The sequence below is a fragment of the Apteryx mantelli genome, chromosome 4 (assembly GCF_036417845.1).
Source record: "Apteryx mantelli isolate bAptMan1 chromosome 4, bAptMan1.hap1, whole genome shotgun sequence".
Classification (NCBI taxonomy): Eukaryota; Metazoa; Chordata; class Aves; order Apterygiformes; family Apterygidae; genus Apteryx; species Apteryx mantelli.
The window spans coordinates 86612459-86748331 of NC_089981.1; the positions used below are offsets into that span (position 1 = coordinate 86612459).

The 135873-nt window shown below is 44.7% G+C and overlaps 1 protein-coding gene across 2 annotated transcripts; it reads left to right on the forward strand.

The window, feature by feature from the left end:
- Nucleotides 1-46460: 46460 nt before the first annotated feature.
- Nucleotides 46461-120574, forward strand: DDHD1 (DDHD domain containing 1). 2 transcript variants are annotated; one of them, XM_067295158.1, is made up of 12 exons: nucleotides 46461-47224; nucleotides 63822-63995; nucleotides 78417-78545; nucleotides 80523-80670; nucleotides 93980-94086; nucleotides 94224-94330; nucleotides 106611-106873; nucleotides 109028-109103; nucleotides 114115-114264; nucleotides 115626-115878; nucleotides 117165-117347; nucleotides 119540-120574. In XM_067295158.1, exons 1-12 carry the CDS (start codon nucleotides 46495-46497, stop codon nucleotides 119719-119721), a joined length of 2502 nt encoding a protein of 833 aa, XP_067151259.1. In that variant the 5' UTR covers nucleotides 46461-46494; the 3' UTR covers nucleotides 119722-120574. The 2 variants fall into 2 exon arrangements, with proteins under 2 accessions (XP_067151259.1, XP_067151260.1); XM_067295159.1 differs by lacking the exon at nucleotides 114115-114264.
- Nucleotides 120575-135873: the final 15299 nt, after the last annotated feature.

Sequence of the window (135873 nt, forward strand, 5' to 3'; positions counted from 1 at the left end):
GTATCCCTAAAATTGCAAGCCTGTTCTTTTGAGACCACGCCACTCCGAGAACTGCCAAAAAAAACAACACGTAGTGCATAAATCTGAAACAATCACTTATTCCAGCTATGAAGGGACCAAATGACAAAAAGCTTACCTAAATGCTTTTTACTTACCTTAACATTTACTCAAAATTATCCAAAAGCCTTGGTCCTCCTGCCTTTGCCAGCACACGCTGCAAGGGTTCACGGGCAGTATCTACGTGGGAATCCCCTTCTCTCCGGTGGTGGGACTGCTACCAAGGTTGATTAGATTCATCATTTATGGCTAGAAGGTGACATAAAACCATCCCATGTGCCCCTGGTTTATCTCTGTTCCTTCTCTTCTCCCTTGCGCCGGGGCCAGTAAGTCGTGTGCTGCTAAAGCACCTCCTCTCGTGGAGGTGCCTGAAAATCTGAAGGCACGGAGAACCTCTCTTGCTTGTTTATTTATAATGGTTAAGATCTGTCTCTGAAGTCACCTGGGTTCTGCTTCCAGCTTCTCCGTGGTGTGAGACCTTCCCCGCCTGCATGGACCTGGCCAGAAAGCAGGTCTTGCAGAGCTGAGCAGGCCTCCCCGGCCATGTTCAGACCCCGAAGCAGACTCTCTTTCTTGACCTTTCTGTGCCCCAAGCTCATGTCGTTTAGCATGCAACAGCTACTAACACCGTGTCCTCACCAAAAAACACCTTCCTCTGTAATTTCCTGTCCTTCAGTCATCCTTATCATCCGTAAGTTGTCTTCAGCCCCCTTTGCTCTCCACATCCCTTTCTGTGCCATTTTATAGCTGGTCCTTGCTGTCCCTTTCTTCCAGTTGGCAAATAACCCGAGCTCCCATTCCATGTTCTCCTTATCCGAGGCACGGGATGGTGATACGTCCTCAAGGTCCACTGTAAATCAGCGAATCTCTCTCCCTAGGATTTGCTCACGATTTGAAAATCTTACTTGAAACAATTGGCTTTCCCCTAGGGCACCATATGCAACTTCAATATATTAGTGGCGAAGGAAAATATGCTGCGCTTGGCGTTTACAATTCCCACTCTAATTTACCAGACAGGTGTTTTTGAGGAACAGCTCATCTGGCAAGAAGAAGGAGGGTCGCTGGGTTGGGGCTTGCTTTCTCCCTCTTATTTTCATTAAAGGGGCAGACTTGCAAATAGTAGAAGCAATTGCTCGGGTGAACTCTGTCCCCTGGTATGAACAGCCTGAGGGCGGCAGGTCAGGAGAAGACAGCAATGCTTTCTCAGAAAGGGCCCAGACACAATCCCTGATTTTGTATAAAACTGTGGCCGGATTATCAAAATGACCAGTGAGCCAGGCTGCCTCCACAGCAGGGACTCCAGCTCTGCAGGGCACCAGGATCTCTCCCCTTCCCCTGAGAAACAGCCTTTCTCTGAAACTCCTTCAGTGGGGTATCAACTCCACTGGTCCCAAAACTTGTGACTTTCATTCTTGCCAGCCAGCCAGCAATTTCTGCCTTAGAGAGGAAAAAAAAGAAGAAGAAGAAGAAGAAGAAAATTAAACTAAGCTAAATTAATCCTGTTCTGAGAGCTAAATATGGTCAGGACATCTGTGACCTCCCCCGACTTTGCCCTGGCTGAGCTGGGACAATAGCTGCAATATGCCACTCTTTATTGTTGAGCCTGGAAAAGATTTCTAAACCCAGAATAACACACGCATGCACACATGCACGTAGGCGCGCGCGCGCGCACACACACACACACACGTGTTGTTAAACTTGCATTTCAAGTCCAAAAGGGAACAGTTGGCAGCAGGGCTGCCCTTGTGATTTCTGAGGGATGAAAAAGCCCCTTCTGCTTTATAAAAGCTGTGTGTACACAAGGGTTTTTCTTTCGTCTACAGATGTCCATTTCTAGTGTTACAAGGTGCAAATTCCGAGGTTCAGCAGACGCTGGAAGCTGTGTTCTCTTGTTGAAATGCCGGTATGTGGTCTGTGTGTCTCTGATCTCCATAGTTTCCTAGCATGACATCTTTCATCATCATCATCAAGTTGGAGGACGTCGATACATGTGGCCACCAGATTCCCTTTCAGCATGAAGACGGGCCGCATCTTTTAACTACCCTATTTCTCCTGTTACCGTGGACGCTTTAAAGTTGCTCTCGCTCGGCTTTGCGGGAAGCCTGGTCTCGCAGCGCTAAACCAGACAAAGTCCTGTAAATAACGGCACATGCAGAAAGTAAAAGGCTGAGGAACTCACTCCAGCCAGCAACACTCTCACCTCCCCCTGCCCCTCTTTGAAGGGGACCAGTGAGGGTCACTTCGTGGCCCCCTGCAGCTCAGCTCATCTTGCCCCATGCTCATGCACAGAGCCTGGCCTGATGTCGGGAAACGGTGGCCTTTTTTGGAAGGACGTGGTTAACTCTTCCTTCCCTGCCCCACAGTGGGATTTACTCACCCCTGCTTCACACACATGCTTTTAAATCAAGGGCAAGCAAGATCCCAGAACAGCTTGCATGGAAGCAAAAACGGGGCTCGATGGGAAGTCCTTGGAGTGCTGGAGCTGACCACAGCAGAGGACCCCTTTCCCTGGCTGCGCCCTGTTAAAGCCATCTCGGCCACACCACCACTCTTGAGCGAAGGGTTGTCCCATGGGCCGCTGCTCCCCGTGCAGGAGACCTGACTCCCCTTTGGGAGATCTCCCTTAAGGGCTATCACTCGCGTTCAGTGGATGTTTCCGATTCACATCAAAGTGGAAGCTCCAGCAAGTGTGCGTCAAGTCATCTTTGGCAAGTCTTGTGGCCCTCCCCTTTTTTTTTTTTTTTTCCCTTCCTTTTTCTTGTTGCTGCTCAGCCCTGCAGAATGTAATTAGAAAATGAGCCATTTATAAAACAAATGTTTCCGGGAGAAACTCCCCTGAACACCCGTGTCATAAAACTATTGAGCGCAGCGTCTGAAAGCATTCAAGATCCAAAATTTCCTCGGGGCTCACCCCTATCCATTATTCTGTCGCTGCTTCGGCTGGGCGGTGACATTTTACTGGCGGCACCCAGATCCCTCAGCAAGAAGCTGGCCTTCTGGCTCTGCTGCTAATAAATGAACGCGCTGCTCAGTTGGTGTCCTCCTCCAGCTGTTAAAATCACGGTAGGGACATAGCGATCTTGGGGCTGCCCAGTTCCTCTTCTGGGGTGTGCTTTGCTCCCGCTTCCCTTCCCTCCATAGCACGTCTGAAGGGACAGAGCAGGGTGACCGAGCCCCCCACCACTCTTTGGCGGTATTTTCACTGCTGAGCAGAGCAGAGTTGTGGTGTCTCCTCCTAGAAATGCTCATAGCTTTGGTTCAAGGTAACCACTTCGGGTTGGAGTGTCCCATATTTCACCCTCCGCTGAGACCAGTTTTGCCCAACAGCTCAGTTCCCACTGGAGCACCGCACAACGCGCCAGATTTTCCAACACACTCAGAACCTACAAAGTGCTTTGAGATCCCTGCCAGCTCCCTCTCTGGTTTTTTGGCGCAGTTCAAGAGGCAGATATTAATCTTAACAGCTATATGCTGGCTGGGCCCTGGTTGCCTAAGAGATTCTCCCTCAATTTATTTATTTGGATTTATACAAAAGAGCATAAAAAGGAACACTCCTCCCAGACTCCAGGCTCACCAGCCATAAATTACAAAAACAACTACAATGAAACCACCCACAGAACTTCCCGCCCCCGACACAACTGTTTTCCTCCAACACCCAGCTCCACAGCAGCCCGTCGCGAAGTCCAGCTTCTCTGCATGCCTCGACATTACTGCGTGGAACTGTTGACTTCGGCCAGCCCAAAGCTTGGCTCTTTGGAAACCCCTGTCCTTGCTCTTTCTTCAGAACTGTCTGTACCGGCCTCCTTCCTCTAGGTACACTCTTGCAGGGGTAGTACTAACATGAAGAGAAGTGGAAGGAGTGGTAGATATGATTTTCCAGCAGATGATAGAGTGATTTTCTGGCACATCGAATAGTCCACATGGACAAAGCTAAAGTAGCAGGTTTAGCTCAGCTTGAGAATTCACATGGGACGTGTATGGTCAGAGAGACCTCGAGAGGTCTTCTAATCCCTGCAGGTCTTCTAATCTACCTAGTTAGACCTGACACATAGTTAAATAATTTGTTCTTCAAAACCTCCAGCAATGGTGTTTCCACCACTTCCCACACAAGCAATCCCAGTTCTTGGCCTTGGAAAATGTTTCCTGAAGGCTGACCTCAGTCACCCTTGCCCTTACCCTGATCACTTTATATGCTATGCCCAGCAGACATGGACAACAGCTTCCTATCTCCCATCCAGCAGTGAAATTCAAAATACTTGAGTGCTGTTATCATGTTTTCCTTCAGTTTTCTTCTCTCTAGACTAAACAACCCCATTTTTTTCAATGTCTCTTCACAGGTCATGTTTTCTAGAGCTCCGGTTGTCTTTGTTCTTCTCCTCTGGACTCTCTCCAAGGAGTCCAAATCTTTTCTCAAGTGCAGTGCCAAAAGCTGGATTCAATATCCAGCAGAGGTCTTCCCAGGGCTGTGTGGAGCAGATGGATAGCTTTGCATGTCTTCTGTGTAACACTGCAAGTCTGATGTCTGCTTTCTTCACAAAAGGCGGTGCACTGCTGACTCCTCTTCAGTCTGTGATACACTATGCCCCCCCAAAATGCACCAGAGCCCCAGACGGGGTCTCTCCTTATCAGGAGAATCCTCTCTGATTGAAGGTTATTTGGCTTCGCTTTACAGTTCATTTTGCAGCTCATGCTGAATTTTGGCAACTTTAGCAATGTAGAAACATTCCCTTGAGCGTTAAGTGCTCCAGGGCCATGCTCCTGCTAAGGAAAGGGAGACAGTCTATCACTCTTTAAAGATATCGCCACACAGAATTCACACTTATCCCCTCACTTTGCTTCAGAGCCTGAGGGTTTGCCCCAAGAAGGTGGAATGTCTCCCAGGGCTTGATTCCTTCCTTGGCATAGCTGTGCCTGGACAAGGCGCAGTGTGGTCTGTTATGGTTGGGCACTGGAAGGAGTGTCTGTCTGTGTCTCCAGGGCTAGTCTGATGTTCTGCCAAGAACTGGAACTTGCTGGGAAAAGCAGTTTGTCCCCAAGTGCCCAAGCCCCAGACTGAAGCAAGGCGAGACCCAGAATGCCGACACCGGAGAAGAGCAGCTCCAAAGAGGCAGAATTAAAAATGCATGTTTTTCCATGTCCCATTTCCACAGCAATGTGTTCCAGGAGATGCTTCATCACCAATGTTGTAGCTGCTATCCTGGGCCAGGCTCTACTGTCTGACTTGATTTTTGAGGTCATGCTCATCTAGCCCAAGCCCTGGGAGGATTTCTTCTCCTGTTTTCCATACCACGCCAAGACATTAAAAGAGCTGACCTCTGCCCTATGATGCAGAGTCCCCCTTGGACTCTGCCTTGTCCTTCCTTTCAGGCCTGTCTCTCCCGTAGACTGTAGTGAAGGGTGGAAGGAAAAACAGAAACAGGAAACAGTGGGACTGCCACCAGTGGGTAGGCACCCCGATCTCAAGGCCCAGCTACCTGGGCAAGTTTCCAACATGTGGCCAGGCTGGGGCCAGGAGTCAAGATCAGCCAGACTGTACCACATCTAGGGACTGAGCTGAGGATGCAACAGGTCTAGGAAATGATGCATAAGTGCTATGAGATCACAGCATAATTCAGGCTGGAGAGGACCTCAGGAGATCTGTAGCTCAACCTCCTGCTCACAACAGGGTCTGCTCTGAGGTCAGACTAGGCTGCTCAGGGCTTTATCCAGGCTGGTCTTGAAAAACTCCAAGGATGGAGACTGCACAAACCACTCTGGGCAACCTGCTTCACTGCTTGATTGTCCTCATCATGAAAAAGTTTTTCCTTTTATCCAGAAATTATACTCAGTGATCACACTCGGTATTTTCCCTCAGTGCATTTGTCCCAGTCCCAAGACCTAGACATCAACAAAGACCAATCCTAAGACCTTATTTACACCTTTACTGACGCTCCTGCTGCTCCACTTGTCCAGAACTTATTCACAAAATGGCATTTAGTGACAAATGGGGATGCATACGGCACAGTAAGATCCAAGTCACTTGTGTTAGCAGGAGAAGGAAGCAGAGACCGCACTGAAGACACTGGGCGCCTTTTGAGCTGAACTTGCCTTGGTGGTGGGTCTTGGTGCAATGTCTTGCACAATGGGGTCCAGTCCTGGGAAGGGTCTTCAGGTATTGTTGCAATTTCCAAAAATATGCAATCTCAGACAGACACCCAGGCTTAAGTGGAGGCTGCAGGTGGAGTAACACCATTACAGAGACGTTGGACTCATCCCAAACGCCAGGAGCTAAGGTCAGAAAAATCAAAATTAAATTGAAACGGAAAAGAAATCCAAAACAGTCCAGGGTGTGTTCATTCAGGATATTCTTTCTTTAACTCTGCCCTACAGTCAAGAAGTAATGACGCAGTTATAATTCAAGCATGGTTATGTTTGTAGCCCTTGATTAGATTCAACTAATTAGATTCAGCAAAGGTTTTTCTCTCTCTCTTCTGTTTTTCTTTATGTTCTTTGAAGTTGCAGTGTCATTTTGGGTGGGTGAAGGTTGCCAAGCAGTTAACAAACTAACTAGCAAATTTTCAGAAAGATCATCTTATTCTGCCAGGCGGTCCCGGTGCACTGGTGAGGTGCATGGGGAAGGTGTACGGGGTGCAAGCAGGCTCCAGCTTGCTGTCAGGATTGCCCAGTCCCCCAGGACTGTATCTAGGTTTACTGGCGGACCTAGGAAAATTGCAGTTATGACAATTCAGGAGAGCTGGTGAAGCACTTGGGGATCTTTTCAGTAACACACTGCTATGTCATGTTTGCGCAGGAGTCCAGAGAGTATATGGCTTGAAATCCCAATCCCACGGGATCCAGATGCAGAAATCAACTGGCTCTGTTAGACCAGGGTTTCACCCCCAGTGGAAGCAAATACAACCCTCCAAGTTCCTCTTCCTTTTGGTAATCTGACAGATAAAACGTTGTCCTTAAGAGATGAAGGAAACTGGCACTGTCACAAGAAAGCCCGTGGCTGGACTCTGTATTTAGGAGAAGAGCAAAGTTCAGAAGAAAATAAAAACACCTAAGTGTTTTTCCTTGGCTGATCAAAGACACCTGGGAGCACAACGCACAGCTTTAGAAGAAACCCCAGCAAATTACTGCGCACAAATAAAAAGCAATAGATGAAAAAAAAAGATTAATACAGAGCAATTTTCTTGGGCTTGGAGTTGGTCAGAAAATTATAGAACAGCAGACAGGAGCGAAGTGACCCATCTTGGGGTATACGTATCAGTGACTGACTTTAACAAAGCAATGAATCTGATCATGAAACGTACCAGCGGACAGCAGGAAACCAAACGTTAACAAAAGTCAAGAGGCCCGATGGGAACTGGTGGGTTGCTTTATATCCTGAATGTCATAGCAATAACTATCTGCACTAGATCTGTAATTCAGCATAGATGGTGTCATCAGTATAAGATAAACCAATTACAGGAGGCAGAAACAAGTTGAAACTACATAAGTCGAGCTTCTTGGTCTTGCTGAAAGGTGCCAAGAAGTTCCACCTGAGGATTCATGGGAAGAATCACTAGATTTTCTGAAAGGCTGGTTAAATTTTTGGAGAAATGAGTCCACCCAGAGGTAACACAGATCTAACAGAAGAATTGAAAGGACACAGGCAACAGGGAGCAGAAAGGGGAGAGAAACAAGCCTTGCAAAGGAAATTCCAGGAGTAGTGATGGCAATAACAGCAGAGGCTCTGGCTGTTTTAGTTACTGCTTTAAGATGGGAAAGGAGGAAATGGGAGGTGAGAAGTCATCAGAAGATGCAATGGGTTTGCACTGAAGGCCCTTTGTACTCCCAAGGTTTTACAGCAGGCAGGTGTAGCAGTGGGGGTCTAGAAACTTGACCTGATAAAGTCTGAGAGGTTCATTGTAGATCAATACAGAGCTGAGGTCTTGCCTGCCTCTCACGCTTGCATTTCTTTCAGATATGACCTGCCTTGGCTATCCTTTGATTTTCCTCTAGCAGCACATAGCCTACTATATGGGGTGCTCAGAAACCGGTCCAGCCTAGGCAGCACCCACCCACCCGGCGTGCCACACTGCACCAGGGGACTCAGCACCATGTTGCTGTGCTTTGATGGGTCCAGCACCTCACTGCTGTAGCCTTGGCTGCCCTCACCTCCTCCCGCAGGTCTCGCATCTCCAATCACCCCGCGTTGCCCTCTGCCCACCTCCCTGGCTCTTCTTGCTTGGTCATGGCTTGCAGACCTGCAAACCCACAGTGAGCCAGGAGGGATTTCTGAAGCTTTCTCACATCGGCCACATGATTTGCTCTGTTCCTTGGATCCCTCTCTACATTCCTGACAATCTTCCTTTTCTCCCTGCAGGTGCTACCTTGATACTAAAATTACACTTTCTTGGTATAACCAATCTTATTTAAAATAAAGTCCAGCTCCCTGAAACAGTGACATTCATCCAAAACCCAAAACTTTTTAAAAACTCACGTTCTACTCTTTCTATTTTCTGAATCTTGAAGGAGATCTCAGGTTTCACACCTTATTTGGGCAAACAAGAAACTTTTTTTTTAACAACCACTGAAATTCTCACCTAGTCACATGACTCCGAGAACTGGGCCTCAAGACATACTACAAGGCTTGCAATAAAAACCTGTGAGTTGGCAAGTCTGCCCATCATTTTTAGACCTTGCTCAGAGCAACCATGTTCAAATCCGCAGTTCCTAAAAATACCAGAAAAAACAGAGCACTCCTCAAGTGCCCTGGGCCAGTGCAGGAAAATCATCCCTCCATAAAATATAGACACAACAGCCCATTTTTCTTCCAGCCTTTGCTCCTCTGGTCCTCTGTGGGAAAACAGTGTCTGCCAAGGCAGCAGTCGGCACGTTGTCACCAGCAAAGCCTCCAGCAAGGACTTCATGATGACCCATGTATCTCGCAGCAAGAAAATGGTCCTGAAGGGGATTGTGGCAGAAAGGTGAGTCCATCGTCCTGGGTGATGTCTGCCACAAATAGACTTTGAGCTCTCCCTGATCCCTCTGGATCATTTGATACATCAATGTCAGATTAACTCAGCTGCGATGGATTCAGATCCTGGCTCGAGGCCAGGATGCATTAACGTATCCGCTCCCAGCCTTACTCCAAGCATGGCACGTTGGGACACGGGTTTCATAGTCTCTAAATGACAGCAGCCAGGAAGGGGTGAAGCCAGAGGTGATTAACTGAGCTGATTTTCTTCAAAGCAGCAGTGAAGGGGATCTCTCAGCCAGGAGCAGCCGCAGGGGGGACCCCGGGGTGCTAGCTGGAGAGGAGGGCAAATAAAAGCTTGGGGCGTCACACATTTTTCTGTGCATCTCTCACCTACAGCTGGGGCTCGAGGAGGAATAGCCAGCTTGCCTCTGAAGGGAAGGGTGTGTTAGCACAGCATCCCAGCTCCCCAGCGAGCAGCCCTGGAGCCAAACTACCGTTTGATTAATCAATCGTTCGATCCAGATCCCTGCCTCCCTCCGTGTGCAATGAGTATGAGCCGAACAGCACGCACTCGCGGCCTTCAAGGGCTGGCTTCAGCAGCCCCTGATAGCGCTGTTTATACAGCTTCCCAATGGAAACAATGTGGATTTTATTAAATGATCCCATTAATGTTTCTCCATGTTGTCATTGCAGACTTCAAACAATGATTTATGTTGGCTCATAGGTCTTTGTCCTCGCAGCCGCACCGTGAGCAGCATCCAAGGACAAAGTGTTCCGGGATAGGCCGGTGGGAGTCCTGCGGTTCCGGCTGTGCAGTCGTGCCAAGGTCTGCTCTTCCAGTGCCACGCGCCTGGGAACGGAGGGGGACCGCCAGCCGGCCAAGGACAGCGGCAGAGGGGCACCTGGGACCATCCTTTGCAGAGCAATTTAGTGTTAGCCTCCCATGCTGATGCCTTGACTTAAAGCGAGAATCACACATGACCACAGAGAGAGTCACGCATGACCTCAGGCAACGTTTTTGCCCAACTTGAAGTGGCACAGCCCTATTTATCCCAGAAAAGCTGTACCTGCTTGTCCCATGCTGGTTCTTAGCCCTAAGAAGTAAATTCATGCTGTCAGGTTTTCTCCCTGTATTTTGCCCCTTTTTCTTCCCCATCATCCCCTGACCAATTTTACCTCCAAAACTATTTTGCCTCCTTGTTGCCTGCTTTGCATAAATACCACTTTGCACCTGGGCCGCCCTCGGGGGGTGAACAAAGTAGTCCACTCAGCAAGGAAAACCCTGTGGCGGAGTAGAGGATGGTCCTCTTTGGGACCTTCTGGCCGTAGACAGCCATTCTGCATGGCTTGGCCAAGGCACCAGGGGAAATGCCTAGTGTGACTGCAGCAGTCAGTATGAATGGAGTCAGAAAGGCTATATATCCAGGGCAATTCTCTATATGTGCTTAGGGGTGGGTCAGAAACGCTCCTCTGTAATGATGCTCTGCAGCCTTTACTGCCCTCCTTGCCAAGGCAGCACCACAGAAAGGCTGCAGGGCAAAGGGATCAAACCCAGTATATATTATACCTAATGCTAGCAGTACCCCAGTGTTTCTGTTTAAAGTCCATTTTCTTCAAAGTGCTCGCAGATCCACCTGCATCACTCTGATGTGAGCTGTGTTTGATTTGGGTGCAGAGAGAGGGCTGGGACTCAGGTTTCAGATCGCTGGAATGAGGAATTCCTGAGACATTGCTCCCCCTCCGAAGGAAAACAGGCTTTTCACCGAAAAGCACCACTTCTTTGTGCATGCATGAGGACTTTGCTCTCAAGGCATGCATCTGCATCCTTCAGAGAAGCTTGGTGCTCCCACTGCCCTTTGGGTGGACTGTCTGGAGAGCATCCCTCAAGATGAGGGCTCTGGATGAAGAGTTACACGTACACATCCAGCAACTGCATGGCCGTGTGCAGCTGCCGAAAAATCAGTCAAGGGAGCGTGTAGCTGACTGCTTTTCACACACCCAGGATGGTCAAGTGAATCTGCTCTTTACCCTCCTATTTAAATGCAGCCCCTGGCTGAAGTCTGGGCATATTTCTGTCCTGTGGGATTCTGCCAGGGAAGATTTTGCTCTGTGGGGAATTGTAGTCACACTATAATGGATTTTGAGAAGGGGCTCAAACCTCCTCTCTCTCACACATGTCAAGTCATTGTAACCAGCATAAAATAGAGCTTTTGAGCTTTTGGAATAAAGGCTGTGACTTCCCCATCACTTTTGTCGGCACCTGCATGCACCAAACAGGTCTGCCTGGACACTGTAACAGCAAGTACCGCAGGGAGGGGTTGTATCGAGGGGACTCCGTGGGGGTCTGTGCAGGATACCGAAAGTGCAGCTCTGTTTGTTGCATATTTTTCCTTTCAAAAATCATCTAAAGCTAAAAGCAAAAAGCAGAATTAGACTAAACCAAAATGTCTCTTGCTACCATCCCAGAGCATTTCTAAGACCCTGCAGCACCAACGGGCTTTCCTTGCCCTGCTTCGGAGAGCTCGTGCTCCTGGGCGCAGCCCCCTCCCTACGCTTCTTATTTCTCCTGTGTTTGCCTACTGCTCTCCTCAGGCCTCCCATTTATCAAGAACATCAGCTGGCCAGCCAAGACTTCTCTGCTGCTACAAACCCAGGACCAAAAAGTGAGAGCTCGTAGCAGTGGCCAGGCCAACCCTGCTGGTCCTGGCTTACTGCAGCTGGAGCAATGGTCATCACCATGTGCATGAAGCCACCTTGCATGGGAGTCACCAGCAACATGACCCCCCCCCAGACATCTGATGTCAGTTGGTTAAGAGCTGAAAGCACCCAGGGTGCCTACATGGGCCTGCCCAAGCAGGGACAAACTGAGGGCCGTATCCGAAAAGGCCCGGAGGTGCCCACATGGGCATTGCAGATGAATTCCTTGCCTGTGCAGGGTGGCACGAGGTGAGTGTCCCTCTGCGGGGTTTTGCAGAGATGTTTCTCCCGAGCACAGTATAACAGCTGCTTATATTACTGTTGGTTAAAGAAAACTCTAAAAAAGGTAAAATAAGGTTGAAGGGAAGAATATATTGGAAAGGGCGTCATATGGCTGGCTGGGAAATGCATGGCTTTGAACAGGGACAGGGCGGGACAGGAAGGACATTCCTTTCCCACTACAGATGGCTCATCGGTGTGAGCAGCTCAGGAAATATCCGACAGGCCTCCTGCTCACACCCTGGGGCCGGCAGCAAGGGCCTCGCGCTCAGGCAGATGCCGTGGTGCAGAGCAGCAGGAGGATCTGTGACCATCACCGTTGACCGCTGAGGGCCAAGGTACCCTGACGGAGGCAGTCTGAGACCCAGACGCTCTGGCTCGAAAAAGTCATTTGAGCTTGGTGCAGGTGGCCGAATCCACCAGGCTCAGCTTGTCTGTGGCTGCAGGTGCTGGCTGGGAGGGGAGAGGGGAGCGCAACGCCGCGGGGGATGTGTTTCCAGCTCATGCCTGGATGCCCTCCCTCTTTTCTGGAAAAAAGTGGAAAGGCACGGTTGTTTTGTGCTTTCACCCCAGAGCTGGGCTCTACCAGACCCTTCTCCACCTCACCGTGGGGTGCAGAGGATGGGGACCCACCTCATTGCAGGGCCTCCAGCCCCCACTCGCAGCCTGTTTGAGGGCCCTGGACAAGTCTCCCGAGACATCACACCTGCACAGACGTGGGGCCCCTCGGCTGGGAGAAGAGGTGAGGAGAGGGGTCTCAGCCCAGCCTACCCCTTCCTGCACGCAGTGCCACCAAAACTGGAGTCAGGATTGGGTAATTCAAGCCTGCAGTGTTTGTTTTTGTTTTTTCCTTCTTTACAAAAGGCTGGCTTTTCCTTTTGATAATTATCTATTGCACTCGTGTGCGTTTGCTCCCTTTGAAGTCACTTCTGTCTCCACACGTTTGCTGCTTCTTCGAGACATGTTTTTGTCCCAGATTGCTGAGGACACCCATGAAGAACCAGGCTAGCGACGTGGTCCCACAGCCCCTTCCTGGGTGCAAAACCGCACGGGGATGGGCTCTGCTCCTTGCCAAAACAGTTTCCCGACAAGTGCCAACAGCCCTCATCTCCTGCAGGTACGTTATTGAGCGTTTTCCCTTCTTGCAGGGAAACCCTTAACATCTGTCTTTCCCTCCTATCAGCTGGCTGATGGGACGACATTTGGTGTTTTTTAATTCGGTGACCCAGCCGCATTTTGTTTTGCAATGCCGAGACTGACGTAACGCAGAGGTTGCAGGCAGCAAATCTGTTAATACGCAGCTGTACTCATTCGCATCCTGCTCCCCCTAACACCCCGGCAGCAGGAGATGGGTGCGCTAGAGCCACGGCACGGGGAGGGAGGACACGGACACAGAAGGGGGAGCAAAGGGATCGCTGCGGTGGGAAAGAGAGCACGACTTTTCAGGCCAACACAAGCCAGGGCAGGGTCCGGCAGCACCTGAAGCCCAGCGTTTCCCATGCCTGGGAAAAGCCATCACGGGGCAGCAGCCGGTGCGGGCTGCAGGCAGCGTTCAGCACGCGCATCTCACCTTTGGCAGGGCAACATGTATCTGCAGAGCAGCATGTCCCCCTTCCTTTTCTCCTCCCAGTTAAAAAGGAAGATTTTTGGAGCTGATGGGAGAGGCGTGATAGTTTAAATCAACAGTTTGCTGTGAGCATTGAAGAAGCCTGCTCCGCATGTTACCAGTAAACAAACTGTGCTCTAAGAAAGAAAGGCCTGTTTATAAAAGCTCCTCTTGACATTCGCCTCCTCAAACATAGCAAGGCATGTGCTCGAAATAGATGCATGAATGATCAAGTCTGTTTTGAGTCTCCTCTCTTCAACAACCAAGGAAATCCCTATGTACAAACATTTAAACTGTAACATCTGGAGCGCAGTAATTTTATCTTGAAGATCCACATCAAACAAACCTGCAGCTCAGCCCAAGAAGATATACAAATACTTCCCCAAGGAGACCCCGGTCTTACAGTTTGGGTACCAGGAGGCTTGCAATTTAAAAGAAAGATAATTCAGCATCCATTTATCCACGCCTGACAAGTATGCCTTCGGAGGGCATTAGCATGAAATTATCGCTCTTAATCAAACCCAAAGTAAAACAGATTTGTCCCAATTATTTGATGCAGGCCTTGAAATACCCAGTTTAAAAATTATAACCCAAGAAGCCCTATGCATCATTTGCAGCTAGAACTTTACCCAAGAAATTTCACTTTCGTTACACTTTTTTTGTACAGCTGAATTGCTAAAATAAGCGCTCAGCCATATATAGCACAGTACGTTGGCACTCACAGCAGTGGGGAATGACTGGATTCAATTTTCCATGGAAGATGACAATTAAAACTGCTTTCTTTGGTATATCCCATCCTTTTTGTTGTTTTTCTGTGCTATCCAAGTGCAGAGTAAATTTAGGATGCCCAGCTCCTTTTCCTTCAAAATCTCACTTCCAGTTTCCATCTTATTAAAGACATGACTTAACTTTAATGTGTGTAACATAAACGGTATCGTAAAGAGGGAGAATTAAAACAGCATGGGAACATTTGTAGTTTCAAGAGGGGGAAATGGCACAGCTTATTTCCTTTTCGGTTGTTGTTGTTTATCCAGTGGATAAACCTCGGCATTCCTCTCCTACTGAATACTTAGCCTGTCTTGCAATAATTGGGAATTCCACGTTCTGTGAAGTTATTATATTATATCCACAAATAATCCGTCTTGTCAAGTCCATCTCATACGTCGAAGATAAAGTTGGAGCTGAGTCACTGCAGACATCTGGAGAAGGTTCATTACTTGTAATTGCGAGCCCCTCTGTTAATGCACCCCATGAGAAAGGAGCTGACAGGCTGCATATTTCTGCAAACTGTTCCCAGAAAGAACCAATTTCCTGACTTCCATGTGGTGTCAATAATATAGGCATGAGATGGAGCAGTGCTTATGAAATATTAAATCTGCTTACAGGACCCAGCTATAAGCAAATTCAGACCACCTGGGAGAGGGAGGTTTGCACTGGGTATTCAGAGTTTGGCACTCACCTGGCATACGAGACCAATGTGCTCTAATCTATGGATCTTGGCTTATTTGCCACAAAACTTCCTGACAGTAGTAGAGGGGGGAGAAAAAGGCAGCGGATGGAGGGGGTAAAAACACATTTCTTCACGTTCAGGATTCAAACCTTTCAAATCACTGACATTATTAAATTTACTATCACAAGAAGCCAGAGATCTTATTATTCATCAGCAAAAAAAGGCTGATATTTCATGGCTTTTGAGTTAGATCATTTTGGTTCTTGCCAATGAAAACAAAGCATTAGTATTTTGATGTTTTAATATAATGATTTAATTCTCTCATTGATATTAGAACCCAGAAACCCAACAAACGCGAAGACCCCTTCAAAATCCTTCAGTCGCAGTAAAGGCTCTTAAATCACTTCAGCACTCCAACCTCCTGTTTCACAGCATATATTTTATGCTGGGGACTTTGCAAATAGGGGTCCTCTCCATCGCAAACACGGAGTTTTGTATTGCTAACCTGCATTCGGCGAGTTTGCCTGTGTAAATTGAAAAACATCTGGGTTCTTTTTGCTGGCAAAAGCAGCAGTTCCTTGACCTCAGAGCAGATCCGGCGACTTGAGCAGCCGCATAGCCTTTTCACAAGTTCGTCCCCAATTTTCCACTGTTTGCGTGCTGCTCCCCAGGAGACGACCTAGCACCCTGGGGCTGGGGGCACATGGAGACGCGGAGCCATGGGCATGGGGAGAAACCGAAGTTAAAGGGCAGCAGGCCCCCCGTTGAACTCCCCAGTGTTCAGGGCTGGGGGTGCAGCGTCATCTCCCTTTTCCCTTGCTGGCAAGAAAAGCCAGTTTTCCCCTAAGAAAGAAGAGGGGAAGGAGCAGGGAGAAATTGAGTTCCTGCAGAACGACAGTGAGATGCCAGCAACCCTACTGGAGACTCTTCCCCCTCAATTCTGCTCTGCACCACATAGAAAACAGCACTGAAATATTGCACAGGACTTATCAGGAACACCTTCTAAGACAAGGGGCTGTCTGAGTCGATGGGGACAGCCCCTGGGATGTGGTGGAAGGCGAGAGATGCACATGGTACTGTAGCCCAAGAGATGGTCTACACCAGTCTAGGGCACGTGCTATGGAGCTGCTTGTAGGCTCAGTCCAGGCTTGCCCAAGGCCAGGATCTCCATGGCACCAGCAATGCCATGTCCATCCCAGTCCCACTGCACCAGGACGGGCGGTCACGTGCACCATCCGTCTTGGTGGTGCACAGCACTGCACAGGATGTGGAGATTCAGGTGCACATAAGCCTTCTGATCTATTTATTTCGGGCGTACGGGAAGGGGCTATTTTTGGTTTATAGTCTCTTCGCTGCAGCCAGTATCTGTCAGCAGGACATGACGTATAGCGCTGTGTGATGCCTCTGCTCCGTACGCTTCCCTTGCCTCTCCCGCGGCAGGCCTCTTGTTTTCTTTCCTCTGGGCTGTGTTGGGGCTGGGAGCACCCAGCCAGGCCATCTTGAGGCACAGGCAAATTAGGCAGCTGCCCAAAACAGCCCTGGCCCCCCTGTCTGTGCCAGAGCACTGCAAAGCCCAGTGGGCTCTGGCTGCCAAGGGAGAGCTGGGGAGGTGCGCACACAGCCGGTTGCCCCGGAGCACTACATCCAGCGCACCTTCCTGCTCCCTGTCCTTGCCCCAGCCTCTCCTCCCAAGGACGGATGAAGACAGGACGAGAAGCTCTGAGCCAGATTTGGCCCCAGCTCACGTTGCTTATGCCTAAAGGGCCTGATGCTGCATCTTGGGTTTTCTTCTGTGTCAGTGTCCTGCATCGTCCATCCTTGGGTAGCCAGAGGTCACTTCTGGCTGCAAAGGCTCCGGTCTCTCTGAGGATGAGTAACTCCATGTCCAGTCTGGCCATCATGTGCTTCTCTTGATCAAGGCTAAAATCTCTCCCATGTCGGGTAGGCCAAGTCTGGGATTTGATGTTATTCAGCCCCTTGTCCAGTTGCATGCAGAGAGAGGAAGCCTGAGCTGATGCAGGGACTTGCAGTGCCTTTGCCAAGCACTGAATTGAGGGCAGGTGCTGGTGGGGAACCTCGGCCCACCAAGCTCCAGGTGACACTGCAGCAAGCATGTGCCACCCAGCAGTCACTGGGATGCTCTCCTTGCTTGCCTTATCCCTGGGTTTCCCTGGAGATATTGCTGATGTCATCCCAGGCTTGCTGAGTTTTCTCCACCAAAGTTTCCACTTTTTCCTGCTCAGCACATAGACTCTACTTCAGTCTGGACAGACAAAGAGCCACCAAAAACTGGTCTTGTTTTCTTATTCACCTACAGGCTCTTGCTACCACGTTTCCCCATAGGACCCAAGGGCTGTTAGCTGTCGGGATACCTGCCAACTCCTGGCACAGGAGAACGTGACCAGCATCTCATGCTGGCACTTCCCCCATCGCCTGCTGGCAGCGATGCTCCCAGCTCTGCCCACCTGCCTTTGGCAGGCAGAGGTGAGCTCAACTGCCTGCCTTCTCTGCAGGTGTGCATCTGCCTGGCACGTCTGACAGCAGCTCAAAACCCTGCACTTCTGCGCACACAGCACCAAATTGCCCCCAAGCTAGCAAGGCCTGCTAAGAGAGTTATATCAGCTCAGGACCAGCATCAGTGGCTGAAGCCTGGAATAAGTGCATCAAAGTCACAGAACAGTCTTTTCCAGCCTGCATCAAGCTGAAGATGATAACACAGGAACATATTTTTGTCTTTTTCAAACACAAACCGCACATACAAGCAAAGTTGCTCTTATCTGCTGGGGAAGATCTGGCCATGTTATATGTCACCCTCTGCGAATGTGTGGTCCAGGTCTCCCCTCTGTGGCCAGTCACTGGAGGATGTGAGCTTCTGACTCCCATGTCTCCCAAACTCCAAAAGGAGATTTATCAGCTCCCACATTTAGTTGCAGACAGCATTGCTGGTACAAGGCACCATTTCACACTCACTGATGGTTGCCCACGTGACAGCGTTTCCACAGACAGCTCCTCAAGCACAGCCCAGTAAGTCACCCCAAGCTCAGCTGGCCAAAGAAGCACCCAATGAGATGCTGTTTGCGAATGTTAGATGGAGCCTGGCCAACCTCCAAGATACTTATCGGTCTCAGGAGCTTTATTTTACACCTTTTCTTCTCCCAACAAAGATCCAACTCCATCCCATCTGTGGGGCCAGCAGCCATGGAGGGCTGCCATGGCCAGGATGAGACTACCGGTCCGACAGAGAGAGGAAAGGCAGTGTGGCCCTGAGTCTCCAGGACTCTTGTAATACAGGGAAAAGGGGCTAAGAGAGCAGCCCTAGGTACCCTGGCTCACACATGATGCAAAGGCTTGACTAAAGGAGCTCTGCCCAGGGCAGAACTTCTCCTCTCTAGACACGCTGCCCTGAGCGCTGCAGCCTGGGTCGGTCCCATCACATTTATGGTGTAGTTCAGCCTCCCATTCTCACTTTAACAGGGCAGGGCTCTATGAGGGTTTGTGACACCTCCAGCTGCTTCTGCCTGGCTGTCCATCTCAGCTCCAGCTTGGGGAACCAAAATCCCTCCATCTTGGGCCTGATCCTGCACGGTGCTGAGTGCCCTCTGCTCCCAGGGGAACCTGCCTCTCCTTACTGTGCAGAAGAGTGCAGACAAAAATGGGGACCAGCAGCACTGAATGCCACAAGCCTTTTATCGGCTGAGCTAGAAGAGGTGTTCACTGGCTTGGTAACAGGCTGTTATCTTTAGCAGAAAGCAGCAGCAGAAAGGAGACACCATGACTAGTTCTCCAACCCCAGGTCACCTCCCTAGCTGGTGCCATTATCAGTTATCAGTGTCTGCAGCTCTGCAGGTGCTCAGTGAACAGAGATACTCCTGACCACCTGCAGATCATCTTACTCACCCACCGAAAACCTGAGCCAGCCAGGTGTTGAGGCCCATCAATACAAGCCAGGTTCTTTTAGTGAAGGTTTGAGCTGACTTGTGAGCCACTTCCCTGAACCGCTTGCTAAACCCCAGGACAGACCTGCTCCCTGTCTACTCTCCCCACAGTGGGCTGCAGCAGGATCCTTTGTTCCTCCCTCTTGAAGAACATCTTGCATCTCCCCTAGTCCTTCTTCCTGCTTGTTTCTGATGGATCTTAGCGACACTTTCAACATATTTCTTGGAGTATTATAAAGCATTATCTGTTCTCAGCTCTGGAGAGGTATCTTGCGAAAAACAGCATAAACTAAAGCAAGTTTGGTTATGATGGCCTTTTGATTTGGTTTATCCCACACCGGGCTCCTTAGACGGCAACTCAGAAAGTTTCCCAGACCTTCACAGTAGACCTTGGAACTGTCTGTCTGATTTATAGATTGTTTCATGACACATACATTTCTCCTATATAATCCTAGTGTTTTGCTTATAAACCATATTATAACTGAAAATCAATCTTCTTTATTTGAACATTTAGGACAGATTCACACATCATTTTACCATTAATTAGAATAGACTCAGCCTCCCAGGTCCTTCAGGTTTCAAGCCTGGCTGAGGTTTTTCGGTTCTTTGCCACTGCTTGTATCATGTGAAAGACTCATGAATTTCAAGGCTTTCTGTTGCGGCTTGAAGAAGAACACAGGTTGTTTCATCACTGGTTATGAGAGACATGTTATCCGGCTCATTAATTCACGACAGTTCTTGTTTTCTCTGCCTTTTTCGTGCTGATCTGATACATTTGTGAAGTCCGGAGTTGTACTGCAAGTGATTAATGCTGCAGTAAAGTCTAATAAACTGAGATTCCAACAGAAAGTGTGAAAAATGTAATCTCTAATGTTCTGAAAGCTCACATATGACAAAAATCATAAATCACCCCAGAAGTAGTCATTATGGTGAGTTACTAACTAGATTATACAGCTGCATTTGTCATAATTTCCCATTACGTAGAGAATAAACCTACCAGTCTGATTTATGACAGAGGGCTTCACAATATGGGAACTGGGACCTGTGCTACTCTGTGGCAAATGAAGAGAAATGTTGTGTCTACTCAACTGCAAGATGGAAAAGGCAGGAGAGGAGATCTTCCCTTTCACTCATTATCATTTGAATGCACTGATTCATGGCCAGTGAGTCCACGGAGAGGAGTCAGGCCTATAACCATGGGACGGCAAGAGACAAAACCCACCAACCTGTCCCAAAACCACCAGCAGCAACAGAACATGCTCTCCACAAAGTGTGGAGTTGGCAGGTCTTGCTAGGCTTGGTCATAGGGAAAGTGGGTGTGTCACTCATGTCTGGGCATACATTACATCTAAACCCCTTAGATACACCAGACATGCTTTCAGCATGGACCTGGGCAGAGCCTTTCCACTGATATGGAGGAAAGGGAAGAGCCAATCTGGGGCAAAAATGTTCAGCCTCAGTCTACGGAATAGAATTTGGCCAATGCAAATAAATGGACTCATACACAAAGATAGGCCTGGCTGCACTCCTCTGAATGTCCAAAGTGTTTATCAGACATGACCGCTGCAGAATAAGTTACATCCTTATACAGTGACCTCTGTATTGCCACCCCTGTTTTGGGTTGCATGAGAACGTCTGCAGTGATTTGAGATAATTCCCAGCTCATCCACAGAGGCAAACATTGAGATGAAGCGGCTGATTTACTAGGGAGCACAGCTGATGAAGGCAACATCAATGAGGACACTTGGCAAGCTTGGCTCCGCACAATCAGAGCCTGCCTGTCTGTGGTGGTACAGCCTGTAATTTGCTAACACTCATCTGCTATATGCGGCAAGGATAAATATTGACAAACTTTCCATGGGTCTAAGCTTATTTGGCAGCTGCTGAAAGCACCAGGTGGTTTGGTAGCCTGGTGCATCTGTCTTTCACCACAAGCTGCCACCCACACCTACAACAGCTCACAGCCAAGCACAAGGAAGAAGTTGCCCATGTCCTAGTCCTCTAATTAAATATCACAGGGGTCAGAAACACAGGACAAGACTTAGAGCAGCAGTATGTACTCCTCCTTGCCTCAGTTTGCTGCCAGAGCTCAAACATTAGAAGCTGTTAACACGTACAGGGAAGGGATTACCTAGTGGATGGAGCACCAAGTTTTGCTTCTGGGTTCTTGCAGGACTTTGGGCAGGTCTCTTTGCCCCTGTATGTCTCAACTCCTCTCTTGTAAAATGGGTGGAGGAAAGTTTCTTAATTCCAACCCATCCAAATGGATCCACAGTCACCACACACTTAGCTGCTGAGTTCCTCTCTCTGGAGCACCTCAGAGCAACAGGGAACCTTTATTTCAGATGGAGCAGCTACAGGCATGCAACCAAAAAGCTCCCCACAGTCCTTCTTCCAAAGGCCATGGAGCTGCAGAGGGGGAGAAGCCTGAAAAAAACCCTTTTGCTGAATGGACCTTTCTAGTCGAGGAAAATCAAAAGCAGTTTGTGGGTTGTAGGTGGAAGGAAACAGCATTCTGGAGCAAGGTGGGAACTCAGCAGCAAAGGCCTAGATGCACCTACGCTCCCCGGAGAGGCTCCCGGCATGTTCTCAACAGACTCGTGCCTCTGAGGTCAAAGAAGAGCAGGACCAGTTCAGCATGGTCATACGCAGGAACCTACCCTTAAGCAATACTGATATTTCAATGCTGTTTAAACACCCCAGAAAGGACACAGACATGTAAGAAAGGAGCCTGTGTTTGTCCCCCAGCAGATCTCTGCTCACTGCCAGTGTGTAACAGGCTGATGCAATGAAAAAAAACAGCGACTGTAAAGGTGACAGGGATCCCCAGGTGCTGTAACCTAACAGACTCCACACTCCCACTCCTCTCCTGAGCTAAAGTTGTTAGATCTTGGGGCAGAGGTGGACTTACAAGCAAGATAATATGGGGTGGGGGGGTGGTTATTTTTAGAGAAATCACCCCCTTTCTATCTCTGTGTAACCTTCTGAGGGTGGAAGAAGCACACACGTCCTTGAAGAACGACTGGACAAAGGGAGATGGAGGTGAGGCCGTGCTGCCACCCCTCTAAAAACTAAGAAAAGGTCTTTTGAGAACAGTCCTCGAGGCAAACACAAGTCATTTGTGCTTGCTTTAGTGACAACAGCGCTAGCAACAGGGATAAGTGTAACCTGAGCAAAGTGCCTTATCTCTGTGACACCTGGAAGGCGACTTGCTAGCAGTTATCGCTGAGCATTACTTTGATCTACCAGGTGGGAGCCAAATGAAGGGATCCCACATGCTTCTCAGGAGACTTTGCCACTCTGAGCTTTCCCAGCCCACCTGAGCCCATCTGCAACATCCAGCTCCGGCTCAGATTCCCACCCCAGCAAAGCACCTGTGGAGCTGAAATCTACCTTGGAAAACAACTGAAAAAATCAAACAGCAAAAGAAACTTTCTTTTGTGGCAGCTGGGTGAGCTGTGCTTTGGCCAGACAGCAGAGCCCTCTTCAGTCCAGTGATGGGTAGTGAAGAGCTAGGTTGAACCAATGTGACCTTGCAAGCACTGGCAAACTCCCAGTTGCATCAAGCTGGGGTTCAACTGGTGCTTGAGTACAGCAGGAGGCAGTGCCTTCAGGACACGACCAAATGCACCCAGTCACTGAAGTTCTCACCATAGATAGAACACATGCATTTGCCAAAACCAGAGGGTGGGAAATGCATCATATAATTACAGACTACAATTCTAGAAGCAAGTGTTATTTCATGGAGAAATCGGGTGGGGGGGGAGAAAAAGGGGGAGAAAGGGAAGAAACCCACATTCTGAAGCTAATAAATTTCAAAAAGCGATTTCACAAAACATTTCATCATGTGACAAGGTAGTTTTTCTTACAAGCAGGTGCACCGCAGTTTTAGAAATATTAAATCTTAAGAGGTTTGCATTGCACAATAGATGGCAGCCAGAAAGCATGTTGATGTTTTTTGGCAGCATTTCAGATGTCATGGTATTTTTTTTCTTTAAAGCTTCCATCAGCAGGAGGGAAAACCGTGCCAAGGAAAAAGAATCAAATCTGGATGCAGCAAGACTCACATTCAGACGGAGGCTCCCTGCCAGATGCTACAGGGCCAAATCGGAAACAACCACATTGAGTTCATTACGACAACTGCATAATCAAAAGCCTGCATAAAGGCAAAAAAAATTAATCTATTTAATACTTAGCTAAATTCTCAACTGTTGAAATAGATTTGAAGAAAAATTCATCATAATCCTCTCTTCCTGTTAAGAAATACCTCCTTGTTCTCCGAGACGTCCATGAGATGGCAGGAGCGCACTTTCCTCCAATGGCCAAAGGTACTACGACCTGGATGCCATTTCCACACAGGGAACCTGAACCCCCTGCTCCTGCTCTTGGCTCTGCTGAGAAAGCACCGATTTATCCCTCCATTTATTCCTGCTGGAGAGACACAGAGAAGCGACACCAAAGGGAACACCTTCAGAAAAGAAAGTGCCTGATACCAGTTCCCCAGAGAGAGGGGAATGGCTCCATTTGCTTCTCTTGCTTAGCAATCTGAGCCCCAGCATTTAATGGCTGGGGATGACTGTGGAAACAAACCCCCTGGGATGTCCCAGTCTGCAGCTCTATTTATGATCCTAAAGCCTCCAAACAACCAGGACATTGCTGTGAGCCTGCCTCTGGGTAGACAGGGCCCATAACAGCCCAGCTTCCATGCACTAGGCCAAAGGATGTGCTGGTAGTTTTGCAAGCACCTCCCCAGTCCAAGCTGCAGAAGCAGTTTGCCTGCTCAAGATCTGCAACTAGCAGCTGAAGAGCAACAGTCACCCCAACAGCTTGCAAGGGAGCACATTGCATCAAGGAGCTGCTCTTTGCACGCGCAAGGGACTTAAGATTAGACGATTGCCCGGTTTTTCACCTGCTGGCTTGCCAAATCCATGCTCAACTCATAAACTCACTCCTAAGTGTTGCAGCAGCCTGTTTGGGCAGTTTTGCCTGGGGGAAAAGGGTCTGAGTGCATGCACTTTCTCTTTGAGGACAGAACCAGTTCTGAATCGGGTTCACACTTCCTCAGAGACCCTTACCCTGGGCAAATAATGACAGGGAGGCAAAAAAAATCCAGCAACGTCATGCTGGGTCCTCTCTAGCAGAGGGTATAATTGGCACTGGCCTGCTCGCTTGGCTGGATCGGTGCCCCAACAGCCCACCTGCAGAGTAGAGGCAGGGAGGAACTGCGAGAACGTGCTCCACCACAGAAGCAGAGTGGGGCCAGAGCCAGGGGCCACCGAGTTTTGCTGTGGTCAGAGCCCCACCCACACCTGTGGGTTCACTCCTACACACGTTGCCCTGATCTAACACATGCATGAATCACCATGGTGCGGCCTGCAGCTGATAAGATGGGGTGCAGTCAGTGTAGGCAGCTGAGGTATGCACCAGCTCCTTGTTGTCTGGGCATCTGCCTTGTACTGAGCAGCAGGGGACAGGGGGGTTAGGAGATGTGAAGGGGAGTCTGAAGGCCTCAGAAGATCAGTATGTTTTAGCAGAGCAGAGTCACAGTTCTCCTCCAGGGTCCTGTCTCTCAGCAGGAACTGCATAGCAAGCTCCTAAGAGAGCTGCATGCCCAGGGCCATCACTGCAGGCTGAAACAGTTTTATTACAGTGAGATAGTGCCCTCTGTGAAGACCAAAAGATGATGTTGGCTAGCTTTTTTCAATGTCTTCTTTAAGCTTTGCATGACCCAAACCTCCGTTATCTCCTGTTCATTATATCTTTTACTTCTGTGTTCACCATCCCTAATGAGATCTACAAGATCACTTTCCTGTTCTCTTAATTCCCTTTTTCTTCAGTGTGGTACATCAGCTGGTATCTTAGCTTCCGATTGCAGAACCAGTTCCACATCAAGAGACACACTGGCCCAATGAAACTCAGCGCACAGGTAAATCATTTCAACATGCTGATACCTGTCTGTGAACAGTTAACTTTTTGGTTATATGTAACACTCAGAAAGAGCTGGGACAGAGGAAAAGTGAATCTATCAGAGTATAAGCTCTACTACCTGGCTCCTGAGAGCCTACAGAGCCCCATGGACAGCAAGGGGACTTCATCGGGATACAGCAGCTTTGGAGATGAGGGGTGAGTGGGGTAGGAGTTGTCCCTTTCTCAGAAGAACAGTATCCTTCACAAGGTTAGTGCCTCATTTACAACCAACATGCAAACCCAAGACTTGGCATCCAAGACAGCTCTAATCCTGAACCCTCAACCTCACTTGAATCACCATTGCTCTCTCCAGTGTTTAAATAAATTATTAGAAAACCGCTGCCAAATGCATAAATCCCATCCTAATGCCCCCTGATGTCAGAAGGAAGGTGCCTGGTAATGTTACTGGTCTTTGGATCAGGCCTCAGAAGAGCAGCTGCAAGATATTAACTGGCAGGCTCAGAAATTCGTCTTTGCTTTAACTTGGTCTAAACCTTTGCAAATAACTCACGGTAGGTCAGGAAAAAAGAAGCTAACAGCTTATATCTGGCTGTGTTCCCTGGTCCTATAAAATAAGCTTACACTCTTAGGAGAGAGGAAAGCTTGCTAAACAAATTCGTGCAGAGCAGTGGTAGTTTCCATTTCACAAACCAAATCATGCAAGAAGTGCAGAAATTATTGTGATGATTCTTCACCTTTTTTCCACAGCCGATAACAATTTCCTCTTTATTCTATTCAGTGTTCCCACTACGACTTGTTTCCTATAGTTGCAGGATTGCCAAGAAATTCCTCCTGCTGTGGCAAAAAGCGTGAGAGCTCCTATGAACTGTCTGCTCATGGCACATGAAAGCAAGATGGTGTGGGGAGGAGGAACAGGTACATTTACCTCTGGCAGGTAATATCACGGGCAGTGTGGCCTGCTGTGTGGGGTACCAGGCGACGAGGGGACTCTGTGGGATGTGGGTCAATTTTTCACCTTCCTCTAGCTCCAATTGTCACCCCACATCAGACAGCATCTCAGAGTGCCACACTAATACAAATCATAAATTTAATACCTTTTCTTTTTTTAAGGTGGTTCTGAAATTGCAGGTGCTCATCTGTTATCTGGCTCAGCTGAGAAATTGTTCAGTGCTTTCCAGGCACTGACCTGCCAAGGAACATGTGACACTGAAACACCAGCTCCTTCAGCTCCACCATGAGCAAATAACATTTTTCTCTCTCCTTTCGTTGGGCTACCAGCTTTGCTATTTCCTATGCCTCCATCCACGCTGGCAGTACTGCCCGCTCCATGGGCTTGCTGGGCAGGTTTTAAGTGCACTGGTGCTGCAGCAGTCTGCAGGACAAACGCTTACCACCACCACAAGTAGGAAAACAAGGGTTTCTTGGGGAAATACAGAACTGGGAGGGACCAAAGATGGGCAGTGATAACTGCACATCATGCAGAGATCTCACAAGTGCAGAAATATGGAAATATCAGTCTATTTTCCATCATGCAAATGACAGGATTCCTGTGCCACATTGGCATATGCTCAGCAGCTGAGAAAGGCTTGTACCGAGTGCACCATGCTGTCACTTCTGAGGAAATCAGCCAAATACATTGACACTTTTCATGTATATTGGCTCTAGACAAATGGCTTTACAGCAGGACTTCCAAATTACTATCTTGACTGCCACATATGCTTCTTCTATGTTCTTAAAATCCATGTGTGCAAATGTTAACGTCTTTCTTCTACCAGGATCATTTGTTTCAGCCCTAAACCTCCATTTCCCAGTTCACGTTTCTCTGGGCCGCATGAGGATGCTAACAAGGCTGAAAATCTCAGGCCTCACTCTGCCTGTGTCAGTGGGTATTTAACTCTGCCCATGAATCATCTCCCACACTTCGGCTGGGGTAGCACTCATGAGCGCTGCTCCACATGACAAGACCTTTGCAGAACCAGAGCCCAGCTGAATTAGATTCCAGAATTTAATTCCTTTGTGCAGAAATGAAGGGCATTCTAGGGCTTGCTTAACGGCTGCTGAAATGTGGTCTCTTCTCGAATGAAACACAATCGCCATTTAACAACATATACAATCAGCAATTTAAAGCAGTGAGTGAAGAGTACAGTTTCAGGAGAAATTGCAGACAGAACTGGTGATGGCATGAGGGGAGGCAGAGAATCTGACTACAGATTTCTATTGAATTAGGTGTTGGAGCAGACTAGATCATAACAGCAGTGTTAAACCAGATGCACTGCTGTTTTCCTATCAACGGGGATTACATTGGTTAAACCATTTATTTGATACTGACTAATCGAGGAAGGCTCAGAGGAGCCAGGGAATGAACGGGGTAATCAGATATGCTGGAGCTTGCTCGCTCTGAGCACACACATGAAATGTTCAAAGCCAAAGCGGTGCAGGTGCATATTCCCAAATGCAGGCTCTTGTCTTATGCGATTTAAAACTGGGTTGGCAAATTACTGTTTTTTCCATGGGAGCTACCGTGCCTGCAAAAAACTTATCAGACTCCAGCTGCCATCTTGTGGTCATATGAGACATCTTCCTATTTTTTCGTTCTGTTCTACCATTCATGGCTTCAAGCAGTACTTTTCCAGGATTGGTAATGTCCAAAATTCTGGGAAATGTTTTTCCCAGGAAAGCCCTGGTAGGAAGCATCATATTGCCAAACTGCAGTAGTTTTGACCTTTTCACCACACATCGGAGAGGATCCTTTTTTTTTTTTTTTCCCACCAAGTGACATTTGAAAAAGGTGGAATATAAATAGTGGGGTTTTAACGTTGCTTGTCACCCTTGAAAGCTCCTGGGAATTTCAAGCTGTGCTCAGCAATAAACTCAAATATGTTTGAACTTTGCTGTTGTCTTCCTCTGACTCCTATTTAACACCTGCTGACCCAGCCACTCCATGCATGATGCAGAGGCCTGTGGGTAGGGTCTGGAAATCCAAAGGGCCAAGCAAAATCATGCTGCCATCCTTCTGAATTAGGAGACACCATGTGTGCTGGTTCCTTCCTCAGAGCACTTGCTCCAGTCCTGCAAGCTGTTCTGTGCAGGCAGATCTCTGAGCCATCTGGGGACCCAGGAAAACCAGCGAAGCTCTGAACGAAATCAGAGGTCCATCTGCACAGAACAGCTTGCGGTACTTAGAGTCCCAGGGTAAAATCCTGGATCCAGTGAAGCTAATGGGAGTTTGGCTGTTATTTTCATTGGTACCAAGCTTTCGCCATTCTCCTTTCCAAACTCATGCAATATGCTTCAGAGTGGTAGTGGGACTTACAAATGCTCATGGAACTACTTTGTGCTTAAAGTAAGGTACGTTCCCAATGCTACTCTGGATTAGCTATTAGCTGGTGTCTATAACCACTGTGTCATACCCTGTTCCCTGGTCCTGCTGCATGTCCTCATGACCAGCAACCATTCGACTCCAATGTCCATTAAATTCAATCCACGAATACTTATGACATTTGTGCAGGCACCATTTTGAAGCCCTGGGCTTCTCAGACACTATATATCACTACATGCACACTGAATGTGTACGTGGTACATGTATATTGACATGAGACATCTGGTTGGCACAGTCACCAGAGAGAGAGATGTCAATGGCATCAGGGTTAAAAAACAAGCTAACAGCAATGTTGCAGGCCTCAAAGCAAGACTTTACAGCTGGAGGTTTTAGGCCAAGGCTGGATGAGGCTTTGTAAGAGACTTGCACTGCAACATAAGTTATGAGCCAGGCTTTGGCAGCCCCAGAATGAGGTTTTCTGGCCCATGTTTTGCGAGGTGTTAGTTAATCAGAAATAGTCAATCCAAAAAAACAGCTGGAGGCCCACCAAAACTCTTCCTTTAGCTGGTTCTCTATGGCGGCAACTCAGGACTGCAAAGGGGACACAAGTCCTGTGCATGGTCCTTCAACCCTAGCACAATTCAGGTACCTGCTCCCCACCATCATCTCTCATCTACCTTTGGTCTGTCAGCTATAGACCTGTACCAGTCCCATGACAGAGAGTGCTTGGCAAAGGAGTCCAGTGCCAGGTACCTGAGCAGTCCAAGAAGCAACAGATTGCACCAAGTCATGTATTCTCTGGGGCAGCACTGTGTGTATTGAACACGCAGAATTGATCCAGAGTTACCAGAAATGTTGGGTTTTGTACAGAGAAATTAAACTTGAGCAGTAGGTCCTTCCCTAGCACTGACAAAGTCTGAAGTTCTGCTAGATTAGATTGTCAAAATGGTTCTTTCTGAACTTAAAATCTACACATCAAGTCTATTTACTTTCTTGAGAACAGAGGAAAGGAACCCTGCTTGTAAAATGATTTATTTTATGGATGTAGAGAAGTGCTTGCTTTAATTGACTACACTCTCATAAATGTGGCAAACTTGTAACAGGAGAAATAACCCAAGGAGTGGTGTTTGTGTCATATCTTCTTAGGGAGGTAAGGCAGAAGAGCCACATAGACTGCCCACCTGTAAGCTCTGTACATGATGTGGTTCACCACATCTCAGGCTGCTCGGTGATGTTCAGCAAGCATTCACCGTTTTCAGCCATTTCTGTCATTAAGTACGACTAAATGATGCTGCGAGGCCAGTCATGTAGCACCTGGCTAGCTGTCACTCATTTCTGCAGGCAAGACTGATGTCTGTCAGCCTAGGGGCTGACAGCAAATGTAAGTTGTAGACCTGCATCATCTGGCAGTCAACTCAGGCCTACAAAAGTTAAAAGAACACCTTTTTTGAATGTCTCAAAAGCAACGCAAGGGTCATATTCCAGCAGGACCCTTGCAACAGCCATTACTGCAAAATGTTTGTGCCTGTGTTTTGTAGGGCCCTACTGTCAGAAGAAGCCAACTTCTTTAAACATATACACTTCCCTCATTTGGAGCAGACTTTGCATCAAGCCCTCAAATAATATGATAACAATAATAATAAAATCCAAAAATCTTCCCCTGAAAAAACATGTGCAAACAGCAAAATTAATGAGACCTAATGGCTGAAATAGGGCAGTGAATGTGTAAGGAGAGAAGCGATCGCTTAAACTGACTTCTGCTGTCACAGAGAGCTATACTCTGTTACTCATCTTCAGTATGAAGCCAAATTTCATTATTCAGCTCATGAGGGCTGGAGTAGCCCAGATAATGGAAAAATTCAAGTAACATAGGTCCCGCTGCATGGACCCACATTGACTTATGGGGAACTGATGAGGAATCACCCAAAAGTGTCTGCTTTCTGCTGCCCGCTGCTTCAGGAGCAGGGACCCCCAGGTGAGCTCCCAGAGGATACAGCTCACACTGAGCTCCATATGAACACAGCTGTACACCCCCAGGACCCAGGTAGCTGCTGGAGGCAGGATAGCCGTGGATCTGTGCCAAGAGCTCCCAAGCGTAGGCTTCAACTGGCGCGGCACTAGGCCAGCTCAGATGGCTCTTGTACCTGTGACAAAGCTTTACAGGAAACCATGGGCACCAAACATTTCTGAGTAAACCTTGATTATTACCTCTCCCAGGCTTAATTAGTCATCTCTGTTCAAGCAGATGCAAGGTTCCTATATCTCCTTTCTATCTCAGACTGGCCAGCCAGTTCCTTCTCAGCTCAACCTGCCTCCAGATCAGACGAAAACATATTTCAAGTACTTTGCTCAACTCAGAGATAAAAAGCACCTGTAAGAAAGGATGTCATCTGCCAGGTAAGCTGGGTTTGTAGCAGCTTTGTGTTGCAGGAATGATTTAAAAAACCCTCATCACAGAATCACAGGAACACAGAATCACAGAATGGCTGAGGTTGGAAGGGACCTCTGGAGATCATCTAGTCCAACCCCCCTGCTCAAGCAGGTTCACCTAGAGCACGTTGCACAGGATTGTATCCAGATGGCTTTTAAGTATTTCCAGAGAAGGAGACTCCACAACCTCTCTGGGCAACCTGGTCCAGTGCTCTGTCACCCTCACAGTGAAGAAGTTTTTTCTCATGTTCAGATCGAACTTCCTGTGTTTCAGTTTGTGCCCATTGCCTCTTGTCCTGTCGCTGGGCACCATCCTCTTGACACCCTCCCTTAAGATATTTATATATCTTATACAATGATAAGATCCCCTCTCAGTCTTCTCTTCTCCAGGCTAAACGGGCTCAGCTCCTGCAGCCTTTCCTCATAGGGGAGGTGCTCCAGTCCCCTAATCACCTTCATAGCCCTCTGCTGGACTCTCTCCAGTAGCTCCATGTCTCTCTTGTACTGGGGAGCCCAGAACTGGACGCAGTACTCCAGGTGTGGCCTCACCAGGGCTGAGTAGAGGGGGAGAATCACCTCCCTCGACCTGCTGGCAACACTCTTCCTGATGCACCCCAGGATACCATTGGCCTTCTTGGCCACAAGGGCACATTGCTGCCTCATGCTTAACTTGGTGTCCACCAGCACTCCCAGGTCCTTCTCCGCAGAGCTGCTTTCCAGCAGGTCAACCCCCAACCTGTACTGGTGCATGGGGTTATTCCTCCCCAGGTGCAGGACCCTGCACTTCCCTTTGTTGAACTTCTTGAGGTTCCTCTCCGCCCACCTCTCCAGCCTGTCCAGGTCTCTCTGAATGGCAGCACAGCTCTCTGGTGTATCAGCCACTCCTCCCAGTTTGGTATCATCAGCAAACTTGCTGAGGGTGCACTCTGTCCCTTCATCCAGGTCACTGATGAAGAAGTTGAACAAGACTGGACCCAGGACTGACCCCTGGGGGACACCACTAGCTACAGGCCTCCAACTAGACTCTGCGCCACTGATCACAACCCTCTGAGCTCTGCCATTCAGCCAGTTCTCAGTCCACCTCACTGGCCACTCATCTAACCCACACTTCCTGAGCTTGTCTATGAGGATGTTACGGGAGACAGTGTTGAAAGCCTTGCTGAAGTCTAGGTAGACAACATCCACTGCTCTCCCCTCATCTACCCAGCCAGTCATTCCATCAGAGAAGGCTATCAGATTGGTTAAGCATAATTTCCCCTTGGTGAAGCCATGCTGACTACTCCTGATCACCTTCTTGTCCTCCACATGCTTGGAGATGGCATCCAGGATGAGCTGCTCCATCATCTTTCCAGGGATGGAGGTGAGGCTGACTGGCCTGTAGTTTCCTGGGTCCTCCTTCTTGCCCTTTTTGAAGACTGGAGTGACACTGGCTTTCTTCCAGTCCTCAGGCACCTCTCCTGTTCTCCATGACCTTTCCAAGATGATGGAGAGGGGCCTAGCAATAACATCCGCCAGCTCCCTCAGCACTCATGGGTGCATCCCATCAGGGGCCATGGATTTGGGGGTGTCAGGTTTGCCTAAATGATCTCTAACCTGATCCTCCTTGACCAAGGGAAAGTCTTCCTTTCTCCAGACTTTCTCTCATGGGGTTAAGTAGTTGCTGAGGGCCTCTGCATGTTCTCCGGATACAGTTGTGCAAGGGATTTTTTTCTGTGATAATGGTGGGGAACCTTTTCCTTTCTCAGGGCGAAGTAGGCTTTCCTTTCCTAATGTATTAGACAACATTGTATTGGAAAACCATGGAAGAATGAGACATGTGATGAGGGCTGTATGAATGAAATTTCAGTTTGTAACCACTTGGGCTGCAAGCACCCCATGCTGGTTTAGGAGCTTTCCTAGGCCATGGTCCTGCTCTTGGCTGTACACTGGCAAATCTCTGTGTCCAAGTGAAGGTTATTCCAAGACTGAGGCCACAGTCAGTTTACTGCACCAGGCTCTGGTATGCAAACCCTGTCCTTTCCAAAGGGTATTTGCAGCAAGCTTGGTCTTGCCAGGTTCCACGCATTCCCGGTTCCCATGAATTTCAGAGGAAGCACTTGGCAATTTGCAGGACTTGGCTCATATAATATGAAGGAATGTCTCAGCATCTGTGGCACTTGGATTAGCAGGCTCCATGCTGCCAAGCAGAGCCGAGGCCTACTCCTCATGCCTTTGATTAGATCAGCCTCAATCTGATTAACGTTGCCTAATGCAAAAATTTCAATCTACGGTCATTAAGCTTCAAGAAATTGCATGTGATACCACTTTCACACTGAAATTAAGCCTTCTGTGCTGTGTTAGAGCAAGGATTTGGGTGTGGTTCTAGTTCCTCAGGACTCCTATACACCTCTCATTCTTATACACTGCAGATGATGTCTTTAGGACATTGATTATCTTAGGAAGAAAACATCCCACAAAAAGAAGGGTTCTAATTGCTTACATACTTCTTTTCTTCATTTTAAGTAGTCAGATTCCTGCAAAAATCAGAGGTACCGATGAAAGACACAAATTTTATGTGTGAGCCCCAGATAAGTGCTGGTTGACTGTAATTAGAGCTATTAGTAAAATCTCTATGTGGATTTTACATCTTTAAATTCACTCACTGTATTATTTCCTGGTGTTATTCCACAGAAGCTACATGACATGAAAAATGAACATATTACCAGCACTGATGAAGGGCCGTGTTTCCATGAGTGATTCTCTCCTCCAGTGGGTAAATCTGGAAATGAAAATGTGAAGATAGGATGGGGAAAAAAAAGCAGTGTCTCATCATCTCAGGATATATTTGAAAAGATTGCTCTTAACAATGCTTGTAAGGAGTCACAGGGGATAGAAAGTTCAAATCTCAGATTCCTCCACCATGTTTGTATGGAGAACGCTGGACTCACAGTCGCTGCAGATGGATTCCAAATGCTCGGATGTTCTTGCTGCAAAAAAGCTAGCAAACTCCAGAAAAATTACTCCTAAGCCTGTTATTAAACACTTGGCAGCTTTTTATCAATTGACACACAATCGGTATTTATCTAACACAGCAATGTAGCCAGCTTAGCTGTACTTAAAAGTGCATGAACTTGACTATTGCAATGCATGAATCCAGTTGTGCCTTCCCAGAGCTGGGTGAAAAGGTCTGTTCATTAATCTCCTTCCTCCTCCTGCCAGGAGGAGAGGGAGAGGTGGGCCAGCAGTGGGGCTGCAGGAGACCTGAGCCCCTTCCCTCAGCCCCGTCTTGTGCTGCTGTTTACATCATGGAGATTTTCCCCACTCCTTCTTTAATAGGAGCCCTAAAGACAGATGTTAGAGAGGGAACGGCTGTTAGTTGAGCAAAACTGATGCTGCCAGAAAGCTCTGATAGTAGCTAGATACCTCCTGATCTAGATTAATGGCCAGACTGCCAAAGCTCTGTGTGCCCTTCCACAAACCTTTTAATCATTCAGTGCCTCTCTGCCAAAGGCACGTTAAAACACTTTCTTTTCCTTGATTTTTCAGTTTTTCTTTATAGCTTGCACATTTTGGAAGCAAGCCTTGTTGCACCTCTGAGTTTGGCACTACACCCAGAGTAGTGGTGCTCTGTTCTGGTCAAGGCCCTTAAATCAGTCATAATCTTCATATTTATTAAAGCCTTCTGGAAAAGCTAGATACATTCCAATTTGACCAGGTGTTTCTGGGTCACCAGCTATGCCATTGCTAAAAGAAGGGAAAAGTACGATCCAAAATAAATTAGTGTCATCACATGCAAATGAAATTCTGACAAAAAAACATTTCAGAGCTTAAAGTGTAATTAGCTATGAGTAGCACTTCACCTGTTAGGCTGACATCAGCCCAGAAGGAGATGTTAGTGGGTTTGAATTCCCAAGAACTGTTAAATAGAGCTGCCTTCCTAAACACACTAAGGTAGTCTCTTTTACTGTAATGGGTTGCTGTGGGATTAAGGAAGGAACAGGATGTATGGAAATGCGTTTCACCTCTCTTTCATGAGACTGGAATCCAGTCTAGAGACAGTCCTATTCGAGACAAAATGTAAACAGCTCAACAAGCAAGAGGAAGTAGCAAAAATATTCCCCAAGCTGAAGAAAATCCAAGTTTGGCATGTCTGCTCAGCGCCAATCTGTGGCTGCAAAGAAGCTTGTTCTGGCCATGGCTGTGTTTGCTCTCCTCCTGCCAGCTCCCAGGGGACCCCTCCCTCCTCCTGGGCTCCCTCGGCTCATCCTGGGGTGCTGGGTGTGGAACAAATCTCCCTCCAAGCTTGGTGCCTCGTGGGCGTGGGGCAGGGGATGTCTGTGACTTTGGCAGCATGACTGGAGGAAAACTCATGGCTGGGTTGGGGGACTGCATGAAGGATAGAGAAAGGGTCCCATGCTGTCCTCAAAGTGGAGAGGGCAGCTACTAGAGAGCCCTCAGGTAGCACCTTGTGAACAAAATAAACAAACCAAGAGGGGTCCCACTGCACATGGAAGCCCCTGGAAAGGCTCCTGTTGACTTCAGTGCATTGAATTGAACGAATTCACGTCAAGTCAGGGCGTCCTTACATTCAAATGCAGATGGACCTGTTTACAATCTGTGGGTGAACATGGGTAGCTTTTCTCTGCTGCTCCAAAGCAAGTGTTTTAAAGCCGGCAAGCGTGATGGAGGAAACCTAAGCAGGAGATGAGCAGCTTGGCAGAGGAAGAGGCACCGCCAAAAGCACAAGCTGCAGCCAACACTGGCCAGAGCTGAGCTGTGTGTGGGGAAGGTTTTGTTCACGGCTGAGCACAAACTGGGTATTGTGCACAGCGCTGGGTATTGTTCCCCAAGGCACGTCTACGAGCAGAAGCATCCAGAAGCCACATAAAGAGAAAAAGCTGGATTCAAGAGGAACAGAGGCAGTGTGGTCCTGAGAGAGTCACAAGGTAGTGTGTGTGGAGGGGATTAAGCAAAGTGTTGCTGTGGATTTAGATGGAATAAATGAGCTTGATCACAAAACTCAGGTTGACTACCTGGCTTTGCCATGGAAGAAGGTCTCTCACACCACCGATTGCCATGGAGTGACCAACAGAGGCAGAGGGATAGCACATTTTGTGGTAGCACATTTTTGACTTGCTTCTGAAGCTGGACCCGAAACTGTGGCCATGACCCCACTGTGGGACAGCATGTCTCAGAGGTTTTTCTACAGAGTCCTTGGCCTAAAGGTGCATGGCAAAGGCACTCAGAGTCATATCAAAGCACAGACATTTACTGGTCAGAGACATAAGAGAAAGCAAGCAATACAGTATTTTAAGATCCAGATGATGTGATCATGAGACTTAATCCAACCCTACGAAAGTCTGATTGTCAGGGAGAGCCCAGGCCATCTACTCTGTCATCTAATCCATCCCCACAGGGACAGCTGATGTCCTTGCTTGTGTTCTTGGTGCCAACAAAGGCCAGAGGCTCCACAACAAAGCCAAGACCTCTTTGGCTTTCCCCAGGCAATGTAAGCAATGGGCTCTCGCTTTCTTTTTACAAAAAGATCGGATGGATGCAGGGGAAAGTGGAGAGAAAAGATGAACAAAAATAAAACACTACTTGATTTTGACTCTCATTTGCAATTTGGCTGCTAGGGAAACAGACACTTTCCCCATCTTAGCAGCAGCCCTGAAACCTGACACATTTTTGTGAGCTTTGGCTCTTTCCTTGGATATTGCTTTTCAGCATCAGACTTGCAACAGTTGCAAAATATGGACTCTTGGCTGGCTATGCTAGGCCTTAGAAAAGAAAAGGAAAGAAGGAAAGCATATGCAATTGGTGGAGAAGAAAAAAGCTCACAGGAATAGGAGCAACAGGGAAAGTCACATCTGTCATTTTGAGCAGCGTTCAGAGCATAATAAAAGGCAGCAGAGCAGACAAGGACTTTCTCTGGCCTGCTGTCATTGGGGTTTGCCTCAGATACAGGAGAGGTCCAACACCGGCATCTTGACACTTGCTAGGGGTCCAGGACTTCACAAATGGGGAAGCCACGATGATAAAGCCTAGTCGTTGCCATCTAGATATCTCCATCCCTGGAGATGTTCTCCTCTCCATTTTTTTAAGGACCTGAAAGGAAAGTGATGCACAAATAAACCATCTGCTCAGAGCTTCATCTGCCCAGAGAGGCCTAATTTGCAGCATATCAGTCTTGTCTGATTCTGCTTTACCTTCCCAAGCCATGATCTGCAGTACCGGCCACCCCCTCAGGCCAGAAGGGGTGAGAACACAGAACATGGTTCTGATTTTACTCCCACCATCAGAAACTGCTGACTGCAAAGAGAGAATGAAGCACAGTGCATTACTGTCTGAGTACAGATGTTCACATCGTTAAACTTCTCATTATTTATGCTATTCAGCAACCCCAATTGTAATGCTGACGCCAACTTTGGATAGGTGACTCTGTTTCCAGAAGCTCCTTTATGAAGTACAAATCCCATGTAATATTCCAAGTGATAAAGTCCCATGGGCAAAACAAACCCTCAGATCAGGGTGTGGGATCAGATGCAGTGAGAATGACACAAAACATTTGCTCATCTCTCACCCGCCTACAATCCCGTACATATACCTAGCTAATGTGAAAGGGCAGACACCTCTTTTCCAAAGCAATTACATACAGATGAAAGGATCATAACAGGCACCACTGTTTTGCAGACCCACCCTTTATAGCTTGTGTTGTAAACACGGCTGTAAAAGCAGGACTGTAAGCTTCTAACCACTCATGTAGTTCACCTGAGGTGAGAGGGCTGTAGTGACCTGGGACTTAAATAGCCAATAAACCTGTTCCTAGGCCTCTGGAAAGGGATGTGATTCAACCCAGTGAAGAAGGAAAAATCTTCTGATAGGTTTCCCTTACTTCATTTATATCTGCCTGAGGACAGATCCATTGCTCAGAAGCAGGAGGACTCCAGTCCCCAAAGTGGCTACATAGGGACCCTGTCCATGTGGCCGAGGCAGGAGGTGCTGAAAATGCTTTTGTATGTCACTATGCACTATATAAATGAAAACTTTTTGGACAATAGATTGATGTGAAAGACAGAATGCAAATTGATGGTAAGCAAAGAGTATATTTCAAAGTTAGAAGGTTGTCTACCACTGCAGAGAAACAGGGAGGAAAATTCTTCATGTGGCCTTTTAAATAATCTGAGTCCTTGGAAGATTTCCACCACAGTCAGATTTCCTACCACAGTCAGATTTCCTACCACAGGAAGATTTTCCACATCAGATGCTTGTTCTTTCTTTCTTTTGATCCCTGCGTACCACATGAGTACAAACTGTCTCATTTCACAACCAGCCCATAAGACAGCAGTGATCTTGGATAATGGGAAGGCTAAATTAGTTTAAATGGCAAAAGCTTAATCCCTGAGGCTCCTCTCTTGACTTTCTTGGCCAGGCCCTTTATTACTGGCTATAACAGTACTTCCACCATAAATAGAAAGGAGATTTCCTGCCTGCACCATCGGCCCAGGCTGTAGGAACAGTTGGCCTTCAGTCCCTCTTAGGCTTGCAAAACTACAGTTCAATTCATCTGCCAGATATGACATTAAGGAGGAGATCTTTCAACGGTGCATTAGAGGAGAAGTGAATAAATCTGGCAATGGAGACAGGAAAAAGTAGCTGGAATATTCAGCAAAGAGCAAAATCAGAGTGTCCTGAGGCTTGTAGGAATTGGCGGCTTTTGATGAAAGCATTTCTATGTAATGAATACAATGTGTTATATTTGTAGCTGGAATTTAAGCCTGGTCCTAGCTGTCACCTGACTGGCAAGCAGCTCCAGGCAGATGACAGTGCAGTGTCTTTGACTGCATGCTACCATAGCAGCTTTCCACAACCTTCCTTCACATTTCCACACCTGCTACAGCTGCACACAGCAAAGAGCCTGTTTTACCTACTAAAGACCAGTCATAAGAACATTCCCATTGGGGAAATATGACTAAGTCAGATGATCCAAGGTCACTCACCTACTATGGGATATCATCTTACCAAGAAGTAGCGTTAGTAGTTATCTCTGCAGATATGTGCAGGCTTAAAGACCTTCTCATATCAGACACCATTTCAGTAAGACATTTAAGACAGTACCTAACTTTATGGAAATAAGTATTTCCATTACTGCTTTCATGCTTGGAGTTAAGTATGTCCTTCAGTGCCCCAATCAAGGATGCAATGATCAGCTTTGCTACTATACTTTCCTAGAACAGTATGTACTGTAGGTACTAGGGTATTATATTTTGTATCTCTTGTGATTCTTCATGCATAACAGTTATCTTAAGTTTGAGCCAGAAATACATCCTATTAATTGTAATCATTTGACAATAATAAATGCTTGGGAAGGGAAAGGATGAACCAGAGAGATTGGGTGAAATTTTAATCCTGATGAAATCAATGGCAATACTCACATAGGTCTCAGTAAAGCCAGGATTTCACACAGTCACACTGATAGTGACATCAATTTCACTTTTGATGCCAAATGTTCCTAAGGTCCTGGAACGCCATCAACACTTTCTGGTGTTATTATGAGAAAAAACATTTGTTTGCAACCCTTGAGACCTTGCGACTGTGGTACAGAGGGCTTAAAAATTTCTTCATTCCCCATCTGAGACTGCTGCCAAGATCATTAGCTGTGAACTCTAGCACACGCACCCCACCACTACGAAACCCCCCTTACCCCCAGCGCTGCATACGTACACAAACCTTCTCCCAGATGAGTGAGTGGGTATTTTTGGTTTGTTCCTCTATAATCCCTATGTGCAGGAGTTCAATACGACACCTTGTAACCACCCCTTATTCTTGCTTTCCAGCTATTTCTGGCTTTGACTAAATGAAAGATGTGGAGAAAGTGGAACTTCTGACACTTTCTGGGTACTGTTACAGGATGCCACAAGAACCACCATTTCTATGTTATTTTCATCCATCTGCTCACTGTCTCCATCAAGGAAAAAAAAAGACCAATGGTAACAACCCCTCCGATACTGGGAACTGCCCCAATCCCACAACAAAGGGACATATAACAAAACTCTCCAGGAAGACTGTTCTAGAAGGAAATTTCCCCCAAACAGGATGACATTTATGTACCAATGATCTGTACAAGGAGTAGCTGTTGGCAGCCTTGGAGTTGGGCTATGTCAACGCCATATGAGGACAAGTACCCAAATTTGAAGGGCTATCTCTGGTGCAGGAGGCACCAGAAGGCAATTGCATTTATGTGAGATACCTTCTTTTACCTACTGTTCTGGGCACACACTGACTCAGTGGTATGCTAGGTGGGTATAAGGATCCATAGATTTTTTTTCTTCTGTTTTTTTTGTTTTTGCCTCTGCATTTTTGCAAAATGTGTATGTGAGCAAAGTTAAACCACTGGGTTAAGCTGAATTTAGCTTTATATTGTATTTCAGTTTTATACTGTATTATTTATACAGTTATTATACTGTATTTCAGAATTGTTTGTTCTTTACACCTTTTTCATATATTATTTTAGCAATTGAGTCCATTATGTGGACTCATTTTTAACATTCCTCCGAAGAAGGCTGAAGGGATCCTGGCTAGAAGACTGAGTGCAGGTCCCTCGGTGTGGTTTGCCCATTCCTCCCTTCTTTTACAGGGAGACAAATGCAGGGCCAGGAATTGTTTTACAGAAAGAAGAGGCAACAATCCATGTCCAACATATATATGACAATATTAATGTGTGTGATGACAGACAGACTCACTGTCAGAAAATCTCCCCCTTAGTCCAGTGATCCCCACGTTACCTTGCTGAACAAGTTACCCAGTCCTGATTCAGTCCTGCAAGACAGGCCAAATCCCAACTCCTGAAGATGCAGGAAGAGATCAGAGATGAGGAGGAGGCAGGAGGAGAAGTGGCAGCTGAGAGCGTGTGAGCAGCGCTGCTCCGGTTTGGCCTTCTCTGCGCAGGCACTGCCAGTAGCCCGCTGGAGCGCGGCTCCCTACAAACCCCCCAAAGCCCAGGCGAGCACTTTACATCGAGCCTGCACGCAGGACTTTGCCGCATGAAGGTCTGAGAGGGTAAATATTTCTGTCAGGGATCATTACTTTGTTTTTTTCCTTTTATTTGCCCTGGAACAGTGGCAAAAAGAAGCCTGCACAGTTTAACAATGCTGCATTGATAGGCACGGTGTCTGATATCACAGAAATGACCCTCTCTTTGCCCCTAATTATTGTCTTTTAGAATTAGTGGAATATTCTGTTGCTGCCTGTAGCAAGGGAAAAGGAACATTGAAGTGTATCTTTGGGAGAACATTTCAGATGTAGTGAAAGGCACATTTGACCTTGGCGTAAGAACTGTACCAAAATTGCTGGTGTTCAAGGAAAAGAAAACATAAACAGGCAACTCTCCATGTTTGCCAGTAGGCTAAAACTCTCTCAAGGGGCATTTTTAATCCAGTTAACCAATGTGAGCAATGGTCCCTTCTAAAAGAGCCAGGAAATTTAACGTCCCATGTGCAGAAAATACCCTTCTGTAAGCAAAGATTTTTTGGAACTCTGCTTAATTTGATGAACAATATCTTAGTGGAGTCCAATTACTCAGTGTTTCAAATATATTTGGATAGCTGTGAAACTGAAAAAGCAGAAGTGCTTGATAAATATTTCCTGCCTGTATTTGGAACAAAGTTGAATGCTGTATCCACATTACATAAAGATGATGAAAGGCTTCCTATTCAAGCAACTTTAAAAAGAACATTAAACAGCACAACTAACATTTTAAAAGCAGCAGGTCTAGATTACTTGCACTTCAGCATCATAAGAGTCGGTTCTTAAGAAGACTGTTCTCCCATAAAGTAGGAATGTGAGAGTTTAGAAATGATTCAGAGGACTGGAAAAAAAAATCAGTGTTGTGTCAATTTTTAGAAAGGGTAACTGAGGTAAACCCAAGCAATTTCAGTTTGCTTAGTCTGACACCTGCCCTGACCTAGGTGTAATGAAGTGGTTCGTATCAATTAATAAGGAGTTGGAGAAGAGGGATGTCATGAAATGGCAGTCTGCAGGTTTCGTGGGAAATGGTTCCTGTCAAAGTACAAATTTCATCTTGTTCTTTAATAAAATCACAGGTACAGTTGATAGCAGCAACCGTGTTGACTCAGTGCTGCACAGTATCCAGATTTGGGAAAAATATATATACAACATCAATATGAGTGCATAATAAATCATTTAAAAATAGCTAATGGGAAGATCTTAAAATGACTTTGTTATAAAGGATTCATCAATGAATAAAGACTGTTTCTAATGGACTCCTGCAAGCACTTGGACTTGTGCTATTCATTGTATTTCATCTAGGATCTGGAAGAAAACTCAAAATGATTGCATCATTTGCAAACCATGATAGTTTCAAAACCGACTACACTATTTGAAACGGCACTAATGAGACTAGTGTCTCTTGAAAACAAAGACTGCTGGGATGGAGGTAATCAGGAGAACAGCAGAGTGACAAAAACAATCCCAGCTACCTGGTAAAATGAGCTGACTTGAAGAGGGGTCTTACTACAGGCAAGCGCAAAGTCATACGCTTGGAAACAAATACCCAGCACAGTGCAGAATCCTAGAGACATAACCTCAAAGTATAGCCTGCACTTCTCGGTTAGTGTCCGTAGCCTGGAAAGCAGTGTAGCATACTGTCAGAAGCAGTGTCTTTGAAAATGACTTCAGTGGCATTACAGCGATGCTGCGGCAGCTGGAGCTAACAGCAACCTTTGGCAAATGAGCAAAATATAAAGGAGATATTTCTGGGTATCGTTTTTCGTGAAGCTGCTGCCAGAGTCCAGTTCTTGTGTCCACGTTTTTAAAGTAATGTTTAAAAATGAAGGATATTCAGAGATGATTTGCAGCACATTATACTTTCAGTTACATGCATCTATTCCCTGCCTTCATGGGAAACAGTTTTCTCCTTTCCACAAAATTCCAACTGTATTAACTCTGCAAAATAGGAAATATGTACGTATAAATGGCTATGGAAGTCTTCTGTGAAGGTTTCCTGACACAAGGAACACAACATCCACTGGCCTTAGTCTACATGGAAATTCATAGCATCATATAAATGACCTTTCAAAATAAATAAAACTTTTTTTAAAAAAATCCATATATACACTTACATTTCTCCACATTAATTCCACTGTAAGGAAAGTTCCCTCCTCCAATCATTCCCTTTAGTAAAAATTTACTCATTTACTCTTATTTTTAATTTCACATACTGCTGTGGCGATGGACGTTGAGTCTCATGTCATGCCCAGAAACTTTCAAGCAACTCCATACCTGTGAGCTCAGAGTTGTTAACAGCAGCAAGGGAAAAATGCCCCTCTTCCGAGCTCAGATGAGAGCAATCTGGGCTCTCAACTTCCTTCCGTTCATGCCAGCCTGTGCCAGCCAAGGACTTCCTTACAAATTCAAAGTGAAAGCTATTTGGACTCTTTTGGGAGGGGGCCTCCAGGCTCTAGACTTCCCTTCACTTTGTTTTTGATAAACCGGTTTCCAGGCCATATGTGTCCATATGTCTCCAAGAGGAATTGCAATACTCTGTGCTGTGGCCTAGCTTGAGGATGATGAACCACTTCGTAGTCTTTTTGCCTATAGTCTGTAGAGAGACTGCTCAAGAATCCAGTGTCCGCATACAGAGAGCAGACACATATCCCTCAGAAATGCACGTCAAGAAACAAATCAAATCATCTGAAAGAATATATAAAAAGGGTGAAGAACATTTAACCTGCCTCTTGCTCACTGGAGCGCTCTTTCTGTGTATCTCAGACAAGGAGCTAAAGGAGGGAAAATTTGAGTAGGATGGCAAGAAGGGAGAAGCACTTGTTGAACGAGAGAAGATGGTGAAATCCCACCGGCTTTCACAGAATCACAGAATCACAGGATGGTTGAGGTTGGAAGGAACCTCTGGAGATCATCTAGTCCAAATACCCTGCTCAAGCAGGGTCACCTAGAGCACACTGTACAGGATCGTGTCCAGGTGGGTTTTGAATATCTCCAGAGAAGGAGACTCCACAACCTCTCTGGGCAACCTGTTCCAGTGCTCTGTCACCCTCACAGGAAAGAAGTTTTTCCTCATGTTCAGGTGGACCTTCCCGTGTTTCAGTTTGTGCCGGTTGCCTCTTGTCTTGTCACTGGGCACCACCGAGAAGAGTCTGGCCCCATCCTCTTGACACCCTCCCTTCAGATATTTGTACACACTGATAAGATCTCCTCTCAGTCTTCTCTTCTCCATGCTAAACAGGCCCAGCTCTCTCAGCCTTTCCTCATAAGAGAGATGCTCCAGTCCCCTAATCACCTCTGTAGCCCTTCGCTGGACTCTCTCCAGTGGTGCCATGTCTCTCTTTGAAGGTAATGAGGATGAAGAGTGAGCATCTAGGAGCTGTGTCAGCAAAGTGATCTACAAGGTAAGTAAGAGTCCCCTCTTCTTCCCTACTGTAGAGGAAAATCTGGGACAGGCTTCACAGAGAGATTACCTTGTGGAGTTAAGTAGAAATGCAAAAAAGAAGTTAAATGCACAGATCACAGCCCTGCTGCTGGAGCAATGCTAAGTCAGACACCCTAGTCCGGCCTCCTACCCTGACTTGGGGCTCGTAACTTGTTTACCTTGTCTCTTTTTCCTCTGTTTCCCCACTTGAAAAAGTAGAATAATCACGCACAAGGCTTCTGTGGTGGGTGTCTACAAATGCTAACACAGGTCTTGGAGCTTTGGGGATTGAGTGCGCTACGAAGAGGCAAAGTATTGCCAATGAATTCAAGGATCTGTGTACAGTCTTTTGGCATAATTTTAATGACTACCAGAAACAATATACGGCTGTGAACATTTTTAAAACTTCATCTATCCCTCCAGCCTAAACATAAGCTGGCCTCTCTCTGTGTCTTAATGCACTCCATAAGAGCATAGCCCTGTCGAAAGGGAAGGTAGGAGGCAGGGCACAAACCTATTTTTGGAGATACAATGTCTGGCAATACACAGGAGTCCCCTGTTCTCCCAGGAGACTGTAGGATGGAGGCGAGCAGAAGGGAACAGAGCCTTAAGCCTGTGAAATTCCCAATTCTGAGAGGCGGCATGGGTGGGGGGGAATCAGGGAACCAACCGTACAGGATCATGTATCACCTTACACCTAACAGGGAGGGGCAGAGGACGGGGACTAGCACCCTGTTTCTCTTCACAACCGACGTGCAGGGCTAGGAGAGGGGTTTTGCTGTAAATCAGGAGGGGGGAATGACACACACACACAGACCTGGGGGTGGACTGTAGATGACACTCGGCCAACTGTATATGCCAGTCAGCCAACTGCTATCCACCCATACTCTGGCAGTACACACACACACACACACTACCCAGCTGCTTTTTTAGGTTGGTGCCACACCAGGAGGTAAATTCAGCCACACTCCACAGGCGAACATAGGCGGTAGGGTGTTTCGGGGGGATTCATGCTCAGAGGGGATATGCAGCCTTTCCCCCCCCCGCCCTGGTCTCCCATTAGGAAAGAGTGTGTGTGTGTGCGTGCGTGTGTGTGTGTGTGTGTGTGGTGAAGGCTGGCGCTCACAGCCACGTCCCCCCACCAGGCTGTAGGGCATCCCTGGCCCCCCTGGACCAGCTAGCTGGAATGCGGATGTGTATAAGGAAGTATCACACCCACACATGTGATAAATGCACAGGTATCAGCTCCCTCGCCCTTTTAGGTGTAGGCGACTGTTGGGGAGATAGGAGTATCATACACTTTAATCTCCTCAGGTGTGTTGCAAGAAGGGGGGTGTCTCGTAAACAGGCGACCCCACCCCACTAAGCCGGGGCGTGTTGCTGGGAGTCTGCCTGCCACGCACAACCGCAGCCCTCTCCTCCACGAAACGGAGGGGACTTCTCGCCCACCGCGAAGCGGAGGCGACTTCTCGCCCACAGCGCGGTGATCCCTCGCTGTCCCCTCACCCGGCGGCAGGGTGTGCGTGGGGGCTGGGGGCGTCCGCCCTCCACCGTTTCCCACCACCAATGGTTGCTTGGGGTTTTATCGTGCCCCCCGCACTGAGACGAGTCTTGACACCCCCCGTCCGGTTGACAGGGCGGTTTAGGGGTTTCTTTCTCACAGGATGCGTTTTAGGGCATCTCACACACACCCGGGGCGGCAGTTTGCGTTTTCGGGGTGCCTGTTACCCACACATGGGGCTGCAGGACGTGTTTCAGGGCCCCTCACCCGCCTGTGAAGACACAGGTCACGTGTTAGGTGTCTCGCACACGCGCTGGGCCACGAGTCGTGTTTGAAGGCGCCGGTCACACACGGGGCCACAGATCCGGAGCGCCTGTCGCCCACCCGCACAACCCACGGGTGGTGTTTGAGGGTGTCTCACACGCACAGAGCCTGAGGTCACGCGTGGGGGTGTCTCACACATACACCGCGGGGCCGCGGGGAGTATTTGAGGATGTCGGTCTCACACACACACTCACACACAGAGCCGCAGGCGGTGCCTGAGGGCGTTTTTTACACACGCACACAGACACGCGCGCGGACACACCCCTCCCCCCCCGCCCGCTCTCCCGCCACCGCGCGCCGCCCCGCCCCCCGGCCCCGCGGCCCCGCCCCTCCCCTCGGGCCCTGCCCCCTCGGGCCCCGCCCCGCCCCCGGGCCCCGCGGCCCCGCCCCGCCCCCGGGCCCCGGGCCCCGCCCCGCGGCCGCGGCGCCGCGCGCGCGTGACGATGCGGCGCCGCCCCCGCTCGGCTGGAGCCGGCGGCGGCTGCGGCAGCCGCGAGCCGGGCGTGAGCGGGGCGGCGCGGGCGCCGGCGCGGGGGCGGGCGAGGCGGGGGCGGCCGCGGCGGCACCGGCACCGCCGGGCTCGGCGCGCTGCGGCATGGATTACCCCGAGCCCGGCTCGCCGCAGGGCGCCTGGGACCTGGCGGCCGAAGCCACCGGCTACGGCGGCTGCTACGAGCGCCCGGCCCGCGGCGAGGAGGGAGCGGAGGACGGGAGCCGCGGCTCGCCGCACCCCCTGGCCCGCCTGCACCAGCACCAGCGCCCGGCGCCGCTCCGCTCCGCGCTCTCCACCTCCTCCTCCGAGGGGGAGCCGGACGCCGCGGCCGCCCGCCCGCGGGAGCCCAGCCTGAGCGACGAGGCCGGCGGCGGCGGCGGCGAGTTCGACTCGGCCGAGTCCGGCGCGTCGCTGCGCTACTCCACGGGCACCGGCGGCGACTACAGCGAGGGCGAGGGCGCGGGGATGGCGAGCAGCGAGAGCGGCGGCAGCGGCGGCTTCTCGCCGGCGGCGGCCACGCTGCCCGAGAGGAAGCGGCCGCGGGCGGCGGCGGCGGGCGGCGCGTGCCGGCCCCGCTATGAGGTGGTGCGGGAGCTGGGCGCCGAGGAGGTGCGCTGGTTCTACCGCGAGGACCGCAAGACCTGGAAGCCCTTCATCGGCTACGACTCGCTGCGCATCGAGCTGGCCTACCGCGCCCTGGGGCCCGGCGGCGGCGGCGGCGGCGCGGCGGAGCCGCGGGAGGGCGAGGCGGCCGTGGAGCCGGTGTGCGTGCGGAGCGGGCTCTACGAGGTGGACGTGGCCAGCGCCGAGTGCTACCCCGTCTACTGGAACCGTGAGTGCGGCCGCCGCCGCCGCCGCGCACCTGCCCCGGCGCCCTCGCGGTGGGCGGGCGGGAGGGGCGAGGGGGGCGGTTGGGGGGCGCCGGGCGGCCCTCACAGGGACGGGGGAAGGGAGGAGGCACCGGGCTCCCCTCACCCACCCACACGGGGCGGGGGGAGGTCCTGGGTGCCCCCCACACAGAAGCCCGGGGGGGGCCACTGGGTGCCCCTCACCCACCCACACGGTGGGGAGGGGGGGAGGCCCCGGGTGCCCCCCCACACGGAGGCCGGGGGGGGGCCTTGGTGCCCCCCATACAGTGGGGAGGGGGGGAGGCCCTGGGTGGCCCCCACACAGAGGCCAGGGAAGGGGGGGGGCCTTTGGTGCCCCCCGTACTGTGGGGAGGGGGGGAGGCCCTGGGTGGCCCCCACACAGAGGCCAGGGGAGGGGGGGGGCCTTTGGTGCCCCCCATACTGTGGGGAGGTGGCACTTGGTGCCCCTCACACGGGGCCCGGGGGAGGGGGGGAGCACTGGGCCCCTCTCATACACAGAAGGGGGGGGCACAGATATGGGGGGTGTTTGGGGGTACCAGGCTCCCCTCGCACACACGGGCCGAGGATGGGCCGGGGGCACCGGGCCCCCCCCCCCCCCCAGGCAGCCCTGGCGCACGGAGCTGGGGGAGGAAGGGGCGGCGGGCACCCCTCCATCGCCGGGAGAGGGGTGCTGGGTGCCCCCTGTGTGTGCACGCGCGTGCCTCGAGGGGCGTCCCCACCACCCCGTGTGCCCCCAGGAGATGGCACCGTGACGGGGAGCAGGGATGGGGCATCCCCGCAGGGAGCGGTGCTCGCCACTGCCTCTTCTCCCCCTGCTAATCCCCCCGTTCACGCTAAAAAGGTGGCAGGAGGCCTGGGCACCTGCCACCACGCACCTGGGGTGGGGACAGCTAGGCTCTCCCTCACTCCCACCCTTCCCAGGTAGGGACGCTGGGCAACCCCTGCTCCCAGAGACCTGCATCAGAGGCACTGGGTGTTCCCCCCCCCCCCCCCAGCACACCCTCTGGAGAGGGATGCTGGATAGCTCTTCCTCCCCTGCAGTGTCTTCGCATGGGTAAATGGGAGACCGAGCACTCCCTGTCACACGCAGCTGGGCAGAGGGGCTGGGCACCGCGTGACACACATGCACCTGGGAGCAGGGATACCAGGCAGAACACCTTCCTGGGAGAGGGGGTGCTGGGCACCCTGCTCGCACACACCTGGGCAAAGAGAGACTGGGCATTCCCAGCCCCAGACTCTTGGATGTGTGGGGAAAGGGGAGGACACTGGGCTGCCCTGACACACCTGGAGGACAGGAGGCAGTAGGTACCCCCTGCCCCACCTGCAGACACCTGGGGGAAGTGGGCATTGGGCACTCATTCACACACGTCCAGTGGAAAGGGGAACCAGGCATCTTTCCTTCTCCTTGCCCCCTGTGCACACGCATCCAAGGGAAAGGGGGATCTGGGCATCTACTCCACTCCCTGGCATACAGACACAGGGGTGAGGAAGATCTGAGCATCTTCTCACTTCTTGAGGCATAGAGAAGAAAGTGGGAAGGAAGGTGACTGAGAGCCTTCTTATTCATGCTTCCCATTTCCTAAAGAAAGGGTGAGGGTGGAGATTTGTTTTCAACACTTTCCTGCCCTCTCCCCTTCAATATGCACATTCTATCTTCAGAAGGAGCAAGTTGGAAACAAGCAATTGTTTGTGTCCCATCTCCCTGTCACTTCTGATTCCTTTTCTTTGGGAAAGTGATGGATGAGAGGGCTGACATCTGGCTTCTGCCTCTGTTATCCTCATCCTCTCTGCTGGGAAAGGGATGATGTTGTGCTTCATCTTCCCACCACCATCATCCCTCCACTGGGAAGTGGCCTGAAATGGGACCTCTTTCCACTTGGAGGGGATACAACAGGCACCTCAGATATCCCTCTGTTGGAAGGGTGAGGAGTAAGGACTGTGTCTGTATTTGCTTCATCCCCTCAGCTTCAAAATGAGATGGTGATGTGCCTCCTCTCCCACCCTTACCCAAGAGGGGATGTCCCCTTGTATTCACATGTGTCCTTAGAGGAGAGGAGGAGAGAGGACCTTGGAGAACAGAGAAGAAAGAAGAGCGGGCACCTGAGCTCTTCTTCTTCCCTGGGAGGGCATGTCCCCCAGGTTATTCCTGGACAAGTGGACATTTGCTCCTACGGAGTAGACAAGCCATGCCACTGCTCATCCTCTGTCTCTGGGAGTGTGCTTTCTAACTGTTTCCTTTCAAGGACAAGGGAACTGTTATGGAGTAGGTGAGAAGATGTAGAGAGGTCAAGCTATAGACTTTGTCCTGGCATGGACTTGGGAAAGGGGCAGGCAGGTTCCTCTTGTCCCCTCTACATATTTAGAGATTCAGGAGGCAGGTTGGGGCCTGTGGAAGTCTCGGAAGGAGGTGGGGGGAGGACACTGTTTCAGAGCAGCAGATCTGAAAGCTAGGGCTTTCAATTGTTTTCCCTGTTCCTCCACAGCTCCCTTGCAGGAGGGAGGTCCATAAAAAGCAGGGCCAGGTAGTAAAATTCATCTGTGGTGTGACGTTTTGTCTGGTCTTTCCAATCCATGCCCCAGCACACAGATATTGAGCTGGAGGAGCAAGCACAGCAGAAAGGGAGCACCTGCTCTCAGTCCATGCATGTTCTGAGCTCAAGAAGAGCTCAGGCACAGCTCCTCCGCAGGGAGCGGAGGTAGTTCTTGCACTGTTGTCACCCTGAGGTCCATGCAGCGAGTACTTGATGCAGCTGCCACGTGGTTACTGGGAAGAGATGATGCAGGTCACCCAAGGGATGAGGAAACTGCTGCCATCCCTCCCGCTCGCTGTGCTGTGGGGGGACAGGAGAGTGAGTGAGCAGAGCTGTCAGGTGAGGTAGGATTGTTCCTGGTAATAGGGAGCAGGAGGCTGTGCTCATCATCAGCTTAAAGGTTTAATTTCTTGACCCTGTGCCGTGTCCATTTTGGAACTGATTCAGTCTCATTAAACCTGACGAGCAGATGTTTCAAATAATAACAAATGCCAAGCAGAGAGATTTCTGAAGCTTGGAAGAAGAATTCCCTAGGCTAGCGCCAGAAGCAGTGCTAGACAGGAGAAAAAGAAACTCATGATCCCGAGGAGACTAAGGATGGGGATGTTTTCTGTCCTCAGAAAGCTGATTAAAGAGAGTGCTCAGTCTTTTATTATCAGCTACGCTCATCTGCAAGACTAAGATAAGCTTTTGGTGTTTCATTGATCTGTCAGTGCCTCCTGATCTAGCTCCTCCTCCTTCACTTACACATTTCCTTTCCTCTCTTCCATGTATATGTCAGAGCTCTTGCCTTTCTCCTGTTCTTTCCTCCCAAGCAAGAGAGTGAGTATCCCAGTAGGCAGCTGGCCAGCACCGCTCTGTGCTGCACGGCTGCCTGGTGCTCCCTGTCTGGTTATCTGCTGTGCCCAGGCCTGAGAAGCTGCAAGGTCAGATCCCAAGGATCCTGGCTCCTCTGTGCTTTTGAAGACCTTGGTGTAGCTGTTACATTTCTTCTGCCTGTTTGATAGCGTGTGCACAATTTTGGATCCTAAGGGTAGCTGCCTCTTTGGTTCACTGTGGTGTGAGAGGGAGCTGCTGGTGGAATACCAGAGCCGCTGGAGCAGCCTGTGAGCAACGAAGGAGAATCTGGCGCTCTGACCACATGAGCATGAAGTATAATGAGTACGACTGACTTAAAATATGCTGAGATGCACATTAAAGAGTACAGAAACTGCTATCTGTTTCTGCTGATTCATGTTTTCAGTTCAGAGCACAGGTCAAAAGCTTTTATCTTTGTTATTCCTCTGAGTTTTGTTGTTCTGTTTCGCGTATGTACGGTGTTTCGGGGAAGACTGTTATCTCATGGCTACAATATTGAATGCACTGACAATTCTTTAGCTATTAAATGTATAGTCTAAATGATAGGAAGGTCTTGATTATAGCTTGGAGTTGTTGAAATGTTTTTTCACTCCATGTCTTCTTAAGCTCATCACGGGATTCATTTGTAATATTAGACTGAGATACAATTTGAGCAGATTAATTACTGAGAATTTTATCCTTACCTTGTGACCTCTGGGATTTATTTAATTAGTGTTGCAGAACTAACAAAGACAGCAGAGGAGGACTAAAATTATTAGTGAGGCTTCCAGATAAGGGAGTAGTTTGGAGTTGGGCTGCTTCTTGTCTTCTGTGGACCTGACAAAGTATGATATTTTATGTGTGGGTCTTCTGTCTGAATCTTGTTAGATTATCCATTCCTCTTCGGCCCTCCTGGTCGAAGAGGGCTGTTTTACAAGCATTTTTCTCTAGTTTTACTCAGTCTGGTTTTCAGAGTCCTGAGTGAGTCTGTTAATTCCACCGCCTGTGGCCTTGGTGACTTTTTCCTACTTCTTGGCTCGTGAGTTTGGCCCATGGGTCTATTGATCCTGTGCAGTATTTGTTGATTGGTAGGCTGCTTGTCCCTTGCTTTTTGATTGCTTGGTCAAGTTACATGTATTTAGCTCTTGCAGTGTTTTCTTACAAAACACTTCATTTTCACTTTCCTGATAGTCTCTTTCATCCCAGCCTGTTCTCCAGTTTGAATTCTGCCTGTGTGTTGGACGCTCATCATCTCAGCTGGTGTCTGTCTTGCAGCGGTACTTTTAAAAATTGAGCTAGGACTTTTGTAAAATCTTGGGGTATATGGGGAGAAAGAACAACAAGGTGTGTATTTCTGCAGGCATAGGGGAGCCTACGGAGTATTGCCTTTTAGGGAAGGATAAAACACCTCCACATACACACACTTAAAGTAGATCCATAAGGCAGATGAAAACTATTGAAGTTGTTCCTCTTTTGGTATAATGCAGTTCATTAAAATGAAGAACTCTTAAAATTCAAGCTTTCCTCTAACTATTGCTACCGCTCATGTTTTCCTTTCGTTTATTCTGGTGAGTGAATATAGACTACTCCCTTTTTTTTTTAATTTAGTCTTCTATTGTGGATCAGAATTCTGTGGTGTTTGGAAGGTCATTGCTTTAAGAAAATCTTTTCAAAATGTTAAAAAATTAAAAAGTCATAAATACACTTCTGTTTTTCAGGCTTGGTAAGGTTGTGGTTTTTTGTTTTTTTGCATAATAGTTTTAAAAGTCTATTAAATAAAACACCACTCTGTACTGGGACCATCCCTGACTGAAGATGTAAGAGTTGTTTTTGTTGTGCAGATTTAACAGAGATTCTACTGAGCTTAGCCTGAAAAACCTGTGAATACAGAGGGTGCCATTGGGTCTTAATTTTAAAATTTGCATGCTCAGGCTGGAATCAGGCAGCTTTAAAAACTGTTTCAGCTGCCTTTAAGCTTTTAGTGAAAGAAATTTCCAGGTCCCTGTCCATTCTTTTGTAAGCTCTCGGCGAGCTACTTTGTAGGCTGGAAGAAGCGGCAGTCATTAGCGCACTGTGAAAAGCCTCTGCCAGTTGAGCTTTTTGCGAAATGAGACTTGAATGCCAGGGAAGTGCTATCAGCTCCCTGAACTTGGAGTTGGTCAGGATTATTGAAAAATCTTCAAGCATAGTAGTTAATGCTTGGGACCAGATGATTGCAAAAGATTTTTCTGTTAGTGAATTCTTTTATGCTGTGCTTGTTTTCATGTAGGAGGTGGAGGTCAGCAGTAAGATACAGGACCTGTGGTACCCCAGCCGCTGGTGGCTCTTTGGACTGCATTGTCGAGACTAAAAATCAATGGGCGAGAGCTGTAAGGTGCTTCTCTGCTATCTGCTTCATGCATGAGCGTTGGGTGCTTGTCCCTTCCCTAGAGCTGGCAATATAAATTTTTGCATTGGCTATTTACGGACTGGCAGACCTAAACCCATCTTGAGGTACAGATCCCATTAGACCACTTGCCTGTGCTGCTTTAATCCAGTCTGGTACTTCTGTTGAGACTGCATGTTTAGTTTACAGGTTTTGTACGGATTTGCCTTGTATTCTGAAGCAGAAATAGCAGTAAAACAGATTTATGTAGGAAGATAAAAATTGAGGGTTTGGAAATAAGTGTTTGAGTATGATTGTGTTTTGCATTTGTTTTAGTCTATTTTTAGCAGTAGAGCGCTTTCTTAGTTGCTTTATTGTATGCTTAGAACATTACCTGTGCAGCGATGGGAAGTCTTTGAATGTGGTTGATACTGTTCCTTTGTGTAAAGGATTTTTTGACTGAAGGGCGAATACTATTTTCTTGTTTTTCTCCCCAGATATGCTCTCTTGAAAATAAGTAGTGATAGTTTACAAGGCAAGGTACAGAGTTACTCGTGCTGCTTAAAATCTTTCCTGAGTTTTGCTTCTGTCTCTCAATCATACCTTCCTTTCAAAAGCATCTTGTAGTTTGCTCTTAAGCAGCTGGTTCCTGACCAGAAGGCCTAACACACGCTGATGAAATCATTTTTAGATTTGCAGTACTCTGTATCAAATCACGAAATAAATTTGTTGGTACATATGTTCTGTTAAGATTGTGGTCTCTGGCACCTTTCCTGATTTAAGTAGAGAGTATTTGTGACTTTAAGGATTCTTTACTAGAGCAGGTGGGAGATGTAGGTATTTTGTTTGGATGTGTCTTTGAAGGTAAGCTTCTTTTCTATCCTCAGCTTTTATTTTTGTGGTTTGTAAGCATTATTTAAGCAAAATGAGTCTGCTATCTGATTCCTGTAAATGATATCAGAATTACAAAATCGCTCTCAGGTGGATGGTATCATCTGCAGCAGAGGAGCTAAGGAGAGACTCTGCTTAGAAAGTGAGTTGTGCTTGCCCTTTCATGTGGTCTGTCCGGACAAGGGCAGTTGGATGGTGGTGATGCACAGAGTAAAAATGAGAAGTAGGAAAAGGTCTTGTGCAACAGCTTTTTGACTAGAGCTGAGCAGGCCAAGATTGTGCCACCAGAGCTTGGAGAGGTGATGCTGGAGCAATCAAGATGAAAAGGGAAGAGAGCTAGATAAGAATTGCAGCAGTTGTATGAATTGGAAAAAACATACCTTGCAGAAGCTATGAAGTTTACTTCTACTGCAGGGCACCGTTATTAACATATCCGGCACTTTTACTGCTGGATGCGATCAGTGAGGGAGAAGATAGAGATGAAGGGAATACTTGGGTTACAACTTTTGGGTGACAGGCAGGAGGAGGGTGTTTTCCCCTACAAATGAGAAAACAAAAAATGTTTGTGGGATGAGAAGGATCAGGAGTTCTGTTCTGACAGAGTTTAGGCTTGAATATTGGATGTGACTGGCAATAGCAGAGAAATAGGGTGGGATTTAATTTGAAGGTGACAGGGCTAGATTAGAGTTAGATGAATTTCTGTGTGCATGTGTGAGAGGGAGAGACTACCTGGAGAAAAGATACAGAGGGGAAAGTGAAACCTTGGACAGAGCCCTTCCCTGGCTCTGCAAGGGGTGTGAGAAGGATCTGCAAGAGCTGACACTGTAAAAGTGAGTAGACAGAAGAGCTAGACGGAAGAAAAATTCACAAGAGAGCAAGAAATTAAAATGAAAAGTATGAGCATTTCTGTCAGTGGTATCTGAAAGGCTGAAAAAGGTGTAGATGAAGTAATGATTTTAAGCGTTGGCCAGAAAAAAGGTCATTGCCGTGGTACAATCTATTTTAGTGGGTTGCAAGTAGCTGAAGCCACAATGGAGTGTCTGGCATAGAGCTGGATAGGAGAAGTATCCGAGAGCAATGGGAAATAGCATGGTAAAGGAGCACTGAGTATGTGGGGGAAATGGAGTCCCAGGCAGTGATATTTAAGATGCAAGAGACTAAAATCATGCCAGTTTTGTGGAAGAAAAATAACTATAGAGTAAATAAGTGAAAGATGGGATGAAAGTGTAGGGAAGTCTGGAGGTGGGATGGAGTAGACAGAACAAGGAGTGGGGCTAGAAGGAGAGGGCATAAAAATCCCTGCAAAGGAGGAAGAGGGAAGGAGTTGAGAGAAAAGGTTAGTGTGCCCTTGGATATGTTCATCTTGTTAGTGGTTTTGGGAGGCTTGAGGTACGTGCAGGAAAAATCTTGCTTTTATTTATTTATTTTTTTTTAAAGATATTCCCATATTGGAATCTACTTGCTCAAACTGTACATACGTAATCATTGCTACTTGATGCTGGAGAGAGCTTGCTAACAAAGACCAGTTGAAGAGGGCCTGTCAGGAGAGCTCATACACGTACAGTTGAGGGTGTGATTGTGCAAAAGTCCCATGGCTTTCAATGGGATTGGAGCACATGCTTAAATTTTAGGAGGTCCTCACGTTTGGCATATGGCACAGTCATTCTTTTCTGGTTCAGTTTAGCTTTCACTTATTGCTATTTCAAAAAATGCAAGTTGCTTCTGTGCGTTAGCAAAGAGCTGATAAGGGACTTGCTTCTACAACTTGTTGACTCCAACAATAAACGCTGGTGGTGGAAGTGCTTCACTTCAAAGTACTAAGATCACTAGGTTTTTTTTATCTCTATCTAAATCTCAGGCACTTTCCTTCGCTCTTTCATAGGTGACCTGTAGTTTGGAGTGAAAAGGGCTTCTACTGGGTGAGGGAAGCTTTCCTATCCTGCGTGGCCTAAGTGAATGTCTCTAGGTGGTATCAGCTTGCTCCAGGATAGTGTCACAAAGTCTTCATTTAAATTGTATAAAAGTATGAGATGGTTGAGCCTTTACAAATATTAGCAAAACTTATAATCTTAATCTACTAATAAGAAAATATCTGGACTAAATAGTATTGGTTTACAGTCTGTTTTAGCCAATTTCGGAATTCACACTACACAGGTATAGTAACAATTTCAGTCGTTATGTATGTAATTAAGCTATGGTATTGAAATTTGGTAAACTATTTTAATTGGCAAGAATTTACTAAAAATAAAGTTCTGAACTTAAAACCATAGCCCAGATTCATATTTCAACAGCCCAGAGTTTTTTGATGAGTGTTTCCTGCTGGAGCTGAAAAGCGACATGGTTCTTAAGGGGAGCTGTAGGATTTTGTCCCAAACAATAGGGTGCAGATCTGTGGAAAGAGCAATTGCAGAGGTGTAAATTAAGCTAAAATTAAAGTGATATCTTAAAACAGAAAAATCCTCCTTGAAAAACATGAGCACGCGCTGTATTTTGGGGTGGTATATAGCAATTGAGATGAGAGGTAACTTTGAAAGCATTCTTTCTCTTTCTGAGGGATTTCCTCTGGGTTCAGCATCCATAGCTGCTGTGTAGATCACAGTCCATTTGGGAAGAAAATTCCTTCTATGTTGATCAGATTGTGCTTAATGCATTTAGTCTCAGTGAAACTCAAAAGCAACTTCTACCTGTAATTTTGAAATTACTTCAATAAAACAGCTTAGAATCATTTGAGGGGGCAGCAAAATAGTATTCTTTACAACTCGGTGAATGAAACAACTCTTTCAGTCTAGGAAACTGAATAAAATTCTGGCTTTGTAAGTTTATGTGGCTCTGTCTGTTAGCTTTTCTGTGGCCAGGATTTCACCCTTGAGCTCCTCTTCAGGTTACGCTGTTACTTCTAAAAGAATAGAACAGATTGCGGGTGCTTGCATTTAAACAAAGGAAGGTCATTCGGCTGTGATTAAATGAGTGGTTCTATTCAGTTAAATATCAGTAGCCTACTCTATTCTGAAATAATTTATTGGTGAATAACTAGAAAGCTATAGAACTCTAAGCTAAAGAAGTGTGGCATGTTACCTAGCTAAAGTGAAATAATGAATTTTTAGGTTTTGACTATTTTATTATAACATGTTTGTTCACTCCACATGCATGATCATGTCATTGACAATAAAATGTAATCTCGCTATCAGTTTCTGTCACCATTTTTCTCATGATAAAGCTTCCTGTCCTGATTCATTTTTTTGTCCTTTCAGGAGAGTTTACAAACCCAGCCGTAAGGAAACTAAGCAAGAGAACAGATATTATCTTGCAAACTGCGCTCTGTGTATTTGTACTGGCAAAAATAGAATCTGCAAATCATTATTACTGTAGAGATAGTGGTGAGAGCTGTTGGGTGAGTAGGACTCGAGATAATACAAAGTTTGAGTAATACTGGTCATGATACTTAACATGTCTGCACTAGAGAGAAATCTTATGGGCAGTGCAGTAGTTAATCTACCCAAATTATAATTTTAGGCTTGATACAATAGCAGTGAATAGCAGATATTTAAAAATCTATGCTACTATCCTTGATGTTACTCTGGAATATGTTTATGTTGGTGGCTCATATCGATGTTCAGCTTCTTGTGTGTATTACAATTGCCAGGACACACGAGGTTTAGCAGCGTTTGTGGGAGGAAGCCATTTCTTACCCTTCTAGCAGGCTGGGTTTTTCTTCTCTTTGATGCACATGTGGGGCATGACTATTCATTATTTAAATAGCCTTTAGCCTTAGATGTCACCTATTGTAGCCTCAATTACCTTCAGCTTACACAGATATCATCTTCACGCCCTGCAAACTGTGCACAACCACAGTAATAATGAAGTCAACTTTAAGGAACAGAAATTACTGTACTAAAACGCAGGAATCCCACATGTCAAGTTGACTGCATTTTGTGAAGTTCTGTTTCTTGCCCAACTTTTTGGCTTTGAGCTTGGAGTATTAGGAAATTGAGTTTTTCAGTTACAGCAAAACATAAGCTTTAATTTAAATTTTGGGGCTTTTGAATGTTACATTTACCTTTCATATCTCATTTGTGGGTTAATGGTTATAGTTATCTTGAGTCTGAAGAGCAGATACTTCTACAGCTGCCTTAACTTTGCCATCAAGTCATCTGAACAAGACCTTTGTTTTGAAGCAATGAAATGAAAAGTTTGCTGAGTGTTGCTCTCATATCATTTTATTCTCTTTGTGCATCTTCCACGTTGCATGCTAGCTTCTGTCGATATTTCTGAAGTAGATTTCTTTTTGGCCTCCTGTTCAAGCTCTATTTGTTAACTTTTAGTTATCTTTGTATGGTCTTAGTTTTGCAACAGAACTTAGCTCAGAATCAGTTAGGATGAAAGAGCCCCAGTTTGTCGTGTGCTTAGGCATGCGCTATTTTAACATACACAAGAATCAATGCGGTGGCAGGAAGCAGATAATAGTGTTCAGGTAGTGGTTCAAGAAGAAAAATGGAGGCAAATTCAGCTCAGTTAATACTTTTCATTATGTGTTCTAAAGCGTTGTGTAGCTTTTTTATGCAATTTGTATTCACTGAAGTCTTTTGAGACCTCAAAGGATGTGATATACATACAGTATAAAGAAGACCTTCACCCCAAAAGAAGTATTTGGAGTATACATATATAAATTGCTGCACATGCGTACTATATATTGAATACAATTTTAATTTTAACATTTTTGCTCTTCAGAGGATTTAGGTGATTACCATTACACAAATTGCTCATGTTCTTGTATCTTCATATCACTAATTACAGCGCTTGTAATTATTGTTTGGATTTTCAGGAAAAAAGGCCTTTTTGTGTAAGTAATAATAATCTTTTGTAGCAGTCTAAATCAGTTGAACTTTTTTCTCTAGAAGTGGTAAAATATGTATGAATAATTTAAACAAAGTGCTTTTCATCAGCTTATAATCTTTGCCATTCAGATCTATTTAGAAATTCTTGTGTAAATACACCATGCAAACGTATAACCAGCCAAATGTATTGGTATCTTTCAACCTGAAGCACTGCCAACTGCAGATTATATGGTGTAATACTTAAGGCAGTAAAGAAGGCAAGGCAAATCCTTTCCTAGGGATCAAGGTTGTGAGGACAAAGACAAATAATACTTCACCATCTGATAGACTTGAAATTCTATTTTGCCCCCTCCCCCCCCAAAAAAAGTTAAATTACAACATGATATAAATATCCATGTATTTCATTCATCCATAATGCAAAAATAAATGAAATAATTTAGCTTAAGCTTTCTAAAATCATCTGTGAATCTTGGGGACCTGGAGGAATTTACTGAAGGTGGATAGGAGTGACTGAAGTTGGGTGCTGAAATGGCAAGTTTGGTACATCCCTTTTTAATGGTGCTAAATGTAGTAGTACGGATCAAGATCGCTGAATGAATCGCGTAGGTGTCTTTAGGTAAAAGGACCTGTCCAAAGCAGGGTATAACAGCAGGAATTCTGCTTGCTGAGCCATACCTCTACTCTTTTCCCACAGTCAATAGACAATACTGGAAAATCTCCTAGTGTGTCCTTACCACCGTGCTTCGCCACCCACTCCAGTGTGTTCAGAGTAATTGCTCACCTCCAATATACCACTGTTGCTTCGTAACTGAAACGCTGCTGACTTTTGGAGTTTAAGGAATATGATGATCTGGGGAATTTGTAGGTCATCATCACGATGTTTGGAATTAAAATTTGACGTGAATTGAAATCTCCTGTCACACACTTCTGATATAGTTGTCATTGTTCGGTTTTCAAAACCATAAAACACGGATATTAATGGAAATTGTTCTTTTCTGCTTTACCAGACCTTCTCTCATGAGAAATAACATGAAATATTTTTTTTTTCCTCATCTGCAGTCTCAAAATTGATCGTTTCTTATCTGAAAGACAATTCTGTGGTGTGGCTGGCTGTGGGTGTGTGTAGGGGTGTTTTGTTTTTTTTGTCTTTAAGCCAAACCACTGTTCTGATAGACGGAAATGTCATTTACTCGCTTCCTGTACCAGCTGGATTTTCTCTTGAGGTCTCTCAGTAGCATAGTGGTCAAACCAGCCTTGAAGGTCAAGTTGTGAAATCAGACGAGCTTGTAGCTCAGAGTGCCGTGGCTGCAGGCACGGTGTGCAAGAGTTGCAAGGTTGGGGAAGCAATTCCAGAGCTTCCCTAAAATCTCATGGAGTTTTGGAAAACAGAATTACCTTGTTCATGGTTTAAGGCCCTGCTCCAAAAAACAAACAAACAAAAAAACCCTCCATAATAATCTGTCTCAGATCTGAAAGTGATTTATGGATGAAGTGTTTTCCAGATAAATGCCCTTTCCAGACCTGGAGCCTGATATATTATTAGTTTATTCCCAAATTAAACCACCCGGAAAAGATTTTACAGTAAACTTTTTCTTGTTTCAAACATGCCAATGTTTCCTGGCTGAGCCTTTCTGGAAGAAGCACTTGCCCATCTTTTATCTGAGAGCTGCTGTTGAGTGCTACAATCTACTTTTTGTAAAGAGCTGCTATGGGAAAGTCTATCTCGGGCAAAGAGAGCCTGAAAATGTTTCTTTTGACTGTTTATGTTTAGAGTTTTAGGAACGTGTAGGTGGAAATTCCAATGTGAAAACTTTGCTTCAAAATTGAAAATTGTCTTGTATTCATTTGGCTTGGAGTATAAAATAGTACTCATATGGCAGCTTTTAAGGAAAAAAAAAATTCTTTTAATGGGTTCAATGAATGGAGCCTCGTCAGAATGCTTAGTCAAGAATTAAAGAATTGCTTGCAGATTTTCCCAGTGAGGATTAACATCTGACATAATTGTCTCATTGCTTCGGCAGCAACGGGCTCCTTTATGTACGCTCGCGTATTCTGTGATTTTCATTTTTACTACAGACAGTGCTTTGTTGCAGAGAGCAGCCTAACTGGATTTGTGGGTACTAATTCTACTAAAAGATACGGCTAGCTGACAGGTGTAAAATGTAGGGGAATACAGTGACGGTTAAGACAAGCGCCTGATAAGGAGCTACAGTTTAAATTCACTTTTTGTTCCTTGTGCAGCTCTCAGTATGGCGATGATTAACATCGCTGTCGTTAACATTTTCATTTCAAGAAATCTAAATCCTTCTGTTTCACACTTCACTGATGGGATGTAGACTCCAAAATTAGCCGAAATTTTCACAGACAATTGAATTTTCTGTGTCATTTGTAGCGACTAACTTTTGCAGTTTAAAACCACTCAGATTTTTTTGTTCTTCTGATATATTTGGATTTATTCTCATTAAATAACTATGCCCCTTGAAAACCCCTGTCTTTTTGTTCTCCTGGTTAGATCTTCAACATCTGAAACGTTAGACCGTTGCATAAGAACTTACTAGAGCAGTGCGTAAAAACTTGCTCCTATTTGGAATAGCTATTTCAGCTGCGTTAACAGAAGCCCGACGGCAGAACTGGGACCTGCGCTGCTTCTGCTTGTTTTTCCCAGTCTCATCAGCCTGACCAGGCTTCTGCGCCGCGTGTGCAGGCGCGACGACGCAGGGGAGCAGGAGCGTTTGAGCAGGGCTCTGGGGATGAAGTGGCACACGTGATGCCTGCCGAGGAAAGCGGGAGTCTGTGGGAGGCTGGAGTGGGAGAGGCTGGCGGTGCTTGGAGCCTCTGCTTTGGGAAAGTCCTTCTCCGCCTTGTGCCGTGTGCGTGCAGGGGGGCTGTTGTGTAGGGTTGTCCGCAGGTTTCCTCGTCACGAGAAGGCTTAGGTGAGTAGGAGAGCACTTGTGCCAGGACCAAATGAGGCAAGTGCAATTGTAATCTAGGCTCCTTGCTCCAGATCACCCGCCTCAAGCGTTGGCTCCCTTCCTCACCCAGAGCCTCCCTGCTGTGCACCTCTTGCTGCTAGCTGCAGGACCAAGTTAAGCTCTGCTCGGAGGTGCTGTCTCCTACAAGTCTCTCTCTCTGTTGCAAAGGAGGGGGAGTCAGAGGTTACTGTCATTTCTAGTGCTGTGGGAACTGTGTCATCTTTTGTGGAAAATTTTTGAAATTGGTTTTGGAACGTTTTGACTGTTACTTTCACTGCGGAGAGAGTATTGCGAGGAGGAGATCCTCCTGTCGCTTCCGTGGCTTGTAGGCGCAGTGTCTGGCAGAAGAAGAATCCAAAATAGTTTGGGGGTTCCAAGGAAATAAGGGAGGCGCTTGCAAATCTAATATATTCTCATCTGTAAGCAGCTAGTACGAAACATACTTCTACTCTAGGTTAGTGCCCATGAGCACGACGAGCACTGGCGGCATATCTGTAAAGGAATGTAGTGCAGAAACGTCTGACCCTACATCAAACTTGCTGGGACATGCACCACCCCAATGCGGTGCTCTGCGAAGCAGATGCTTTCACGGCCTGAGCTAGCAGCTACACTAACATAGCGGTGAGCCAGGCTACAAACCACTGCCTCTTCGCTGGGTCAGCTAGCCCAGCTGCGTTTGCACCGTTCTGGTGGTAGATCTGGCATCTTGGTTTTCCCTTCCTTTGCTCAGTAACTGTGAAATCTTTGTGCTCTCCATTGCTTGTTGCTTTTTTTTCTCCCCATGTAGTTCTTTGCTGGTTTTTTTTTTTTTTTTTAATTTCATCTGTTTTTTTTTCTAAGCTCTTCTTACCAGCTGTTTTCCCACCTTTCGGGTAGGACTGTTTATTTGGATAGCAAAGGCTAGTTTTTTCTCAGTCTCCTTTTCTGAGCCTCTCTTTTTGTGGTTGGATTCTTAGTTTTTTTAGAGACCTAAACATGTTTAGTTATTATGTACACACACTAGAAGTCTGTGCATGACTAATCCTCCCGGTGTGTATGCAGTATACACCAGTGCACATTAACAAGTGCTTGAAGTTAGTGGTCCGGTTGCTCTGGGGTCTCAGTGAAACTGTATCTGCACCAGCCCGGTGAGTGTGGAGGTACAGGCCTTCTGCTGGGGTTTTACAGGCCTGTGGTCTGTGGAGCACAGGCACACACGCAGCACTTCCCTTTCTTGACTTTCCGGATGTAGGAAGGGGAATTCTGAGCTGAGCTAGAATGGATGTTACTGTCTGAGCTTGCTTGCTTGCAGGGATATGCATAAGAGGAGAATTCTTGCTACCTACAGCCACAGTAATTAGTTTGGGCATCAATCACTGTTCAATGAAGGATAGACTCCACGACAAACTTCTTGTAGAAACTACTGTTCTGTCACACGGATAACAAATGGATGGGCACCCAGCTCTGCATTTGGAGTACTGAAACAGAAATTGGAATGATAGTGACTGAAGGCAACCCACAGTGGAAGACTGGTTTTAGTCTAAAGATAACTTTCCTCTCTAGCAAGGAAAGTATTTTAAAATCACCCTTTCTGGTAACTGATATGTAAATTGGATTATTATAAACACAATTCCCAAGGGAAGCAAGGCTCTGTGCAGTAAGGCTGTGCATGTGTGGTTTTCTCTCTCCCCCTCATTCTGCATCATCTTGATAACTTAAACCACTGGTTACTGTTGGTCAAATTTTATAGGGGAGCATGAGTCTCACTAAATTCCTACCTAATTTTTTGAAAATATAAGGCAGCTGGGTAGAGAGGAATATAATCCTGTTAAAGTTAGATTGTTGTTTGAGCTTAAACCTTAATAAATCTTGCACAATCTGCATCTTTCTATCCATCTCTCACATTCTCACACGCACATTTAAAACTTGGCTTCATTAGTTCTGCTGCTGGCAGATTAATACTACTTCACTAGTGGCTTCACCCCATGGGAAAACCTGTTGTTTGCAGAGGCAGTTGTGGTAACCTGGTTAGGGGTTGCAGCAGAGGGAATGTAACTTGTCATCAAAACACCAAACAGAATTCTCTGTCTCTCTTATCTGCTGTCAGTTTGTGATATGTTAAAAAACAGTATCTCTTGTTTGATTTGCAGAAACTGAAAAAATCCCTGTAATGCGTGGACAGTGGTTTATTGATGGTACATGGCAACCTCTGGAGGAGGAGGAAAGTAACCTAATAGAACAAGAACATCTCAATCGTTTCAAAGGCCAGCAGCTGCAAGAGAACTTCGATATGGAAGTATCGAAACCTGTAGATGGGAAGGAGGGTAAGATTGCTTGGATCTTTTTTTTTTTTAAACTATGTTTTCTGGATGGTTGGGGCCTATTTTTCTCAAATAAGAATATGTTCTTTGTTGGTTTTCCATTCTGCATAATGGGGAATATTGTTATAGGTTTCAGCATGCTCTCCTATTTTCCAGTGCATCTTGATGTTTTAGAATTTCCTGCTACAGCACATTTGATGAACACTTTGTAAAATTACTTTCATGGATAAACTTCTTGTTCCCATTTTGTTTTATGTTTCATGATATCTTTCTATTGTGTTCAAAAATCTCACGTAAACCTGAAATCTCTTTGTGCATCAGGAAGAGTGTCAGTGTCTGAACATAAACTGGCTCTTAGCTCTCTGGCCAGTGTTCCTAATTCTGCCCTACAGGGAGTATCAGTTTTACAGATCGCATTTCATTTTCCATTCTAGTTCAATCTGTGGCTTTATTAGAGTAGTGTTCAGTTATGCTAAATCTCATGCATTCATTCTGTTATGGAAGTTCTTGCATTTTAATGACCAGCCTGAGGATGTTCAGTTAATGTTCTTAGGAATCTCAAATGCATTTAGCATTTTTAAGAATAGCCTACAGTTGAATCAGTTGCTCTGGGTAAGTACAGCACAGTGAAAGTTCAATATATTTGGCTTTCATGCTTCAGTTGTACTTATTGGTTGTCACATGTTGAACTTCCGCAAACCAAGAGCTGTAAGTAGAGTCCTCACAATATACTTTAATAGTGGTGTAGTTGTGTTACTCTTTCTAAAGCAACTCTTTAAACTATAAATTGAAAATATTTTGTACAAAACAGTTACAGAATATAGGAGTAGCTCTTATTTGGCCCTGAGCATGGAAGACTTCTTGTGTATGAGCTATGTGATCACACAAGTAAAACCTTGTTCCTAACTTAGAAGCAAGACAGTACTCAGGGTAGTTCTGTAATTACTGTAAGGAAAACCAGAATATTATTTGTTGACTTAAGGAGATTTTTCAATAGTATAGGAAGTAGATAAGTTCCTAGCTTCCTTCAAAGCTAGTGAAGACTCTGAATTATTTTTCCATTTGTACCACCTCAAAAAATCTTTTCCTCTGGCCAAGCCTACAGTATAGTCTTCTGCTATAACAGCTCTGTCAGGTAGGTGCAAAAAACTGTGTGATCCCTAAGCCACAGCAGTGTGCCAGTACAACCCCCTTCTGAAAGGCACTTTTACCTGCATTTCTGTGCTTGCATTGATTTATTGTTTTAGTGTACTGACACAAAGTTCAGCTTTGTTAGTACAGCTGCATCCCCACTGTGAGTGCAGTGCTGTCTGTGGTAGAATAGTATTCTTATACTTGGAAAGCACATCTTTTACAGCTGCTGAGTGCTTCCAGCCCTCGGTAGCTTAACTCTTGATGGAAGGAAGGATATCTTGAGTTGTACTTGGATTTTCCTCATCAAGTGAGCAATGGAGGTTGGGTGTTTTTTTTTTTTTTTTTTTTTTTTTTTTTAAACACGAAAAAGTCTGGTCTTTGGAGCAGAAGCTGTCAAATTTGAAGTAGGAAAGATTGGGGAGAGTGGTGAGAAACATATGGAGCCCTGCTATTTATGAAGAGATAAAAGATCGAAAAAAGGAACTCCAAATTCAGACACCTGTGCCCTCTATAAAACTGAAGCCAAAAAAATAAATTATATGTGTAGTCACTTCAAAACGGAATACGTGTTAAGCCATGAATAACTTTAAATAGACTTTTTGTAGTAATAAGGGAGTCACAGTAAAATTATAATTAACAGTAGGTGTGAAAAGTTGTTTTGTCATTATAATATGTCTCTCAGTACATCTCCAGTCAGCTAGCACCCATGATTACTGTCTACACACAGCACTGGGGAGCAACTTGGGGACTGTTATGTCATCACTGGTGATCTAAATGTTATTATTTGGAAAAGTGTTGAATTAAGTGTATAAATTCCTTAAATCCATTGTTGCTACAATTTTTTGTAATTAACCCCTTCACTAAACAGATTTTGATCCCATCAGGATTTATAGATAGCTGTTATTTAAGACAAATGGAAGTTGAAATAGACTTTTAAATATCACTGGAAGGTGAAGTGGCTATTTGCAATGTTATGGTAAAGCACTGTAAATAATGAAAAACTAGCAATCTTACCTAATTCCTCAGCAAAAGTTTAAGACTGTCTGCTGTAATGAAGTCTCTTGTTACTTAGACATAATTACTTTGTTATGTGAACATGCCAGGGTATGTTGTAAATAATGAAAAGCTAACCCCTCTTGTCAACAAACATCTTGTTGATATTCAGTAGACAAACTTGTTGGTTCTCAGTCCGACCCCAGCCATGCTGCAGATGGTGGCCGTAGGCTGAAAAGCTAGGAGCCAGAAATCCTTCATCTTTACGGTAAACAGCAATTGGTTTAGTTCCGTTTTGCTGTTCCTGTTTTGGGTAGTTTTCTCTTATCCAGCCTACAAACTTGGGGTAACATATGATATCCTGTAATTTAGTATCCAAGACTCAGGTTACAATTGGTTTACAGTTTCATCTTTCTCCTTTTATTTCTTTGTTCTCTAAAACCTTTTTCTGCAGAAAACAGAACTGGGAGCAAGCTACTAGCTGTTTAGCACACTCAGCTTTTGAGCAACCTGTTAGTGCATTGCTTGCAACAGAATCACCTTACTTAAATGTAGGCCAAGTGATGCCGCTTCCCCTCTCTGTGTAGTGTGGAATACACTTACTTCTAGAAGCATGAGCCCCCACTCCAATGATTTATTTTCTCAGTTCTGCTCCTGGATTTAAGCATTTTAACAAGAAAATAACTATGCTTTGTCTAGAGCATCTGTTGATGATAGGTGTTGTTTGGGACCACAGGAAGTTGTAAATGCTGAAGCTAACAGAACAGCATATGATGACGTTTAGGTGAATGACTTGTCAAGTTCTACTGTCCCTGGGGCAGCCTGGAGACCACTGCTTCAGTGGAAGAGTTAGGAATCCCTCCACGGGAGCAAACTGCCCATAGCAGCATTTTGGTTTTCACCCTTATAGGGTATTTAGTATCATGCCTTGCAAAATCAACTGTGTTTATGCTGTGTGATAGAGCTGGCTCTATCTTGCTGTGTGATAGAGCTGGCTCCATCTTGCTGTCTGATTCTTTTCAGTGGTCTGCTGAGCTGTTGGCTTCAGGAGTGGTATGGCTTTCCCGGGTAAATTATTTGTAATGGCACACCAGAGAAGTGCAGTAACTTTCTTGTTTCTTGGGACTGTCCAAGCAGACTAATGAGACCTTTAGCTTTGCAGTTCCCAGTTGACCTGAATTTAGCTCCAAGGAGGCTATGTCCTGTTGGAGTTCATAGGCTAGATTCTCAGTTACCAGAGCTCTACATGCTACTTGCAGAAATCAGTCAAATGTCCCTGAGTTTTCTGGAGGGATGTTTGGTCCTGAATGTGTTGGCATCTTACGCTTGTGAGAGGCCAGTTAGCTTGATCAGAGATTTCTGAAGTGCAGCATGCACACTAGGTGTTGGTGATGTGACAGCTGACTCCCAGACCACCAGGCATGTGTGCAGGTGAGGGAAGGGACTCCAAGGAGATGAGCCTCTCTCTTCATTGACTGTCCAGGGTGCTCTGCTTCCCTAGATGCCTAAAGCCAAGCGGCAGGAATGCTACTGGAATACAATTGCAAGGAAATGCTGCAAAAGCATTGTCAGTCTCCTCCATAGCTTGACCACACTCTTTCACATCTCATCACCCTGGAGTCTGCTTTGATGCTGGCCTAGTTCCAGACACATTTTTCAATTTTAACTATTGGTTTTATTGTTGATAGATACAGCAGGAAAGGACATTCCTACTCTGTTTTTTAAAACAGAGTAACCAGTACAGCTGCAGGAGGAACCCAAACTTAAGATAAGCCCTCATCAGAGAAAAAGGGGGTTGGCTGCATTTCTTTGAGGTTTTGTTATGAAAGTGAATGTCTGCAGCCTGTGTTTGAGATAATGCAAACCACAAACGTAAAATTAGCAGATTCAGGAAAGTGTCTTCTAGCTTGTCATTAAACAATTTTACATCATTTTTGAGCAGAATGAGAATCATTATGTTGTCATTTTAAGGTTGTATTTAAGAGTAAAGCTTGACGCTTGTCATTCAGTCTTTGCTAAAAACAGTCGAATCTTTGACACCTTAAACCCCCAAATGAGATGCTGCACTGCTGTAGCAGCATATCTGGCTTTCCAGGTTTGTGATTTGTTGTTCTGCCATGCTGTTGATAGGTGGACAGTGGGGGTTTTTTAGGCCCTCAAATTCGTTTGTCCAGTACTTGTTTTTCATCCAGGTAGCAATACGGTTTTTTGTATATAGGCTTTGCCCATCCTTCTTAAGGAAGATTTATTCTTCAAACCTAGCATACATAAATTCATATCAACACAGGCTGTAAGGTGACATTTTGAAATAAATTCTTAGGTTCAAAATTCTAACCATTTGATATAAGCTTCGACCCTTAAAATATGAAAATATTTTGATGGTTTATTTGATCACACTGAGAATGAGTCATCTCTGATATGGTATTCTGCAGAAATATTAACCTTTCTTGTACTGGATATACCCAGTGACTCTCTATAGAATTATTTTGCAATAAGTAATATATTTAATTATTTCTGAGAAAAACCTAAGTTATCACACTTATTCTGTGAAGCAATATTTCAGGTGAAAACATTCTGAAGGGAAAATAAAAATGGTAACATAATACCTTGTTAGCAGTCACCCAGCTGAAAATATACAAAATAATACAAGGTCTGAAAACTGCTTTTTATGCTTCCCAAAGCAGATGATGAGTTCAGGACTTATCTGAAGTAGTCTATCAAAGGAGCAGCGTTCTCTAGTGATTTCAATAGTATCAAGGCCATTGTAAGATAAACAAGACCCTAAATTCAGACCACAGCAGCTTCTTAAAGGTTCTTAGACCAGATATTTTACTAACAAAGTTTAACCAGAATAAGGGCAAAGATGTTCAGACCAGGACCTTCTGGATGAAGGGTCACAGTAGCTCTTTCAGCGCTGATTTTTCTCTCTTGCTGTTTTTCTGGAGCCCACCTATCCCTTGCTGTGAGTTCCTGTAGCGTAGAGGAGGGGGAACTTGGTACATCGTAAAGCTGCTCTCTATTGCTTTCTGTGCAACGAAGCCGGAAACCTGTGGTAAGTGCCAAACAGCAGGGTAGGAACAGCAAGTGCTCAGCGTGCTTCTGGGGAAGTAAAGGCAGGTGGTACTTACAACCACTCTAGGTTGCTGTGAGGGCTAATTTGATGCTTCCATTCAAGACCACAGAGCAGTGGTTCAAAGGATAGATCATAAACTAGTCCCCATTATAAATATTATCCTCTAACACCTCTAAGGTTTGCTACCTCTGCTTTAAAAGTACTTGGTTAGATGTTAGTATCATATATAGTTGAATACTTCTCATCCATTGCTATGTGATTTTTCTCAGGTACATTCTTGTAATTTGGATGAAGTGAAGCTGAAAGTTGCACATATGTAATCATAAGCGAGGAATAGACATGGTTCATTATATTTTCACAGAGAGGTTGTGAAACTTCATCTGTGGAGATGTTCAAAATTCAACTAGAAAAGGCCCCAAGCAACCAGATCTAAATTTGAAATTAGATCCAACTTAAATGTTGACCCTGCTCCGAGTGGAGGATGGGACCTGATGACCTCCATCCCTCCATCAATGTAAATGATTCAGTGGTTATTCTGTGATATCAGAAGTGGAGAAGAAAAATCCTGTAAGTCATAATCAGAATGGGTTTTTGAGATGCACTGATTTTGAAATTGCTTATGTTTGTTGGTTTTTATTATGGATTTTCAGTATGTGGTTAGATGCCACAATATTTTTAAAAGTTGGAGTGGAGTTGATTTGTTTTGCCTTAGATTTCAAATAAAATTTTCTCTGTTCATAAATTATATTAAAGTAACTTTAGTCACTGCAGGTAAAGTTAACCCTTAGAAGGGAAAGTCATTCATAGAATCACAGAAACCTTGAGCTAGGCAGGAACCTCTGGAGACCATCTGGTCCAGCCCTCCTTCTCAAAGCAGGGTCAACTAGAGCAAGCTGCTCAGGACCCTGTCCGGTCGAGTTTTGATTATCTCCAAGGATGGAGACTCCAAAACCTCTCTGGGCAACCTGTTCTAATGTTCAACCACCCTTACAGTAAAAAAGTTTTTTCTTATGTTTTAGTTGAATTTCCTGTATATATTCTTCTTGAGTGTCGTATTGCTGCAGCCAGTAAAATATTCTGTAGACTAAATAATTCCATCAGGTCCCAAGTGCAGTAGCTATGAGCTTAATATTCTTCTCCTTTGGAAAACTGATGTGCAACCCTAAAGGACTTAACCTGTGCCTCTACTAAGGCACCTGCTGACAGAGCTGTTAGCCAAGGATACGAAGAGGTGTGATCCTTGACCAGCATAACTGTGGCAGTAGAAGTTCTTAACACAAGCATGGAATAACACTCATTTGTGCTGGTATAATATATTGGATGATTATAGAGTATTAATTTCTCCTGGCATTTGAAGGAAAGATGATGTTTCAGTGGCGTTTCCCCCCCGCTCCCCCAGCAGGCTGACTTCAGATAGTTCTAGTCTCTTCATAATTACAGCTTGCTTAAAGACTTAAATTTGTGAATGCAGAAGCCAGACTAGAGCCTGTTCCTTGATCTCACATTGGATTTTATCACTCATTTAACTATATTAGATTTCTGAGGCTAAAGTGTTTTGAAATGATTTTGTTTAGGATGTAAGGCTATTTGGAAGATTGAGCGCCCACAGTGCAGTAACACAGATTTGTAGAACTTTGGCTGTTCCAGAGCAGGTCTGAAAGTGAAGTGCAATAGATATCCCATCATAACTGAGCTTAATAGCAAGTAGGAAAATAGTATTCACTATGTGCCATGAGCAGCAGCTTCTCGGTCACACAGCTTGATTTGCTCAGCAGAGGCTTTCATGTATCTTAAGGTATTTCTTCCATAATCACACTGCTCTGATGTGTGGGTATTGCTATGCAATATTTCAGTATTCTTAATCTTATCTTAAAAGGAATAAAATAAGACAAAAGTCTAACAAATTCTGAACTTGCCTTACCATCAAGGGGAAGCTCCTGTTCATATACGAGGGCCGTCAGCGGCAGATTTTGCATGCTGATGCATTTCACTGTGGAAGGCACCTTCCTCTGGACATACAAACCAGGGTTAACAGTAGGATGTTTTGTTTAATCTAACTTGTTATGCTCTCACAGTCTTTGGGGAAAATGATAGACCTGTACTTAAAGTTAAGGAGTTGGTTATTTAAATGTTTACAGTATATATTTAAGAAGGATTACTGTGTTCTGCCCTATACAAAATAGTATGTTTATGCTTTTAAACACACTAATGCAAAGGCACTCAGTAAAACTGGTGATTATACTGTCACAGTTTTCTTTTACTAACACCTTTAGCTTTGCTGCATTCGTGATGTCCTGTTTATGAAAAGGGAAGAAGTTAAATTTGACTAATGTGATCTCGTGCTTTTTGCTACAAAACCAGTTTTTAAATGTATATGCTTATTCAATAAAATGTCACATTTTTTAAAAAGAGTAATACTAATGAAAAAAATGACACCCCTTTTAAAAATTTTACTTTGAAGCTCAGTGTTTTTACTTTTAGTTCTCTACCACCTCCCTCCCTTCTCCCTCCCTTCTCTGTTCAAATGGAGAGGATATAAGGAGAATTCAGATGCTGCATGTCTTAAGCGAAAGCGTTCCCAAGGTACAGTAATTGCAGATTTCTTTCTTGTAGTACTCCTGGTTTAGGAAGCTTTAAATTCTAGTTTGCTTATATTAAATGTGTTAGATTTACCTGCTTCAATTTCTTGAGCTGCATTCATGCCATTTTCTTCAAAAGGGAAGGAAAAAGCATGGTAAATCCTAGAAGAAAAGTAGAAGTGCTGTGAATCATAGAGAAAAGTAGATGCTAACGGTATCATGCGCTAATCCATGTTTAGTTGTTTGTGACTGTCATGAAAAGTGTAAACATTTGGTTTCTTACACTCTTACTGTGTGTATTGGCTTTTTCAATAAACTGAGAGCAATGTATTTAAAATTGCAGAAGGCCTCATGTAAGATAAATTATGTTAGAGAAGGAACGGGGGGTTGAATAAAGAGTTGTACACTACATAATGTTTTGTTTACCACTTTTCTGGGTAATATATGCGTCATGATCTTTAATTTTATGTTGTAAATTATTTTTACTGCAGCCTTTGTATCAGAACTGGAATGGAATAAGGCTATGAGCATATAATATAAAAAGGCTGCCTAGAATACATGATCAAGGCTGTTGTGTTGCAGAAGCAACCCTGAATTTTACAGCAGTTCATATTGTGCAAATTCATTTCAGAAAATGAGAGTAGATCTTACAGGAGCCATTAATGATTGCAGAAGGCTCAAAAGTACTTGGCACTGATCTATCTGTGCCACTGTTAAAGCCACTAGAAATTAAACTCTTATTGACTCCAGTGATTGTGGAACTGGACTTCTGAAAACTGCCCCCTCGATTTAAAATGTAAATGCAAATGGTAGGTTTAGTGTTTTTCTTATCCCATGTATTCTCTTAGCTCCTGGGGATGTTCTGAAGTATGAGAACTTATTTTGACATGCATAAATGTTTGCCTTTTGACTTTTTGATTACACTTTTCTTTAATTGGATCCAAAATGCAAATGCTTACAATCAAAATGTTTAATACTAAACCTTTTCCTGCCACTTCTCAAACATGGAACTCAAGTCTGTTCAAGGTGAATAGGTGTAATTACAGTTTTAAACAGTAAGAAGAGTCATATATCTTTGCTTCATCTTTAGATAACTGTTTTTATCCTACTTTTTCCGTGTGCACAGAAAATCATTTTGTATAATTTTGCGCAAATCATGCTCAGTTGTAGTTTTGAATGTCCTTGAATTGAAAGTTGGTGCTTATATAACAAATTACGACGTTCATGAATTGAAAAATGATAAAGTACAATATAAAAATGACAGCAATGTGAAACTTGATTAAGAGCAATAGCCTTTCTAATGGCTTTGCATTTGTCTTGTAAATAAAAAATTGCTTTAAAATCTGCAGCTGTGCCTCGAGTTTGCATACTGGAACTTGAGTTATTTAAAAAATAATAATAGTGGCCAAATTATGCTCTCAACTCTGTGTATGAAGTGCCAGATTTTTGTTCAGAAACTAATGCTCAATGATTGCAAAGCAGATCTAGTAAAAAAATACCTGAATAGAGAAAGCAGTAAAGGATTTCAAACAGTATGTTTCCCTTCTCTGGTCACTAGCCCTAACTGGAGTGATAGTTCCTTTCTGGAAGAGATGGAGATAATATCAGCTCTAGCACTTCAAAGATTGCTTTCCTCTAGATTGATTTTGACTTGAGTATAGTCAGAAACTCTGGTAGAAAGGAATCACCCCATGCTTTGGTCTTGGCAGGTAGATGAAAGTATCAAGTAAAAACCAAGTGCTTACCTTAAAAGGTATTTAATTTTAAACAGTTGGCCCTGTGAAATGTCACGTTCAAGTACCTATCCATCTGCAGCTTCTGCTGGAAGTGTTCAGCTCTTCAAGTATTTGGGCTGGAAAACTGTTTGCACTGACAGTATACATACACTGGGCACATCCCCACTTCTTCATCCGTTTTATACTGTGAGCATAAAGGACAGTGCAAGCTTTCTACTCCTCAGCTATTCTCCAATTATTTTGCCTCAAGATGAGTCTAATCCAGATCAGCTTTTTCAAGGCTTTAGGAATATGTATTTTATATTCTCTTTTTTCCCTTTCTTTTTCCCCATATTTGAACTTTTTAGAGGAATTTTTCCCTCTGTGTTCATCTTTCTTGGTGAAACCAAGTAGTATGATAATAACCAGTGATTTCTTCAGCTGAGAATAGTCCTTTCTTGATCCCTCTCATGTCAGCTATGCTTCTCTTTTAGTTTTGCACAGCTTTCTCTGTACTGTTGAGCATCGGGCTATCTTCCATCTGCGCTGGGACTGTGCCTCCACATATTGGTGCTCTAGGTGTCTGTCTTGTTTTGTGTTCCTAAAAAAATGTTTCATTTGTAGTTCCTGGGCTACAAAGGAAACCAAAATTTGGTCTCACTTCTGTGGGCTTGGCCTTTAATCTCAAACTAGAAAGCTCAGCAATGTGCAAGAGTGCCTAAGGACTTCCATGACGGTGGAAGGTGCACCTAAGGAAACTCCTCCTGAGAAAGCTGTGCATGTTGTCAGCGTCAAAGTAGCTCACATGAAAACAAAGCTGCCAGAAACCTGCTCTGGGAAGAGGTTTCTGTCCCACGATCTTGTGGGAGACCCTTCACCTCTTCTGCCTCCCATTCAGAGATTCTGTAGCCACGGTTGGATCTCAGTGACGCTCAGAAACATCCCAGCCTGGCGGCCTGGTGTGAATCCTCAACTGTAGAAAGTACGCTCCTGAAGGACCCAGAAGGCAGTAGAACAAGCATGAAGAGCGTATCCCTGTTGCCACATCCACTGCCTAATCTGAATTCTGCAACTTGGTACCCTGTGCTTCCTCAGCCAAGCTACAGCATGCCTTAGTGACTTCTTGACACCCAGTGACATCTCTTGATACGAACATATCCTGAGTTGTCCGTTTGACCACCTTTGCAACATGAAAGAGGTTTACCTCACAGTCACTGCTTGTATTTGAAAAGAGAATGGTAAATCATGTTATCTCATATTTAAGGAAATATTTCATTCTCAAGCTCTTGTTCAAAACAATGATTGTAGCCCTTGTCATCCCATACCTGGAATGCCTGGTTTGTATCTTCTGATTTTTAGGATGCTTATTTTCATATTGCTATCAGACCTTCTCAGAAGACATATTTCTTCCTGCCTGGGAACACCAAGAGTAAAAAGTCCTTTTGCTAGATTGCTTGAGGGTCTTGTGAATCTCTTCAAAGCCCTTGAAGGAGTGGTGGCCCTCATGAAGAGGAACTTTATTGCAGTTTCTATTACCTAGATTATTAGTAAGTAGTAGCTCCTCTGCACAATGACAGAGGACCTCTGTCCCTGCCCAGCTGTGCATGCACACATGGCTTGTGGATCATCTGTCCCCATGACTGGTCTCTGCTAGGCAGCTCTTCTCTCAGCTGGGTTTCTGCCATGCCAGTCCCAGCAAGGGTGTGCCATTTTGTTCTCCCTAGACATTGTCATCATTGGCAGAGATGCTTATGTAAGGGTAGAGAGTGCACAACAATAATCATCAAGTGGAGAGTCACTCCTCTTTTGAAGAGCTAATCTTGCGCACCAACAAGGACTGGAGCTCAAGGTGGTAGATATTTCTGTATCAGGGGGCTTTTGTTTCATTCGTGGACATCACATCTGGGGTCTGAGGACAAATCGACATCCTAGTGTTTATGTGAGTCAAAAAAGGGAGACAAAATCTCACCCCACCTAAATAAGGGGATGGTTGGTCTGTGGAATGGGTGTGTTGACCCTCAGGCACACTTTGTAAACAGTACATCCTGTGGGATTTCAAAACAGGGTGCCAAGGTGGAGCATCTGGCTTAGCTTATTCTGGCCCAGGTGACTTCTCTGAACTTTTTTTAAGGAATGTATCTATTTCTGATTGGTGAGACAGTCATCTTGGAAGTGCCATCCAAACTTCTGTCAGATACTGCACTGGAGTGCGTGATGCCTTTGAAATGTTCCACAGACACTGTTTTTCAGTGACTGACACTCTCTACTGCTGATTTAGGCTTTGCTTTTGGACGTAAATTGTGTGTGTGGACAGACACTCAAGGGAAAAGCAAGTGGTAAAAGTATTGGTAAACAAAATTTACTAAGAAATGTAAAATGTAAATGTATTATAAATATAAAATGTATCAATTTATTGGTAGATTAGATTCACTGAGAACTGTTGTCCCTATGCCTGTTTTGCATCCTGCCCTTTCGCAAAAGGTCCTGATACTTTCTGCTTGAAGGGAAACTGAGAAGCAAAAAAACAAACACCAACTTAAATATTTTGGGAGCCAGGTGGAAAGGAAGGGAGGGCATATAGTGCAAGTACTGTTTAAAAATATATATATAAATTTGAGCTTGAATACAATGTGTATGTTGACAGCACATCTCAGAGAGGTAAGCAACTGTTCTCAAGAGGTAGAGAAGCACAGTCGTACTGAAGCCGTATGGTGCTTTTATTAACAGTAGACCCTAGCTTTTCAGGTTTTCTTTTGAAGGCAGTACTAAATACGCAGAGAAATAGTGTTAGGAATTTCATTTTCAGCTCCTTAGTGCATGCATGGCTCTGTGGTGTGTCCTTCAACATGTATATTTTCGAACAACAGTATAAGAGTACAAGTTAGGGATTTGTTTGTCACAAGTGAGAATAGTTCATGCAAGGTAGGGAAAATCTGTGACTTTTCCGTATATTCTTTATGACAGAGAGGCTGGGCTTTATTCCAGGAAAATGTTTGAGGATCACTCTTCCCCAAATCACTGTTCTTCCAACAGTCATAAGCAACTCAGTCATGGGCCCCCGTCTGCCTCTTCTTTTGCGTGCTTTGGCCCTCGAGACTGTTGTGATGGTCTCAAAGGTATCATGCTTCCATTTCTCTGCTCTCAGCTTCCCAGGAGCATACTCTGAGAGATGTTTTGCAGAATGTAGATGAATTAGGCCTCTGCTGGTAAGGTGCTGCTAAATGAAGAGTAAAGACTACAGTGGTCATGAATTTGGGGACAGGGGAGATTCCACAGAAGTGCAAGGAGGTCACGTGCCTCTGCCGCTAGACTACTTCCCTCTTTCGGGATATCGCTGTTGCATTGACTTTGGCGCCAGGTCTGAAAGAGGAAGTTTTGCTGGGAGTTTCCATTCCCTCTCCAGTTCTATACTTAGATTTCTGGTCATAGCCCCATCTCTGTTCCTAGAGAGGAGTTTAGGAAAAAATGTTTGCTTGTTCAGTGAATTCTCACTAGATTGCTTCTTGCTCTTGCCAGTCATTAGCCTAAGCTACCATATCTGCTCTTCAAAGTCACACTTGACTTCCTTTCCTGTTCTTTGCACTGCCAGTGTAAAACATCAATGTAGTTCTGGTTACTTTTTGTGAATCAGTTGTTTACCGTAATAGACGGGTAATCCTTTTCTAATGCCCGTGTTTCTTAGAGACTTGATTTAGTTTTTCATCAGACTATGTTAGGTCTGTGTGCCTTGGCAAAGAAACAAAAAATACTGCAGGAGAAAGGTCTCAACATTTAGCTTAATGTGGCTCTTCTGTACTGTAACAGAGTTAAAATCAGAAATCACAATGGCTCAGGCTTTGCCAGAATGTCTTTAAAAGAGCATAAAAAATTCATTTGAGTGGCCTCAAGTAGGGGATGTGCTAGAGTTTCACTTTTTATGGGGGGGGGGGAAAAAAACAAAAAACCTCTAAGCCCTTTCTGTGACTGCAGGCTTTTTACCATGACCTACTGACACAGTTTAATAGTGCATTTGTCATAGGACTACTGCTGCTAATTTTCAGCTCTCCTAAATGTTGCATATCTCATGTTAGACAAGGCTAAAGCAGCAGATTTCCAAACCTAGGTGAAATCTGAATTACTAGTCAATACAGCTGCAATATTGTTTTGCTCACGCAAGCCCCAAGCTTAGATGAGAGATTCTGACTTGCATTATAACGTGCCTGCTGTGCTTAATCCTGACAATCGAGCGATGTATCATGAGTTTGGTCCCAGAGTTCAATCAGTTCCAAATCTGGAACATACACTAACTGCACAAAGACACTAGAGCTCTTAGTGGCTTTTGAAAGACTTAGATTCTGTTCTGTGCCAGAAATTACTCATTCAGAGGCTTTTTTACTGAACTGCATTTCCAACTCCTAGACATTTCTGAAAGGATAAAAGATGCAATGGAGCCTTCTAGTAATGGAGCTTTGAAAGCATCTATTTGTGTTACTGCAGCGCACTGTAGCTGCAGTCAAAGCAGGGATCTCGCTGTACAGATACAGGAGGAAGAAAATAGGAATGCAGTTGCTCTTTGCTAGCAAGAATGCACATGACAGCCACCTGGTCATCACAGCAACCTGCAGTTTTTTGGGATGCATTGCCCTGCTCCCCACCCTGTATTTTGCTTTCAGCCAAGAGTATATTTTGGAAGGTTGCTATTCCAAAAAAGGAATGAGGGTGGGAGAAGAATGATGTGAAATGTCCTCAGAGGTGGCCTCCAAACTGCTGCTTGTTCTGATCAGATTAATCTTAAATGTAAAATCTTTTCAAGGTAAGAAGTAATATGGATTTAGGTATAATAGAGCTCTAGATTTTACTGTGTGTGTGAATTTCCCTTTTCTCTCTCTGTCTGAAGAGGCTTTTTTTCCTCTTACCCATCTAAATTAAATGTTGTTCCTTTTTGCTACAGCTATTCATAGTCTAAAGTTGAGTCGCAACCATGTGGACTGGCACAGTGTGGATGAAGTGTATCTTTACAGTGATGCAACAACATCTAAAATTGCAAGAACTGTTACACAAAAGTTGGGGTTTTCCAAAGGTAATATTTCTCAGAGTTTGTAAAGAATATTATAAATACCAGTATTTTAACAGTTTTTTGCTTTAACACTAGGAAGAGAAGATAAATCTGAAGTTCTGGTATGTGCTTAGCCTATTTTTGCCATTGCTGTGTTGCAGAAGATCATATTAGGAGCTTTAGGTTGTTGTACATGCTTACAACTGGACACGAATAGCTATGACATATTTTCATTACTTGTTTTATTACTATTTTGGATGCAGCAGTTAGTATTACATAATAAATATATTAAAATATTACAGTTGTAAAGTCTAGCAGCTATAATATAAAAATTACGGTTCCCTTTGCAAACATAACTTTACCCCTGTGTACTTGCATACTGTGCTGCATTCCTTAAATACATGATCATACCTTCCCCTCTTGCCAGCTCCTGCTTTTAACTGTTCGTATAATAGACCTATGAACTAAGAGGAGGGGTGAACTAAGAGGAGGGGTGAAGCTGTTTTTAATAGGAATCCTTCTCATTTAATCTCAAAACTACCAGTTATAAAGTTAGTGAGGCTAAGACAGTTGGAGGAGAGGATGGTCTCTTCTCATGGGAAAGGCAGACTGATGCCAACCAAGAAATCTGGAACTTGTCCTTTCTTCTGTGGTGTTTCTATGCTGCTGGACAACTGCATAAACAAGAACGTACACAAGTTCCTTCTGTTTTGTTCCTTGTTGTCTGAATAGACAAGATCAGGTAATAGGTTTGGCTTTAAGCTCCATGCCTCTGTTCTGTAATTAATGCCCTCTTACCCCTCAGGGCTGATGGGTGGATACTTAATTAATATTTGCCAAGAATTAATATAATTCATTGCTATTGCACAAAATTCCAGAAGAAATGAAGTACTCTGTATCCAGAACATGATTTGGACAGTGTACAATAAATAATGCACAGGATTTGTTATAAAAATCTGGGGGGAGAGATATCAAATAGCAGCCCACTTGATAAGCTAAGTCTGTCATTTGTGAAAAGTGCCATGTGATCATGTAGTTACAGGCATCATCATAATGCCCAAGTGGACCAGGGCAGGAGTTAAGTGTTGTAGAAGTGACCTTAATTCTGCAGTTTTGAAGTGTTTGCTTTGCAAGTGTCATATGATGTTGGCATTCTTACTGTGTTTTCCTCCTCCTTAAAAACAAAACAAGTTGTTTGTTTCAGTTTTTATCACGGGGAATGATGCTGTCTTCCTCTACCTGGCCATCTGAAGGGGTTGCTGGATTCATTTTTTTTTCCCCATTTGCACAGCTAGCACTTGCACAAAGCTGTTACCTTCTATATTGGTCTGTCACTAGAGGGGGATGGAGACACACTTTGCCCGTTGGTTTTACAAGCCAGCTGCAGGGCGGTGAGATAATACCTGTATTTGCCTTGGGTAGCTGATTTTTGGTTTGGCTGCTGAACTGGAGAATGAGTGGGGAAACTTGGGGTTGGATCTACTTGAAATAAAATGTAAATTTTCCTTGTAAAAGTGGAAAATTGTAAAGCTTTTCAGCCAGCTGTCTTGATGGGGTCAGAGAGAGAATGCCGATGCTTAGCAATTTTGTGACAAGACCATTTCAATAATCACTTCATGCTGTGGGAGAAAGGTAGAGATGTAAGGATGTTTAGACGCACACAGAAGAAGGGTAACTAATTGTGCTATAAAAGCAGATGGGCAATTAATCAACTGTTTTCTAAAAAGTTGTTTTTTTCAAAACATCTGTGAAATTAGTTATCTTTACAGTGGAAATGGCCTATCAATAAATTGGCCAATACAATTAATATCACCTAGTTGCTCAAATGCCTCAGGAGTTTAAAATTGCAGACATTTAAAAATACATGCTTTTTCTTTGTGTAAACCTATTTTCAAAATACTTTAATGCATTGGTCTGAGACAAATTAATGTTCTGTCAGCATATATGAGAGCATCACACTTCATAGAATGTAACTGATCTAGGATAATGTTTTTCCTGCAGCGTCAAGTAGTGGGACAAGGCTACATAGAGGCTATGTAGAAGAAGCTACGTTAGAAGACAAGCCACCACAAACTAGTCACATTGTGTTTGTTGTGCATGGTATTGGGCAGAAAATGGACCAAGGAAGGATCATCAAAAATACAGCTATGTGAGTGCTTCATAATATTTGCAGTAGCAATTCTAGCCTGAATATAAGGCTGACATAAATGACAGCAGACCCTTCAGTTTAAGCTCTTTCTCTCTTTCTCTCTTTCTCTCTTTCTCTCTTTCTCTCTTTCTCTCTTTCTCTCTTTCTCTCTTTCTCTCTTTCTCTCTTTCTCTCTTTCTCTCTTTCTCTCTTTCTCTCTTTCTCTCTTTCTCTCTTTCTCTCTTTCTCTCTTTCTCTCTTTCTCTCTTTCTCTCTTTCTCTCTTTCTCTCTTTCTCTCTTTCTCTCTTTCTCTCTTTCTCTCTTTCTCTCTTTCTCTCTTTCTCTCTTTCTCTCTTTCTCTCTTTCTCTCTTTCTCTCTTTCTCTCTTTCCTCTCTTCCTCTCTTCCTCTCTTCCTCTCTTCCTCTCTTCCTCTCTTCCTCTCTTCCTCTCTTCCTCTCTTCCTCTCTTCCTCTCTTCCTCTCTTCCTCTCTTCCTCTCTTCCTCTCTTCCTCTCTTCCTCTCTTCCTCTCTTCCTCTCTTCCTCTCTTCCTCTCTTCCTCTCTTCCTCTCTTCCTCTCTTCCTCTCTTCCTCTCTTCCTCTCTTCCTCTCTTCCTCTCTTCCTCTCTTCCTCTCTTCCTCTCTTCCTCTCTTCCTCTCTTCCTCTCTTCCTCTCTTCCTCTCTTCCTCTCTTCCTCTCTTCCTCCTCTCTTCCTCTCTTCCTCTCTTCCTCTCTTCCTCTCTTCCTCTCTTCCTCTCTTCCTCTCTTCCTCTCTTCCTCTCTTCCTCTCTTCCTCTCTTCCTCTCTTCCTCTCTTCCTCTCTTCCTCTCTTCCTCTCTTCCTCTCTTCCTCTCTTCCTCTCTTCCTCTCTTCCTCTCTTCCTCTCTTCCTCTCTTCCTCTCTTCCTCTCTTCCTCTCTTCCTCTCTTCCTCTCTTCCTCTCTTCCTCTCTTCCTCTCTTCCTCTCTTCCTCTCTTCCTCTCTTCCTCTCTTCCTCTCTTCCTCTCTTCCTCTCTTCCTCTCTTCCTCTCTTCCTCTCTTCCTCTCTTCCTCTCTTCCTCTCTTCCTCTCTTCCTCTCTTCCTCCCACCCCCCAGTCATTAGTCTTTTTATTGTGGGTACACTACTTTCTGTGTTAATTTGAACGTATAGACCTACTTAGAGCAGCTGCAAGCCAGAAGAGCAAAGATATATTCTGTTTTCATGGCCCATATTTCCAACTTTTAGGGGAGTGGTTGGTGAATTTATAGCACCTTTGGTTAGTGACTTTGCTGAATGGGGACAGATTTGCATTTGGTCCAAATCCAGGGGAATCTCCACTGTTCCTGCTGGATGTCAGATGAGTGGGCAAGTGAAGTACGTCCTCATAAGGGAGGGAAAATGAGGAGCTAGGTGAATGCTGGCAGTCTTAACAGTGCAGAGTTATTTAATACACTTGCAAGCTATTGCTGTAAGTCTGCTCACTGACTTCCCTGCGCAGATGCCTGATAAAAAGTAAAACTTGATTAAAAGCTTACCAAATCTTTTCATTGAATGTCTTTTGTGAAGACTGGTTTGCAAATGGTTTTTGATTTGAGATCCATGGTAATTCAGGATGCTGGTGAGTGGGAAGAGAAACTCCTGAGCTATTGCAAATCCTGTCCATGAAAATATTTCTGTTGAACATTAGAAGAAAATATAAGTTTTGATGATAGCACTGGGCGGGGTGAGGTGGTATTAAGGAATGCTTCATTAGCTGAAAGAAGAGGCTAAAAATGTGTTAATTGCATGTGTGTATTGTGCAGATGGTTTAGCATGTGTGTCACAAATAGTTTGAATTCCTTTTTCCATTGAAATCAACAGAAATAGTAACATAACCAGCGATCCTTATGAAAGCGTTTGTAGAGCTGGATTGCTGATTTCATGATAAGAGCTTTGTGAACCTCCCTTTAAATGCAGAATGGCAATGTAGGTCAGTGCTTATGTCAGTGACTGTGGTGTGTACCATCATGTCATCAGGCTCTTCTGTTCGTTTAGCTCGTTGTTCCACTCTAGTGTTCTCTGGTATGATAGAGCAGACCTCTTTATTTCACTGCTGTATTATTTGTCATCTCAAAGCAACAGCCTGCTACTCCCTACTCTCCTTGTTCTAGAACTTCACTGCTCTTTTGTTCGTGGTGTTTAAGAGCAAGCGAGCAAAATCAAAGAGAAGGAGATCTTATGGCCCTTGATGAAAAGCTGGAACTAGTCACCAAAATACATGTAAAAACTTCAATTTTTGTAGGAGACGCATCAATTACACTGCATATGCAAAAGACCTACATTATAAGCTGCTGTTCTAACAGCTACCAGAAATAAAACTCCCACCTTGGAATCATTAAGGTTCTCTGCTTTGTCTTTTACCTTACTCCATTTGCATTGAAAATGCATACGGGATTTTATGTGTGAATTAATCTCAGCTCAGGATGCGGGTGGCCATTCCTTAAGAAGTCCCACTTTAACTGGCAGTCCAATATATGAAATTCCTGTTAGAGAAAAGGAAAACAAGACTTTCAGTGCTTCAGTAAATCTCCTTCTAGTCTCAGATGCCTTCAAGAAATATCAGACCGGTACTGCATATTAGCATAAATGCTAATTATTGGCATAAATTCTATAAAATATTCTGTAGAAAATATTCTGTACAAAATCTGCAAATGAAAGTATCATCTTAGATTGAAATCCCTTTCTTTTTAATAGCTTAAAACTTATCAGTGAGGAGGATCCCATCTGCTCTAGGAAGAGATTTTAGAAGAAATGTCTGCCAGGCAAGCACAGTGGCAGTTTTCACAGGCTGTATTCACACTTTCTGTTAACACTTTCATCTGTGTGTGTGTGTGTTGTATGCGCATGTGGTGGAGGGGACAGGCGGGTTACATTCTCTTGCATTAGAGACGCAGGAAGTCAAATTTTGCCATTTGAAAAAGGATAAGACGAATAAGCAAAAATATTTTTGGACCCTTCACACTTTAAAGTAGAAGCTAAGGGGGAAAGAGCTCAGTAGTGTTTCCTTTTAAATGTACGTGCTTTAGTAGGAAACCCATGGTTACAGCCATGCTAAGTCTGTAAGTTCAGCCATAGGTCTGCCCATCTGTGACACCGCTCCTTCTTTCTTCCATCCCCAATATCTGGGTGCCATCAGCCGTTTTAGAAAGCAGTCAGCCCTCAGAGCTCATGACTGTCTTGGGCTGCATGCAGCTTTGAAGGACTTGTTTATCATTTGTGACATGCATGTGCCAGTGTGGGAGCCCTGGGTTAGACATTGTGTGTGTTCCTAAGAAACAGGTTTAGGCCCCATGCCATTTGGGAGGACCAGTTCCTCTGGAGAGCACCACTGGTCCTCTCTGTGGAATTTGGGACGTGGATGGGGAGGGAACACAGAAAGGAAGGTTACTGGAGGGAATGTATAGGTCAGCTGCCAGACACAAAACCACATGGACTCTCATGGTGTCTCTCCTTCTAGCCTTATAGAAGATCTTCAAGATCTTAATTTAGCCTCATACTGTATAGTTTACTATACGTTGGGTTGTTGCTTCATACATGAGAGGGGAAGGTCCATCTGGTGTTCCTGATAACAAAATAGGACTTATAGTTTCTAGAGCCTGCTGTAAAACTTATCCCCACAGTGTGGTGGGTAGAAAGGAGAGACAAACTCCACAACACCTTGCATTTTTGGCGGGAGTATGGTGCTTGGAGGAACTGTGGGATCTGTAGAAGGGAATGCTTGCTTGGATGCCTTCCCTTTCTCCCTTCTCCCAAACACCCTCTTGCGCATATTGCCTTTGCCATGTGCACATATTGCTGCATCTCTTTGGGTCCAATCTACCCTCGTATAAAGCTTTTGCATTTATTTCAACCTGTGTGTGATCTACACTTAAATTCATACCACAAAACCGTAGCCTTACTTGAACAAGTCTTTAAAGAAGGAAAAAAGAAAGTGGAGAAATCCAGCTTATAACCCTGACACGGGGCGCTGTGTCTGTTGCTCAGGCCGGGTGAGAGACCCTACCAGAGCTCATTCGATATGCTCTGTCCTCAGGTTACTGCCTCTAGAAGAAATTGGTATAACTCACATGATGCATCTGCATCATTAGCCAGATACTGTTGAGCACAAAAGGTGAAAACAGAACTCTCCTTCCAGGGTTATTTTAAATTTTATGCGTTAACATCATTAAGAAATGGAGTTTGATCTAATCATTAATGTGGTGAGATATTATGGTTGCAGGGTGTCCTGTAAGTAGGTGAACAGAAAAGATGCATTTATTGATGTTTGAGTGAACAGGTCTTTGGAAGACGTGACACGATTTTGTTTCTTCACAGTATATTTAAACACATTTATTATCTAAATGTAGCATGGCAGCTGGTACGACAAGCTGCTCCTGTCAACGCTGATATTAACTGCAGAACTAATCTACGAAGAGACAGTACCTCCTCCAAGCTAGAACAATGATTCAGCTGACCTGACATGAGCAGAATAGAGCACTATGAGCTATTTTGGTAGCATAATTGTTTATGGAATCGTATGTTGTATTTATGTGTGATACAAACTAAGACATTATGGCATTACCGAATTTCTGATATGGTACAATGCTGACTTTAAAATCATTTTTGAATATCCTTTTGATTTTACTGTACACATTTTTGTACTGTGTTAGGTGGAATATTTTATTACTGAGGCCTGATCTCTTGTTTTGATGAAGTTGTACTTCCAAATTAGGCTGGGGCTGTGGTTCATAGGCATGCATACTAAATAGAATTTAGGAATGTTACTATCCATGTTGCCAATTTCCTTTAAAGGAAAAAAAAAAAAAAAAAGATCCTGTTTTTTACCTTAGGCTGACCTTGTCAATTTTATTAACTTTCATACTTAAAAATTGATTTGAGTAACTATTCTGTGTATTTCCATAATAAGTCTAATGTTGGGACACTTCTTGACTGTTTTTTTTCCAGAGCTGTCATCTGTCTGCCTCTGTCTGAGTCTCCAGTTTTGATTTGAGAATTGTATTTGCCTTTGCTGCTGCATGTAGCACAAAACCTGCTGTCTGCACAAGCGCATCTTCTTGACGTTCCATAATCACCAATTACATTTTCATTGCAAGCCCCATTAGAAAGCATTTTAATTGTGGATTGTCATTATAATAATTATTTCAGAATAGCTATTTTGGTAAATTTCCATCTGTATGCAAGCCCTTACAGCGTTCAGAGGACTCTGAGGCCTCTCAGCGCATTAAATATGTGCTGCTGGAGTCTTAGATCAAGTTTTCCATTAATTTTCTTTCCCTCTCTAATTTTCGGCTCTTCAGATATTTGGTAGTTTTGCTTATTTTCCATTTAAATGCTTATGTTGCATTAAGTGCATATTAAATGCTGGTTTTCCATTCTTCAGTGCTGGTAATAATGGCACCTTCTTCTGACATGAGATAACCAAATGGTAAACATTGTTTTAACACTTTCAACTTGAGCTTGCCTTGCAAGATAAATGAGAAATTCAGCCTGATAGGTAAAAGTGATAGTTTACTAGAGTAAAGCCTCTTGACAAAATCTTTTAGTTAATTCCACTTATAATCCCAGTACACACAGTACGGGGTATTTGTTTTTCCTCACAGAGCATTAAACACTCGTAAGAGCTTGTTTTGTGTACGTTTGTTAAATATCTAACGCATGATCGCAGATTGGACCAAAGAGATAACAGCCTCTTTAGGACTTGGGTGTACCTCTGTATCTGTGTTCTTGTTCACTTCTTCTTCCCAGCCCTCGTTTCTGCCCAGTGCTGTAGTTTCCCTTCTCAGTCACGGCAGCGTGGCTGTTTGGTCCCGTTGTAAACTGGATCACTGCAGTTGGTCCGAAAAACTGGAAGCCCGTCTGGAAGACAGGAGCGAATGGTGAGGAGGAGCGGGGTGACAACAGGAACAGGGAAGGTCTTTAATCAGCTTTATTGCCAAAGCCAGCATCTTGCTGAAGGACAACCTTGCTACTGTTTGGAAAGCAGCGCTGGGAAGGGGCAGCTGAAGCTCCTACGTTTCCCAGTGCAACCACTCTCCAAATACTTGGACTTGCCTTTGCCCCGAAGGCAAGGGTGCACGTATGGAAGGCAGTGACTGCACTGGAGCTGCGGCTGTGACGGAGGGGGCCTCATCCCTTCCAGGATAGGGACGTTCCGAGGGGAAAGGGAGCCCAGATTCCTTCCTCCAGCCTGCTGGATTGGAAGGAAGGGGGATATTTTGGAAGACAGGGAAGGTAACAATACTGTGCTTTTCCCTCGGGCTGTTCTTGTTTTTCTTTCAGAGAGAGTAAGTCAGTGTGAGGACAGTCTCTTACTCATGGAGGCACCATACAAAACTAACCCTTCCTCTGAGCCCCAGTAATTAAACTGAGACAGGAAAAAAAAAACCTCTCTGAATAAATACAGTGTACGAATGTCAGCCATCATCCACTGATGTTATGGTTTTTCGGTAGTTATGTTGAGAGCACAGGTTGAAGGGACAAGGCCCCCAAGCTCACGCTTGCTGTGATTCAGCACACACCTTGTATTCCCATCTACAGCTTCAGCTTCTCGGTCTGTCTGTCTCCACACCAAACATCTCAGCAGCTCAACGTTTGAAATAGCTGGGCCTCCACAGCCTTGTCTCCGGGATCCTATAACCACGTAACCAAGAAGCTTGGGTTCATTTCGTCATGCAGAGTCCCATTATCCTTGAAAGGGATGAGGTGTGAATCATGTAATTATGTTTACTTTGGTTGCCTCCAAGAATTTTCGCCTTCCTTCTGTAGTAAAACAAGTCTGCGTGTGCCCTAGAGCAAGGCACTTAATACCTTTTGGCTTGAGAGCAGGGCCTCAAAGGAGTCTGTGAAGAATACTGCCAGAGGACGATTCATGTGTCCTGAAGTTGCTCTTTGAAATCTGCCAGGAGTAAGGCTTCAGTCTGAATTTCTGAGATGCCTCCCTTTTATTTCCTCTGCCTTGAGCAAAACTTAAGTTTTGTTGCTCATGCCCGCTACTCTCACGTTGACTTACCACGTTTAGCTCAAGTCGGCCATGAGTTTTCTCGATAACTTGTGCTTTGTTTCCTCAAAGAGGCAGCAAGTGCTGCACTCTAGGTGAGAGAAATCCAGGTGAAACCAGTCTGGGAGCCCCTTAGGGTGTAATTTACTGTGTGTGTGACCGAAACACAGGAGATAGATCTATGCAGCTTTGCAGGCATTAAGTAGTAACAGCTTTGGTTTGTTTTGTAAGGACTGCTGATTCCAGCAGTGCTTTTGGCCCACCTGGTCTTGGGAAAATCCAAAAATGTGGCAGCAGCTAAGAGTCTGGGTCAGCAGCAGAAAGAATGAAGAGATGCTTTAACTAGATTTCTGCATTTCTTGGTCAATCCAGGGAAAAGTGTAACGGTCTGAGAGCTGACAAAGTTGAACCCTCACTCACATCTCTGCCTAAGGTGTTTACTATAATAAATGTATTTGCAGATGGTATAAGTGTAGGGGAGTTTCTTCTGTGAACAGAACACAGATACTCTACAGCTATCCAGAGGTGTGACCTCCCACAAACTGTGACTAGTGAAATTAAGCCCTACCTTTGTCTCCCCTTGAGGGCATTTGTATCTATAAAGCCCTCACTTGGACTCTGAGAGCTTCGGTCCAGTCTCCTATTGCACTTGGACTATTATTTCTGATCATCTCATAGCCTGGCTTTCTGGGAGAGTAAGTGTTTAAGTGCTCATTAAATAAACTTCTTTTCAGTGAAGATTTTGCGAAAAGGGCAATTTTATCAGATTTTCCACCTCTTTACTGGAGTTAGTTTCCATTTTTGTGGCAGAACAAAAGTTTTGTGGATAAATAAGAAAGGTTGCATCTTTTTATGCAGTTTGCCAGGTGTTCACAAATAGCCAAGATGTTGGAATCTAATTGTTATGTATTATTTCCACTTGTAAAAATGAGTTCATTGATTTAGAGCATGATTTTCTTCACCTTGAGGAGACAAAAAGAAAACTGCTGAAGAACATCTTGTTCCTAGCCTGTGCCTTGTTAATAAGGCCATTCAGCCCATTAGCCTATCTCCTAAATCAAGAGCTCAGACTGGAAAGTTGGCTGATGTAATTTTTTTTTTTCTTTTTTAAATTCAAGACCATTCACTTATGTTCTCTTGGCTGTGGATTATCTCAGGCTGAAGAGAGTCTGCAAAGATGACTCGTGAATTAAAAGGGTAGTGTCTTCAAGCCTTCAGACAGTTTTCTTTGTTACCAGCTGCCGAGGTGATTTTATAAACTTCCTGAATTAACTTGAAGCTAATTTGTTTGTAGCTGTCCAGTTTTTGATATAATATTTGTGAATGCTACACAAGAGTAAACTTAGCGGCATCAGATTAAAAAAAAATCACAGTGATCATTGTAAATATATTAATATATCTCTGGAATATACCTGCTCAAGAGAGCATGCATACCTGAGAAAATAAGGTGTTACTAATTCATTACTATAGTCAGAGAAAGGCAGCAAAGCACATTTTATTTATGGTGAGTCTCAAAGTATCTATTTTTAGATCATTAATTCTTTCATGTAAGATAGCAAAATTTCAAAATGCTTTAAAGTATGCATTACATCTGTGTTTGAATGATTTTTCTTAGAAAAATCATGTTTGAATTGTTACCCCATGGTTTGATGTATAGAATTATATAATTGTTGCTCTGGGACCAAGATTTCAAAATCTGTTTGTATTTGAGAGGAGGAAAATTCGTCGTCTGTTTAGATGGGGATTTACTGCTTCAATTGGTATTAATTTAACCAGTGACTAGAGAGATTTGCTATCTAACAAACTAGCTCAAAATATTTAACTTGGGGGGAAAAAAAAGCAGCAAAAGAAGACTTAATAGCAGAACAGATGTGCGTGTATCCAGCAGGTATACATTCTGGGGTTCTGCCTGTGAACATAGCTGCACTACCTGGCAATGACAACATTATTTTGGTCAAAATTTGAAATATAAAACCGTTGATCAAAATTGGTAGAAGATGCTGCATAGTGACATCCAGTGTAAATGAGATGTGTTGGACTGGGAATTGCTCTGCTGGTCTGTTTTAATGCCTCCATATTTCTGTGATCAGGAGATGTGTGTGGCATTGCTGCTGCAAAATAATGTGGATAGAGAATAATGGCACCTCTTTCTGACGCTATTTGGTCTAGTAACACTGACCTGGATTGCATAGGAAAGTTTAGTGCAAGGCAAAAAAAAAAAAAACCAAAAAAACAGATTTTTAGTAACTACGTAGTTTGCAATCTGTCTTGCAAAGCTTCAGTTAGTGGTTTGTAGTATTAACCGGACTCATAAGGTTAACTTGCAATGCTAACGTATAATACTATTGTAGCGGAGGAACACACTTGGGCCTATACAGAGAAATGCAATTGCATTTGATTTGATTTGAAATTGGTGAAGGGATAATTAACAAAAATCTGTTGAAACAGACCTCCTGGACACTTCTACTAGTATATGGTATGTGAGACACAAAGATGCACACAGAGTTGTGTTTTGGTTTCCTAAGTCGCCTGAGTGCTTCTGAAAGTCTGTCCGTAACTCATTTTAACAGCAGTTTGGAACTCTTCCATCAGTGGCTGGACCATGTCTCGACAACCTCAGCTGACGTGGGGGCAACCCTAGAGGTGTGGGTAGAATTACATTTTGCATAAGGCTACAAAGCTGTCACGTTTTTTTAGGAGTGGAAACTTGAAGCTTTTTGCAAATCCTTGGCAGGATTGCTAGGCTGCACTGGTTCTCCTGGCTCATGTTGTATCTAGCTTTAGAATGGAGACCTCTCGTTAAAAATTCTCAGTGCGGGTTTGCCCATGAATGGCTTTAGTAAGATGCTGAACCCTTTTGAGCAGGAGAAAACCCTCTAGCAAGTAGCTCCAGGGAACGTTCAGTTCCCTGACTGTGGGTTCTGGTTTGCCTGCCTTGTGCTTGACAGTGACTTATGCCATCCTGGAACCCTCCAAGGTTTTGGGGTGAATTACTGAGCAACTGTGCATCTGTTTAAAAAAAAAAAAAAAAAAGAGAGAGAGAGACAGCAAGATTAATAACTAACAGCTTAAAAGAAGGCCATCAGGTTTGAAGATGGAGGTGTGAATGGCTCTAATAGCTACTTCTTTATAATGTCTACAGCTGCCACTGATGTGTAAGTAGTTTGGATGCTTTTTTCTTGCACCATTAGGACCGAGTAATTTAAAGGTGTTTCTTTGAATTAATTATCGCTGTGGAGAAGTCTATGCCTTACATGTGTAAACTTCTATGTTTTAATTGCCTTTAAACCTAGCCTCTGTAGATTGCTGCTTGTCTGGTTTAATGTTAAGCTTAATATCTCCAAATTTATGTTAGTAGGCCACTATCCTCCTTCTTGCAGAGAAAATAAAGCTGATTTGTTTATACCGAAGAATTATTAGTGTTTTCAAAAGATATTCTTTTAAATTTAGGGTCCTGAAGTTTCCTTGTGCTAGTAATCATCTGATTTTGCTCAGACAGGTGTATTTTTCTTTTGCTTTGGTTACTCAGGGACTCTAAGAATGTTAATGTATTTACTGATTTTTTTTTTCTTCTTGATAATCTAGAAATGCTCCGATTTTGCGTAGCTGAAGTTAAGCTCTCAAATAAGAGACGTGTTGTGCAAGTTGTGGTGCAGGCCTTGCAATATTAGGTCGGTTTATACCTGTGTAGTTGTTCCATGTGTTGGTTCTCTAGATGCTCAGTCTTTATCTCTTCCAAGTCTATCCTGAAGGAAACTCTAAGATTCCCTTTGCAAGCCCATACCAGTCACTCCCCAAGCCACAGATGCCGCTTCTTAGGCCTAATACTGGAATTGCTCTTGGGAAGACTGCTGAAAGCGTCGTTCAGAGCAAGGCAGCACCATTCCTCTGTCCTTTTAGGCTCCACACCCTTAGGTGAGGTTTGTCTCTTGATTGCATTTCACATATATCATGGCCACTATATATATTTTTTTCTTGCTTGTTTGCTGAACAAAACTAAGATGTGTGTTTATCATATGAGATGCAAAAGGTATTTGAAGGGCTTATGTTAGCCCTAAGCAACAAAAAGGTTCATCAACTCCGATTTAAGCAGATCCTCTTGCTGATTTTTCTCATCGTGGAAAACATGTTCTGCTATATTTCTTAAACATTTGCTGTCTTCTTAAACCAGAGATTAGGAGTGCAATCAAAATGGGCTTCAAAAACAGAGATGTCAATTAGTTGCATTTCTTGGCTGTTCGGTCAAGCCACCAGTAACTGTTTTAAATAAAGTGTACAAAAGGGTACTCCCCTCTCTTCCTTTCTTTTCTTCCGTCAAAAATGTAGGTGTCCTTTGTGGAAAAGTGTGTTCTCACTGCCTATTTCAAGTATAAAAATCACAGATCTGCTCTTCAGTATCATCATGTGCTTTTTCTTTTCCTGGGGAAGGCATAATTACAAAAAAAGAATGAATTATCCTTGAAGAAAATATGTTTTTTGGAGGCATTGACCTTCCTGCTCCTTCCTCAGTGAAGTATATTTCATTCTCACAGTGAAGTCAATGATGCTAAATTTAAAAAGTAACAGGAATTTTACTCCAAGCCACTGTGAAATCTCTCTCTCAGCCTTCGTGAGCTGTTGGTAACAGCTGAATTTCAGCTCTGTGCTCATTCCGCTGGATATATCTGATTTCAGCTTTCATGCACAACATAAATCCCATAGATCAGTGTCCAAACAGGACAGTAGCTACATTGGGAAATTAAGGACACAATTTTGTCAGCGCTTCTTCCATTTTATCTGTGTTGTCACCTTCTGTGGCAACCTCAGTGTGAAGGAGATCGGGCAGATACTGACTTTGTATCGCAGCTGTCTGCAGCGTACGGTTGGTTTTACTGTGAAGAGTTAGACGTGCGCTGAAACTCAAAACAGGACTTTGACAGAGCTGTCTATCGTGGAGCTCGGTGGAGTGCCGACGTTGTGTCATAGCGCAGGCAGTGTTTTGCTGGTCAAATGGAGCGGCTTAAGTGATTACTGTCTCAGGTGTTCGTAGGGATTTAGGCTAGCCTGTTTCATTTCCGCTGAAGGATTACAGGCGCACCAGTTTAATCAATAGAAGTGTCTCAGCTAAGGCTTCAGACTTGTTAAACCACATTTGAATTGGTGGAAGTGTGGATGGGAGATTAGTGTCGTCATGTTTTTGGTTGTAGGAATCGTTAAAAAGAATTAGCTTTGAAAATAGAAATAAACACATTGGAATTCTGGACTTTGCCTCAAAACAAACTCCGATGCTTGTAATTGGGAACTAGCTACCTGAAATCCAGTATTGTTGTCCTTTGGTCAGATTTAGTTTGCTCATCTTTAAAAATGCTAATGCCATTGGGATCTAAGGTTAGTGTCACTGAAAGAAAGGAAATCTAATGCTTTCTCAGTTTAGCTGCTGTATGTATTTGATAGGATTCATAGATATTTTACTATCTTCTTGTCTAATTTCATGTTTTTTTCCTTTTTCATGGTTGGGTCTTTCACACAGCAGTAATGAAGTAGCATTTTTAAAGAAGTATGATGTACCGTTATTCCCTTTCCTCCCAGACAACAGAGAGGGTTCCCGTACTTTGTTCTTGAAATTACTGAGGTATTTTTAAAGTCCTCGCATCCCTTCAGAGAGGTGCATGAATGCTCACATTCAAATACACTTTAAAAAGGAAATGATATTTAAAAGTACAGTTAGTTTATCCATATGCTGCTGCAAGTTGAAATGCTAATAAATGATCTTATTTCTCACTCTGAGAACTTTCACGTCTTCCAATCCGATACATAACACTGAAAGTCTGACTTTTCAAGCAGTATTTATAATCATATTTATGATGGTTTTCTTTGTATTTAAAAGCACTGAATTGTCTGTACTACATACTAGTCTAAATGTTTGATTTCAGTGGATTCAGGATTTCAAGGCAGTGCAGTAAAATTCTCAAACTTTAGATCACAACATACAACAACATACACAACAATGACTCACCAGAGTTAGTCATTTTTCAGTTGAGCTTAGGTCGTTTATATTAGGTCCATAATATAATACATTTAAAGTCCTGAAACTCTCTCTCTTGAACATGTAATACACAATTTTCTATTATATGAGAAGTACTTTACAACAAAAGTTTGAGGTTACATAATACTTACAAATAAACAAGTATATAATTACCTATTTTAATAAACCAGTGCTGCCATACTTGAAAAGTAGTAATGTGTGAAATGTATTGTTCCTGGGTTCGTTGGTTTTATTTGGTAGAGCGTGAATAGCATTCTTAACAGGCACATGTTCTTTTCCTTTTTTTAGGATGCGAGATACTGCAAGAAAAGTAGAAGAAAAGTATTTTTCCAATCTCGCAACTCATGTTGAGTTTCTTCCGGTTGAATGGAGATCAAAACTTACCCTTGATGGAGGTACATTACTTGGTCCTCTTGCTGTTCCATTAGCTGCAGTCTGCAGAACTGCCCCCAGAAGTTTGATGCCATATTCTATGTCCTTCATTCAGATTTTATCATTCTCCTGCATGTAACTCAAGTCTCTTTTCTTTTAGACACTGTTGACTCCATTACTCCAGATAAAGTACGAGGTTTAAGGGATATGCTGAACAGCAGTGCGATGGATATCATGTATTATACAAGTCCTCTTTATAGAGATGAAGTAAGTGTGTTTTTATGTAATTTTCACTAGAGCAGGGCAGAGAGAGGCTGAAATAAGCAGGACCTGGGATTGTAATCAAAGGGTTTTTTTTGTTTTGGGTGTTTTTTTGCAAAGCAAACAGTTGAGCAGAACTAGTTTAACATCTAAGTATCCCTGGCCCCACTACCTCCTTCGTACTGGTATTTAAGAAAGCCAGGCTGGTAGCGATGGCTGTTGCTGCTGCAAGGGCAGAAGCATGGGGGGCCAAAGGTGCAGCTGGGGACGGACCACTTGTGCTGCAGTAATGATGCTCATCCACAGCTGTGAGCAGTGCATGGGCAGCAGACGCAGCTCTTTGGAGATCTTCTTTCTCCATGCCCCTGACATTCCTCAGTTTGTTTGTTTGTTTGTTTTCTTTTTGAGGCAGGAATGCTTCCTAGTTCAGTCCTGGCCTTGTATCTACGGGAGAGGCAAAATTCAGGGTTGTTGTACTTCTGGGACCTTGGAGCTGTCTGTGATGAGGAAGATAGGGAGAAGCAAAGGGATTAAGATGAAAGGGCCAGATGATTCTTTAAATGCAATATGTGGAGTCAGGTTCACGTTTATCCACCAGCAGCAAGTGTGCTTGTATCTTGCATATATTAAAATAATTTGTTCAGCTTGTTTCAATCTTCTCTATCTTTTTTTAAGAATTAGAATAGATGGGTTCTTGGTGTAGTCGAGCAAAGAGTTAGAGAGTTAGAAAGGCACTTAATTATGGGATAGTGAGTTACTTTGAGGCAGTCTTCGTTTGTAGGAAATCATGTTACCCAAGTCTGTTTCCTTCTGCTTAACTTTTTATATGGAAAAAGTGCTGTTTGTCTTTGTTTAGCTTTTTTTTTTTTTTTTGGATGAATGCTGAATGAAGTCTTATTAAGGGAGCAGGAAGTTAAGTGACTCTTTAAATTAAATGGAGTAAGGTGTCAATGCCATAGAAAGTGGCGTTTTGTCATATTCTGCTAACCCTCACCTCCCAAGACACTGACTGCATGCAGCATGCTAGGGACAAGGAACTCCATTTTCAAGTGATGGTTAAGTATTTGTAACCTGGATTTGGTAATGTACCATCTTGGGATTTGAAACAGGATCAACCAGGCATCTATTTCAGATGGACAGTAGAAATGTGTGTTTTGCAATTCCACACTGGGAAACAAGAAGTATTTCCATATTTGCAGGTGTATAATATTTTTGGAATTCTTTTTTATATCTTCAAGGAGTAACTAGCTCTTCAACATCTCCTGAAGGATGTGAGGTTTTACTTCTGAAAGTTCAGGTATACTGAGTTCTCCCTTCCTCCATCAGTACATGTGTAAAATGACCGGAGAACCTAGAGCAGGATGATCCTGGTACATCCTCACTGTTCAGGGACTCCAAGTTTGGTATATGTTTTAGTGAGATTATGAAAATAAAGAGCCTAGGTTTGCACTTAAAGTAATCAAAAAGTTCTGAAAGGGAGAGGAATAGAGAGACAGTAAAATGTATAATCAGTGTAATTTATTTGTAGCAGAAATGGGTCTCTAAAATGGGTCTCTATCATTGGCTTAGAACTGGGAAGTTTCTTTACAGCATGTTCACACATCTGCCAATCCTGAGCAATGGGAGTCCTCAGAGCTGAGATCCTTCTTACCTCTTGCGGAATCAATGGACAATCATTTCTGCCGTATCTGAAGTCGGATGGGGTGACGGCATGTGTAAACTTACCCAAGCCAGTTTTAATGCATTTGTGTACCCTTGCTTTGCAGGAAAACCAATACAACCCTCAGTTACCTGTCCGTTGGGAGATTGTTGATAGGCTGGAAGTTCCCATCTTTCTTCATCACATCTGTCTGTCTAGGCATGTCCATGTAGCTGTAATGTGACTCCATTAATCAAAGGGGAAAAGGCTTAAATGATTGATTAAGTACCCTGTAAAACATGTACGGCACAGCAGCCCAACGGTATCCTTTTTGTATCACACTCCATGAAAACCCTTTTAGGGATGTTTTAAGATTAGTTTGTATAGGTATTCTAGGTTTTTCTATATTGACTGCATTGTGGATGGGCAATGGCAGTCTTTTTGAGGCTTTAGTGTTCAGTGTGCATGGTTAGACTTATCCGGGGGAAAGAAAAAGAATGGAAATTTCAAAGCTTACCTGGAGATTCGATGCTAGCTTTCATTAAAATTAGATATATCGAACTCCTTTAGAGTGGCAACGTAATTTTAAAACCTGAACTACCTAATAATACTACTTTTCCTGATAGCAGCAATGATGGTGAAATCATTATGAGCCTTGTAAGCTTCCAACGCTAGAAATAGGTGTGCTGGAAGCTCTAACTCTCTTGTTGCTCAGTAATGCCAAGTTCATTATTCAGGCCCCCCGGCTTCTCAGTTATGCATCAGGTTTCTTTGTCTGTTGTGGACCTGAGACCAGCATGAACTTCTGTGGGAAGCAGGGAAAACTTCTCTGGCAGCTCCAAAATAGATTTTTAAACTGCATTAGAAGCTTGGCATGTCTGCAGCAGTCTTATGGGAAATGGATTAGCAAGTAAAGTTCAGGTATGCTGGCCAACAATACATGAAAAATTTAATTCATTGCTCAGTAGAACTGTAGTGTTGCAGGTATATCGCTATCCCACAGGCACGATAATTGACAAAACAAGAGTGCTGTGGCTGTGCTTAGATCTGATTATAAAAGACCAAATTTTCTTCACTGAATCAAGTGAATTTTATTGAAATGTTTGCATCAGTACTTACAAGTTGATCATTACTTTACCTCATTCAAACGGCTATGATAAATCTTATAACTTTCTGAAAATAAGGTTGTACGATTTGAATTGCAAGTATTTCTCTAAAAAAAAGTCCAGAAAATAACGTGCTATTACAATTGAAATGTTAAAACCTTTAAGAATAGGTTTCTGAAATGCATCTTTTGTACTGTCAGTCAAAATGCTCTGAATGCAAGTTTTCTTGTTATTCCTTTGGTTACAGAGTTTATGATCTACGATTATGTTGTCAGGGATGTGACTTCTTGTTTAATTCTGCATGGTTTTTTTAGGAGTTCTGTAGGGTTCCTCATCATTAACTAGTTTTAGTATATTTTTTCACGTTTTATTTTGCCTTTCCTCTAGCTACAAAAAGGAGTCCTGTATTTTTTATTTTTTATTTTAGCTACTCCTGTTTATCCCTTTTTATTTTATATGACCAACTTTGCACAGATTAAACACAACAATATGAAGTAGAGCATTCTCCTGGAAAATGTTTTTTTTTCCCCGTGTTCAGTGCAGAGCTGTTCTGTGGCACTTTGTTCAGAGTACTCATTCTAGCTCAGAAATGATCCTTGTCTTCAAGTATTCACTCGGTCACTTGTTGCTCAGAATTAGTATTCCTGCTTGCCACTTCAAAATGCCAGCCCGATTCTTTGTGTAGATTGTTGGCACTCCTAATGCTTTTCATCCAAAAATCTTCAAATACCTCAAAAGGAGCTAATTAAACTTTGCTGTGCCCCTGTGAAATAAATTAAGCAACAAGGAACAGTTCACCCTAGAGAAGAATAAAGCCACTCTTCCCCTGACAACACTTAACAATATTTTGATATGATTTTTTTCTACTTCTAAGGATTTTTTTCCCATAGAAGTAACATAACTGCTGCTTTAAAGCTTTTCACCATTCTTTACACAATTCACTAAGGGATTTGCAAGTGGGTAGCCACTATCTTCTTTCTGAATTCAGAGCCTCACCATATCGGCTTTCACATGAGAGAGCGGACAGAGCTGTTTCTGCTGCAGCTGGGTTGTTCTGCTAAGTGTTACGGAAGCAGTGTGGACAACCCCATCTCTGATTTCAAGTATTGTTCCTTCTGCAGTGCGGTAGGAGAATCTCCAAAAGGTGCCTCTGACTTTTGGCATGTAATGTGATACCAGACAGATATTAATAATTCAGTATGATCCCATGAACATGTCGGACAGGCTGTTCTCAGAGTTCAGCCTGGAGGGGGCTCGCAGCCAACAGAGGGAGATTCAGTTGTGCAATTTCCGCATCGCTGCAAGTGAACTTTGCTGTGCAGGCCCTCATCTGTCCAGTGATCCTTGATGAGTAAAACTGAGAATCCCTGTTTAAACATGTTATATTACACAGAAGATAAGGAGAAGCAGTAAGTTGATATTTTGATGCACACGTGCTGTGTGAACAATCACTTCATACTTTAATTCCTTCCTTGCTCATGCCATTTAAGGTAATGTAGCCTTGGATGTCAGTGTCTTCAGTGGGTGACTTCGTTTCACAGCCATGTTACTGTAGCTTAATATTTCTTCAATAATTAATGGCTGTCTCAGAGATTAAAAAGACTAATTGATACATAATAAATTTAGTGTTGCCACCTTCATTATATTGTTAAGTGCTTGTTTTACTGATCTGCATTGTACTTACTTCCAGGCTGATTGTAATTCTGTAAATTATTGATATATGTGTTCGCAGAAAATGTCTTTAGTACAGGATAATATTTGCAGCCATCATCCAAAGATGTATAAAGATTAAGTTCAAATATTGCAGTAGCCTCAGAAGATTAGTAGGAGGTGTTTGTGGATTACTTTTGCCACAAGTGAAATGCAAGGTGATGTGGTGGGTATTTAACACTTCCCCCCAGCTGAGGACAGGAAATGAAAAACACAGGGTTGGTGACATGGTGACTGTGGGCTTGGTGTTGAAGGTACATTACAGGCTTCAGGAGGCTGGGGGAATGCAATATAATGCAGCCTACCTAGCACTGCTCCCACAGCAGACTTTGCTGTCCACCTTAAAATGGCTTGATAGTTTGTTATACACATATTAAAAAAGGAGGTTAATGATTGTACTCTTGAAATTTGGAACAAGTATTAATTTTTTACTGGAGCTTTCATCCCTCTTTGATATCAGCTTTTGCATTTGAAATGTCCTGCTGTTACGCAGTCCTTTCAGCAACAAAAATAAATTGTTCTGTATGTGTTTAAAAATGAGAGGGATGTGAAGCAGGAAATTTTTAACTGAGACTATTTCAGTGTAGTTTTTGCTTAGTCTGTAGAAGGTAGTGTTCAAAGAACTGCTTGGCAACGCTTTCATGGCTTGCTTAATTCATTTCATTGTCCTTGAATGTATTCTCAACTTTATAAAGCGACAGTTTACTGGATGTGCCCGAACCTAAACTCTTTGTCTTGAATATAGTAACTCGGTCAGAAAAGGGGCAGACTCAGCGTTTCAGTGGAAGGAGAGACTGAGAGAGACTCAGGTCTAGATACCCTCAGATGCTTTTTGTGTAATGTCACTAAGATATACAGCCACTCCTATCTGTTCACACAGCTAAGTCTCGTTCTGGCCTCTCGTCTGTTGTTGTGACAGTCTTCTGGCTCCCATCAGTGATGCTGTCTGGGAGTGTGGTAACTGCTGTGTGCTGGAGGGTCAGCAGTCTCACCCCCGTCTTTGTGTTATGTGTTGGCATGTTCTTGTTCACATGGAGCAAACACTCCTCGTCTTTGCTTTCAAGGTCCTTTACAAATCCATCCTTGAACTGCATCATTGGTTTTTAAGGACCTTCTTCCACCTCCAGTTGGCCCATCGCACCGGTTTCTTGTTACCTACTTGCTGAATTTCAAACAGGTTTGCACTTTCTCCTGAAGTTCTCTTGACATTTGGAGGGAGCTGTTTGCAAAACTCACTGTTCTTCAGATCTCCTTCAAATTCCTTTCCCACGGAGCCTACAAAAACTTTGATGCTGTTCAAGCTGGAGGGGTTGCAAAGGTCAGGTTTCCTGCACTCCTCTTTTTTTTATGTAGTTCTGTTATTTTTTCTTTTGGTCTGCAAGCTGCTCATGTCAGTAAGAGTGTCCAGAGGGTGAAGATGTTGTGGAGGGAGCAGAGAGGAAGGTCCTCTGAAAGTTGCAGCAAGGGGCAGTCAGAGTTAAGAACAGTCTCAGGAGAGGACACCCAGTGAAGCCCAAGAGAAAACCAAAAATTTTATTGGCTTTGACAGATCAAAGAGGTTGGGACTGGAGTGCTACATCCGAGTTTCAACTACAAAGGGGTCGTTGAGGACTTCGGCAAGAGCAGTGTAAACTGTTAACTTCCGGTGCTCAGAGAGCCAGCAGGGGTTTTGTACTCCGTGTTTTATTGAAAAAAGTCATTTGCTGGATATTGAGGGAAAAAGTTATCTTTTTCTGCCCTGGTACTTTTGGAGTGCACCGAAGAGCCCCCTTCAACCCAAGCAGTCTGCCCACAGTTTCTAGAACGTGCAGGGAGATCAGGTTCTTCCTTCTACCTGGACCACCTCGATGTCTAGGAGGTGTTCGTCTGCCGTGTGCATAGCTGACTTCCCTTTGCTTTGCGAGAAATAGGCTCATTTATGTCTGTGTCTCGCAACATCGCAGGCTTGTCTTTTGCATCGGAGGGTGACTGAGCAGCTGTTTCGGATGCAGGTGCTGGGGATTTAGCAGTTTGGTTTTTTCCAGCTCAGCACAGAAGGGTGTTAATGTTGTGTGCAAAAGGGGCCTCAGCGGAACCAGAGTGCAGCTCTGTGGATATTTCACTGCTTATGTGGTTACTTGCTCCCCTTCATGCTCTGGCAGTTCAGCCGTAACCAGGCACCCAAGGGGTGATCAGGGATGTGATCCTCCTGCCCTTATGGTCAGCCGTGCCGCAGCTCCCTCTTCTGCTGAGGTGGCACCGGCCCGTCTTGTCTGACAGCGATTCTCATCTCGTTTGAATAAAACGCATGCCCTTGCCGCCAGGATTCCTGAGCGGTTGGAAGGGACTGTTATTTTTTTACTTCTGGGAAGTGATATGCCAGACAAGCGCGTAATTGGAAAGCAGAGGGGATTTATGACCTGATCGGAACAGGCCCAGCGACCCATTCCTATTACGCGATTGGCAGCCTGGTACTTATCTTCCCTTGAAATTACGTGGCTGTCATTCTGGCTGTCCGTGTGTGTGTAGAAAGACCATTTCCTACTTGGCCTTTAATGAGGTTTGCGAAGGCCATAGAGCATTTAACCTCGGTTTGTCGGAATATAAGGTGATGACCTCTGAGCAACTTGATCCTCTGAGCTTAAGTTTCTAGCATGGAAGATTTACTGACAAAGCTTAACCTGAAAAAGGGAGCTTCAGGCCCCTAATAATTGATCTACTTTTCATGAAGTAAAAATGAAAAACGTTCCTAAAAGATTTTCACAGAGGATCAGCAGCTCCCACATCTGCTCAGTCTCCCTGTGGTGTTTTTTCCCATTCACCCTCCCTGTTTTGCTGAGATCTTTGACTGCTGGAAATCTCTCCGTTGCCCTTTGGAACCAGACTAAAACATGTAGGAAATATCTTCATTCCTTGGATACTGTTCTGTCAAACTATGTCAAAGGCTGCATCTCAAGGATATCTGTGCTTCAACCGGCCTTCAGCAGGTCTGCAAATTTAATAGTACCTAAGGGCTCCCTACCCAGTCTGAGAACTGCGGGGTGCTTAATGTGCCTGATTACGATTTGCCATAAAATCTGTTTGTGAAACTTGCCTGTATTAAAGGCTTCAGGCATTGTAAAGTCCTACTTTTGTATTTCATTTTCTCTGGATATTCATGAGTATTTGCAGTATTGCGTCTGCAAGGCTCATAGCACTTTAAATCTGCACCAAACTTTTGCAGTGAAACAACTGGTCTGTGAAAGGTGCTCAGGAATAAGGTGCTCCTATTTTTCCCTCCCCCTTCAGCAAATGTGGAACATGCAGAGGTAGGGTGTCTGCATGCCTGTCTGGAAGCCTGCAAAGGCAGACTTGTCTGCAGAGAAGGGCTGGAGATGGGTCGAGCTAAGGCAAAAGATGCAGGAGTACCTGAAGAGGAAGCAGTGCCGGGTGCCAAGCAAAAGAAGCAGAGAGATTTCTACACTAGCCGTCAGTGGCATCACACTTGTCTTTTGCAGCACACATTTTTGGAGTCCTACTGAGTGCAACAAGTGAAGGCTTCTGGCTTTGGGAATTTTCCCCAAAAATCAGAACAGGGAGAAAAAACTTTTCTGGGAAAGAAAAAAGGACCATTGGAAAACTTTCTGTGCCTTTCTTTCAAACTGTGTGCAGTGTGCTCAGGCTGATGCTAAACTGATGTTGTGGTAGGAAGGTCAATTGGGATGAAGGGGATTTCATATAACTTGTTTTGAAGAAATAGGAAGTGCTCCATTTGTTACAGTTTTTCAATCCCTTCAGTAATGGAGCTGTCGGTAGAAGGCATTTCACTGGTCCCTCCTGGAAGAGCAGAGGGGAGCCGAGCCGAGCTGAGTTTAGCAGCCAGCAGATTAGCAGGCAGAGCAGGAAACACGGTTAGTGGGAGCAGCTGCTTGGAAAAAATCAACTCAGTTGGTTCCTGCCACATTTACTCTCTTGTGAAGTATTTGAGCTTGTTTAGTCTGTGGGAGAAGCCTTAGGAAATGGTAGTATTGGTTGAGAAAAAAATTGAGGAAACTAGCCATTCTGTGGGAAAAAGCTTACTAAAAGCCCTCCTGTGGGGGAGTGCCAAAGAACAGCACTGCTGCAATGGCTGGAGAAATGGCTCTTTGTGAATGATCTATCTCACTTATCCCCAAAATAAGATGGGAACTAGCTAGCAGGGAGGCAAGAGGAGAGAGAGAGAAACAGGGGTCTGTTCATGTTGCATTACACCAGTTCTGTTTTTTGTTTTTTTTTCCCCCCCAGAGGATTCCTACTTTCCTGTTTTCGGGCAAAACCAGCAGGCACTTCCTAAACGCATAATAGATTGCATGGACCCGCCAGCAGTGAGGCTTGGGGATGGCAGTAACAAGGGAAATTAGTGGGTAAAAGGCTTCGTTATTGGGAAGTGATTTGTTCTAGCTGTAGCACGTGAGAACAGGGGAAACTGTCAACCAGCAGGAGACCAGTTTCAGGATGATGCACCCTTTGCCCAGGTCTGTACTTACAGCCTTACAACAAGGTATATCAAGGCATAGACCATGGAGCAGCAACTCAGTGGTTTTGTGGATTTTTTTGGAGGTGAGGGAGGTGTTTTTGCTGCTTTGTTTTTCTTAAAGTAAGCAGACTTCCGTAAATCCTTTAGAAAGAGCAAAAGGGCAGGCTGTGGATAGAAAAAAAATCAGTCCTTAAAAAGTTGACTTTAATTACAGTGATGCAGTATGAGAGAAAATTTCATAGGTAGTTACATTTTTCATGTTAAATTTCAGTAAAAATAAAAGTCATCAATTTTAACAAATATACATAAGAATGATATTTACAGAATAGGATATATATCAGGCTGTAATGACAAAACAGATTTTAAAAGACTTTAATTTACACTTACGGGACTAAAGCCTTTTTCAAACCAAGCTGTTCTTTTACAGGTCAGGATATTGTATGTTTATGAAGAGTGAAAAAGTAAATCAGGATTAAATTTTTTTTAACTTCCTATACTGCTTAACCAAATCATTTTTTATCTAGGAAGTTGCTTTTTCTTTTCTTTTTTTCCCTTACTAAATACCAAAAGGTTCAATTATATTATCTGAGTACTAATACAGAACTGTTGGCAAGATGAGAATATCTATAAGCAGCCACTGCAATTGGAGGGATTTGGGTTTTTTTTGCCATAGCGGCAAAGCAGACCATTTATGGTGCCTGAAAATCCGGAGGTCTTGCTACAGCGGGACCTTCTACTATACAACTAAATTAGGTAACCAGTGATTTGGGATTTAGAAACAATCTCTGTCAGGGGATCTGGTTGAGTTAAAAGCTTATGATCTGGCCCACTAACTTCTGAATATGCGGCTGTTTGGAAATTCAAGCAATTTCTTCTTGCTGTCCTTGCTTTTGCCTAACTCCTCACTAACTATGTGTTTTTAAGGAGCAAGACAGTTAAAAATGTGGTTGGACTTTCCGGGTGTGATTTATGCCCCAAAACTGAGAGAGAACAAGACCCTTGTAATGAAATGCCATAAATGCCTGAAGATTACTTATCCGCTCTGTGCCTGTGAGCAGTGGGGGAGGCTGACATAATCTCATTCTTCCTGGAAGATCTCTGTTTTTCCAAGGAAATGGGCTGTGAAGGAGTAGGGTACTGGAGAGCAGGGTACAGGACTGCTGAGCAAGACGGTCAGTATACTGGGAACGATAGCTTTTGTGCAGCGAGAAACTGGAACCGGAGCTGATGCTCCAGCCAGAGCGTCCGCTGTGGGGCCAGGAGTCTCTGGTCCGGGGCTCCCTGCTGTGATCCCGACGGCGGGACGATGTGCATCGGCACCCTCAGGGGTACCGCGTCAGCCAGCCAAAGTGCGGGAGAGCGCTGCTCCCTTGTTTCACTGAGCTCCTGCCAGGTATCCCCAAACACTTTGATTTCAACAGATCTCTGTTATTTTGTTCTGGTTTTTAATCAAAACTTTTTTAAGGGGAAAAAAAACATCAGCCAAATCTAGTCCTGATTTCTCTTTCCAGCTCTGACTCTTGCTAAACCTCTGCCTGTTTGTTCATGTGTGAAAGCAGTGCCCAGAGTCCGCATGGAGCCAAACGCAAGAATAGGCAGCATCACAGCCAAAGAGACTTAGAAATGGCAGTGATGGTACTTATTTCCCTGAGCTGCTGCAAGTCTTTGTTAATCATTTCACAGTGCTTTGAGGCGTAGCATTTGTTGTGTGGTTTCTGTCTCAGTAAAATGCGTATCAAACAGTGGCGGTCCTACTGCCATTCATATTTACATTCAGTAATGATTCAGGCACTCGAAAAATCATGTTCAAATTGCATGTTCTGTAGCATTAATTTCCTGCCGCTAACAAGGGAATGATTTGCAATTTTGCGTTTGTCCTCCTCTATGCTACCGCCTGGAAGTGTTGCTCAGTTACCACATCGAGTTTCGCAAGCAGAGCTGCCTTATTTGTATTGTCTCATTCTTTAATTTCATGGCTTTTAATATTGCTCTCTAAATAAGTTTTTTCTATGAATCTTAACATTTTCATGCATGTGTACCTTAGTGCGGGATTTGAAGCAAATAAGCCTCTGGGCTTTTCAATTAGCATTGGATCAATATATAGTTATCTCAGTAATACTACAGGATTAGCTTGCCATGTCTGAAAACTATGTTGCATTCCTGTTCCATGCCTCCAAAAAAACCCAGAAACCCACAAGCAAAAATGTTTGTTCTTTTCCTTAGCATTGTTTACATCAAATGTTCAAATCCTAGCTCTTCCCATCTCATTTGTACTTTTTCTTCTTGCATATCTTCCTTCTGCCTAAGATAAAGCTTTTTATTTTTCAGTGGTATTATTTCAGTCTGATTCCTTTGGAAAAATTACAGTAGGTGCATTATGGTAGGAGAAGAAATAGGACAGAACACTTGGTCCCCTTGTTGCTGATTCGTGAGCAGAATAATGAAGGTTATGATGAGTTCAAGTATGTTTTACAAAGATCTGAAAGCAATTTGAGGATATTTTCCCAGACCCCATTAGGCTGTCATTGTAGTATCTGACCATATCAATTTTAATGGATATATCTTCCCAGTTCCCTACAGAGAGGTAGGAATGCTGTTACCTTGGTTTCATAAATGGAGAAGGGAGAGCATGACTTGTCTAGGGTTACGTGCAAAGCTTGTGGCAGAGATGTGAGTTGATTCCAGATCATGTATGGCCCAGCCTTCTCCTTCCAACCATCTTGGGTTAAAAAAGGGAGCTGAACCTCTGACATGGGAGAAACATGCAGTGCTGTAAAAAGGTAGAGAAACTGGGGGAGAAACGAGCAATAAGGGAAATCCAGGCATGTTAATACTTGCTGTTGTGCTAGTGGACTATTAGTGAAAACAGAGTACCTCGCTATTGCTCACCTCAGAGGATGCTGTTAAGTACTTTAAGTATCTGTTATTTTTATAAGGATTTATTCCAATGTAATGCCTTTAATGTCTTGGGCTGTGTAGTGCAGCTGGTCTAGGGCATGTGGTTATCACATGCCCTGCTTAGTGGTTCCTTCTGGGCCTGAATGGAAGAGAAGCACCACTGGAGTCAGGAACAGTCAACTATCCAGTTGCTGCTGTAAAGAAGTCAGTGTCCCTCGAGCCAAAATTCATTTGTTCTGTTTTACAGGTGGGGATTTGGAGGGCTGTTTTAAAGACAGCAGAGAGTTGAACTGACCACAAGATTTTGCTCATCTTCTAAGCCTAAGTGAACTCGAAGATCATGCTTGACCTAGATGTATGTTTGAGAAGCTGGTCTATGTAGTAGGCGAAGACATGTGAACACGAACAGAAGTGTAAGATGTTAATATTAAACCTTCTTTCCTTCCCCTCTTAAAACAGCTTGTCAAAGGGCTGCAGCAGGAGCTAAACCGACTATACACGCTCTTCTGCTCTCGGAATCCAGAGTTTGAGGAGAAAGGAGGGAAAGTCTCCATTGTGTCCCACTCACTGGGCTGTGTGATCACCTACGACATAATGACTGGCTGGAACCCTGTCCGGCTTTACGAGCAGCTGCTGCAGAAAGAGGAGGAAGAGCTTGAAGACCATTGGATGAGCTACGAGGAGCAACGTTTGCTTGAAGAACTTTATATAACTAAGCAACGGTAATGTATCCACTTCCCCTTTGTTAAGGAGGAAAACACATCCCAAGATGATGTCCTTGGGGCGTTTCCAGAATCCACCATGACTGTTATCTTTTGTAGCTGAGGTTTTTCTGTTGGTGCTGAATGGCAATAATAAATGCCAAAGGCAGGACTAAGCAGGCAAAGGGAGCTGGTGTTGCTAACAGGAGTCTGAACATACATCCTGCGCACTGTACCAGAACCGAACAACTAGCTGCTGCTCACTGCTCAGCTACACTGGGAGCCACTTTTAGCCAGGAAGAAGGATAGAAGATCAGACCATTAGGCCTTAAGATCCTTGAGGAAAACACACACAGCAAAGTAGCTTGCAGGTGGGCAATGAGCAGTATTACAGAGTAGTGAAATTGCTGAATTTCTAGACAAGAGTGAAAGTTTTTCTCCTAGGATCAGCCTGGAATTTGAGCTCCACCAGCTGGATACAGATGTTGCAATTGCAGCTTAGTGTTTGGGTTTATGGGGATTATTCTGCTGTGGATCACTGACCCGCTTCTGCTTGCTGCCATCTAGAAATGTTAATGCTGTTTTGAGTGTGAAGCAGCACTGTGTGTTGTGGCAAATAAGATCACAGTTTCAGTGGCTTGCAGGCGTTGGCAGGAATTCTCACTGTTGGTAGGGATTCTCAGTGTTAGAAGATCTTGCAGATCATGGTGATGACTCCTCAGCGTTAAGGTGACTTTCCTGTTTAACCTGGCTATCGAGGTGCTATAAGACGTCCATAGATGGAGAATATGAAAATAGTAGCTACAACTTGAATCTTTCCAGTGGGAAGTGAGGGTAAATCGTGACCACAGTTCTCCTCTGTTTCTTCTTGAAACCTGTCTTAGTATTGGCGGTCCTTTGGACGCTCTAATATAGCATCAGATCTCCTGCAGTGCTTGAAATCGGTCTGCAGGTAATTAGTGATTGGTACAGGACATCTCTGTCAGCCGCAAGGCTGGATAAAGTGCAGCCTTTCTGAGAGAAGATAAATAAGAGACAAAGTGAAGTTGCCCAGTGGGTGAGAGGACCCTTCAGGTATATGACTAGCATGTGATCAGTGACATTTTACCATTTTCACACTCCTGGTCCTATTCCTTAGGCATTCACTGAAGTGTTTCAGATTTGATCCAACAGTAATCTAATATCATTTGACATGGGCACTTGTATATAAACAGAGTGGTTCTCTTGTTCGTGAACCATCTTAGTTTAATTCAGTCTGAAACTATAGAAAATATACTGCTAACACCCCATAACTTCTGGATTTCTATTACTTTAATGTTAGCACTCATACTAGATTTCTGAAAATACTTATGCTCGAGTAGTGTGTGACAGCGTGTGTAAGTATTCTGTGTTGTAGAATAATATACATATAGCATGTGAGTTTATGTATTGGAACCCTTTGACAATATTTGATGAGAGTTAAGAGTTCTGCACGCTTTCTTTTTTAAGACCGAATCACATTCATTTAAAACATACAGACTTTTTTGAAAGTGCTACTTTTCAGAATGCTGTAGCTCCAGATTTGTTTTTTGCTAATCAAGATGGCAGAAGTTAAGCTTAACATTTTTATTTGTAAAATGCTCTTTGGGAACTGTAGTTCTAGATGCTCTAGTGCTGGGGTTAGACAGTTGTACCAGTCCATTGCAAGTGCTTTATATTGTAGCTGCTTTTTTATTCAAGGTAACTAGAAGAACAAGTACACAACCTTTTGTTAATGACAGTTGAAAGGGATGTGATGCTCCAGATATTCCATTGCCATAAGGAGCTCCAGAATGACTGGGCTACAGATTTTCCTGTTGGTCTGGTGACAAAACAGGTGATTTGGTTGCATAAAGCAGCAAAAACACCAAAGAAGCAGAAGTGAGCCACCTGCTCCTGAGGAAAGAGGATGGGAAGATGCTTGGAGGGATGAACAAAGAAACTGTCACCTCTTGTTTGATTCCTTCCATGATCAGAGAAACAGGGTTTCGCATGCATTGTTTCTTAATAAATTGGACTGCCTCAAGAAATACTGATACCATCACTCTCTTTTCCTAACAGACACAACCATCAGACCCTGCAGAGCTGCCTGTTTGGATCAGAGAGTTTAATGCTACATTTTCTACTGTATCTCAGAAAGATTTCCTTCTTTTCTAGGTTGAGAGAGATAGAAGAGAGGTTACATGGCTTAAAGGCATCCACCGTATCAAAAACACCTGTCTTAAAATTTAAGGTATGCATGTCTGAGAGGTTTTTACCATATGTTCTACTTGCTTTAATAATATACCTGCAGTATGAGGTATTCTAATTACTTTTTTTTTCCATTTCCCTAGGGATAATGTTGATAGAATAATTTTAATTCATTGATTGTAGTGTGTGTGTGTAAACATGTTACTGTACTCATATGTTCTTATTACAAATATATGTTTATATGTAAATATATAAACATGTATATAAACTGTTAACATTACACACACACACAACCATATGTGATCGTGAAAGTCATTTGATAAATTGCACTAATCATGCATCTTAAACAATTTCACTTCTACTTTGTCTACTAATCCATTTTTCTTGGGAACTGCTTCTAACATGTCACACCTCTGAGTAGCTTCAAATCTGATTGAATTTCCTCCAGCAGTGGATTTTCCTTCCAAATTACTCTGGTCTGAGAGTTAGGACAAGTTACTTTTAGTCTCATGAAATAGATTGATTGCTAATTGGCTGTATAAATTGCTAGAATTTCATACCATTGGGAAATGGAATTTTCTAGCTCCTTGGTGGGATGTGCAACACTTTCTAGTTGCTCTAGTATATCCTGAAATATTAAACCATAAAAATGTGACATGATAGATGAGAAGAAAATAGATTATTGTTTCTTAACTTGCTATTTTTCTATCCTTCTGAATTCAGAAGGACTCCTAGAAGCCAAGGTCAATCATGAGCCATAAAAAAGAGAAAACTAACCATAATTCAATTTGTCATAGCCTTCTCCTTTTCATCACTGCTTAAAAGTATATATCGTTCTATTATCTCTACCATCAAGGAAGCTAGAGTCAGACTGATACTCCTCCAGCTCTGTGCAAAGATTATTCTTCACCCAGTTGTGTTCAAACTGCATGTTTTTAGAAAAAAAAAAAAAAACTTTTAGAGTGAGCAGGAAGGGAAGGGAAAAGAGACTGGGAAAAGAAGAGGGCTGTATCAACCCAAATTACTGCTAGGTAATTTTCCATTGCTGTACATCTTTTTTTTCCTTCCCTTTTGTGAAAGAAAGACATTTCATATCTGTGAAGTTTTATACTAGGGACTCTCATTGCTTGAGTACCATGCCTGTGACAGAGCCCAAGGGGAAGAGAGAGGCTTTCCGTGAATGTGGCAGCAAGGTGCTTCTCCTAAGGGACGATTTCAACAGGATGTTACTGAGAGAGGGTTTCTCATCAGCAAATCAGTCCAGCTTATTGAGGGTGACTAGCTTGTTGAGAGAGAAGTAACTGCTCTGTAGGTACCAGCTACCAGCATTTTGGCTCTTCGTGGCGGACCAGGGCTCCAGTTTGATCACAAGCAGCTATTCACTACAAGTGTTTGATCCACAAATTACTTTGGTCTATGATATGCAGGAGACTGGAGTATTTGGTCACTGATCTTTCTAGGATGCGCTACGCAACCAAATGGACATGTACGGAAAAGGGCTGGTCACTGTCAGTGTGTTGCCTCTTTTATGGACTGGACATATTCAGCTTCCCAGTATGAGGGAAAGTCACTAGTGTACGTTAAACAAGATTGAACTTTCTTGATGTTGAGCAAGAACAGAGGTAGCTTTTGGCAAGATAAGTGCAAGAATAAATGCAGCAGCTAACATGGCTGGTGATTAATAACAGAAGTAGTGATCTGTAGAACTGACTCAGCCTTTTGGGAGAAAAAAATGAAGGTTTGGAGTGTCTTGTGCTCTAATGTATTAGACCACTAAAATGAGAACTTGAGGGTTAGGTATCTTTATGGCTCTCTCTCCCCTACTCCTCCTCAGATGGCACAATTGAAGGAGCTGCTAAATCATTAGGAGCTGTGTGGGTTAAAAGCAAAACCAACACCCCACTGTAAATGCAAAGCTTAGAAGTGCAGCCTTCTCCCCAGCAGCTATGTAAGAGGAACAGGAATGAAGACTAAAGGGGCTGAAGAGCATGAAAACATGGGGAAGGGTGTGATACCAACCTCTTTGACACTGTGGTTCCTGAAAATAGCAATGTGGTAGGCTGATTTTCAATCATGGTAGGGAAGGGCAGGGCATACCTCAGTTGCTCTGTGGTACTGAGGTGGAAAATAGTTTAAATCTGGACTTTTTTATGTGCTATGTTAAAGTACTTTAGGATTCCTTAGCACTTTTTTTGGTAACCATAGGTGAATTAACTCTTCCGGAAGAAGCTCCAGCTTATAATTGACCTTGTGTTTTCTATGTAGCAGCATCTGACAGGGAGGTCAGTGTTGATAACAAATGTGAAGATTTATAAGGTACTAGTGATTTACCACATGTACAAGAATTATGAGAGCTTAGTGGGATGCTGGTGTGCAGCCTTATCTGAAAGGAGAAAACCTTTAAACTGAATACAGCAATGTGCTGTAGTAGTTCAACACACAACTGCCTAGTTAAATTCCCCATGTAATACTGATGCAAGTCTCCTCCATTCCCTTTGCTAGGGTTGCAGAACGTTCCTGGGTGCAGGATCAGGTAGAGGCTACCACACAGAAGGCTGCATTTCCTCATTCTGGGAGGATGTTTGGGATCCTCCAGGCTGAAAGGCAGCATAGATACATAAACTGGAGTCACCCTCTGTCTTCCATGTTAACATTACCGCTAAACATGTCCATTTATTCCCCACCCTTCCCTATGCACAAAAGAGGTGCATTGTCCCACTTGTATTTTCTCATTCAGGTTTTTTTTTGGTTCTAGAAGAACTGCAGAGTCTTGAGTTGAATTAATGGCTATTCAGTTCAACTTCTGCTTAAAATACAAATTAATTCATTATGTCTTTTGTTTATGGAACATAACCAGGAGAAAAGTGCTATCCTGAAAGGTCATGTTCTGAAAAATTGCTTCTCTGTTGTTAAACTTTTACAGAAATATATGTGAGGTTCCCCACTCCTGCTTCAAGGAGAAACAACAAAATTAATAAATGTATTTCAAAAATATTTTAGTCCTCTATTCCCAGTAGGTTTCATTGCACATCAGTCTTCTATTCAGCCACTTTGCAATAATGCTAAGAGTCCAATGGCTGCAATTTAAAGGATTATTTTTGGACAACTTAATTTCAATTCTTAATATACACTGCTTTGCTATCAATCTATTGCCACCTCTTACAGTATCCTGCTATTGGTATACTTTGTTTTTGTAAGCATATCCAGAGCTGGAAGACGACGTTGAAAGGCTAGTGCATGTACAAAAATATATAACAAAGAACACTGCACTCCAAGAAGACAGCGTCTGTCTGTGGACATTGTTGATCTTCTGTTTATCAGTAGACATACTGGAACAAAAGCCATGCACCTTGTAACCATTGAATCTATTTACCTTTTGAGATTTCTGCCTAGTCTGCACTTGCCTGAAGTGAATTTATGAAAATGTCTTTTAAATATCTGTTAGCAAGTGTAAGCTGGCAGTCACAGTACCTACTGCCTTCTTTCCGAAGGAGAAAGACCATAACTGTGTACTCCAAATGCTGGATACAGGCATATCAGATGGACAGGGTTAAAGGTTACTTATTCACTGTAAAGGATTACACTGTGAATATCTGTTTCTATTGTATCTGAAGATGAGAAAGCTTTTTGTCCAAATTGCAAAAATGTAAGGGTCTGTGTAAAGCTTAATTATGAGAAAGAAGAGCTTCTTTGAACTAGACTGGAGTAACAACACAGATGACGAAGAGCAGCGCTTTGTAGCACACAACATTGAATGGCTTTGCTGAAGACCTAGATTGTTTTTTCATTGAAATGGGACTCGAACATTCTTTTGGAAGAAAGAAGTGGGGTACCAATGCCAAGTAAGAGGAGGAAGAATGTTTTGTGCAGTGCTGGAATCTGATAGATGAAATGGACCATTATTTCCACCCCCTTGCTCCATGTGCTGACATATAGCAAAGGCACTTGGGAATCCAAGCATTCTTCATGTGCACTTAGCAAGAATGCAGCAATTTCTCTTGTTGATTAAGCAGTAGTGCACTAATAGTTGCTCAGCTGTAGTGCCCTGCAAACTTGGCTCTACTATTGGGAAAGTTATAGCGAAGTTCTGATAATGGTAAAATTAATTTTTCGTATAAGAAAATATTCTAAAGGTTAAAAAGTAACTTTGACTTATGAAAATATTTTTGACTACAGAGTTTTACATTTGATGTTTCTAGGAGACGATGTCTGAGGATTGGTAATGGGATACGAAGCCATTCACCTCTAGGTCACTGTTGAATCCCGGCCCAGGTTGGTAGTGACCAAAAGTCGTTACCACTGATGCATGTTCAGTGACCTTTGTCAGATGGGTTAGTGGTTGCAGTCCAGGTTTACTCAAGTTGCCTCTCGGTGTTAGAGGCAGTCCTTTCAGAGCAAAGTCACGGTAGCTTTGGACAACGTGAGAGTAGTCTGCAGAATCGCCGAGTGTGCTGTACCTCTTCATGGGTAGCGATTGCTAATGTTTGTGGTGGCACTTTTGACAAGCACCATTCTGTGCACTTAACACTAGATGTTTTCAAGAGGTTGTACATAACACCAGCCTGTATGTGTGTGTGACTACTATAAATATTCTGTAGGTTGTCTTTAATACTCAGTGTAGCTTGCATTTCTACTTCCTTGATGGTGTGTGCAGCAGAATGAGCTATGGAGTACTTGGCTAGGGAAAGATTAATGTTTCATGAGAAAACAGACTTACAATCTTGTGAAATTCATCACATTTCCTTAGTGTCCTCCAAATTCTTCTCACTCCAACCCTTCCAGTGTTGGTAGACCTCTTTCAGTGCAAATATCCAACTTGTTTTTCAGTTTTCCAACTATGTAGCTCCACAATGTGTAACTCTCTTCTCACAGCAAAGGGAAGTGGGAAACTTAACCTGTTATGCTATAGTATGTATGTTACAGCGGTCTTCCCTGTTTTGACTCACTAATACTATACATGTCCCTCAGTTGAAACACAGAGAAAGAAATCAAATCCAGCCATGTTAGAAAGCGTTATTTCCTTCCTTATTAACATGGATGAAATCTTTCCTTAGGTTGAGAATTTCTTCTGTATGGGATCTCCATTAGCAGTGTTTTTGGCATTGCGTGGCATCCGTCCGGGAAACAGCGGTAGTCAAGATCATATTCTGCCCAAAACGATTTGTAACCGCTTACTAAATATTTTTCATCCAACAGATCCAGTGGTGAGTTCTAATTGCAGTTGCAAGCTTTTACCTTGAGTATTTTTAAACATCAGCTGTGCAATAATATGTGTGGTCATCAAAGCATGTGGATCAACACACGTATGTTCCAGCACATAACTATTTGTTAATGATTATTGTAGAATATTGTGGGTTTTATAACTGTAGAATAACAGTTTCTACAAATCAGTGCCTTAAATATCCTACACTTTGTTTCTCTTTTCATGTTAATAAGCATAACATTCAAGATTACTCTGCTTTTTTTTTTTGCAAAGACAGATGAAATAACCCTTCTCAGTCAAGTTCCAACTTCTGTTTAACTTACTGACTTCTATAAAACATCTTCTGTCCAAAGATGCTGTTAAAAATCTTCACAAGCAGTTTACAAGGTGCTGTAGAAAAACAAAGACACTGTTGTTTTCCCCGGGAGTTTTGAGTAGCAGGTGGCTAGAGAGTGAGATGGTACTTAAGAGAGAAGTATTGGTTATAGCTTTGCCCTGTCCTTGCACTCTTCCATAGGCAGCCGTTATTGGCTGTTATCAGAAACAGGATGTTGGGCCTTGGCAACTTCTTTGATGGAACCTTGATTTGGGAGTTTCATGTTTATTATGGAATAATAATTTGGAGGGTATCTATTTTTAAATTCCACTTGAGTCTGAATATCTTTAGACCTCTATCAAAACATGCTGGTTCTGCTCATCTCAAGATTTTGTTCAGCTCCAGCTACTTCCAAGATAGAACGCATGGCAAATTTTCCTTGGAAGCCCAAGGTGATTGATCAGATTACAATCAGCTGGCCCGTTCTGCAAGTAGTAACTTTACTTTTTCCTAGATAAAAAAAGTGCAGAATGCTTTCCTATATCTCAGTAAACAAAGAAAAATAAAGAATCAATAGAAAGCGTGTGTGTGTTTGTTTTTTTAAATAAACACACAGATGCCCTACCAATTCATGGTTTGCATAATGCTTAATGAAGATTCATCAAGCAAAATGTTTGCATAGCCAGGTCCTCACTGTCTATGCTGCAGTATATGTTTAGCTGTATGTAAGGTTTGGTCTTTCAATGCATTGTAACAAACATCTGTTAGCAGTAGTTTTGGGGATGTTAACAGCACTATGTAGTAGAAGTGTTGCAGAGAAATGTGCAAATGCATGTGTGCAAACAACTGGGAAGGTAATATATCTTCTAGTCTGTGTAAATAAATGTGAATCAGAACATAATGCCACTGTTCTGTCACTTTCTACACTTCATTCTTGTTACAGATATTTTGGATCTGAGGTTGAAGAGCACTCTATATTGGGAAGGGAATGTGATTTTTAGTCATTAATGATACTCAAGATTTTCTTTTCTGAATTACTCTTGCAGGCCTATAGACTAGAACCTTTAATTCTGAAACACTACAGCAACATTTCGCCTGTCCAGATCCACTGGTACAACACTGCAAATCCTCTACCTTATGAGCATATGAAGCCAAGTTTTCTCAACCCAACAAAAGAACCTACCTCAGTTACCGATAGCGAAAGTGTTTCAACTATACCAAGCCCAACTACTTCACCAGTCTTGGTTCGACGCCATTATGGGGAGTCCATAACAAACATAGGCAAAGCAAGTATATTAGGTAATTGTTCTATATGTCCTTTTTTATGTAGAAGCTTCTTGGAGACAATCACTGTTCTCTTGTGTGGTGTTTAAGGTATAACAGTAAGCAAGCTATTCCTGGCTCTTTTTGGTGTTTGTACGGTATAGGTGTATTGCTTGTTTTAGACCAAATTAACATTTACTTTGAAGAAGAGACAGTTTACGTACCCTGGAGTCAAGGCTTGCGGAAAGAGGATGTAAGTCAGGGAGTTTATGCCATTGCTGCCTTATTGTTGTCTTCCTTATTGAAATAACATCCTGGTGATTTAATAGTTTCCACTTTACCTCAAGAGAAATTTTTTTAAAGCTTGTTTTGTGACAACCTTTTCTGGTATTGACAAATAGAAAAATTAGTCTATAAAGTAAGTATTACAATTCCCTTTAACTCATAATTTCATGAAGGAATTCAGGCTTTTTTAATATGAAGTCTGTTCCTTTTGGTATTCTGATTCACAATAAGCTTTAATTTAAGGGACCTTAAATTCACTTTCACTGGAGCTCATAGTTGAGCGTGTACTTGCAGATTTTGTTGAATCAAGGCCTTTCTTTAGCTCTCTACATGGGATTTGGAAGAAGGCTAATATGACCTGGGGCCAGGAATCTTCCCAATCAAATAATTAAAGGGTGTACAACCAGGTCAGTCCTTAAGTAAAAATACGCGGTATTTCAAAGCAGGGTTCTATCACACTGCACTGCTTTTCCCTGTGTTTCTATAGTAACTTTAATGTGTTGTCCATGAGGTGGCAGCAAAGTCGGGAGAAAACATCACGGTTCTTTTACACCCCTATTCCTAAGCAATCAAATTAGCCTTTTCCAAGGGAGATATAGCAATTCTAAATCTCCGTAAGGGTTACACAAACATAAGGACCCTTAATGAAAGAAGAGTCTTAAGTGTCCTGACAGGATTCTTATATTCAGAAAGTACTAACATTGTTATAAAACATTTTTACCTTCTTTCATAAATAGTCTAAGACTACTTACTACGTATCCTTTAAAGTACCAGATTTGTTGGTGCAAAAGTATCCTCATTTATTTTTGTTTCCCTAACTACAGTTTCCAAATTATAACCTTTGCTTGTACACTAGCTTGGTCTCACGATTAAAAAGCACGCACTGAAGTTAGATAAGCTGTTCCCACCCTAGAACAGCATGAATAGTGTTTTCCTTTGTCTGTCACTCAGCTCTAATTGATGGGTGTTACAGTGACTTTAATTTGTGGTTTGCTTCAGCTGCCCTTATGCTTGTTTTTTCTCTGCGCTGAATGCAGGAGCCGCGAGTATTGGGAAGGGCCTCGGAGGGATGCTTTTTTCGAGATTCGGTCGATCGAGTACAACCGCCTCACAGACACCTGAGACGGGGAAGGATGGAGCAGAGGGAGACGACAAGAAAGCCACAACGGTTGGAACGCCGCCTTTCCCGCACAGCAGCTCAGGCTTTCTCGATCCCACAGGTTAGTGGCCAGTCCTGCACCTTACCAAGCCTCCCTGCCTTTTAGCTCCTGTGTGGGAAACGGAGCTTTAGTGGGCTGCACATGTATGCTGGGGGAGGGTGGGAATAACATACCAACAGACATATGCCCCTATTTAATTTTATTGGGTTCCTCTAGAATGATAAACATTGAATCTACTCCAGCTCTTTGAATCTCTTAGGTCTTTCCAAGGACTGACTCTTTTCGTTCTCCTTTTTTTCCATTTTTCTCCTAAAAGAGGTGTATCTGTATATATGTGTGTCTGTGTATATACATATATACACATATGCATTATATATATACTTACGAGTGTATGTGTGTGTATATATATATATGCCTGTATTTTGCAGAGTTTTAGCTAATTGGATCTGTATTTCAGTAGCTCCTAAACTCTCATGAGGGAAAGCAACATAATTGTCACAGAGAATCCCACTTACCACTTGTAATAAGATGGATTAATTTAAATTTTCCCGTACGTTTGCAATTTTGAAGCAATCTATATTTAAAGGCATGCAGGACTGGCAACAGAGGCTGTTCTTGCCCTAATCTGAACTGCCCAGAATGCAGAGTGCAGTTTTAGCAGTTGTTTTTTGGAAAAACCATAGGTACTTCCTTTACAGAAACTCATGCTTGGCTCAGTTTCTAAACTTCGCATTGGCACTGTTGCAAGGCGGGGTTTTTGCAATCTAAGCAGTCACAAGTAGTGGCACTGCTGTATCTTGTGATAGCGTTCACATGATACCTCGCAGTCCCTTCATCGCTGCTAATTTCAATAGATATCCTGAGTCATTACTTGAGGACGCAGACTTTATTTTAAACTTGAGGAAAACCCAGTGGCATGACAGCGAATACTGCAGAACTCTGGGTGAGGTCCTTTCAGTGGGCGGTTGGCGCTTCAAGGCCTTCTGCACAGCTCCCGCATCTCTCTCTCTTTAAAACTTCATCTCTGAGCCACAGAAGGAGAGCGTGGAGCCGAGGCCAGCGAGGCTGCAAGCAGAATGATGCAATCCACAGCCCAAGCATTTGCTTCTGAGAGGGCGGCCACATGGCTTGTGGTGGGATTTGGCTCCCGGCCCAAGCTTCTGTAACGGAATCTCACCAGAGAGAGACGGAGCTGTTGGGAGCGTTGTTTTTGCAGAGCGACTGGTTTTGAATGTATGCATCTTCGTGGAAATGACTGTGGTTATCTCCCAGTACACAGAGGCTCTGACTCTTCCTCTCCTTGCTGCGTTTGGAAAGCGGCGAAATGCCGCTGTGAAAATAAGAAGGGCTGTCATTCCCCGAGTGCCGCTGTGCCGTGACTGCGGAGGCAGCGCTTGTGCGATGCTCCATTTCTGTACTCTTTGAGCCAAGAATTAAAATTCCTTGAAACTGGCTTTGATAAATGGCTGCATTTTTTACTCAATATGGGGGTTTGGCTTTTGCAGCTAAGCAGGCTTTTAGTTTTGTCCTTTTTATTCTATTGCTTTGTAGAGATTTTCTAACCACTAAAGCGCCTTAACAATAGGTTAGCCACTGGCCCAGTTAAACATGCAGTGAAAATTGCTTTGAATGTGGTATTAATCAAAACAGCCATTGAAATGAAGGGATAACTGTTGAAATATATTTGGAATAATCTGGAAATTAAAAGAGCTTGTGCTGTGTAGGGAGTGCTGATTTTCAGAAAGGGCTTATAATTTTTGTGCATAGTTTAATCTCCTCACATAGCCACTGAAGATACAAGAGATCTGTGTATTTCAGAAAGCTCAGAGCATCCAGAGAGCATCAGAGCCTGACTTCTGAAAGCCAAAGTTCCTTTATGGTGCCTCAACATCTGCTGGATACTTTCATATAGTTACCATGAGGAGCATAAATAAATGTACTTATATAGTTACTGCAAGGAAAATACTTGCTTAAAAAACCACCAGTTTTTTCCAAGCTTTAGGATTTTTCCTCTGAACTAAGAAGCACTCTCAGGTCACGTTTGTGGTAAATATGCGTGCATGAAATGGATGTACATATTTTTTTAAAAATGTAGATGAGTGTGGTGTTAAATGCGAACACAGAGATGTTATGTCCATCTTATATACAGCAAGTAGAATCGGAAGCCAAAGCTGACAGAAAAATATGCAGGTGTTTTTCCTTCTTTTAACATACAATTCCAGTAACACTTTTGTTTCTTGTTCAATTTCTAGTGGAACTGGAGCACAGGATCGATTTCGAGCTCAGGGAAGGTCTCGTGGAGAGCAGATACTGGTCTGCAGTCACATCACACACTGCCTATTGGTCATCTCTGGATATTGCTCTCTTCCTTCTAACATTCATGTACAAACATGACCAAGAAGATCCTGACAAATCCAATTTAGACACTATTTGAATTTTTGACTGGGGAGGGGGAGGGGTGGGGGAGGAAATTTTAAAACAAATGGCACAAAACTGATGTTTTACTGTTAAACTGCAGTATATAAGGCATGGAGGTTTCAGGTTTAAGTGCATGTTTGGATTTTTTCCTGTTTCTAAAGAGCAAAAATGATTTGTATTTAAAAGCACTTTATAGTTTTAAACATTTTGCAGTGCTTAATTAGGCCTAAACTTATTCCAAATTCTCATTAACTTTGACTGTATAAAAAGTCAGTACGATGTGTAGCATCACGTAAGCACGGTTGTGCAGTGTGCTGGGTGACATACTTGTTAATGACCATAATTGCTGTTTAGTTCATTAAAGTATAAAGACTAGTTAATTAAATAACTAAATTAATTTCCATTAACAAAATATATGTTAGACACAAACCTAAAACTGCCATGTTCTGATGTTTTATGTATCAGTAAATAACAAACGGTGGTGTCATTTTTCTAGGACTTTATTCAGACCCACATCCTATTATCCACAATTCCATTGAAAGACCATTCTGACTGCTGGCTTCTGAGGGCCTGTGATACATGACACATTTAGAAACTAATGCTGAAAAAGCATGAAGCAAATATTTGAAATACTGTAATTATAATTTATTATTATCTCTAACTGTTTCATTTTATTCCAGTGTATAAAACATTACTTTTTTACTGGTTTCTTTTGACATAATTTAAGAACCACATTTATTTTCTACAGTGTTAAGACTTTTTCTCAGAAATACATATCTTTGTACTACTATTCAAATGAAATATATGGACACTGTGGCACACTTTAAGTATTTTTTCATTAAAAATAAATATTTGTGGTTTCACACAAATGACATTGGTCACATTCTTCTCAAAGGTAAGTAGTTGCTTTGCTTGGCCTTTCCAGGCCACAAGTGTTTCTCAAGCATGTGAAGGTTTTGGCCTCACATTTGACTTGGTTTGCAGAGGATCCAGCTGTCTTTTGCTTACCATTATTAAATATGTGTGTGCACATATGTGTATAAAAATATATGTATATGTTTATATATGTGCAAAGAATGCATCAAGAGGAAAGATGGCAGCAGAAAATAAACTTGGTGAGGCCTGAGGATACCAGAACTTAGATTAGATTTGTACCTGAATCTAAGGAGGAGTTAGGAGAGAAATATTGCGATGAAAGGAAGTAATCTGCAAATGAAACACTAAAAGGTCATTGTTGAGATTTTAAAACAACACGTAAGGCTCTGGAGTAGAAGTGTCAGATACGTGGCCTCTGAGCTGCCCCGGCTGAGGCATTTATGATCTGTATGGCATATTTAGAAGCTGCAGAATCCAAACTTTCATTTAAAAAAAAAAAAATTAAGCTGTGGCGTCGGTGAATAGCTGTGTTCTCCGTGTCAGCAGATGTGGTAACATCAGCCCAAGCCTGCAGACGGCCCTGACCAGGCTCCACCAGTGGCTCTGAGATGTGGAAACTGCAGAAGTCCTTCCTCAAATCCTTGGGGGGAGAGGATAGCTGTGCTCCCGAATAACAGCGCGTGGGCGGCTGTTTGTCTCCCCAGCCCATGGTGGAATGGGTAAGGAATTGGGACTTAGGCCTGTATGCTGGGGTTGTGGATTTAGGAATAACTATGAAGAGGAAAAAGTAATGCAAAGAAAAAAAAACAGCAGAGGGGAATGGGGAGGGAAGGTAAGGGCAGAAAAGCGTTTCTAAACACAGTGAAACCACACTGAACAAAGATCTTCCGATGCTGTAAAAGACCACGTTTCAGCGTGAATCTCTGCAGAAAAATTCCTTCTGGCCTCAGTGAATTGTAACTCTGCTGCCTGGCTTGTTTATCTTGGTTGATGATCAATCATTAAAAGTTAAAATAGACCCTGTGAGACAAGGAAGTCTGACACCTCTGCTCCAGAAAACAGGCTGTTGTTTACATTGCTGGTTTTCCAGATATGCGGCTTAATCAACTCTTCCTAATTAGGAGAACTTCAGTGTAAAAGATGACCCTTCTTTTATATTTACAATGTGCAAAACATTTCCAAATGTGCATGGTTTGTGTTTCAGTGCTTTGAGAAGGTCAGCTTGTCACTGCCATGGTGTCCCCTTATACTAGTGGATCCACGCTAGATCTCTCTTTAAATGTTGTAAACAAACGGGGTTTGATTCCTGCAATTCTTGTGGTCTGTGTAGACTCTGCTGTTGTCCATAACATGTTTCAGATTTATGGAGTAGTTGCTTCCCTCCCGTCAGAGCGTGCTGGCACTTGCTAACTGCTCTCCATATAAGGGATGAGATTCTACTTTTATGTACCTCTTGGCAAATCTGGGAGAAATAAATTATGGAGCTGCTAGGAGAAGAGAGAATAAGGACCAACACCTGTGCATCGTAGTGCACAGATTATGATTCTAACTTCTAACTTCATGAAGCATCTAATAATCTCCAAGCTTAGCAAACACCACTAAAGAATAAATGGAAATTCATTCTAAAGCATATGCAAAGATGTGAAGCATGCTGTGGGCAGGCTTCCGTCTTCGTAATCCTTAAAACAGACCTCTTACCCTCCTGCAAAGATGAAATAGTCATGCTCTTTGATAACTGAATTTTGAAGGTGTTAGAAAAAGGGTTGCCCCATTTCTAGTCTGCAAGGCAATGCCAATTCAAGTAGAGCCACGTCTCTGCGTGCTAGTCTAAATTTCCCACTTAAGGCTTTCTGGTCAGATGGTCCATGGCACAGTATAGAGCTGGAATGTCCTGGCTTCCAGTTACTGACTTGTTTTCTTTCGCAAGGAAGAAGTTTAGCTTTACAAGCTGTGTTGACTGGCGGTTTTTCTTGAGAAACCAAGATAAGGGAAATGTACTGGACTGTTGTCGGTCGTCTTACTGATACAGAGCTGTTTTCTGAAATTTGTCCTTGAGTACTTTGTCCAAATTTGACACTTACAGTTTTCTGCTACTAGGTCATTTTTGCAGATAATCAGCTTTAAAAATCTCTTGCTGAATTCCATCCCTTTGCTCCTAATTATCCTGCCCTGGTTGTACTGCAGTCTCTCTTCCCCTGTATATTCTCTCTCTCTCTCTGCTTTTATTTCCTGTGTTTCTAAGATTAGACTCCTTTTGTTTTCTTTTACCATGACAATATAGCTGGCCAACTCAAATTACTTTATCCCCTTTCCTAATTAATATTAGGCTAAACTAAGCCATGTTTCACATTCTCATGTTGTTGTTATGTCTGGATGCCACCTCTTCCTCCTTTGTGATTTTCTGTTGTCCTTGTGCTCGTTTCCCATGCCACTTCTCAGCTGAGCCGACTGTGCCCGTAGCTAAATTGGTGGGAATTGATTTTTTTTTTCTTTCTTTTCCAAGTTGAGTTCATGAATCACTATGTCAACTGTTTGCAGTTAGATAGTTAATGTATATTTATGTGCCCTCTGCCCGGCAAGTTTATTTGAAATTCGTCCTGCTTCCCATTTTTCTGTTAGTAGCTTGGAGATTAGATTTCTGCTTCTCCACAACATTTTTCTGTGTAAGTAGGACTGAAATTGGTTGACCTGCGGTGTTTTACAGGGTCATCTCCCAGTCTTCTCCATACATCTTCAGTGACTGTCAGTGGTTCAGCAGGCTTTTACGCACTGAGACCCAGTGATACGCTGCCACACGTGCTCTGTTGTTTCCAGTTTTCTAAGCGTTATCTTTATCTTTTCTAAGTGTTGTTTTTGCTTTCATTTCTGTCCCCTGGAATTGAAGCTTGGTTCAAGACAGTGCGTGTTTGAGGATGACCTGTGCATCCTCAATACCTAAAGTGTTGTGGAAGCATTAAACTCCACAGGTGCCAGCTTTTGTTCCTGGGTTCAGCTTTGAAATCTAATCGGCACGTATTACTGTTGGGATCCATGAGACCTACTCCCAAAAGCTCAGCTTCGGCAAAGCCCAGACGGATGCGTTTAGCTTTCAGGATGGGTTTGCATGTTCTCTGTCACTGCGTTTACACGTTGTCTGGTTGCTGCCCTCAGCTTAACTCTGTGACTGATGGAGCAGTTTTCTCTCCTTGTAAATGAATATTGGCATGCTAGTGAGCAGTCGGTCTGGGCTGGCCTCTCCCAAGACTGGTTCCTTGCTCTGAGGATTTCTCATGCATCCCTTTTGACCCACGTTTTGCTATAGATGCCACCAAGTTTTGTGTTTCTCTGTGTGCCGCTGCAGAACCATTTAAAAATGCATGCCCAGCTTCTGATGCTGACAGCGTGTCAACGTGGTCTCGTCTTCCCTGGAAAAAGAGGAGGAGTCCTCGTATGTGGAGAGAGATGTTTGGCTATCAAGCTTTCAGAATGTCCTGGAGTTCAGTGCTCTCTGGTCCCATTAGCAAGCAAATTCCAACATCAGCCTTTTTCCCTGAAAACATCCTCTCTCCACGCCTGCAGCTGCAGCAGCTCTTGACCAGCAGATCTTAGCCAACCCTTTCCCTTGGAGTGTGAAAAGTCAATGAGGCCTCTGCAAGCATGAGATGTCCCTGGAGCAATCTCTTGTGGTTTTGAAACCCTCAGTGATTTATCCTGTGAGAAGGTTTTCATTTGACAGTTCTGTGGACATCGCCACAGATTAACTTCCCTATTTGTTTCTTAAATAAAATACCACTTCTCGCAGCTACTCTGCCTGTTCCCTGGTGCTTCATTGATTGCAAACATGGGACGTGGGAGAGGTGAAGTGCAAACTGCCCTGCAGCCTGCAGCCCTGAACACACGTTCAAGCTGCAGGGACCCCACCTCTGATTTGTTCTTGCTGGTTTTATGGCTCTTTCAATGTCTCTTTGAAAGTCAGTATCTCACTGCAGAGTAACCCCATACTTTGTACATAGAGTAGCTGCTTAAAGGGTCTTAACATTTCGCTATGCCCCTTGATAAACAAATCCTTGACTTCCATTTTAAAATGGGATTTTCAAGCATGTTTGTGCCAAAGCATCTCAGTTTAGGGGGTTTTTTGTTTTGTTTTGTTTTTTAACTACTTTCTGCAGTTTATAATAAGTCTTCTTTAGCTTGGGTTTTAAACTCATAATAGCTGTTTCAAGTAGAAATCGCTTAATCTTATCCCAGAGAGCATTCCGGGGCCTTATGAATCCAGGTATTTTCTCTCTAATGTGATATCACTGCTAATGTGGCAGACCATCTCGAGCTGCCAGTGTGGTCCTGATCATGCTACTTCTGCGGTTATTTTAGCTGGTCCTTTGCAGTCTTGTAGCTAGATCTCTAACATCCCAATCCAAAACGCGCCGAAGGGAAGGTCATCTCTTTGCAGTGAATTTTGGATCGTGCTCTGCGTGCCTTTAATGTTTGTTATTGTTCCTACCTTTTCTTAGGTGAATACGTAACACAAAATACTAGGTGGTGGAATAAAAGACTTTGTAATTTAGGTTGCCAAATGGCAGGCACCGAACCCTTGGACCTGTAAAGCAGACCAGCCCCAAGTGCGTGTTGCTAAGACCCCTTTTGGCCTCTGTGCACCTCCACGTGCCCAGGTTATGCCCTCCAGCCTCTCGGAAAAAGTAAGGATCCAGCAGGCAGGGAATGAGGAAATTTTTGATTAACCCTCAACAGTGGAAAACAGAATAGTGGCTGGTTGAGCAGGGGGAAGCTGGTGTAAATAGACGTGGTCTCAGGGCGGTGATGCTCTGGGAGCTGGCTGGAGACGCTGAGTCCAGCCCCAGGAGCAAAGAGGGAGCTTGGATCGCCGCTGCCCTGCAGTTCGGAGTCGTGTTGCCGGAAGCCCTGCGGTTTGTGGCTGGAAGTCAGGCTGGACAGGAAACAGGTTTCCCAGCAGTTTCCCACATTACATTTTTCCCATTGTGAATCAGCAAGAAAATACAAAATGGCAAAAATCTCCGCAAGATGAAAAGAACTGTCTGAAGCTTGTGAAAATGTTTTACTTCTCCAGCTTTTTATCCCACTTCTGATCTATTGTACTAAAGGGCCAAATAAGAAGCATGCATGTTTTCAGTCTAAAAATGCCAGTGTCCTGTTTTGCTAACTTTTCAGGATGTTTATTACTGCAGGATTTGTCAGAAATAATTTTCACAGTTATAATGACTTTTGAGAAACTGATATTGGAGTTTAAAAATAATCTCTCAAAATATTTTCCGCCTTGCTGCTGTTAGATACACTTTCAGTAAGGAAATGGTTAGGCCTACTTGCAAAGAAGGACAGAACACAAATACCATTTATCTCCCAGCTAGTGTCTTAAAGGAGCGTATTCCGTGGATGCTGCAGTCACACTTCATTAGTATCTCAACAGCTAGTTTCTCCGCTACTGGAATATGAAGGGTCCTTCAGTTAATCTCTTGCTTTGTATAACCTAAGATGCTGTCAGAAAAGCAGTCTTTTTAAACCAGCTCTAATGTGGCACTGCTGGTTAGCGTTGTGTGCTGTACAGGAAGGGTTTGCACCGAAGCAGCGGCTGAATGTGCTTCGTTTACGAAGAGCAGTGCTAGGTTGGGACAGTCCTGCCTCTTGGCATCCACGCCACTGTTTCTCCTCTATGCTTACCAGACTGCCCCTTGCATGCAATTCTGAGCCTATTTATTTGTTTAATTTTCAAATAAACTATGAAAAATCAGCACGGGGAGGAAGCGGAGGGTTGCGCTGTGGTGGCTGCAGAAAAGGGAAGAGGGTAGAAAGGTTTCTCCCGAAGATGCGTGCTCTGCTGTCACGAAGCAAACCTGCCATCTCGTTTGTGTTGCAGAGGCCACATCTGCATCGGGGGGGGAGGAAGAGGGGGGGAAAACCAGCAGGAGAGACGCTGATTAAATCAAGGCAAAGCTTGGCAGCTTTGTGGAACGGTTTGATGTGTATCAGCCAGCACATGTTAAACACATGTTCTAGCCTGACGCTTTTATCAGGCTGTCTGGGTGCAAGGCAGATGGCAGCGAGAAGGAACAGAGCTACGGCCCTTTTCTACAAGAAGGGCTCAGTCCTGTAGCTCCCCCCCGCCCCATGTGCCCTCTTCATCCTTGATGGGGTGAGCGATTCCTTCCTACCGATCATGAGCATACCTGAACCGTAAGGTACCGCTGCTCACCCAAAATGTTGCTATAGCCAGACTTTTCTCAGTGGCACTAGCTGCTCCACGTAGCCCTGGGGGACAGTCCTGCAAGGCAGCTTAGATGGGGCCTCCCAGAACCGGAGCTGGGAGCCCACCAGGTGTATGTGTGTCTCAGGGGAGCTGGACAGGAGCTCAGCACCTTTTGGGGGGTCTCCCCCCGCCTGGGGACTGCTTCATGCACTGCCTGAAGCCCGTTTTCCTCCCTCTTCAGCAGGTGGCCTCCAAGGCTGCAGTTAGGAGAACGCCAGCCTTCCCTTTGCTCCCAGCGCTCTGCAAACCCAGGTGCCGGTAGCTGATGGACGTCAGGAGGGACCACGCTGTCTTGCCTGACCTCCTGCAGGCAACCGCTTCCCACCCAGCATCGCCGCGCTGCTTTCTAGGGATTGCTCGCTTTCTTTCCCCGGTCACGGGACTGACCAAGTGCTACATTTTTGACATCTGCAACCACAAAGTCTTGGGAAAAAAATGCTGAGGATTCATCATGTCAGACTGTTTCTCTCTGCAGCGAATTTTGGGTCTGAATAGCATTAGCAAACGGCAGCGTAAGAAAACTTCCACAGATGCAGCTGGGTTCTTCCTCTGCTCTGCAGTGCTTCCTATTGTTTTATTCAGTGTTTTAGGGCAATGTCTAGCTACCCAAAGAAGATCAGAACGTGGGGTTTTTGTAATAAATGTTTTGCCAGTTCCTAGTTATATTTCATAATGACGATGGCATTCTTAGCCTTCTCGGATTTATGATTTATGGTAACATATTCTTTGCCTTCTGTGAAATATTACGGGGGGAAGAAGGAGTTCTGGATGCAAGATGTTTCTGTGTAAAGCATTAAGGACCTCATGAATTTATTCTGTGGCATCTAGAGAAAGTATGTGTGTATGTAAGCGCGGATCAATACATTCTGCACTGCGCATCCATACATAATGCACACTTGTTTCTCCACAATCTCAGCTGTGTTTAAAAGCAGGGCTTCTCAAATGGGCCTAAAAGCTTCTGCAAAACGTTTTTACCCTCTCCAAACAATTTAGTTAATTAACCTGCTAAATCAGTTCTTGCTGGCTGTCCCCGAAGACACCCCTCCTAACTGCGATTTTTCTTCAGATTTGGACGAAACGCAACGGTTGAGTCATGAGTTTTCTTTCTGGCTCTGCTGCTGGAACGGGGAATGTTGTTCACAATATTGTCTGTTGCCATATGCTTTTTTCATCAAGTTAAAGGGTGCAACTTTCTTTTTGCTTCCCCCTCCACTGACTCACTCCCCAAATATGTTTCTGGTTAGGATGCTTTGTGACTTCTTCCGGACATAAGGTTTTGTATTTTGCAGTTCACTTGGTGGATCGGCTCCGTGAGCTTTAAAACATCTTGGAGGACGGGTGTCCTGGAGAGCAGAAGGTTGCTTACCTCTCGCTGGTGTGCCCTGTTTGTTTTGTAAACCTCCTGCCCCAGAAATGGCTTTCCAGGAGGTGGACGGTCCTGTTCCGACGTCCTTCAGCGCGCTTCACATCCTGCAGGCGAGGTCTCGTCCCCGCGGAGTCAAGGAAAGGTCTAAGGGAGTCTCTAGATCTCCCTCCTGTATTGGGGGAACTCGGCATTCTATATGTTTGCAGTGTTATGCTTTTAAGGTCACTGTAAGTCAAGGAAGGGACTTTGCTGGCTGCAAAACAGACAGACAGACAGACAGACAGGGCCCTTTCTGGCCTCTCTTAAGGCATTGCATTCAAGCCTGCCTTTGCTGCTGCCCAGGGCTCTCGGTGCAGTGACTTTCCCTGCTGATGCCACGTTTCCTCGGAGCCAGCGAGTGAGGAACCCGGGGCCTTACGTGTCCCAGCAAAGCCTTAACCCGCTGCTCCCGACATCCTGCCTTTAGCAGTAGCTGCTTTCCAAGGCTTGACAAACAGAAGGAAACTGCTCCCCGAAAAGCAGGCCGTAAATCACCCAAACGATCCTTCCTGCATCTGACCCTGCAGAAAACGGGCTTGCACCTGCGAGCAAGGCGCCGGATTTCCAACGAGCAGCCTGAGGTTGCTGTTCACTTGCCTGCATTGCAGCAGTATCTGCTGGACCCCGCTGACGGAGAGCTTGCTGCGGTAGGGCTGTAGGGGTGCACCCCATCCTCCCTTCCCAAAGTCCCAGGGATGTGACGGAGCAAGCCAGGGAGACCAGTTTGCCCGTTCCTCAGCTGAGGAACTGAGATGCCAAGAGTTAAGCGCCTGGCCCAAAGCCAGAGCGCTTGGAAGCGAGCCCGCGTCTCCCTCGTGTTAGCTGGGACGTCCCCGTGCGGCGTGCCTCGCTCTGCTGGAAATGTCACCCGCGTCCTCCGGAGCCCCCGCTCCGCAGAGGAGCATCTCCCAACTGCTCAGCTTTGCGGGACAACCCCCATCCGTTCCGGCTTTCAGCTTGGGGACGGAGGAGCCCGGAAACGCGCCGCTCTCTGTGCTCTCCTTTTCAGAACTTCTCTTGTTCTAGAAGCTACGGAGAAAGTTATTTCGGCTGAGTGACTCTCCGGCAGGGTGTCCCTGGGCACTGGGCTGATGACAGAAAGCACGTAAGGGCGCTGCGAGGCGGCACCGCAGGGCGGCCCGGCTGATGCCTAGCCCCCGCCGCGGGCAGCGGCACAAGGCAGCACGGGGGATCCTCGCCCGGCGAGCGGAAAGGGGGACCCGAATCCTTGCTGTCCCTCTTCCAAGCCCCAGACCTGCTCTGCCTTGTGCCCTTCACCGTGCTCCCAGCAGACACGCGGATGTCACGCTCGGCGGCGAAGGTCTCCTCCTTCCTGTGAGGCACAAGCCCGGGAAGTCATCCGAGTCCCCGGATCCTGGTGCCGGCTGCTGGGAAGGAGCCCGCGGTAAACAGAGCCGCTGCCGACGTTCCCGGCTGGACGGGGTCCCACCACGCAGGGGACCGACCCACGCTGAGAGCCTGAGATGACTCGCCATGACCCCAAGCCACGCGGACGCAGAAGGCGGCAATCGTGGTGTCCCGTGCCAAAGCCACCTGAGATGCAAGCCCTGCTCCCAGCACTTACTTTCTCCCAAGAAAGGCCTTGCTCCGTTGGACAGAAGGTGCCATGCTCATATGGGGGTCCCTCCTGGGAAGGACGTGTCGGTTATAATCAGCGTTCCGCGGTGTAGTTATCCATGAGACACTAATAATCACTCCTCCGAAGCGCAGGAGTGACTGCTGCAAGGAGGAGGGATCGAATTTCTATGGGATTTGTTGGAACTTCAGCTTCTTGTTCTTGGGGTTTTTTTCTTCTTGTACTTCCCAGTGCCGCTACCACTGTTCCTTCCTGGCCTGGCAGTGTCATCATCTGGCTGTTCAGGAGATGGAGGGGGAGGCAGAGGTGTTTCCTTGCGAGGAACAAATGTTGCAATAACCTGTCTTTGCTCAGCTGGAAGTATTTCCAATGCAAAAAAAAAAAGGAGCAATGTAAGCAGAGCCTGGATATACCGTGGCCCTGGAGGGAGGGACAGGAGATTTGATGCTTGGAAAAAAGACGCTGGCAGCAAAATCTGGATTCTGCCTTGAAAAAAGGAACCTCCCAAGGGAACTGATGAAACCCGACATATGTGTTATTTAAAACTGAGCAAAATGAAGAGCTGGAGGCTACGAGCCTAGCCTAACCCCAGTGGCTTCACAAGGACCTCGTTAAAACCCCCAGGGAGGAAGAACATATTGCACAGCCGGAATAGATCTCTCCTCCGCTTCATTTCCATGTTTCCATGAAGTTGTGTGTTGGGAAAATGAGTGAGGTCCTGGGAATATTCTTTTTCCTGCTGCACATTTGCACGTGCCGTTGAGATACTTTCACCCTGGTGCAGCACGGATCCCCCTCCCTCTCCCTGGTCCCTTTCCAAGAGATGAAGCACATCCCTTCCCCAGTGCAGGACCATGGGGTCTCTCTCCCCCATCCATCGGCCGGAAGGTGACCCCAAACCCCCTCCCGCTCTTGGACTAGGCTCACGCTCTCCGGGGACAGAGCCTGGCTCTCACTGCATTTGTACAGCCCCCAGCGCGGTGGAGCACAGGTCCCAGGTGAAACCGTGATGTCCCTCACGTGGAACAACCACCACCCGCTTTTCTCCACCTCGGAGACCTCCTCCCATCTCAAAGTGTTTCCTACGGAGCTTCCTGCCTGGCCGGTTTTGTTCCAGTCTTGCTTTCTGAGAGCTTTCCTACGGCCTGTGAAGCCACTTAGAGCGTGATCTGATTTTCTCCTTTTCCCTGCGTGTCTTTAGCCTGTTTCCTATCACGCTGCCATGGGGCTTGGCTTCTCCTGAGCTTGGCTTCTCCTTCTCCAGCCGCCTGCATTTAACAGAGCTTCTTAGCGAATTCCTCTGCATAGTAATCTCTGGGTTGCTATCTAAGGAGTTTAAGGACATTTCCAAATGAATGTTGCCAGAAAATACTGGCACCCACCTCCAGCTACCTTCCTCTTGTACACACGTCCAGCTCCTCGAGCGCTCTGATGCTCTGCCATGTTTAAATAACCATCGCTTGCAGTCAGCTCTCAACGCAGCGGGTTATTTTCCAGCTGGTTTTTTTCAAGTCCTAGGTGCTTTCTGCAGTTTCTTGCCCTAGTGACTGGACTTGACCCCTTGCACTGAAAGTCCTCGATGTCCCCGGTGCGCAAGAGCTGTGAATTTTACCAGGTGATCGCTTCTCGTCCTCTCCGTTCCTGCAGAGCCCAGGCACCGCTCACCAGAAGAGCGAAGGGAGCCGGGAGCAGGTCCGAGACGTGGCCGAGCTTCTGGTGGCTTCGTCGATCGTATCAGCATCACCCTGCCCCACCAAGGGGCCGAGTCCCAGACCAGCCTCCTATTGCCCTAGCTGGGAGCAGGGACCACGGGTTCCCTCAAAGAGCTTGTGACCTCTCTGGTCTCCTTGACCTGTGCTGCTGGCATTTTTGGCAGCCCATGGGATAGTTTATCAGCAAGTCCACTTTCCATCCCGAGGTCTCAGTGCCCTGTCGCCTTCCCGCGGCTGCCGAGGGTGCGGGAGCTGGGCAGTCATCCTTCTTGGCTCGTGGTGGGGTCGGTGCATCCCCAGCACTGGATTCAGCGTGCAGCCAAGCGCAGAGATTTATCTGCAAGCGAGGACTGGACGAAGCCTGTGCGTGGCATTAATTTCAAGCCTCTCTTTGGAGACGATGAAACTGTTGCTTGTCAGGAGATAAGGCAGCAGGCTCAGCCATCCAGAAATCAAAGTTAGCAAGAGGAGCCAGAAGGTGGTCAGCACTTGTTAGCATGGCGTTTGGGAGACCGTGGTTCACTTCCTAGCTCTGCTTTGGTCTGTGCTCACGGGCGCTGAAACGGCTGCGCAGCTTGGCCTCGGCTGAGCTACGTGCACGAGCTGGTCTCAGCTGTGCGTTTGGGATCAGGCCCTCAGGACACGGTATTGACCTGGTGCAAGTATTGCACGGACATGCGAGGAAAAATCACCTGGTGGCCTTCCTTCCTGGAGTCTCTGTCCCCCATTCCCGACACCTTCACGGCCAGGCTCGGCCTCGCTGCCGCGCTGTTTGCAGCTTTAACCATCACGTTCCCCATCACCGATCTGGGTGACGGCACAGGAACGCTGCTGCGGCCCCCGGCATCTGGGCAGATTCAGCAGAACCTCACTTGATGCATCCTCCCGTTTGGATGATGAGCTACCAAAAGCTTTTACTGCCCAGTCCCACCCAGAAACCAAGCAGGGGCCCTGGGGCAGGAGATCCCAGCCGGCCCAGAGCTGGCACGGCCGGTCCATCCCTGCTGCCCCAGCATGGGATCGGGGCGTGTGGCTGGACAGGACCTCAGGGCTCTCTCGGTCCTTCCCTACGTCCCACAGCACATCTGCCCCATGTAGACGAGCTCGGGCATGTGTTTTCCAGCTTTAAAAATCTCTGATGATGGTGATTCCTCTCCCTTTGTGGTCCTCCACTCCCTTATACCTAAATAGTCTTCCTTCAGCTCTAACCTGATTTATCTGTCGCTTCTTGTCTCTCCGTTGCGGACATGGGAATAGAGTATTTCCTCCCTCTTTTCAGTTGCCTTTTATCGACCTGAAGATGTTATCGTCAGTCCCCTCCGTTGTTCTTTCTCTAGGGTAAACAGCTTGACTTCCTCCGACCTTTCCTCATCGGTCATGTTTCCAAGATCTCTGGCTATTCCCGTTGTTTTCCTCTTGACTCTCACTCCTTAGTCCGTGTCTTTGGACAGCAAAGCCCAGGCGGAGGCGCTGGCCACGGCATGGGGTGTGCAAAGAAGAGGTCGCATCTCTGACCCACCGTGGGATGCGGATGCTCAAAGTCTGCACTGGTTCAAGGGGGGACCAGATGTGTTAGTGGATAATAAATCTACTGAGCATTGCTAAATACCCAGAAGCCACATCAAGGAGTCTGAGCTGAACGTAGCTGGAAGCTGAGGGAGCACCAGGGGAAGGACGTAGTCATGCCCAGCACCCGCTGTTGGCTCCTGCTGGAGGGGAGATACTGGGATATGTGAAGTTGGGACAGTCAATCTTCTGCTCCGCAGCAATGCTCCTGGCTTTCACCCCCCCCCCACGTTTGTCAGCTCGTGTCCAGCCTGGGGCGACCAGCCGTGGAATAGAGGCAAGAAGAGACCCAGGCCCGGCAGCGCCAGCAGCCCTGATGCCTCCCACCTTGCAGCGAACCGCTGAGGAAGGAGAGCCCAGTTCCCCAGCAGCTCTGCTCCTCCGTCTTGGTGGCTCCAGCTAGCCCACATCTCCTGCGTTCGCCTACGACACAGGGCCGCACCAGAAACCTTACAGAAGCCCAACCCCACCGCTCAACCCCATCCATGGAGCCCTCAGCGGGGCCACAGAAGGAAATCAGGCTTGACGTGAGTCTTTCTCGTGACACATCCATGCACCACCGTGCATCTTCTAGGTGCTTGCAAGTCACCGCAATTCTGCCCAGTCCCGGCCTGCTGAAAGCTCGCCCACCCTCCCTTTCCAGAGGAGCTCCCGAATCGCTCCGCGATCACCGCAGTCAGTCCCCAGCTCATCAGCCCCAGCTGATTTGATAACATCCACCTTATCAAACCACTCTCTGATCTGCTCTTTCTCTATTTTTCCAGCACTAACTGCATTACCAGCCCGCTGGCGACTGACCTTTCCGGTGAAGGCTGGCAGCAAAAAAAAGCACGGGACGGCTCAGTTGTCCCTGCGGCATCTGTCGCTGCTCTCCGTCCCGCGGCGCGGCGGGATCACGAGCGTGCTCGCGGACGGCGCTCTTGCTGCAGCCAGCACGGGACGGCGCGGGTGTCCCCTGCTCTGCTCCGACCTTCCTGAGCCGCACACGTCCTCGCGCCGGTCCCTTCTCATCCCCAGCGCCCTGGTTTCCACCTTCGGTCTCTCTCTGCTGTGTGATGTTACTGAAGAGCTTGTGACTTACCCCCCAAACCCCGTTTTTTTTTGATTTTTATCCCACTGACTCTCACCAGTGATGATACGTTGCCTTCTTGAAAAGCCCTTTTTTTTACCTTGCTCTTCTCTAGCCTTCCCTTCCAAAGGGTTCCTGCACGTCAGTGCTGCTGGTATCGAAATTGCCCTCCGTGTTGGCCTTCTCGCCCTGTTTCTGCCCATTGCTGCCCACGCTTTAAGAGATGCATTTGTTTTCTGATTAATGTTCCCCAATTCCTTTCATTCAACTCGGAAAGCTTCAGCAGAGCCAGTAAACACAGTTCACCAGCAGCTCTTTTTTACTGAAATGCCCCAGTCTTCCCGCGCGGCATGATCCCGGCTCCACCAGCAGCCCCTAAGTCCTTGCCCTGCCGCCGGCCTCGGCATTCCTACCTGTAAAATGGGGAGAAAACCGCTGGTGGCCTACACAGAGCTCACTGCAGGGACGTGACATGGGGGAGACCAGCAGGGAGAGGTGGAGAAAAGCACCGGCGGGTGCTTTCGGGATGGGGCATACGGGCAGCTCCTCCCCGGGGAGCCCGGGCGAACGCGGCTGCTTTTCGGGAGCCGCCGGAAAAGGGGGACGGCGCGGCTGAGCGAAGCCCCTGGCCCAGCTTTTGCAAAAGGCACCGTGGGAAATTCGGGGTGCCGGGAAAAACCCGTGTCAGGTGGGGGGCACCGAGCCACGGCCTGCGAGAAAAAGCCGCTCCGCTGTCGCCGGGATCGTGCCGCCAGCCGGCGGGAAAACCCGCGGGCAGGGAGCCGGTTTCCCCGGCCGTTTGGGAGGGGAGAGCCAGGGCTGGGGAGATAAGGGGAGACGTTTGCACTGCGGGGTGGGATGGGCGTCCGACCTTGCGGCGGGGGGGCTTTCCAGCAGCTCCACTTCCCATCGCGGCACCTTCGGGCAGGGGCGGAGGTGGGTTCTGCCCTCGGGGCGGGGGGAAAACCCACGGAAAAGAGCCCCGCAAAGGGTTTCCTTCTCCCGCTGGCAACAGTGAAGTGGAGGCCGGGGCGCCGGAGCCGGGGGTCGACTCGGTCAGCGGGGAAACGAGGTGCAATTTCCCAGCCGTGGGGTGATGAGACCTGGCTTGGCTCATCAATGGAGGCAGCAGCCCACTCCTCCTCGGCGTCTCTTATCTAAGGGCAGTTCTCGTTTTCAAGCTATGACTTATTCCACCTGCAGGGATGGATTTTGCAGCCTCTGGGTGTGAAAGTCCAAGCCGGATGGTTGCTACATCTTGAATCTCAGTCTCCGGCTCCATTCCACACCTTCCTGGCCATCAGGAGCAGAGCCATGGCGGCATGGCCAGCCAGTGACTTCCACCACATGCCCATATATATTATATATATATGTGTATATATATATATATTTTGTATATATATACATTAATATAGTGGAGCGTGCCCTTGTTCTCAGAGCACAAGTTCTAGGGGACCTAAGCGAGAGTTATTTTACTGCTGGGTAGTGACATATAGAGACACTAAATAATTTTTGCAAGAATAGTTAGAGCAATCTAGAAAGACTGACCCTCTGCTTCTCAAGAGGCCCTTCAGGACCTTAAGCTCAAAAATTATCCGTCCTTTTCTTAGAGAGCTGCCGAACAGCTGTATGCGTATGCAGGGTACCTGCGCATTGGCGCAACTGTGCGACTTGGACAGTAAAA

Coding starts and splice junctions, on each gene's coding strand:
- DDHD1 (XM_067295158.1), top strand. CDS start 46,495: ATGGATTACCCCGAGCCCGGCTCGCCGCAGGGCGCCTGGGACCTGGCG. Junction 78,546..80,522: donor AAAGTTGGGGTTTTCCAAAG/GTAATATTTCTC, acceptor TTTTTCCTGCAG/CGTCAAGTAGTGGGACAAGG. Junction 94,087..94,223: donor AAAACTTACCCTTGATGGAG/GTACATTACTTG, acceptor CTTTTCTTTTAG/ACACTGTTGACTCCATTACT.